Source organism: Atractosteus spatula, chromosome 2, assembly GCF_055471065.1.
Source record: "Atractosteus spatula isolate fAtrSpa1 chromosome 2, fAtrSpa1.hap1, whole genome shotgun sequence".
NCBI lineage: Eukaryota > Metazoa > Chordata > Actinopteri > Semionotiformes > Lepisosteidae > Atractosteus > Atractosteus spatula.
The window spans coordinates 46,534,182-46,678,360 of NC_142707.1; the positions used below are offsets into that span (position 1 = coordinate 46,534,182).

The 144,179-nt window shown below is 36.4% G+C and overlaps 3 protein-coding genes across 6 annotated transcripts; 2 read left to right on the plus strand and 1 right to left on the minus strand.

Moving 5' to 3' along the window:
- The first annotated feature begins 12,463 nt into the window (after positions 1–12,463).
- Positions 12,464–17,462, plus strand: LOC148839751 (proto-oncogene tyrosine-protein kinase ROS-like). The gene is made up of 4 exons (XM_088936156.1): positions 12,464–12,488; positions 14,690–14,838; positions 15,306–15,441; positions 17,251–17,462. Exons 1-4 carry the CDS (start codon positions 12,464–12,466, stop codon positions 17,460–17,462), a joined length of 522 nt encoding a protein of 173 aa, XP_088792282.1.
- A 2,770-nt stretch (positions 17,463–20,232) lies between these two features.
- On the plus strand, positions 20,233–76,097 carry ros1 (c-ros oncogene 1, receptor tyrosine kinase). Its single transcript, XM_088936168.1, has 35 exons — positions 20,233–20,296; positions 21,325–21,509; positions 22,592–22,689; positions 23,396–23,904; positions 24,188–24,397; positions 25,116–25,226; positions 26,398–26,582; positions 26,670–26,861; positions 28,189–28,289; positions 28,511–28,725; positions 30,354–30,535; positions 31,405–31,567; positions 32,798–33,060; positions 33,453–33,516; positions 34,059–34,261; positions 36,270–36,481; positions 36,932–37,227; positions 38,409–38,585; positions 39,351–39,565; positions 40,833–40,971; positions 41,368–41,600; positions 42,259–42,435; positions 42,787–42,955; positions 43,161–43,275; positions 44,299–44,498; positions 45,323–45,406; positions 47,580–47,706; positions 48,517–48,679; positions 50,194–50,258; positions 53,621–53,750; positions 54,180–54,277; positions 56,728–56,931; positions 57,303–57,437; positions 69,553–69,707; positions 74,669–76,097. The coding sequence occupies exons 1-35, from the start codon at positions 20,233–20,235 to the stop codon at positions 74,836–74,838; spliced, it is 6,009 nt and encodes a 2,002-aa protein (XP_088792294.1). The 3' UTR covers positions 74,839–76,097.
- A 7,468-nt stretch (positions 76,098–83,565) lies between these two features.
- Positions 83,566–91,362, minus strand: vgll2a (vestigial-like family member 2a). Of its 4 annotated transcripts, none has more exons than XM_088906053.1 (4): positions 91,054–91,362; positions 88,565–88,850; positions 85,717–86,202; positions 83,566–84,368 (listed from the first exon to the last, which is right to left on the minus strand). In XM_088906053.1, the coding sequence occupies exons 1-4, from the start codon at positions 91,135–91,137 to the stop codon at positions 84,328–84,330; spliced, it is 897 nt and encodes a 298-aa protein (XP_088762179.1). In that variant the 5' UTR covers positions 91,138–91,362; the 3' UTR covers positions 83,566–84,327. The 4 variants fall into 4 exon arrangements, with proteins under 4 accessions (XP_088762179.1, XP_088762169.1, XP_088762161.1 ...); XM_088906043.1 differs by having other exon boundaries at positions 83,566–84,513; XM_088906035.1 differs by having other exon boundaries at positions 88,565–88,853.
- Positions 91,363–144,179: the final 52,817 nt, after the last annotated feature.

The following is a 144,179-nucleotide window of genomic DNA, read 5'->3' on the forward strand; positions in this document are numbered from 1 at the left end:
CTACTCTAGGCCTTTTGATAGTGATTAGATACTCAGCAAGAAACTGTTAAATGTTAAATCGATTATGCTTTAAAAATGGTAAAAATAGTATAAATACCGTATCAGTGAAATGCGTTATTAAGTACTTAATTTTTTTACAAGAGGGCGGTCCAATGTTACTCGGTGCATTGGTTTTAAGTTCTTATTAACGGATATGACCACACTCATATGAAGTTAATTGAATCCTTTAGAGCGTTATGAAATGTGATGAAAGAAACTAAAAATGTCTTCTCGATTTAATATTCAAGAAGCCTTACAAAGATCTATTTTTTGTGCCTTTCTAAATCAAGTCCAAGGATCTCCTTTCTGCTTAATAGGTGCATCCTCATTAAATAACAGCTTCTGCACATACTGTATAAACCTAAATTGAATAGTTATGCTATTTTACACGTAGGGCAGTGATCTTACGTTAAAGGATCTTAAACTTTTAAGGAAACTTAAAAGAAAAACTTATCTGCAAACTGCCTCCAGTAATTTTGTATAGTCTGTAGAATATAGATTTCTTACCATTGAGATAGGTCGCCCTCTGCTGGTAGTTGGACGGAGACTGTCGAGCGATTCTAGAGAGAAACGGATGAGGAAATCCTGTTGCCAGGAACAACTTCGGTGGCAGTGATGAGGAGCTGAGTAATTGGTAAAGGAGTGACAGGCAGATTCACTAAATTTGGAACAGGAGTCATATGTGATGCATATTTTTCCCTGTGGAAATATAAATCTGATATCCTTAGAATCTCTAGACGTTTTTGTAAGAAATACTAGAAAATCGGATGGGTAGGGATCTAAAAATAAATTATGACACGCTTTGGTCCCGACAGATTCTTATATGGAGGTTACAGATGGATGAAGAAAGTTTTTTTAACAGTGTTTCTCAAAGTAAAAGATACAGTTTTTCTAGGAAACACATTTCCCTGTTTTTGAAACACAGAAACAGATAGCAAAGTTGTTCCTTGTGTTCTGAAATATACAAGACCTGTCTGCAACAATACAGTTTTCTCTGATAGATTGATCTGATCAAAGCATATGGTTGAGTTGTAAGCAATTAATCACTGAAGGTATTACGTGAAATGGAATACCCCAATGTGTACAAAGTTATGTACAAATATAAAACCTTAGAAAACCTTCAATAAAAAAATAAAGTTACAGTCCAAAAAAACTATTGAGGTCACCTATTCCACAACATACATCTTTTTGTACAGTGGTAAAAAGGTTACATTAAAACATAATAAATGTGAACTGCAATAAAAAATACCTTCATGTGTTGACAAAAGAGACTATTGTCTGAGTATGGGGCATTCCAAGTCCACAGTTCAATTATGCTGTAAACTCTGATTATATTTATTGTCTTGTACTCTTTACCTGGTTTCATGGGAGTGAGAGAGTGGACTTTAAACAACAGACATTTCCTTCTAAGATGACAAGTCTTCAACTGAAAGTTCAACAATTCTACAATAGATAATTGCAACAAAGCCAAGAAAAGATCGTAGATAGAGTTCTGATTTGTCTGTTTTGCAAAAATATTAGACAAAATATCTCCTTCATGTTTAAGAAAAAATATTTGGAGTATATATAAAACAAGTATTTGCTGAATGGATTCTAGAGTAAGGAAAAGAAGAGCTAAGCTGCATAAATCAAACATCTTGTCCCTGGTGGTCTTGATCTCTACGAGCTTTATTACTGGAGGGGTCACAGCCCAAGACAGCTTTAACGTCACCTTCAGCCAAAGCTCAGTAAGTTTTTCTTGCATTTTAAATTCATGTTTCTAGTTTCATGTGTTGTAAAGGATTAGAATTGGCTACACAATCTATCAGACTCTTCTCTGATGCTGAACTTTCTTTGTATGCTGTGTACATTGACGGTGGAGGGCTACTATATATTATTTTCTTAAATTAATATAAGAAAGCATTATACAGTGGGAGCAGTACATAAATAAAATTTATAATAATAACGAGTAATACAATTTTATTTTTAAATTATTATTGTTCTGGGAAAAACATGTTACTCTGATGATATTACCACAGATAGAGAAAGTTATATTCATGCTGTTAAACACCTTTTGATATTACTAGTTTTGAACTCTATTAAATCAAGTTAATGTGTGCTTTTTATTTATGGTTTATAACTTCTATAGCTGTCTTAATTAGAAGTTAGAGTGGGAAGTTGTGTCTGTGTGCTCAACAACTAAAAGGTTGTTTTTTGTTGTTTTTTATTTTCACTTTTTGGTCATGGAATTGATGTTTCTTAATAAGAAACTGGGATATTCCCAGATTGCATTATCCTAAGCCCATTGGTCAAATTTAGCAGCTTTCTGTTCTGGGAGCGCATAAACTGCTTTTGTGCGAGTATTGAAATGTTTCTCATATAGAAATTGTGTTGGACAAAGTCTCAAAGACCTTCATTGATAAACTTAATTGTTTTTGAAATTCCATGCATTCACAAGTTCTTTTCTAGTGCTGTAACACTTTACAGCATATCACATGCCAGGAGGAGATTATTAGTGAAAATTCAGGCCTCAGATACTGTACATCTGAGAAAGATATGCTTCTAAGAAGATTTCACAGTCTCCAAGGTATTATACAGTATAATTAAGGACTGTATAACTGCTTAGTTTGAGGAACAATTCTGAAACTTTAGTTTTAAGATAAACCAACTTCTGAAGAGGAAGGGTATGTACTTTTGAGACAATGTAACCACACAAAGCTGAGGCTACAACTTTGTAATTTTTAGAATTTGAAACTTGTTTGGTCCTTGATGAGGCGTTATCATGAAAGTGGGCTTTATCATGTTTGATATCACAGTCAATAGGAAAAGAACTCATTATTTATGATAGTTAACCTTAATGCTGACTGCGTTTGTTAAAATACTACAATCTTACTGAGCTTCATAGCATACCCTCACTTGGTCAAATTTATCTTTGTGTCCGGGACTGTTTGCCATTATGTTTGATAAGCATTTTTCCTAAGCCTTTATGTAATATAGGAGCTGTGCTAGCTCAGACAGGAGCCTCTAGCTCCTGACCGGAAGGTCCCGGGTTCAATCCCAGGTAGGGGCAAGTGATGTAGCTTGCTCTAGTTCCTTCCAGGCAGCTCCCAGGTCCACTTTACAAATGAGTACTGGAGGTTAATCCTTCTGGGGGTAATAGGTCAGCTGGAGTGTGATGCTGACCACATCACCTCCACTTCCAATGTCGGATGGTCATTCTTTCAGCACAGAAAACATTCTGTAGAAATCATTAGACCAATCCATGTCTATTTGTGGTGTTTTTGTACCCCCATATAACATAAGATTTTTAGAAATATACTCCATCCTTGAAGGAACATTGGTGCAGAAAAATAGAAAGGACAGTTTATTGTTGGTGAGCACTAGCAAAAGGTGTTCTTGACTTGTTACTGTTTAACATTTTATGGCTGATAAATATTGTAATTGTACATCATTATTGCTCATTTATCATAAACTTAATTTGGCTTCAGATGAAATAGATAATGTTGTCTTTACTGGTTCTCAAAATGCCAAATTAAGGAGGGGTACTGTACATGCAGGACGCATTTGTAATTAAACAGTAAAACTGATGATGTTCTCCTGCATACTCTGTGGCACATAGCAGAAAGTCTGAAGGTGTCTTTTGTTTTAGCAAAAAACAACAAAATACTGTAACTCATTTCACACTGTGGAAGCAAGCATGACATTAACATTTTATTTGCCTTTTCTCATATCTTAATTATTCTATCAGCATTTCAGTCCTTGATGTTAGAAATATTCTATATTGACTATTATGTTTTATTAAGTATTTGCACCCCTAGGATTTCAAAGTCACAAATTAGTATTTATGCTGATCATGAGGCTGACCCACAGACTCTTCAAATGCATGGGTGCATAGATCTTTAAAAGAAACAGTTAAGAAAAGTTTCATGAGTGATCCACACTCAGTCAGAACCAGTTCACATGTAGTTTCTATACAATTCTCTATTTAATACCTCCAAAATTATTGGACCCTGATTAAAGATGATTTAAAAAGGCTGTATAAAACAAAGTACATAAGTAATGAGCTATATGGTAATATTCCAAGACGTAGAATATACTTTACTCCATTTATGAATGAAATTAACCGAAATTATAAATGTATTACAAAAAATATTAAAAATCATTGGCACCCCTGTTTTCAGTACCTAGTGTACCCTCTCTTGCAAGGATAACAGCACTGAGCCTTTTTATAGAATGTATTATGAGATTGGAGAACACAATGGAGGGATCTTACAGTATACCAATCCTCCAAACAGAATCTTTCCAGATCCTTGATATCCTTCGATCTGCTCATGTGGACTGCCCTCTTTAATTCACAGAAAATCAATAAATCAAGTATAGGCAATCACTGAGATCTGTAAATAGAAAATTTGTTTCCCAAAGGTGGGAAAGATAAAATGGGGAACTCCTGTGCTGAAGAGATCCTTTATACTCATTGCTCTGATGGTCCCCGTAACACCTGATGAGTCCTGCTGAAGTTGCTGAAGAGAGTGGACACTGGCAGTAACACATCATCAATGTGTTGCTTGAAGAGTGAAGAAGCCAGTATAAGAGAAGAATGAGCTTCTTCTGCATCTTCTGCATAACCAACAAAGATTTTAGCATAACTTTGTCTCATTCTGGTGTCTATGGTGACTCTACTGACTTGTTGATATAAAAGATTATTTAAAAAAAAACACTTTCAGTGCATCAAGAGTATGGATGGAAGATCTGGCATTCACTTTATTAAAGGTGTGTATGAGAGTCTTGAAGTCACAATCATGGGGGAACAATGATCTTTATGAAATATGATGTCCATGGTAAAGATGAAACATTCTGATCCACAAAACTGAAAGGTATTACAGCTGGTCTAATTATATAATATAGTCTAACTAAACTGTCAAGGAAAGCAGAGATATGAGTAGTTGGGAAGTTATACACAAGCCCAGCTGGATGCTTTGTACTACAGACACAGGGATCTGGCCTCTGGTCTGAAGAGCCACCAGGCTTGAATATGGATTTATTTAAACTACACTGCATGTAGAACAGGATTAGGTATTTTAATAACCTGTGTGTCCCGTGGGATTAAAATGTAGGATGCACAAAGACTTCAAGCCAGAAGCTATATCACCTTAAAATCCGATCTCTGATGTTAAGTAAAGCTGGACCTTGTTAAACTATTATCCTGGATAGGTCGTTAAAATACCATAGTAACGTTAGAACATAAGAGGTGTTACACATGAAAGAAGGCCATTTGGTGCATCTTGTTTGGTTGCTTATAGATGGGTTATTCAAAATGTATTTATGGAACTCATCCTGTTGTTTCTTGAAAGAAGATATGTTCAAAGTGAATATCCTAGCGTGGTAGTTGTTCTTGATTCCTAGAGCCTTGTGTGTTAAGATCTGTTTTCAGTTTTAAATGCACTTCTTTGTTTCTACATGTCTCATGGTTCCTATTTTCAGTATTTATTCTGAAGGACTATGGGGTTATATTGTTAATGCATTTGAGGATCTTGAATACTTGAGTTAGGATACAGTATATACTCTCAGTTCAAAACTAAAATGATTGATCTTTTAGAGTAGGGCATGATTTGAGTCTGGGAGTGTATCTGGTAACTCCAAAACAGCAGTATCTTTTTTTTCTGTCACATGGTGATAAATTCTACAACATAGTATTGTGAATTAGGTCCAATAATTGTATTTTATCATCTTAACATTCTTTGATTTAAGTTATATACTTTTAACAACTGTATATATCTTGGCGTATGCTTAATTGTTACAGGAATATGGATTTTGCAATATGAAGCTTCTCCTGCAATTTCCAGCTATGTACAACATGAAAAACGGTTGCAAGCAGTGCCTTTGTGTGTAAAGTAACTTGAGCGTGATGTTTACTTCACAGCAGCTTACTTTTGGAAAACAAAATCTCTAGAAAAACATAAGTAAAGCTACAGACACTTCCTTTTTCCTGCAGTGTCACAGTTACACCACACAAATTGGATGTTCATTTAAGGAAAAATGGACATAGAAATGTTCAACAGGAAGCAGAAACTGATCTTAAAAAAGACCATTGTTTGACTATAGCCCACAGAGTAGTGAAAGGTGGTTTATTTTAAATTTGAGGAATTTTCAAATGTGGAAATTTTGGAATAGAGCAAATAAAAAACCCTAGATTTGTTTTGTTTAGTGTGAATTTTCAGTTAAAGTAAAACATTAAATGTACAGTAGTGACAAATAATGCTACAGTTTTGTTTTGTTTTTTCAGCTGTTTTTACACCCCAATATCTTAAGAAATATGCAAATGGCACATCACATTGCTGGTTATTTATGTTTAGGACATAGTTAATCTCAACTGCCAGATTAAATGATGCAAACACATCTACATTAAAGGCATAGGATGTGGTGTTTGCATTCCTGATCAAGCATCTTTTAGAATGACTTACTAGTTAACATTAATTTTAACTTTACTTTATGAACTCACTAACCTGTTTGTGATTGAGCTCCTTGCATATAGATCCTAGTGCGTCTGCTGTTTGTGACTGTTAATCACAAAAAAGAACATATTTGCAATGCTAAATGTACCACAATTCTTAAAGCTGTATTCTAATGATCTTTCTTTGCCACATCTGAGCTACTGTACAAGTTTAATATTTTTTATTGCAGCTTAAGTAGGACTCTGGGCAACATGGTGGCACAGTGGTAAGAGTCTCTGGGTTTGATTCTTGGGGAGTTTGTATGTTCTCCTTGTGTTCACATGGGTTTCCTCCAGGTGCTCCAGTTTCCTCCCACAGTCCATAGACATATCGGCAGGTTCGTTGCCATCTGGGGAAATCAGTTCTGGTGTGAGTGTGTCTGTGTCTGTGCCTGTCTGCCCAGCAATGGACTGTTTTTCTGCCTTGTGTCCATTGCTTGCCAGGACAGGCTCCAGATCCCCTGTGACCCTGTATTGGATAAAGTGGTAAGACAATGGACAGATGAATGGAATTAAGAGACATTCTGTATATTAGTACAACAGATACAGTACACAAAGGCAACAGTAAGGATGATTGATCCTATGGCATACACTATTCTCTTTCTCCAGCCTCAACAGGAAAAGGAAATGACACAAAGCAAACTAAACAATACAAGGATACAGTACTGCGCCAGTACTTTGCATGTGAAAATAAATTAATGTATAACTAAATTACATGGAACATACACCCAACAAAATACTAAATTCTTGCTCTACCATTTTAGATTTATAGCTTATTTCTACTACCTGAATGTAACACTATGCACTTGCCTATGTCAAATATCATCTGCCAGTTGTTTGCCAAGTTTTGCATTTTGTCCTTTTGAATCTTCTTCGCCTTTTCTAGAGTGTTTTCTAATTGCCTTATTTTGGCATTGTTTGTGTACTTGACTTGCTTATGAAGTATACCAAAGGTAATCCACAGATATAAATTAAGAGCTGTGGCTGCACACAGATACATGTGTGATTTTATTAAGGACACTAATCTAGTTTGAGCATTAACTTCTTATTGATACTGTTTTCAGTTAACCAGTTCACAATCCTATTATTGTATGTGCAGTTCCTTAAATGCATGGAGGTGTGCATTTAACATGTTATTTAATATGAGAAACCTTATTTAAAGTATTTAGAAAATCTAAATGTACTATATCTATTGTTCTGTCTGTATTAATTAGTGGCACTCTTTGTTAAAAAATAGCATATTAGTCAAACAATACCTAAATTTGAAATCCACTAGGGCTATTCTTTAGATTAGAATATTACCATGCAGATAACAGATCACTTCTAGTTACTGTTTAAATAGCCTTACATGTGATATAGTACTTATTGGTCTGCAATCTGCAATTTTATTTTATTTTAATTATTTTTTAAGCTTTTCTTCTGAATGGGACCTGACAAAATTGACAATTTTGTAGTCAGTGGTTATTACCCCTTTCTTAAGTGTCAGAATAGATTAGTTCTTGACCTGTGTATAAGATTTTGTAATATTTCTGCTTCTCCAGTGCTATATACTATAATATAAAACTTTCTCTTCTCAGCCTGAAGCATGTTGTCAGCTTCTTTCTTGTTAAACACGAGTGAAATATTAATTTAATACACCAGCCATTTTCTCTTTATCTAAAAGTGACACATTACCCTTAGATGCTTTACTTTTAATGTTTGAATGCTGAAAAACATTTTATTTTAGTCTCCACTGCAATTTGTTTTGTTTTTTTATTTTCTTGGCAAGATGTCCTTTTTGTTAGCCTGTGCTTGCAGGTAATCGTACCCCTTTTCTTTAATTTAACTGTTGTATTTTAATTATTTTATACAGTCCAATGTAAATATTATTAAAAATAGACATTCACAATTGTTTTAGTTTTATTGACAAAACACTACTGGTAACAGACTTTATCGGTAATCAATAATTACATTTTCAATTGCTAGATGACTTAACCTTTTTTCTAAACACCACTCTTATCTCAAAAAGAAGAGATTCTATAGCACTCCTGTTGCAGTAGTCATGCAACAGAAAATTTACCTTGAAAAAAATCTAAAGCCAAAAGGAAAAGCCATATGTTCATGGTCAGTAAGGTACAGACTGGCTTTTTGATAGAATGTTTTTTAATATGTTGAGGCAAACGTAAGAAAATATTGTATTGTTAATGTAGAAGGCAGTGGGAGAGAGCCACATTTTTTGCCCTCACATTGGTAATGTTTTTAACTATAGGTATTGTTATCACCACCCGTCTGTTCACTTTTTGACTATATTAAGCAGAGATGTGTGTCTTTCATGACCTGTTTTTTGACAGTCACCCAGCTACATGATGTTTATATAGCTTCCCATCAACCCACGTAATGTGTCATCAATAAACAATCATTCCATTGTGCTATAATCTTTTAAAAATCTACGAATAACATTTAAAACAGATTGTCTAGCTTAAATGCAATATTTTCTCTGAATTTAATCATGGCTCATTGACATGACTGGTTTATCTCCTTGTGCATATTTTTAACTTGGCATTAGCAAGTTACCAGGATTCAACTAGTAATCTTTTTGTAATTTAGTAGCATGTATCTGACTAAGATCAATACATCCTTCCCTTTGAATATTAACCTTAATATGTTTTGTTTGCAGTAACAAAAATGAACAATTTTATTTGTGGATAATGAATTTTTATTTTTAGAAAGTCTTTGAATTCTATGATTAATGCCATTTTTGACACTTTTTTGTACAATTCAGGTTACTTTTATTTCTATCTCTGTCTATAGGACTTTGAAGGAGATACTAATGGGAAGAAGTTATTAAGAATCTTGTCTGAAGTGCAATTTACCCTTTGTTGTGACTTGTTAAGATCAAATATTTGTTCTGCATTAAGAATGAGACTTGAGTGAATGTGACATTGCTGGCTCTGCTTAATCAGTGCCATTGTCAAAGTCCTGTGCTAGTTAGTTTGTATCAAATACAAAAAAAAACTCAAAACCTCAGAAAGCTAGCAGTGGTGCTGGTGGTTGTTTAGATACAGTACTGAGCTCTTGGTTAATGTTTGTCTTCATCAGGCATGATAATACAGTGCCATGTGTATTGTATAAGAAATACTTGACTCCACCCTGCATAAAAACATATTAATGTTATGTACTTTAGATGTAATTTTGACTTGCAGAGTAATTAACATGTACATACTGTTGAGGAGAAAATGAATCCTACAAAAATTGTGTCAGCTCAGATCAAGTTGGACCAAAATAGTGCTGGTTCAATTCCAGAGAAAAGGGAAGATGCTATAATGAATACCAACGATGCCCATCTGTCAAAATTTGACAATATAGTTGTCCTTGTGATGTGAAGACTGTTCTTGGTCAAAGTGAAACAAATAAGCATTTTATGCCTAATTAAACACAATGCTGCAAGTCTTTTTGAGTAAATATCAACTTTCAACATAAGGTTGGTGCAAGATTTGCCCATTGTGCTTATAAGACCTCTCTCAACTTGCTAGAGGAGATCAATTTTGCTTATGGACAGCAGCTTTCAAAACTTTCAACAGATTCTCAATAGGAATCAAGTCAGGACACTGACTGTAACACTCAAGGAAATTCCCTTTCTTATTCTTAAGCCGCTCTGGCCTTGTGCTTTGAGTCATTGTCCTTTTGAAAGGTGAATGAATTGTTGCCCCAGTTATAGGTCTGATGGAGGTTTTTCAATAATTGTTATTACTCTACATTTCTCTATTTCTGTTGTCATCAAAAATTTCTCAGTACCTGCTGTTGTGAAGCAGAACCATACCTCTAACAATGCTGCTACCATCACACTTGACAAGCTGGTGTTAACACAGTAGCAAGGAAGTTCTTCAGTAACATTCACCATCATGGTATAGGCCAGAGAACTCATAGAAGATTTCAGGAAAATAGTTATTGATCTTTACAAGGGCTATACAAAATTTCACATTAATCCTCCACTATAATGTTAATCAAAGGAACTACTTTGGCAGGAGAGGATGTAAGAGAATATTGCAAGAAATGTGAGAAAAATTATTTGGGAGGCCTAGACAAATTTCCATGACATTCTGGCATCATCATGATACAATATTTTGAATATTTTGAAACCTACCATTTGGCATCGACTGTATATGTATGGTGTTACATGTATGTTTCTACACCATGTGTTTGTGGTAAGGTCATTGTAAACAGCAACCTACTGTATCTTTAGGCTGCGCTGGAAGCCAACCTCAATGTCTATGGTGAGAGAGAGCACTTTCTCACAGCAGCTTCAGTGTAACCTTAAAATAGCCTATAATTGGCATGTGGGTGTATTGCTGATTGGGTTGATCTTTTGAAGGAATTTTTTAACAAAATATTTTTTGTCTGCATTTGCCCTTTGAGCGAATTCAAGAAACGTCTGCATCACTTTTGATAAAAGACGCAGAAGACAGTCCAGGGTGAAAGAAGTCCAGAGATACCATATTTCCCCACAGCCGTCCCTTTACTCATTGAAATCAGACCTGCCTTGAGTTTTTAAGTGGAGATGTCCTTCCGGTGTGTCTTTGTGGGGCTATATATTTCCGGGTCACTCTTTCCTCCTGGCTCAGCATTGAGGGTTCGGATGTCTTGAGACCCGCCTAGCCCCAAGTCGTCTCCTCCGCGGCCTGAGGGCATAGGTTTCTGCCCGACATCGTCAGACCTGCTGAGCCTGGGGTAACCCCCGTTTTGCCGCTACACATAAGGTCTTTATTGCTCTCCTGGCCATTCCACATCATGCCTTTCCGACATCCGTGACAGAATTCTGAGCCATACTTTGACACCGTGAGTGGCGTTTTTTGTTTTCCTGCATCGATTCGGGCCTTTTTATTTCAGTTCTCCTATTCTAATCGCGGGATGCCACTCCCGACATCCGTGCCCGTGCATCCGAGAATCTGTTCAGGCAGCAAGCTGTTGCCTCAAACAGCTGCTACTTAACATCCTGCTTGCGATGCTTGTCAGGTAGTCCCCTTTTGCCAACAGCTTGGTGTCAATCGCATCTGGTTTGACCTGTGGATTCTGCTGGTTTAACTGTTCTAAGTTTTTTTAAAAGGTTCCAAGATATCCCAGCAAGAATGTTGCCGGTCCTGGGTCCCCATAATGTTCCTCGTGTTTTCCCACACATTTGAAAGAGATCTTTCACCCTTAGAACTCCAACAAGGAAGCTGGAGTCTTTCAGTTCTTAGTGGTTGTTAGTATGGCTGCAGAGCAGTAATACTCCTTTGGTCTTGAAGGAATTCAGTTCTTATGAAGCTGGTCCATTCTGCCCCACAATTCTCAATGAAAGGTATCAGCTGAAAGATTTAGAGCTGGGCTATGTAAGGTGGATACTGCTACTCTGTCAACACAGACATGAAATAGAAAGTTTCAAGGTATTATGTGTGAATAACTTTTATTTGTATGTATCCTGAAACAAAAATAATTCAGCTGTTTTGTTTGTCAAATGCTCTTGTCTTGAGTCTATAGTACTCAAATTCCTGAGAGGCGTGCTTTTGATTACCGAATCTAACATAATTGTTTCAATTACACAACAGACCTCACATTCTTTTATTAAGCTAATGTGAGTACACATTCTAAACATATGACTGATTGGTATTTTGTTTTAAAAATATTTTTACAATATATTTAAGATCAGTTTTTATTTTATTGTAAAGGGAAGCACATACTTATTGAATAAAATATTATAATTACATTTTCATTTTTCCTAGAAAAGCAGCTATCAGACTGGATACAGGAATGGAAAAGAAATAGATACAGTTGAAACTGTAGGTAAGTCATAGATGTGGTATTTAAAGGTTACTAAATCAACAGTGAGCTCATTATCCTTAGTTATGAGACCCTTGTTCATGTAATTCTATAATAGCCTATTGATTGTTAGATGTAGATGGTCTTGGGAGAAGTAAACAGACATCCCTAAAAAGGCATATGGAAACTCCAGTAAGGAAAACAGGTACTATATGATCACTGGTAGAGGTAAACCGTATGTACAGTGGTGTGAAAAAGTGTTTGCCCCCTTCCTGATTTCTTATTTTTTTGCATGTTTGTCACACTGAAATGTTTCAGATCATCAAACAAATTGAAATATAAGACAAAGATAACACAAGTAAACACAAAATGCAGTTTTTAAATGAAGGTTTTTATTATTAAGGGAAAAATTAAATCCAAACCTACATGGCCCTGTGTGAAAAAGTGATTGCCCCCCCTGTTAAAACATAAATCAGCAGTGGTTTATCACATCTTTGGAAAGCTGAGTTCAATTTCTCTAGCCACACCTGTTCTCAATCAAGAAATCACTTAAATAGGACCTGCCTGACAAAGTGAAGTAGACCAAAGGATCCTCAAAAGCTAGACATCATGCTGCGATCCAAAGAAATTCAGGAACAAATGAGAAACAGAGTAATTGAGATTTATCAGTCTGGAAAAGGTTATAAAGCCATTTCTAAAGCTTTGGGACTCCAGCGAACCACAGTGAGAGCCATTATCCACAAATGGCGAAAACATGGAACAGTGGTGAACCTTCCCAGGAGTGGCCGGCCGACCAAAATTACCCCAAGAGCGCAGCGACGACTCATCCAAGAGGTCAGAAAAAACCCCACAACAACATCCAAAGAACTGCAGGCTTCACTTGCCTCAGTTAAGGTCAGTGTTCATGACTCCACCATAAGAAATAGACTGCGCAAAAATGGCCTGCATGGCAGAGTTCCAAGACGAAAACCACTGCTGAGCAAAAAGAACATAAAGGCTCGTCTCAGTTTTGCCAGAAAACATCTTGATGATCCCCAAGACTTTTGGGAAAATACTGTGTGGACTGACGAGACAAAAGTTGAACTTTTTGGAAGGTGTGTGTCCCATTACATCTGGCGTAAAAGTAACACAGCATTTCAGAAAAGGAACATTATACCAACAGTAAAATATGGTGGTGATAGTGTGATGGTCTAGGGCTGTTTTGCTGCTTCAGGACCTGGAAGACTTGCTGTGGTAAATGGAACCATGAATTCTGCTGTCTACCAAAAAATCCTGAAGGAGAATGTCTGGCCATCTGTTCGTGACCTCAAGCTGAAGTGCACTTGGGTTCTGCAGCAGGACAATGATCCAAAACACACCAGCAAGTCGACCTCTGAATGGCTTAAGAAAAACAAAATGAAGACTTTGGAGTGGTCTAGTCAAAGTCCTGACCTGAATCCGATTGAGATGTTGTGGCATGACCTTAAAAAAGCGGTTAAGGCTCGAAAACCCTCCAATGTGGCTGAATTACAACAATTCTGCAAAGATGAGTGGGCCAAAATTCCTCCACAGCGCTGTAAAAGACTCATTGCCAGTTATCGCAAACGCTTGATTGCAGTTGTTGCTGCTAAGGGTGGCCCAACCAGTCATTAGGTTTAGGGGGCAATCACTTTTTCACACAGGGCCATGTAGGTTTGGATTTTTTTTTTCCCTTAATAATAAAAACCTTCATTTAAAAACTGCATTTTGTGTTTACTTGTGTTATCTTTGTCTAATATTTCAATTTGTTTGATGATCTGAAACATTTCAGTGTGACAAACATGCAAAAAAATAAGAAATCAGGAAGGGGGCAAACACTTTTTCACACCACTGTATATGTATAAATACAGTGACAGATTGCAAAACACCTGCCATATACTGTAGGTAAACAGCCATGCCACAATGCTCAGATTCTAAGAAAGATTTTCCTTTTACAATTAGACAGATTGATAAACAAAGGAGAACAAGGGGGGCACTCAGCATCTAAAGTATAGTGAACTACAGTAAGTGGTGGTCCAATTTAATTGATTGTTTGAACATTAAGAGAAATCAAAATTCTGGCACTCAGGATTAATCTTAGTATTGATACTATTACCTGCAATTTCAAACATGCTTTTTTTAAAATAAATAAATGTCATTTATCACACTTTAAATTGTAACAGTTTGCAACAAGAATTGTTCCCCTTGCTGTGTGCACTACCTCAGAAATGTCATGTTTACTTCCCTCTGGACTAATCAATCTGTATTAAACAAATTAAGGACTCTTTGAGCTTTTCTCAGGAGTTTGTATCCTTTTCTTAACTTCTTTCACAATCAGGAGAGCTTCATTACCATGGGAAGTCTTTTTGCATTACTAATTGATGAATGAACAGTTTTGTCTTTCTTTAGATCCATTGAATCCACCCCCAGCTCCATATGCATTAAACATTAGCAGCCACAGTATAACACTGAAGTGGAGCCCTGCTAATCCTTCACCAGCACTATATACTCCCCAGTGGATAATTCCAAACCAGCCAGGAGGCTGGAGAAGCTCTGAGGTATAATCTAGTACAGAATACATTGCAAGAGTCTGTATTAGGAACCAGAAAAGAACAGATTGTGTTTGGTGTTGTTTCTTGTAACACTTTGTTCTTATGGTAAAATCACTTCCTTTTCAGAAATAAATCAAATTGGTTGTAGTAATAATTGTACAATTACAGTTAGCAATCCGCAAAAAAAACCTTATTTGTTAATACTGTAACGACCGCAGAGTTCGTAAGGAAGAGGCTGTCTCCCAGCCTCTGTCCCATTATATACAGTCCCGTAGTCCCGCCCCCAGGCACTGTTCTCAGCCCGCCTTGCGTGCACATGGCTAAAGCGCCCCACGTGGCGCTACAATACAAAACGTTGGGAGATGCAGTAAAAGGCAAGTTTGTTCTTATAAAGATAAATTACTAAGTATACACTTAAGTATACTAAGCATATCACATTAATGAGCTATTGTGTTTTTCCTCCTTCGTTACAGAATGTGTCTGAAACCCTCTATACAGTGAGGAATCTTTACCCTTACACAGAGTACAAGTTCAGAGTTTGCGTTGTAACACCACATCACCAGGCCTGCTCCCCAGCCAGCATCAGTTACAGGACAACAGCTTTTGGAGGTACAATAACATGGCTTTGTTTTGAAATCATTCTGTTCCTCTTTACACGTATTCATTGCTTGCCTTTCATGGTTTCTAGATTTCCTTTGGGCTGAATTTGTCACTGTCTTTGAGGATTTTTAATACTTGAAGCTTGTTTTATTCTCTATTTAAAATTAAAAACAATTGTTTTTTTGTTTGTTTGTTTGTTTGTTCGTTTAGGACAGATGATTAAGCACAGAAAGGTGCCTTATTGTATACAAATATAATTTTCTTGTATAAGGATGGAAACTCTACTTAATATTCTAAATGATGTCTCAGGTTAATATCACTGTTTGTTTCATTTCTATTAAATTTGATAACAGTAAAAAAATAATTAGAGAAATGCCCTTTTTATTCATTCATAAAGGAAATTATCATATCTAATATATACACTATGCAAGTACAGTTACTGAACTAAGTAGATAATACCATACATAACAACCAATGTATTAACAAACCTATAAGCAAACTACGTTTTAATAAGGGAAAGGAATATGGGAAATGAGGGAAAAATTTATTTTTAGAACTACAATTATAATAATATTGATCTATATTGCGTAGTAAATTATAACCAGTGTACAGTATGTTCTATAGTCAAATAAAGATACTTACAATAAACCAAACATGGAACACAGTTAAAAGCACTGGTAGAATCAACAGTATAATTTATCTTTCCTTCAAAGGATGTTTTTATAAAGACATTTTTGACTGTGTACTTTGGTTTACATAGTGTACAGTATATATACAGTATATACTGTAGTAGTTCAGGTGGGTAGCTGCGTCAGCATGCGTAGGCTGCAAAGGAACAAGTAATAGGTGTTCCTTTGAAGAAAAGAGAAGAGAAGAGAAGAGAAGAAAGAAAACACAATGTTTTGTCCGTGAAGCCTTTTTCAGGTGTGTATATATATATACACACACTGTATAAGTTAATATCAGAAAACACAAGAAAGGTTAAAAATGATGGGACATTATTTGGCTAATTGTTCCATCCAGTTGTTTTTTAAAGAAACCAGGGTATTGGCTTCAACAGCATGGATAGGTACTGTAGCTTGTTCCATATTCCCACCTCCCTATGGGCTATGCGGTACCTCCTGTTCTTGATTAGTTCTTGATAGTTTCCACTTGTGTCCTTTGTTCCACTATTAATGACCTTTTTAATATTTTTGAGGGGTTTGTATCAAACTCCCTTGTAATCTTCTCAAAATCATCAAAAAAAGTCATCAAGAGTAAAAAGGTTGTCTATTTTCACCAATAGTCATCTATTTTCTTTGATGGTAAAAATAATGGCTTCTGGTATTCTCAATTAAATGCTGAATCAAAGAATTCAGGCAGGATTCGTATTATCATGAATATTCTTTTATATCGATGATCAGTGTTGTTTTTAGAAAGACAGAAAACTGCAATTTCCACCATTAGTTCCTCATCACTTTGTTTTGTGAGCCATGTTAACAATATGTCAGCCATGAATCTTTAACAGGTGTTTCATGTAGATTTTCACTAAATATTTACATGCATAATATTGCACAATGCGTAGTATTCACATGAATGCATTGCATTCAGAAAAGGAGATTCAAGAGTTCAAGAGAGCAAGAACTGGCATAAAGAGATGGTACAGCACTTTATAGGCAGCAACCATAGAGATCTTACTAATATCCTCATCAATGCTTTTTAATGGTGTTCTAGGCATGCAGCCTGAAAGAATATTATTTTTAGCTAGATCTGAGCCACATGCTTGAAGCATGTAGTTTCCAGTTTCCCACTCAGCTCCTCTCTCCTTTTGTACTGTAGTTCCCTCCAGTGCGCCTGTGATACAGAGTGTTGCGAGCCTGGGTCCCGATACTGTGGAGATCAGCTGGTCCCCTCCTCTTCATCCTGGGGGACCAATTGTTGGCTATAATCTGAACCTCCTCAGTGAGAAACAGAGTCTCCATCAAGTTGCAGGGAGCAATGTCTTCCAAGCATCTTTTTTCCCAACACTCCCCAACACTACATACAGGTAATCTTTTTCAAAAAACTTTCTAAGAACTACAGTAACCTTGAATTGTGATTTGTCTCTTCTCATGTAAAACTAAAGACTATATGATAAAAAAATCTAAACATAAATTTTTCCTTTTATGTTTTAGAATTATATAAAGCATTAAAAATGTAAATGAAACTGTGTATTATGAAAACAGACATACAGTACTTGTGTAACAAACTGCAACACAATATTGTTTACACGCCAGCTGCATTATAGTAACAAGCAGCAGCGAACATGATAATCAGTAATTCTTGCATTAAAACTTAAAAATTTCGAATAGATTAAAAAACCTTAATTAAAGTAAATTGTGTTATTAATTTACTGTACCTTTTAATATTTAAATACTGTGTAAAGAGACCAGGTTATCTATTATTACTTCAAACACGTAACAAATATTTAAATCTGTATTAAATATTAATTAAACATTTTATTATATAAAGTGACAAGAGAATATGAATTTTACATTAACAATAGACTTAATAACTTTAATGTTAGTTTCACTAGTGTTAATATAAAAATAATTGTATTTATATAATTATTTACAGTTATTTAAAGGACTGAGATTACCTGGTTTCGGCCTTTTATAGAACCAGGAAACAGAACTCAAACCTGTACGAGAAGGAAAGGAGACACTTATTTGCCATAAAATAAAAGATCTTCTTGTACAAAAGATCTTGTACAAAGCTGATGCAAAAAACAGATGCTAAACAAATGGAAACCTTTCTCCCCAAAAGAGTGTATGGTGATACAAGCAAGACATTTATTTAATCTGGGAGGTACTGCTAAAATAAATAATTATTCCTACAACTATAAGATATCAGTCCCTTTCTAAGATACTAAAATCGATCTCTTCAGTGCTCAAATTGCCTGGAAGACTTCTGTAGTCTGGCATTCTGAAGGAGGAACCTACTCATGATGCAATTAATTTTCTTTTTTATACCTTCCTTGACTCCTCTCTTGAAAAAGTCTCTATACCTTTTGGGCCCACTTTTAACTGTACTGTTCCCAGGAAGGCTTAATTACCTCCCAAGTTTAATCATCGTTAAATATGAGTAAAATTGTCTGTTCACCTGGACTCTGGCCCCTGTGGCTTCCTCAGTCGATAAGATAAGGGACACCTATTCTATAGTAATGTGTTCCGGGCGATTTGGTGCACTGAGCTCTCCCATATCCAATTCTGTTCATTTGTAAAAGCCAGGATAGTATAGTTTTAAGTCAGTGCTGGCACATATTTAGGATACTGTGATTTGCTGGATTAATTGTTTTCTCTTAGGGGTGTGGGACAGCACCATATCACCAGACTTTTCACAGGACTCCAGTAAAATCAGAAAGTTTTACTGATAGGGTAATTCTATCAGTAGATTGTGCACACATGCAGAATTGGGAGGGTGTGGCAGATCAGGGGAAGAGTAGATGGCAGAGTTGGAGATGATTGTTAAGTCATACAGATGAGGGTCCCAATTATGAATAATTAAGTCTCATTAGTGCTGTGGCACAACCCCTCACCAAGTCTTACAGGAACTGCTGTAGTTTGCTAGGAAGGTTGCTGTTTTGCCAGCAGAAAAAGGATGGCGGAGACTAATTAATATTACAAGTAGGGTTGCTGCTTCCTGAATCTGGGCACTACAGAGTTTATAGTACTCTTCTAGTCCTCTAGTCGTTCTAGTAAAAGAGACATTACTTCTGTTTTCCTTCACAAAGAAGGGAGGCTGCAGTTCAACAGACAGCTGCCATTGATGAATAATAGCAGGTTTGATATCCTGTTTACCTGTGTTTTAGTAGATGGCTTAAGGCACGAGTTTGAGACTGTAAGGTTATACTGGCTTGTAAAGGAACCAATAATATTCTATTGTGCTCGATCCACAGATGTCTAGTTTTTCCATGTATTTAAGAAGGAGTTTTTCAAAGGTTACTTAATGGATGAAAACACTAGAAATTAGAATGCGGTCAGACTAGGGTGGGTAATGATCTTATAGTTTTAGTTTGGGGGAGTGGAGGGAGCACAGATCAGGGGGTGCTCAATCGGTTTTCCTCTGGGGATTCTATCCTAAAAGCAGAATCCCCCCTTTTTAATACACTTATTAATGAAAACTTAATAATGTGATCATTGAGGGAAACTGCAAAAATATGGGATTAATAGAGAACTTTGGTTTTATCCTGAGGAGAAAAGGGACTTGTATAAAAGTAAATCATTATAAGGATCTGGAGGATCTTCCTGATACACATTGGACATAATCTTGTATAAGCCACTACTGCAAAAAGAAATTGGAGATAGAAAGTGTGAGATACTGTACCATCAGAGCAACCAATCTCTGAAGAAAGACATGGTTTCACCCAGGACTCGATGAAAAGTGCCCCCTTCATTTACAGACAGCGATGACATTCAAAGTTTCATACACTGCTTAGATTGAAGCCAGAGATTGAATGATTTTTTGCAGGTCTGGGTATATTGTTCACAGGCATTATGTTTACTCTTTGGATAAAGAAATCTAAAAAGGTGAAATATAAGTGTGAGCTGGCTATTTTTTTACTGAGACTGGCTCAGCTGGCTATGATTAAGAGTATGATGAATAATGTGACTAATGCTCCAACAAGAGCTGTGATATTAGTGACATTCAAACTAAAGCTGGAGTTAGACTCATCCAACAGACTTAATTGTTTCTAGAGGCATAGGCAACCAATGTTGACATGGTAGACATTGAAAATTACTGATATTGTATTTTTTATTAATTAACAAGGTTTTAATAGTGATGTGGTACATGGTTATTGAATCTGCACTGTATTATGTCGAGGATAGTGAAGGGATGACTGTTAGTATTTTTCTGGTTGAGTTTTGGGGTTTGCCATTACAATTATATAGGTGGAGGGATGTTGATGAGCTTTGTTTATATGATTTTCAAAATTGAATGGAAATAAATGTTTAAGACCTAAAAAAATCATCCTCCTCTCTGGAACTGAACTGATGCTTAGAAATAATGAACATGCTTTCAAATTTGTTTTGGAAGGATAATCATAGCTGCTGTAAATACAGAAGGAGAAGGACCTGCAGCAGAGAGGAATGGGATAACAACGGCAAAAGAAAGCAAGTACATTTGACAATTGAGACACTTGTGAGTTTGATCAAACTGAAATTAAACTAGAGTTGCAGCTCACATCTTTATGTATTTTCACTTTTTTTTTAGCCACCAGAGAAAAACAATGGTTAATTCTGTCACGAATGAATTCATTGAGGAGGAAGACTGTGGCAGATTTATTTTCAGAAGCAGAGTGTCTTCCAACTGAATCAATACAATATAATATTAGTGGCAAGTATAATTCATGACAAAACTAACACATTTTCCAGTGGTTTCACAGAGCATAACTACTACTAATCCTGACATTGCTATTGTTTATTCAGGTGAAAAACTGCATGACTATTGCTAATTATCCATCCATTTTCTAACCACTTCTTCCAATTCAGGGTCTCAAAGCAGGCTTCAGCCTGGACAGGATGCTAGTGTATTTCAGGGCAGACACGCTTACAAAAACTCAGGCCAATTTTCCCAGAAGCTTATTAAACTACCAGTATGTCTTTGGACTGTAGAAGGAAACTGGAGAACCTTGAAGAAAACCTGCTTGAACACATGAAGAACATACAAAGTCCACACAGATAGCTCCCCGGTTCCAGATCTGAACCTAGGGCCACAGCGGTGCATTGCAGCAAAGCTAACCCTGCCACTCCTATTGCTAATTAGGCTCTGTAAAACTACTTTTTTTAATCTTCCATTACAAAAACAATAAAGAAAAAGATTATTCAGAAAAAGAATATCTGATTCATATTTAAACATTGATTTGTTTTTTAGGGATTTCTGCAAGCTGCAACTCCAAACATATTTACTTCTCTGAAGGAACCCACATCTGGAGGAAAGGAGCACTCAATTTATCCGACGTTTCAGATCTGAAAATAGTGTTCACTGGTCCTGTGGAGATCACGTCAATATCCGTCGATTGGCTGTACAAAAATATTTATTTTGTCATGGGTGGACAGGTACAAACCTAAAACTACACCATGTGATGCATTTCTAGTCTACGTTGGTTATGATTCATATATACAGTAGGGTCTTGACATCTGCAGATTTATCTTTTGTGAATCCAAGCTCATCACTCACAGGATAAGAGTCCCACACTCATGACATATCACCCTCGGTGTCATCACATACTGTACTGTAAGACCTTGTTAGACCACATGCCTTGGTCCCTCCCTTCATGACCTCCTTCTTCCACATTGCTGATTCACATTTCGTGGACTCCAACTTCTCACACTTCTGGTTCTTTTTTCTCCATGCTAATCGCTTTCAAGGAGCAGCAGTGGAAGATCCTTCACTTAGTCATTCCCATTTACACAGCTGGTAATTATAAGACCACCCACAGCTGTTGCTTGCTACATTACATAGTTCCTACAGCTGTGATCACTAATCAATACACACCTCCCTGATGAGAAGCTCTGCCCCACAACAGTTTAACCCCATATTTTGTTATAGTAACCATAGTTTTGGATGCTTGTAATACTCTGCACTTGTCTACAGTAAATGGCCTTTGAAAATTGTTTGCTCACTACTGAATTCCATCTAAATCATTTTGAAATATATTTGCAGCTCCTCCTCCAGTGTTAATCCTCCTTGTCTGTGATGCTCACTATTTTGCCAATCATAGCAGACTCTACATTACTGATATAAATTTGTTAGAGGTCCTTATTCAGATTCCTGTGTTTATCGCTAGTTGCATATGTTAGCTTACGCCTAATTTTTAATGGCTAAGAATTTCAAAGTTAAATAGGATTTAGAGTTTTATTACACCAATATAAAATGACTATGTCTAAGTCTATAATGTAAATGTGCTTTTCAAAATGCACTTTTATGCAAGTACTTAGTCTCCAGGTTTTTAGTCTTTAGGCTTAGTCCAGGTCTTTAGTCTTCACTTTTAGAAGTACTTCTAAAAGTACTTAGCCTTCAAAAAGGCTTTATGCATCTGGAAAAAAAAGTTTTAGTAATTATATTTCTTTGACTCTATAATTGTGATGAATTTAAATTTCTTGTTAACCTGTTCTATGATGTTTCCTCCTGAGTTTAGGTTTGCTTCTGCAGTATAGATGACTGCAACAACACAGTGGACTTTATTGCTGCTAACCACAGTTTTCCCTCAAAAATTATTGCGGATCCTTACAATGGGTAAGCATGCATATACAATCCAGCTTAACAATACAAATTCAGTTAGTGTCTTTGTGAAAAATATGCCAGATTTTGTTTATTTTTGTAAATTTTTGAAACAGAAAACAATATTATTAAATATTTTTTCTGTAATTGTACTTATTTTGATGGTGTCATTAATGCAGTTTTGTGTATTCATAGAAGAGTTCTGACTGTTCAATAATTAAAGAAAGGATAAATGATTTGGTCTGTGCTAAGTGTATAATGTGTAATAGCATTTGACTGCTGGATCTTGACAGGGATTTGATCAGAAGACTTTAATTTTTTAATTAATAGTATAAAATCAAACCTTCAGGTGTAGTCTTCTACTGACTGTTTCCTTACTATTCCAGAGTAAGTCAAAAAAGAAACTTACAGGACTGTTTTTAGAATCACGGATCCATTGATTGTGCCTACTTCCGGTATATGATGCAATATCAACAAATAATATTCCTCACTTAATGACTTTTCATTATCATTCATGTCGAAAAACTATTAAGTTTATGTTTTTATGATGTTTAAATACCATTATACAGTAGCATTATTCATATCCTGTTCTTAAGAAACCATGAACAAACAATAATATGGATCATGAATTGGGTTTTATCCATCTGTTACTGATTTTAAAAACCTTGGTATATAATTTTAACTTCACCGCTGTTATTTTTAATGTGCTTTTCTTTTTCAGATACATATTCTTGTTGATGGATGATGGGATTTATCGGATGTCTCTCCCACAGCTGCCTGGGCAGAAGAGTTACAAATGCTTGGTTGTGAGAAGTGACTTCATTCGAGACTTTGTTGTCAGCTTTCAGTCTAGGCGACTGCTGTATTTTAATGAGAGTGATAGAAGTATATCATCTGCCTTTTTAGATGGCTCATCTTTCAGCATCATTCGCCCCCCTGTAAGTCTGGTACACCCAGTTATGAGTCTTACTTATGAAGACAACTTCTTCATGCTCACAGATGGAAGGGCAGTCTTCCATGAGACACGCCTTGGTGATCTGTTTTTCTACAATGAATACGTGGTGGACTGTTCTGTTCCCTTTGAGTACTTTGGGTTTGACAACTTGTACTTTTTTAATGAATTCAGTCAGCCATATCCAGTACCCAGAAGTCCCCAAAATGTTCGAGTCTTGTTTGGATCAAACAATGCTTCCTTGAAGTGGGAGAGACCTGCAGCAATGATTGGAGCAAGTGAGTGTGCCACTACAATGTGTCTTATTATGACATATTCTAATCTGATCCAAAGAATAGTAATTGGTTGGGCTGCCATGATTCACATTTTCATGTTCTTTTTCTTCTATAGATTCCCTAACTTAGACAGCTCTAAATATTTGTGTTCAGTGAAACATCTATCACCATAATAACGATGTCTTCTTGGAACAAAACCCAGAAAGAATTGTATCACTTTATAGCTGAGTATACTGATAAGACATTTTCAAACAGGGCACTGAAATCTAGATTTTCTTCCCTTAAGGCCCTGCTGCCTGGCAGAACTGGACATACACTGTGAGGATTTCTGCATTTAATTCATCTGTGATGAAGGAGTACAGGGACATTGTTGACACACAGATGGCTGCTGAAGGACTGGTGAGTTCCAGCAGATATAAAATGACTATCTGGGCAGAATCACCAGGAGGGAGAAGCCCACCTTCCAAAGAATTTGAGGGAACAACACAAAAAGAAGGTGAGAACAAGTGAAATGTAAAGCACAACTATAGCAACTACTTACCATGGGCTGTGTAAATGCAACATTGTATAATAAAATATATTATTCTTCAAATGATTCCAAATAGGTAGCTGTAGAAGTCAAGAATGAGTAAAGAGAAAGCAGTTTGCAAATGGTAGACAGTTTACACAGAACTAGGTGATAAAACCGCCTTCACAGTTGGGTCTATCTCAGTGTTTACTGTTAGTAACTACAGTACCTTTGCTGATAAACTAAACTACTGACTGAGAAAAAAGAACTGGCCTACACAGGTACTTTTCAAACATTAGAGATTTAATTAAATTATAGAAAGCAATCATCAGAATTTTACAACAAGACATTTGTTTTTACAAATGAAGGACTCTACAGTATGTTTTTACATGAGTTTTAATTTGTGGAATAGTTACACTGAGAACCTGTTCCAGATTGTTTAATTCAAATCTAAAAAGCACTTTCATGAGACTGGAAGCTCCTGGAAAGTCTTGAAAAATGTAGATTTTGAAATATATGTTCAGTATTCTCTGAAGAAATTAATATTCAGATATTCTTGTGGTGATAGCTATTGAACTGTAGGAATAATTTCAAAGGAGCCCCATAGGGTTTCTTTAATTCTGGCAATTTGTCTGGGAAAAAACAGTACATTATTGAGTTGTTATAGTATGTGTACCTATAGGCTAAGCCTGTTTTCTTTTGACAGTAATGGAAAATCCCTACATAATTGCTGCGGGACAAAATGCTCTCTGGAACCAAAGACTGGAAAGTTTTGATTCCAGAACATTAATTGTCCCTGATATTAAAGATGTGAAAGGTAAAATCCATGAAATGTAATAATAAAAAATATTTTAAATTATGCATATGTTTTTGGCTTTCTAATTTTGAATGTACATGAGAAAGCAACAGCTTTGACAATGGTTATTCTTCATGTAAAAACAAACATGACAAAATGTTCTTATTTGTTATATGCATGTTCATGAAAAATAAAGCACATAAACAGAAAAAGAACTTTATTTGCTAACTAATTAACACATGACTTATAGGTGGTTTAGAACTGTTGATACATTTAAATGTTAATACTTAACTACAACAGATTAATGTGGAATATCACAATAACAAATCACTCTAAAGCTTGTAAACAAAACAAAAATACATGTCAGAAAGGAAGGAAATGATGGAAGTCCATCATTATTTTCTTAATTTGACAGGAGCAGTTTTCTATTCAAACATTTCACCAAAAAATTCAGTTCTACCTTTTCTATACAAGATTAATCAATACTAAATAATCTCTTTTGTTTTCTGCACAATAATCAAAATCTAAGTACCTTCTCCACACACATTTAGTACATGTATAAAACACTTCATTAGATCACATGAGAAGAAAACTCTTAAATGTGGTGATTAATTATTGAATATTGAGATAATTATTAATATTGGCTCTGGCTCTCGCAAGCACTATAGCTACTGTCCTGATTTACCTCTAACAAGATGTAAACTTACAGGTACAGAGTCTATTCCTAGAAATCTAGGTGGTACATTCTTTATTATCTAAAAAAGGAATATTAAACTCAACTGGCTCTTGCACATCTTCAGTATAACACAGTACGGCCTGTTCAGCTCTGTTGTTAGCTATTATGTTCACTGCAGATAACTTTTGCGAACTTCTTTTGTTGTCTTTCTTTATAATTCTGCTGCTTCCACTTCTTATCTCTCTGTCTGTCTTGCTGAGTTGTTCTCATTATCAAACAAAACCATTCTTTACTTTCACAAACAGTCGAACGATGTACTAACCCCTTCCTGGGGGCTGGAAATTTGATACATGAAGATACTTTTTAGCTTTAAACCTGATTGTTCAAAACAGATTATATTCAAAACAAAATTCATCTCACAAAATGTTTTTATCATTTCTAAATGATTATAAGACCATTCAGAAAGAATGAATGCCATGTTTCTCTTCCACTTTATTTTTGTCCCTCACTCTGCAGATATTGACTGGTACAATGGCACCATCTTCTGGAGTAATGGTTCAGGATATATCCATGTGACAGTGGCAGAGGATGTCAGTGGAAGTGCAAGCGTTTCTGTGCTGCCGACAATTCACAAAGGCAGTGCCTTAGCTTATGATTGGCTTGGACAACACCTGTATTGGGCTGACTCATCTTCAAGTGTGGTAATTTATAGCACTCAAACTACATATCCTTTTACCACAATGTGTGTAAGATCAATAATTTAATAGTTTTTTAATTTTCTATTTCAGATTTATAGGAAATCAACTACTTCCCTGGCACCACAAGTAGTTGCTCAAGGCAAATACCTGGTTAGGGATTTGGCAATAGATTCTGTTAATGCATTCATTTACTGGACTACTGCACATTCTGTAGAAAGTTCAAGATTAGATGGTAGGAACCATCTCATCTTCCAGGAGCTGCTTCCGTTTTCTGGAAAACAGGTAAAGCAATAGCATGGAAAGTTGAAAGTGTTTCTGTCATACTATCACTGTTAGGCTTTGGATATTAATTTCTACACATTTATAATGACAAATTTATAGATTTATAGGTTGGAAATTATTTAAATTGGCATTTTATTTTAAATTAAACTGTAGTGCATTACTCTTAATGAAGAGTGCTTTTTTCTAAAGTTTCTAGAGCTCCAATCATGCTTATTGACTGCAATAGAAAAATATTTTCACAGAAGGTTTTCAAAAAATATAGTTTTTACTTAAGGTTATGAATGCATAAAAACACAAAGAGGGACACGTTGCCATAAATTTAGTAGCTACCAATAAGGACTGTATGTCTAATGAAATGTTGAACTGAAAGAGTCATCTGAATGTTGAGCATCATCACATAGTCAGGTTTAGGACCAGAAGATTGATAGATATCACATGAATTGGTCATGGAAGAAACATAAAGAAATATGATAAACGTTTCTCTGCATCAACTTCTGCAGGCTAGCTGCAACAATGCTGTATGGGCATCTTGTGCTATCAAGGCTACCTACGAGCATTATTAAACCATCTCTAGCTAAGTGTTAGAACTTGCTTAGTTTGCATTCAGTCATTGTTGGTCAACAGGCTTGTTCACTGATGGAATCTGATTTCATCTGTTTTTCTCGGAGGAGAATACATGACTATGAAAGCTCCATAGTGAAGGATACCCTAATGCCTAGTGTCTTGGAGAGAGACAGATACTGTATGATGATAGCCATGTACGCTTGTATAGAGTGTCCAGCAGCCTTAAGACAGAAGTTACAGTTGTACTGTACATGGCAGAGCCAGAGACCAGTACTGCCTTAACAACATCATTAGCCTGGTCATTGGTCATTCCACTTCACAAACATTATCACTTTAATACTTTATTCATGGATGACCACATCAGACATTGGATGAAGATCCTCTGTTTAATCAGTGTGTCTTTATCTTTAACATCACTTTTACATACAGTAGTATATCAACTTTAGTCAATTTTCATTTTAATAATAAACTATGTTTTGTGTGTATGTACGCGCAACTGTCTTCCTGGATTCAAACATTTGCTAAATATAAAGTGATGATAAAAGTATCCGTATATTACTTTGAGCTGTACATTCTGCAGACAAATTGGAGCAGCATCTGAACCAATCCTGAAATAAAGATGTGATTTTTGATAAAACTGAAGGATTTTTAATTTCAGGGACTTGATTTTAATGATTTTAAGTCATCATGAATCTTAAGCATCAATATAAAATAATGTATAATTTCAAATAATTCTGTTCCCTATGAATTCATATTGTTACAGGCAACAGGTCTCACAACAGACCTTGCTGAGGGGCATATCTACTGGCTAGTTCAAGAGGATTCATTCTTGCACTTACACAGAGCTAGTCTTCTGAAAGATGGGTAATGAAGTCTGCAACAATTCTATGAATTCATTTAACCTAAAGAGATAAAACAGGAACTAGTGTACAAACTGTCATTGTATGAGCTGAAATACAGCTCATAAGTTTTTTTGGTTTGTCAGTGTCGTCAGGTTGCAAAGCAACATGAAAACCTTTCCTTAATTCCTAATATACTGTACATAAATTACATGAACATCTCTAAATTATCTATATTTTTACCAGGTTTATGGACATTGACATAATGGAGTTTGAAGACTGGAGTTCCTCTTGGGTGTCCCATCATTCATTAGCATATTACAGTGGGAGACTTTTCTGGCTAGATGTTGAAGGCTGGCTCAATGTACAAGAATTGAACCACCGTAGTAGTGTTGCCCTTTCCACAGATGCTAAAATAACTGCTTTTGCTCTTTTTCAAAGAACACTGAAACCTCTGCCAGGTACTTGCATTTTCAGCTTGTGGTTCATGTTTATTTCTATTTACAGACACTAATGATCAGGTAAAATGGTCAGAAAGGTGTTGGCTTTGATGTAAGTACAAGGTTCTGTTTCCACTGCTTCACTTTTTGAAAACCTTCTCACTTTTGATTTAAGAGTGGCCAATGAGTAAACATTTCAAGCAGCAGTTTTCTATCTACATCCCTCGAAATGGCAAAATTCTAACTTGAGCTGTACCACAGTTCTATTTTATTTGTATACGTGATAGGATAGTATGAAAAAATGAATGAAGTTTAGGTTTTATGTTGACACGTGTAGTACGCGAGGGGCGTGTTCAGTGTGGAGGCGGAGCCCTGGACGAAAGGCGACGCATTGCCTGATGAGTCACAGCTGGACCGCCTTAACCAATTGAAGAGTATCTGTTCAGGCAATATGTAACCACACTGGACAGGCCTCTGAAGGAATGAGTCTTCTGGGGGAGGGGAGTCGAGTCACACTATAATGGCAGTCCCGGAGGGGATTGTACCCGAGCATGAGGTTGACCTTTTTCTTTATTTTTCTCCTGGCATATCGTGCAGTTTAACCGGGGAAGGCTATTCCCTTTTCAGCAGTTTTAATTTTATTATTTTGGCCTTGCGCTCCCTGCCTGCTCCCAGACTTGACACCGCTAGATAGGAAGTAGTCCAGTCTGGTCCCCGCCGCCAAGCGGGGCCTTTTTCCTGGCTGGGCCCCGTTAGCTCTGCCCCGACGGCGCAGCGCCGCTTTCTGTGACGGCGCAATTTTGTATTTTCCCTTTTGTGTTTTCTTTCGGTTCTCGCCAACCTCACACCGGTCCCTCCACCACCCCCACACACGGGGCGGCGCCAACTTACCGGTGCTCGCCGCGGCTCCTCCCACTGCCGCACTGCTATACACGTCATTTACGTCCTTTAGGAAATGTGGAGAAGCAATTAAAAAAGCAAAATAAATGAAAAAAATTTAGTTAAAGCATATACATTTAAATCAAGGGATTTGATGTTAAAACTGTATAATTCACTAGTAAAGCCTCAAATGGAATAATGTAAACAATTTTAGTCACCACGTCATAGAAAGGATATTGGTACTCCAGAATCTGTCCAGAGAACACCAGATGCATTCCAGTGTTCAAGGACTACACTGACAATCACACGCTGAAGGAATCAAACTTTTTTAGTCTTGAACAGTAAAGACTATGAGGTGACATGATACAAGTTTTCAAAATCCTCAAATGCATTGACAAAAAGTCTGGGAGATTTCTTTAGAATCAGCAGTGAAACATGAACCAGAGGATACAAGTGGGAAACTATGGAACTACTTACTACCAAATAGGCCAGATGGGCTGAATTACTCCTGTTTTTTGTCATCTTTATGATGTGTGATTTACCATGGATGCTTGTGTGTTAAAAAAATTGTAACACTTTTTAAATGTTTGCCTTTGTATTGATATAGAAAACTGTTATACTGTGGTTAGCTTCATGTAGCAATGATCATATTTGACATGCTAGAGTTTTGTTACTCATATTTGTTACAGCAAATGTGTGTGTTGCCCTTTATAGAATTCCTGGATAAATTAAAAATATGAAGCAGTTTATTTTTCTGTCCTATTTTTCAGATGGGTTTATTTCTCCCCCTGTTGTAATTCCAAAGCCAGTGCCAAAAACATCCATTCGAATCATAGGAAATTATTCCATCTTCTGGATAGTCTGGGAGAACAGCAGTACTGAGTATGGCACTGTCGTCTATTGTGTCAATTCTAAAATGCTACAAAATCACAGAAGACAGCTTGATCTGAAGGTACCTGCATGCCAAATGAGCTTTTTAATGTTGCAGAAAACAACTTTGCAGCAGTTGTAAGGGATGTGCAGCTGCATTATGCATACTAAATTTACAATTTGTGTATTAAAATTGTTGGCTGGGATACTGCAGGAGTGAAAATATGGTATCAGATATTAAACCAATTATAGAGCACTGCAGTTGATGAGAAGGAAATGTGGGTGTATGTGTCACATATTTGTGCATTTATTACACAACATAATTGTAATCCTAAAACTGGTTAAATTTTATCATTTAAAAACTGCAACATATTTTTTTGTAGAGTTAGAGCCCTTTCTTCCTTGTTTAGAATTTGTCCTATTACTTCAAGGCACATTTACAGTATTGATGAACTAATCAAAAAGTTATGAAAAATGCCATTTGAAAAATAATAACTTTAGCTGTTATGTAGAATTTATGAACTCCTTTGAAAGATTGATCTGCAGTTTTATTCTACATTTAGTGCTTTTTGTGCATGATTTTTCATTTTTCCCCTCTGCTTCTGCTTACTCTACATCTTCCAACTTAGAAGAAGATTAATTTTCCAGCATGTAGACTATGGAAAAGAAATCTTTGAGATTGTTATATAGAGTCTGTTTCAGTGTCGGACAAATCACTTGCCTGCCTTCTAAGAAACATTTGTAGTCTATCCTGGTGCTTTTGTAAAAGCAGTCTTCTTTTTGTTGTTTTTTAATAATGGAAAATTGATTGGATTTCTTTTAAATTTAATAAATACAATATGATTAATATAATATACTTGTATTATGGAAATGATAGTATTTCCTTTCCAACGTTCTTTGTCTTTTTAGAGCATCTGGTTTTATTTTCACTGAGAGTTTTATTATCTTTAGAGTCATTTTGCCAGCTATTGTCAGTCATCGATTGAATCATCTGAACCAAGGATTGAAGTGAGAGGTTTGCAGCCTTACACTATATTTGACATAAGTATTACCCCATTTACTTATTGGGGAAGAGGAAACACAACAAAGACAACCTTACAAGCACCTGAAGGAGGTATGGCATTGTTTTTTTAAAGCAGGAGATACAGTATCTTATTAAATGTCTAGGCTGTTGCATAGAGATCAGGACCATTATATTACAATGTGTCTAAAATATGAACAACTTTGATGCATGAAATAAAGGTTACATTAATGCCTGTATGATTTGCTGTGTATGTTCCTCAGTGTAAGCCATTATGTTTATTTTTGCTTACGTTACGAGCTTTTGGTTTTTTGGTTTTTATTGCTTACTGTTGTATGGGGAATAGAAGTTTTTTTTATTTTTGATTCGGTCACCATATCTTACATTCAGCTCAAAACTTGTCAGTTGATGGTTATTAGTAAAGGAGAGTTTTTAAGTCATAGCATATCACTTCTTCAATATGCTGATCTTTTCTTAATCAGCTGGTTCTTTAGAATTCTTTCACTTGCTCTGACCCATTTGGATTTAGGACTTGCTTGTTGTGTGGGGGAAATGCCTGAGGTCTCTTTATTTTGTTTTCATTGCCATATTATGATTTAAGAGCTGGACAGAGTTGCATAGTAAAAAGCTTATCAATATACTGGAGAAGGGTTTCCTCAAGTACAGTAACTTCACACAATTGTCTGAGAGCCTCCAGAGTTCAGTGTGTTCAGTCAACAAGGGTTGCCATGGCTGGCTGTACAAAAGTGTCTCCTGGGCACTGCCAAGTGCCTCTGGGCATACAGTGACAGTAGAGAGAGACCACCCCTGTAACCAGCACCTAGCTGTACCTGTAAGGTACTGTGGAGCTCACAGCATGTTAAATGACACACCTGAGAGTACATGCATTATTCTGCTTGTGCAATCTAGGGACTGTAGATTGTTCAGAAACAATTGGTGAGTGTATGAAAATAATCTGAAATGTTTTTAGTGCAAAATCAGAAAGGTAAAAAATTCACATGCAGTGAAGCCTGTAACATTTACTAATTTAAATATTTTTGTATCGTATGGTGTGCCCATAGGACAATTACTCCAACATTTATTCTTATTTTTCCTTTAACAAGGAGAGGAAGATGAAAGGAACAATATTTTTCCTATTTTGTTACTATTACTTTTTTATAATGCATATAATATATATTATTTTTTACTTTTACATGTTATTTGGGAGTGTTTAGATCAAAGCTGATACTTTTAAAGTTTTTTTTTGGTAAAACCAATGTATTATATATTTAATGCAGTGATACTTTCAGTTTAATTTCAGCTTGTTTGTTTTATTCTGAACAGTGCCGTCAGCGCCACAGAAACTCAGAATGTATGTGTTAAGCACCAATGAGCCATGGGATTCAGAGGCAACGCAGGTGGAATTGCGATGGGATGCACCTCAAGACACAAACGGAATCATAGTGGGATACATGATACATTACAGTGTGCTGAATACAAGCAGCTCCAATAACACATCTATTAAATGGGAAATAAAACGTATTCTGGACAATAAAGCATTTTATAAGCTCATAGATGTGCAGTATGATTCTCTAATTCTTTTTAAGGTACAACTCTCCCATTTCCTGGTTTTCTTTTTCACTGTGAAATAAAAAGTTTAGTGCAGTTCTAACATTTTTCGATATGCAAGAGGCAGGTGGAACCTAGAAAGTGGGTAGAAGGATTTTAAAATCAGCTATCTTGGGGACACTGGACTTCTAAGTGGAAGGTAGTGATTTTAAATACCAGTTGGGGCATCACTCTGGCACACTTGAGCAAGGCTTTTCCCTTGGATTACTTCAGTGAAAGTGAAAGTACACAGCTAGACAAGACATACGAGCAGAGATTTAAGTTGCTTTGTACAAAAAAACCTTACGCCATATAAATTAACAAGCTTGAAGGGCCTCCTATTTTCATAACCTTTGTTATGTTCTTAAGATTTTTTCTTCTGCTTTTACAGGTTCAGGCCTTTACCTCAATAGGTGCAGGACAAATGTCCAGCATTTCACAAGCTAACACTTCAGGCAAGTGTCTTCAATTTTGGGCTGGTTTTTCAAAAAAAATTATCATTTAATAAGAAAGTCTTTTTTAAGCTAGTCCAGGAACTCCTAAGTGCCTAGATATTTCAGACAAGTACAGTATTCGTCTTCAGCATTTCTACTAAATGAAAGACACATGAGTGAATGCCATATTAAATAAGAGCATAAGTATAAGGTCTCCCACAGCACTGGAGTAAGTTATACAACACACCACTCATGTTCTACGTTTATTGTAAAGTAGAATTATTTTGAAATGCTTAAAAAACACTCAATTCTGATTCTATCTTTTTCAGAAAACGTTGAAAAGAAAATTTAAAATTTAAAAAACCTAAAATTTAAAAAGCCTCAACAGGTGTTCAGTCATCATTGCAAATTGTTTCTGCACTAAAGAGAAAAGTGTGGGCTACAGTAGAAATGAAACGTGTTACATTGCAGGTTTTATGTGAATAAGTGAGGATGTTTAGTATTCACTATAACAAGCTGAAAATGTAAAATGCTTTACATAACTGCTTCTGTTTTTGTTGTAGCTCTGATACCAGTTCCACGGATTCTAATTTCGGCAGAAAAACACATTTCCCTTCTGGATATCGACACTGGCCAGACTGTTCAGCTAGTTTCAATAGAGGGCAATGCATCTCTAATTAGCTCTGGGGCTGACGAAGGAATTCTGTATGACATTGAAAATGACACACTTTATGAAACTAATGTGCATAGTAGTTCAAGAGTAAAGGTGAGCTTTTTACTGATATATTTCAGACCCTAATACTGGGATAAAGGCATGCAATTCATACAACATGAACTATTTTTGATAATGAGTTCAACATTATCCTTCAATTGATTGTCAAATATTATAATTTAATGGAAAGATGTGATTGTTAGCCTAGATACACCTTAGCACTGTCACGGTAATGTTAAATTTATTATGATTATTATGATTAATGTTCATATTATAGATATAAACCAGTATCATGTCAATTGTTCCATTTATGTTTTTTGGTAATTAATTACAAACTGTTAAAATGCAACTAATAGTGCTACTAAAAATCTATAGAAATTAGCAGTGATACTGAATTTTATTGGCAATGATATAATCTGATCTAAGTTAATAGAATAATTGGAAGGTACCTATAGTTTACTTTTCTTGCAGACTTTTAGCTTAATCAATAATTAAAACTAAATTGATGTTTGTCTATATAATTCCATCTGAACATGGTGCATCATGCAAATCACAATGGAATTCTGAAATTAACAAGGTTTTATTATAATTTTTGAAAAACCAAGAAAACACAGTAAAGCACAATATCCCCCTTTCTCAACACACAGTGTTATTGATTGGACTTGAAAGACTCACCAATAGAAAAAAAATATGAACTTTGAATCTAGTCTTTAATGTAAATGAAGGTACGTTTTTCAGTGAACGATGACATTAGACAGCAGAATCAAGGTGGGCACTGGCTAGAGTTCATCTTCCAAACAGCCAGATGAATATGGGCCTATTATATACAGTTTGAACACTTTTTTCTTGTACTTGTTTGCATTTTTCTTGGACACGTCTCGTGTTCAATTTAATGCACAGCTATACATATACGATCATTTTCTGATCTGTAATGATTTTTTCACAACCTTTCATTCAACAGCATTTTTACTTTTTACACAAAAACAAAAATGTAGGCTGTAGAGGGTTCAACAGGTTTTCAGGAGAAAAACACCAGGACTTTCTACCATATATCCTGCTTTGTAGCACCATGTACCCAAGCAGGAGAAAACCTCATATAAAAGGGTCAAATGATAACAAAATGCTCTGAGTGTGAGAGGCCCATAGAGGTAATCATCTAGCTAGACTAACAAGTGAGAGTGAAGAATAGAACAGTAGACAAAGGAGAAGCCTACTTCCTGAGCTTAACCACATCAAGACATTTTTCAAAATGTGCAGAAATGTGTCCACAAGAACATCTGGATATAGCAGATAAGATAAGATCACTTTATTGGCCATATACAATTTCTTGTATTAGAAATTTGTCTTTTTGCATACCCCAACTTGCTCTCCATGAGACACACAGACAGGGAGAGAAGCTTGGAGTCAGAGCTCAGGGTCAGCCATTTATACGGCGTCCCTAGAGCAGTTGGGGTTAAGGGCCTTGCTCAGGGGCCCAACAGAGTAGGATTCCTCTGCCGGCTGTAGATACGAACTGGCACAGGTGCAGATCCTTAGCTGCAGGGCCACCGCTCCGCCATACAAGAGACTAGGAAATACGTCTTTGAGTTGTCAAGTAACCTATGTCAAGAAATGTATAATATAATAGTAAATTATTCAATGGTTCAGATTTTTGGAAGTTGATTTTATTTTGTCAAGATGTTGACCTACAAATATTTTTAATCTCTAACTTTCGTGACTGACAAAACCTTTATTGCCATCTTGTCTTTTAGTTGTTAAGATCAATTTCCTCCTGGTGGCTTGTACACAATTAGTCTTTCTGATAGATCTGGTCTCTATACAAAAAAATGACAAATATCTAAACTTTTACTGTACATCGTTTGGTGCTTTACGTACATCTTTCCAAGTTTCATGCTTTCAAAAACATTTTAGTTTTATTCTATGATTTAACTAACCAGAAAACAAAAGTATCCTGTGGTTTCTACCTTACTGTAGTAAAGAATCTTTTTTGTGAAAACTAGATTCCGCAGACATGATTAACATTTTTATCTCTAAAGTTTTTGCAATAAATTTCTGTCCTTAGGTCCTGATGGACAGTCGCTTGTGCAAGGCTGGGGACATGACAGTGGATTGGATTGGAAGGCATTTGTTGATTGCCTCATACTTCACCATGAGTGACATGCAGCTCTATGTGGTGGATTTAGACCTGAAACCCAGAGCATTGGAAGTTATTGTCATCCCTCAAAACAACATAAACTCTACAATAGGTGCTTTTGCTGTCTACCCATTACTGAGGTACAGTAGGTAGAATGAACCTGAGCTGACATAGTGATAAAAATTATGAAGTGATATTGATGCTCCTATTACTGTATTGTGATTTAATCCTGAACAAACAAAAATGTTGCGGTGCTGAGGCAGCAGGACTATGTGTTGGTTTTTCTGTATGGTGTATACTGTATATACAGTATATCTATCAATGAAATACCTTTGCTCCTTTGCTTTTTATTGCTGTAAACAAATATCAATATACACCTTACAGAGTGATAATGATGAGAAATTGACACAAATGTGCTCTCTATTTTTAAAAGAGCAGGTCATTCAGGATGCCAAGAAACATTGTGAATGCTTGAGAGTTTGGACATTTCTTCAAAATGATTGTACAACTTTTGAAACCTTTTTCTTTTACTAATGTCCTTTCTGAATCTAGTGTGTGTTTTTGTTCCCTCCATAATATTTACTCCACAGCCGTGTTTACTGGGTTGAAAGCTCTGATATGGAGACAAGAATTGTCTACTTAGATCTGGAAAACAACACCGTGCACTGTGTTATCCGAGATCAATTAGAAATGAAAAACTTGTCTCTTGAAGAGGAGCCCTGTAACTGCACTACAGTCCAGTTCAATCTGGGCAATTCAATGGCTTTGGATACATCAGGCAGAGAAAATGGCCGCATTTATTTCTCCACTCAAACAGGAGACATATGGGCTACAGACCTAGAAGGATGCTGTTGCAAAAACATAACTAGAGTTCCTTTGCTGTCTGGTAAGTTGAAAATAGCTAGATTTTCAGATTTGTTTTAAATGCACATATGAGATTTTCTGAAATATGAGAACATAGAATAAATTACTCAATTCAGTTATCATCATAGGCTGAAATCAGCATTGATCAGCAAACAACAGAAAAGACTATATTCACCCTTTACCATTAGAATGTTTGACTCTGTGGAAATGATAAAACTTGACATGAATTTGTAATACTATAATTTTTTTAACAGTTTACAGTGTTTTATTGCTCACATTTAACAACATTGAACTTTGTGCAAGATCAAGATGTTGCCAACTTATATAGCAAATATTTCCTTATATATTTATTTCTATATAAATTAGACTGTACTGTATGTACATAGATGATGTGGATCAATTGAATTCTTCAATTTGAAGAAAGTATGTCAATTTAAAGAAAAAACACTTTTAATATTTTTCAGAATATTGTAAACAATATTTACATATATTGTATATATTAATATTTCACATGGACACATTTATAGAAGTCTTCATTGCATAGCAGACCCAGTAATAACATCACTTTTCAGACGTTAAAACTTCAGCTGAGACCTAAGATCAAATACAAGTACAAATACAAGATAAAAAAACAAACAATTTAATCCACTTTTAAATGTCCTGACTGACCTGTGTTATCACATGCCTAATTAAACAATAACGAAATGACATTCCTCAAATTCCAAGATTCTTGATCAGCCTGTTTCCCCAACCAGAGTCATAGAATTGTAAGGAATGCCATATAATTTTCACAAATGTGACTTTGCAGGCAGCTAGCAACCTGTAGGGTGCCATTGGCCAATCAAGTAGTTAGGCTCTCACTTTGTTACATAACAAAGTCCAGAAAGTCCATACTGTACATACACATACTGTACATGTCGAAATTTGCATATAATAAATTGTAAAGTTTTCAGAACAAGAAATTTTAATTATTTTTAACATATTTAAGTATCAATCAAACATTTATCAAACAAATATCTATGGTAGACTTTTCGGTATATATTTTATTCTCAGGTCTTAAAATGATATCTACTTGGTTTTCTAGACATCCTTTTTCTTCTTGGCCTTAAAGGCACATACTGTATATTGCTGAATTGCAAACACTAGTGTTATGTACCGTAACTATATAAAATAATGTCATATTGTGTTTCCTCCTTGATACAGGTGAAAAAATCAGGAGTTTGATTGTTGATGAACAGTTCATTTACTGGACTGCCATAGCTGGCAATAATGAGACAGTGTTTCTGATGGAAAAATCCAGTGGCCAGCAGAGGGCCTTGTTCACTGAGAAACATCCTGTTCACCTCAAGGCTTACAGTTCAAATCTGCATCCTTACCCAGGTACAGTACATGTGAGATATGAGAACATTCTTTCATACTCTATTCAAAACTCTGACAGCTATTTTAATACACGCCTTTCAAACCCTTTTCTGCATATGAAGATTTAGAAATGCTATCATGAGAGTAAAGATGTGAATGTTTATATCTTGTGTTCGAAAGGTTATTTCACAGTAACGGCTGTGTGACTAAAGGTTCTGTCGCCAGCGGTTATTTTGGAAATTTTCCAAACTATTAGGTAACTGCTGTTTTCGGAGTGCAGTTCTCTGCTTGGTGTGAATATTTCAAGAGTAGCAGTTCATTAAGAAAGAAGTACTACTTTAAAATCCATATCATAACGAAGTGGGAGAAAATGAAAAAATGCTAATATTGGACTTATACAGTAAACACGTGGTTTCGTTTTTGTTGACAAAAGATAATTCATTGTTAAGGTTTTTTAGTTAAGAATCGAACAAGCTGAAGCGTTTTGTGAATACAGTAGCCCATTAGTGTAGCCTGGATGTAGCAAACGTCTGTATCGTTTTTTCTGTGTTCCGTGTTGCAAGTGCTTTATCTTGGATTTTTTTAAGATGGAGAAGAGCTTCTTTATGATGTTTTACTTGTGCGAAATGAGTTCTCAACCAGAATGAGAACTGTGAAACACATCTTCAACTCGACTAATACGCTTTTGTCCTGCGTTAGTACAACATTACCAGTCTAACTTGTTTTACATAACATAAAAAGTGAGATAATATATGTATTCAGTGTAGTCGATGTTTTGTTTTACAGAGAAAAACTGCTTGATACCAGCTCCAAACAAGGATAAAGCTAGCATAATTCGAGCTTCAAACAACAGTTTTGTGCTTGAATTCCCCCAATACAGTCCTCTTACTCAGTGCAATGGGATAACCTTGCCCAGACCTACCTACCTACTATATTATGGTGTTGTGAAGAACGTTAGCAATGGATACAACTGCTTACATGGACTGCAGTGTACTGTTGTGGTAATATTGCAATTCACTAATTTCTTTCAGATGTTTGCGTTTTCAGACTTTGAAGATTATATTGGGTATTTCAACCACAACAAGATTTTCACATCAGTGTCTGTTGCCAAAGGCTGATTAAAAACTGTTCTCATGATAAAAACGACACATTTGTTCTGCTGTACCAGCATGCTAGTGTGCATAATCATTATTTGAGTGTTTAATTAAATACTTGTAGTGGTACTGCAGAAATACTGTAGTCCCTTTAAGAAAATGGCCAAATAACTGGGTGAAAACCCTCAATGTTTTTGCATTTAATTGTGTTTATCGCAAGGACTGTTTTGCTCTTTGATAAACAGACATCTTTTTTTAATGGAACCTTGCATAATAAGACATTCCAGAATCATTCAGCTTTCTAAATAGGCATTTTGTATAGTTTTAAAACACCCAAGTAAAAGGACATGTGAATAATACAAAATTTTAATTTCAATCCAGAAAACCTATAAAGCTGAGCTCAATATATATAATGACACATGAAAAATACATTATGATGAATTTCATAAAAAAAGTTTTATGTGCTTTTATATGTAGATTAAAATGGAACGCTACTACTCCTGATGCTCTGTGAAGAAACATATTAATAAAAAATGTTAAAAAATCAAAGCACAAGGTCAAATGATTGGGTTTGTTTTTTGAAGCATCAAAACAACCGAAAACAATTATATCTTCTCAAAGGTGAAAAGATGAATGTGAGTGGGATTTTTTCAAGGTTTCATCTACAGTAAATCAATGTCCCATTTTGTGAAATTTATAAATGCCCTTTTTGTGAAAAGAAAGCTGTGCTTTCATGTCAGTTTTTGTCTTTCCTGTGGCTTGGTTCCAATCATTAAAAAAAGATACTTGTTAAGAAAGGTTAATCTATATAATCCATCAATTTGCCAAACATTATTAATGCTAAAACATTGAGCAGTTAGTCACAAAAGTTAAATTATCATTTTTAATGACCATATAGTATTATATATTAGCACTTAAATTCACTCAATGTGGAAAAGAAGGTGCTTGGTATCTTCTTGGCTTTTCCTGTAATTAGTTTTCTTCTGTCTTGATTTGCTACATGTGTTCTCCTTGTTATGTATTCTTCTTGAGATATTTACTGTAGCACACTGACTAATTGCTGATCCAGAGAAAAATAATTGCTTCCGAAACCATTTAGCAGATTTAGCTGCAGATAATAATATTGCAAAGAAAATACACTGTTGTAGGTCTAATGATTAATCTGTGGTTATAGGATGTCCAAGAACCCATTTTTCATCTCCAAGGATTACAGGCTTTCACAACCTATTTAATGCAAACTGCTGTGAAAAATTACTATGGGGGCTTTGAGGAACATCTTGGAGAAGAGGTCATTAACTCTACTTTGTTTGGAAGTAAGGTGTTAGTTACAAATTACTTGTAGTTGTGTATTGCCCATCACAAACAAGGCCTAGTACCAATCCTGCAGTAACTCATCTGAAATCCTAACCCTACTATTCACCCTAATTCAAGCTTTAGCTCTAAACCCAGTTCTGTTTCAGATAGCCCCTTCCCATAGCCTTTACTCAAACAAAAAGTCAAAAGTTCAACTCCAAACCCTCATGATTTAGTTTTCTGTAACTATATCTTCTTGGTTTGCTATATAAATATCTATCTTGCACATACCTGTACTGTAGAATTATTGTTTTGTTCCCACTTGAATTTGTCACTATTTTTACAATACAGACGTAGAATTTATTTGTTCACTTAAATCTTTTAGAATGGTGACAGTCTGAATTTTCATTTCTCAGCACCTGGGGCAGTTACAAACATTACTCTCACTGTGGCCTCTGACAGAGCTGTTAACTTATCATGGACTGAACCTTCGCAGCCAAATGGTCCCACTGCTAAAATCAGGTATCAGGCCCTAATAAATGCATTGGACTGTTATCCCTCAGAGCCTCAGACAAAAAATGAATTTCCTGAAAACTGCCTTTCAGTGATGTTTCATAATCTCAGAGGAGGTACATCGTATAAATTTGAGGTATGTTCAGTTATTTTTAAGATGTGCTCTTATATACAATATATTGTGTTTATATTTTTCTTGATACTGCGTTAAGAAAATGTGGTTTGATTTTGGCTTTAATCTTTCAAAGAATGAGTAACAAATGACTAAGCTGCTTCTTAATATAATATAATTCTTAATATATTAGTATCTGTACTAATTAGTTAATGGCAAGTTATAGCATTTAACATCCTTTTCTGATGCACTGCGATGAGCTGGCATCCTGACCTGTCCTACAGTATGTTGTGCCCTCTGCTTGCAGGACACGCTCTGATTTGCCATGACCCTTATCTTTCCACTGTGTGTCAGTTTACATAACAACTCGTTGAATAGTTAATGACCTCAGTTTCCACTGATACCCACCTAAACTTTTAGACTAAGTCTTTGATTCAGTCTCTCTTTTTACCAATAATGAATTGTGTCTGAAAGATTGCAAAGATATGTCTTTCCCCTCATTTCCCTATAAAGAAAAATGGCTTTAATAATGGATAGATGAGCTCCACAGCCACACCAAAAACCTCAAGTGAGGGATACTGTACGATTCAAAATCAAAAGAGTAATGTTTTGTTTTATTGACTTTTGATTTATATTAGACTTTTTATTTTCTTGATCTCTTTGAACTGTATTTCATATAAAGGTACTGTCATTTCACCCTGAAGAAAACTGGTTTTCCATCAGTGCTCCACTCCGTGTTACAACCTTCCAGTCCCCTTCTGCACCAACACTTGTAACTCTGGGCAACACCAGTGTAGAACTACAGTGGAAAGCACCCAGTGACAATAGTACAAGGCACTTCTGGTTTGAACTATCTGAGGTAAAGACAAGACAAGAAATTAAAAATCAGGTCATTTCCTCAATATGTCCTTTGTGTTTTGAACACAACAGTGAAATGATTTGAGATAAGAATGGAGAAATCAAGTTGAGAAGTTCAATTGAATATTGTTGAGAAAGCATTATTCTAACCACTCCTTTTGGATTTAGTTCTAAAAAAAAGAAAAGGCTGAAAAAACCAAAGTGACTCCAATAATGGTTGTTTTTTTATGATGCTTCGTAATGTTTAAGAAGAACATCAGTTTTCTAAAAGCTGTAGGTATGTGTGAGCTGAGGAAATGGGCTACGTCTTAACTCTAATAAAGTGTTCTGTGCTAATTCTTAACATTTGCAGCCACTCACAGGAAAATGGTATCAGCCACAGACTGAATGCAGGAATGGATCTATGAATACATGCGTCGTGTTATCCATTCATCCAAACAGGAAGTATTTGGTTCGAATTAAAGTGCTTTATAAGACTGAGGAGGCAGCTGTTTCACCAGAAGTGACATTCACAACAACAGGTAAGACGAGAAGGATTTGTCTGTGAGCTACAGTATGTAAGAAAAAAACAAAACTTTTTGAACGTGGAAATAAAAACTGAAATAAGCCTTCCAGGGAAAGTACAACTCATTTGACTAAATCATGCGTTTACTTATTGAAGAGACTTTGCTCTCTTTGATTCTGGTTATTGTTTGTAATGGATTGTAAAACATTGATCTTTAACAGCTGGAGTCCCAGGCAAGCCTGGAGTTCCGAGATTCTGGAAAGAAGGAAAGACAATTGAATGGCAGAAGGCTGAAGACAATGGTTGCAACATCACTTACTACATACTGGAGATCAGGTCCCTTTATTAGTGATGCATTTGTCAACAGTGTTCTCTTTTGTTTTGTTTGTGTCAGATGTACAGTACAAACCAGATTATTGAATAGCTCATGCATGAGCTGATAGATTGACCATCCTGATTGGCCAGTCAATCCATGGGATTGCTGTCTCAAATAAGACAGTTGTGGGAAGGAAGAAACTTTCAGTTAAAGTCTGACCTCAAAGGAGCTGGTGGAGGCCCCAGATATCTTTTGTTTATTCAGTCTTGGTTAATCAAGAAACTGATAAACTTGTTAAGCAAAGTTAAAGAGAATCTGGCAAAGTTCCACACCTGGTGGAACTAGCTTTATCAGTTTAGGTCACTCTTCTGATGTTAAATTTTAGTTAAAGAGCATGTTAAATTTAGCTAAATTTTTTTGATAAGGCATTAATTAATGCATTAATTAATTAACTACGTTCTTTGCTCCTCACCACAGTGCTATATCTCATCAATCTCATCAATCTCTTTATACAGGGATTTAGGATTAAATAGACTAATACTGTAGATCACACATACCATTCAAAATCTACAATTTACTTATAGAATAATCTATACGCATTTTATGTTTCCATAAATCAAATAATAAAGGAAAATAAGGTTAAAAAACCCATCCTGCATTTATAAAGTTACCTGACATCTCAGAGAAAAAATGAAGCGGAAATAGTGACTTAGAGGCAATCATTATTTTAATATTTCCAGAAAGTGATTTTAAAGCTACAGTAGGAAGTCCTATTTTCTTTTTACTGGGGGAAATGCGTAGTCACAGTGTGATGTATAATAGAACAGATGAGAGTAAATCAGAGAAGCAGAATGTAGGTTTAGAATGACGAACATGTCTTTGTGAGTGAGCAGTCCCTGGAGAAGATTTGTGGTGTTAGAGAAATGATCTCATCTTTAAAATTTACATCAAAATTAATCTTCATTGTATTTATATCTCATTAATATTCTTGCATCGCAGAATGCATGATAACATGTGTATTGATTTTTCCTGCTGGCCTCCAGGCAGGTGCAGAAGAAGAGTGTTGCAGCGAATGAGACTGACCCTGGACCCTGGCAGCTGGTTCACAATGACTCCTGCAGCTCAAGTGTTTGCACCTGGAAAGCTAAAAACCACAGGGGGTCCTTTCAGTTTCGTGCAGCAGCTGCCAGTTTGCTTGGTCTTGGAAAATACAGTGATATCAGTGGGGCTATAGAATTACACAGTACGTTTCACTATTTCAGCTTTCGAAGTCTTGGAAATGTGCCCATTTTATATGTTTTTTGTATGTACTGTACTTGCTCGCATGACCAGAGTGTGCCAGTAAGAGTAGGAGTATTAATCCAGGTGTCCGAGCTAAATTCTACTCTGAGCCACACAATCTGGCTCTCTGACCTTAAAGTTCCCCTTTAATGTTATTGGTGAAGTGATTTCTCATTTTTCTCTCTGGATTTCTGTGTTATTGGGCTGTACCACATCACACCCAGTGCTGCACTTCAGTGGTGGATGAGGACACTCTTTGGGTGTCTTTGATATGAAAAATGTTATGTAAATTTAATTTATAACAACAATTATTACTACATAAAATCTGGTGTATCAACACAAGTAGTACTGTCTTGCCCAACCTTGTCAATTATAGCAATTAAAAACCTTTGGGGAAACTTGTATGAAGTGTGATCTGCTGGCAGATAGTACTAATCAACTACTAGAAGCTCATTTAATCTGGGAAGGGAACAGGATACCAAGGTCAACAGGCTGTGTATTGTTATTAACTGTATTTATAGCAGGGACAACTGATTTCAGAGAACTACGCCTTGTACATTTAACAACATCCCCCATAAGGACAAAGAGTTATTGATCATCATATGTAGTGTCTACATCAAAAGTTAATCACAAGCAAAAATAATGATCTCCCAAGTGATAAAAAAAGATCTGAGGCCACTCAGATCTACAGTACGTCACTACTGAGGTATAGTGGTATGCCATCGTAAACAGAACAAATGACTACACCTAAACATACACACTGACCTTTCTTTCACTTCATTCCAGGCGATTCTCACAATGCAGATCCGTTCATTACTGTGACAGCAGTGACTGCAGTTCTTGTATTGCTGGTAATGATAATTGCTTTGGGTAAGTATTTTAACAGAGCAGTCACTGAGTATAATATTTTATTATGGCATAAATGAATGTTAATTGCCACTGATCAATGTTAGAAAGCAGAACAGAATAAAGAGATTCTTCTTATATAGTCAAACACAGCAGCCATCACAGCTGGTTCATCTTTATTAAAGCTCATTGCTGTGGTATGTTGTACTTTCCTTGATTTTGAACCTATTATCATTCATAAATATTCATATATTTCATAATCCACAGCAACATGTGCTCTTAAAAAACACTATAAATGTGAAAAGTGTTTCTTACAATATGAATATTCAACCCATGCTACAGGCCTTTGAGAGCATTGATAATATCTAAAACAATGCAAAAAGTTATTTAAATTTAGCAGGGAAGGCCAGTTTGTCTTAAAATGGGATAGAGAACCAGACAAGCTAGGAGGTATCACTGTTTGGGATGCAGATTTGGACTATACTTTCTGTTCTTGTTAGAAATCTAGCTCACCAACTGAACTATTTTAAACTCGTACTTAGAATGTGTACAAAAACACGTGGGCAGCTCCAGGTAGAAACTACTGTCAACTCACTCCTGAGTGTTCTGCGAGTTTGTGTTCGTGTAACTAACGCGCTTCCAGTATGTGATTCTGCATTTCCTACGCATCTTTGGGCACGACATCTTTCGCTTGTGAGATTATGAAAATCTTAAGGTCTACTTTGTGAGGTCAGATAAAGACCAAAACTGACACTCATTTGAGACACTCATTTACACAAAGAAAATATTATATTTTTGTTGTTGCACAAATTCTGTCTTCTGAGCTTGTTCTATTAATGCTGTTTTGTGAACATCCCCCATTTTTATACTTGTTTACATTTTTGATCATGGTGTGTTTTAATCGGAGTTCACAGAAACACTGTATTATGGAACAAGTACAGGCTAATTCAGCACTGAATAGTAGAAAGAATAAAACACATTACAGCTAAAGCCTTCAGGTGTGAATGACACCATAAAAAGATTCAAAAGCCAGAACCTGGTGTATTTTGTTCTACATTTTAGCATGAAATTAACCTCTACTTGCTCCTGTGCAGCTTACGCATTGACAAACTTCCCTGCTCAAACTCTCTGTCATGTCAATTTGACATCAGTATATAAAAATAACTATTAGGATCATGGTAGGATGACGGACATGAACTAGATCTGTTATTTCCAGTGTCATGTGATGGGCCATACTGTGCTTTTATACTCTGAGCTGTATAGGGGTCTGGGAGCAAATGCAGGGGGAATGCATGCTTGCCTTTTTTCAGATGAACTGGAAAATAAATTGTTGATTACAAGTGACTGTGAAATGTCACAATATTTTTCTTTGAATTGGGACTGGGTGGCTCCAGTCAGTATTCAAAGTAACATACTGTAATACTACCCAAGGTTCAGTACCTGTCTGTTCAGTACCGGTCCAAGGTTCAGTACCTGTCTGATCTCCATAAAGATGGGGGCTCGAGGACTCTGGTTGTACTCTCTTTGAACACCTTTGCAAAACTACTGGTGTGGGGTGTCTTAAAATCTGAATTTTAAACGTGAGTCAGGGTTAGCAAAAAAACACAGTAGCTCTGTGGTACAAATCAAATGTAGTCCGTTTACAGTGCTGCAAACATGAAACCAAACAGCAGAACAAACCCTTTGTCTTTTTCCAGCTATTGATTGACTTCTTGAATCTTTGACTAACAAAACTTGGCATCTAATCTGCTTACCAATTTTCCAAAACAGTCTCTCTTTTCTCTTGAGACTCTTCAAAACACTGTTCCAAAATTTAATATCTCTCAAGTTCCTCAGTTATGCACTCACTTGGTACTGTAAGTCTTTGTTTTTTCCTTCCTCCTCTGGTACAACTTACATACAGTAGAAGAGAATCTGCCTATGTCCTCAGACAACAAATAATGGCTGACCTACAATTCCTCACCTTCATATAGTGTCACCTGACCAATCGTCTGGTGCCAGACGGTCAGGTGACTAAGGGCATCTGCTCAATCCCGACAGCATTCTGGGGAATGTAGTCCAGACAAGAATCTCCATCTCATCTGGAGTCGCCACTCTCTTACAACCTTCAAATTTCCCCTTGAACATTTACATATTTTACTACTGAATAAAACGTTATTTTAATACAAATTCCACTTTCTTTTCTGTTTTTTTCTAGTTTTGTACAAAAGACGCAAACAAAAGAAGCCTTATCCTAACAACGTAACCATTCACTTGGAGCCAGATCAAGAACTTGATAACCTCCGGGGGCTGGTGGGACTGGCTAATGCCTGCTATGCTATAAGGTTGTAAATGAATCTAACCAATGTACTGTAGCTGTGATCTAACCAATAGGAAACATAAACAAAAGCAGGCTAGGAGTGCTAAATTATATTGTATGTATTAAAGAATACTGTGGTGTAGTCTAACATGCTTCACTGCACATCATAAAATAAAGAACATGCTGAAAAAACAATTTCTCCTCACAATATCGGTGATTAAATGGTTTGGGATGTAAGCTTTGTGAAATGCCACCAGACTTTTTCCATCTGTTGAACCAGAATTTGGGTGATGCAGCGTAGCTATGTGTTTTATAGGTAGGTGTTGCAATGCAGAAAGTGATGGCCATAAAGGGTTGTTTATCCTCTAATGGCAGCAGCTGATAGGTGGCTGAGTGCCAGGGCGGCACAAAGCCAATAAGGATGCTTGTACACTATGTGAAGCTCAGTGGGTTCTCTAGTTACTTTTGTCTTTTAAACCTTGACAGAAAACAAAATTGATTTTTGAAGGATTGAGGGAAAAGCTCATTCATTTGAAAATCATTTGATAGCCCTTTAAAATATAAGGGGCTCAATCTACTGCACCATTGCCTTTGTCTCCCCCGCAACTCTTAAGTAACAAAACGTAATCATTCAGGACAGGACTTGTATAAAAAGAAGGTGTCATGCTGCAAAGCGGATGAATTCAGTTTTAATAGTACCATGGCATAATGTCAAAGTGCTCTTTAAAGCTAGTATGGAAAGATCTAAGATACAAAAAGCCACGGATGGCAACAGATAGACAAGCATCTCTGCTTACAGTGCATTCAAGTTAAAATGTCTTCTTTCTGTTTCCAGTACCCTTCCAAATGCCTGTGAGACCAGCAGACTGCCAGTGTTTCCAAGGGAGAGGCTGAAACTGCTGAGTTTCCTGGGCAGCGGGGCTTTTGGTGAGGTCTATTCAGGCACTGCTGTGAACATCCTGGGGGATGGAACTGGGGAAACCCAAGTGGCTATAAAGGTGAACTCATCCAAAGCACAAAGAAACCGTACATTCTCCTTCCCATTCCATTTCTTCTCCTATTTTTAAGACAAACCTCAGGGTCTAATGTAACAGAAATGTCAGCTACAGGCAGTTTGCTCTTCAAGGTGCTCCTTTGTTATGAAGAAGTCTTTTGCGGTTCCTCGTTGCTTTTCCAGGAGATGGCGCTGTTGATTGCTCACTTTAGCGTGCAAGGAGGGATTTGTTTTGTTTCTGTCAAGTTGCACATTGTAATTTGCTAGGTAGTTTTAGGTTTGGTAAATGCTTTGCAAAATACAAAGCAGAGGCAGTTAGGAAAACATATTCTTTAATCCGTCAAAAAATTACTCAATGGAAGAAAATGCATGTGGTACAAAGGTACTGTACAGTACTATCTTTTATATAAAAAATGCATTCACCCAATTTGCAGTCTTGATATCTGGAAAATAAGTCTCTTTTTTTATTCTTTCAGTCAGTCATTTCTGTTTCATTTAAGAATGAAACTTTAGTAGCAATATGCAGTTTTAAATGAATTCAGAGGACAGCATGATCCAGAAAAGCTAGATACCTGTGACACTTGCCTGTTTAAATCTGCAGTCCTGTCCAATTTAAGGTTGCTAAAACTGACCTAAAGACATGGAAGCTAATAATATTGCCCTATTAACTAAATAATCCATTTAATCAAATAATTAAAGAAGGATAGTACAAAATTTGCTTGGATATTATAGTTGATTAATGTGTGATTTTATATAAATTAATATATGTGATACACTATACTATTTTTACCATCAAAATATAAGGACAGTAAACAAATACTGTTGGGTCCATTTTGAAAGCCTCTCACTTTACATGAAGGTTTCAAGAAGAGCAATTGGAATGAGATTCTGCCAAGGATTTTCATAGAAATGTGATGATAATAAAAATAAAAGCCAACTCAGTAAATTCCGTGTCTGAAGTACAAGATTCGAGCATTCAAAGTGCTTCACCAGCAACATTTCTAAAAGCACAGCTGTGTGTGCACATCTACTGAATAAGAAAAAAAAAGATGTCACTAACCAAGAAAACCATTTAATGATGTGGCGAAGCAATTTGTTAATGTGCGTGTTGAATACGGTGTTTAAGTGTTTGTATTCATTTTCCCCCCCACATTATTTCTAAAGGTTTAAAAAATAACACCACTCCTTAACAAGCAGGGAGTGCTCTTGATACCTTTGGAAACTAATGTAACCCTACACTCAAATATTCATTTATACCAAAGATGATAGGCAGAACAGAAAGCACACAATGAAGCCCATGTCACAACAATGCTCTTCGAAAGCTGGTTTGCACTCTCATGCCAAGTCCGTTACGCTGTTAAGGGCCCCTGGCTAGCCTCCTGCTAACTGAACCAAGAGTCGGTGGATTCAGGTGTGTGGAGACTCCACTGAGCTGCTGCGCCCGTATCATGCCTTCAATTGAGGTGCTGACAGTGACTGAGGATCACTAAATGGATATTGTATCCTTGTTTTGAACAGACCTTGAAGAGAGGAGCTACAGACCATGAAAAAGCTGAATTCCTGAAGGAGGCACATTTGATGAGGTAAAGAGCAAGTCCATTACCACAATCCCTTGGTTTTACAGTGGAGATGGGGGATGTGGTCAGCGAGGGGAACACTCTATCCTCCGACCGCTCTCTTTTCTGCGGGCTGCATGTTTTTACTTCACTTTCTCCTGAACTTCCCATATGAAAAATGGTAGAAGAGTAATACGGGGTTTCTTGAAAAGTGGGGAAAACCTTTTTGGAAGAAAAAAAAAGTTGAAAACAGTGCATATCATCAATTTTTCCAATTTGCTTTTGCAGAAGTGTATTATTCTTGTCTAAAAAAATGTAGTGGCAGATGGCCATTGCATTTTCAAGAAAGAAAATGTGCATTGGGCTCTCGGTAAGAAAAAAAAGAATCATGTAAATGTAGTTGTTGCACAACACACAAGTATAAACCCTGAAGTATACTGGGATGTACACCACACTTCTAGTATGTTTCATAATGGGGAAACCAACAGATACAGAAAAAAAACGGGTGATAGTGTTAAACAAAATTGGTTGAGGCATAAAAATGGACAGATTTCATGTTTGGTCCTTTTAAGGCATCAATTTCCTAAAATGCACCTATCATGCAGCTCATCTAAATTCCACATTAAGTCATCCCATATGTGTTGAATAAACAATGAGTAGATGTGGAACTGATAAACATAAATCTTCTACAAGTTGCAATTCTGTTAGGCAAGAGAGGCTGAACTATTTTTTATTCAATGCTTTGAGTTGTCTCAGCTATTTCCCTATTTGATACGTGTTCCATTATAGGATTTAATTAATTATTAGCTTATTTGTGTCTTCATGTGCTGCATTGAGCTGAAATGCTTGTCTATTACTCACTGGAAACATTGGCAGTTTTTGTCATGTGTGTTTGAATCATTCTTCCATCAGACTTGCTAGTAAAGAAAGGGGCCATAGTAAACTTGAAAAGCATGTATAGTGTGTAATGGCACCATAGATTTCAAGTTTTCAATATCATATATACTATCAGAAAGGATTTTTTTTCTAAAATTTTCTAAATTTCTTCTAAAATTCGAAATTCTAAAAATAAAATTAAATTGGTCCAGTGTTTTCCCAGGATACCTTATAGCCTTTTAAATGTTATTTTTAGACTGGAAGGGAATTTTAACATATTTAACAGTGCGTGCACTAAAATTACAAGCTCTGATATGTTTTCTATTGAAATGCATAGCGAACATAAAAAATCCTAGTTTTCACTTCCAGCATCTCGTGTCTCCGAAACTTTTCCTCATTTTGTAACTGTTTGTGAAGATGTATTTTATTACATTCTTATCTATGCAAAAGCATCATCATAGATAATCAAATGTCTTCAATATTACACAAATAAAGGGGTTCTTTATTGGAATAATAGATTTAATTTGTTTTTATACATGGGTGATATGTTCCTTGAGAGTATAATACCAGAGAGAAATGAAAACAACAGCAAAACGTCTTATTTACAGGATTCAAAGTGAAAAGCTTTACTGATTGAATGCAGCTTTAGAGATTGTATGGTTTTATCATAAAGGGCCTTTATGAAACAAGCACTTAACAAAGTAGAAATATTTTCATTTTGACTCAAGTGGGTTTAGCAGCAATTTTCTGGTGTTTAGAAAGCAGTGACATGTAGTAGAAATAGAGGTCTGGCGAAATGAAGGGTTGGGTAATGTGTGATCCCGAATTCCTACTTTCTGTCCAATCATTTACATTTGTTTTGTATTAATTGTAATTGAAACACAATACAGAGCTATTTTAAATTAAATTAATGAACAGAACAATGATGGGTTTTTTTTTGCATTGTAGGTTTTCATCATAAATCAATTTTTATTTGCTTTAATAAAACCCTTTTCAAATCTTGCCTGCTTTATTAATATGGGAGGCATAATATTAAGAATAACAGCCAACACTCTTTGCCCCTGCAGACTTTTTGAATCCTTGTTTCCTTTTATTGTAAACCTTTTAGTGTGGATCAAAAGTAATGATTAAAGGCATGTTATACAATGAAGAACCCTTTCATACATCTTCACTCAAATCACTTCACTTTCTCTGTACACTATATACATTTTTTTATTATTTCCAATTATTTTCACATACTTTAGTTTATATCATTTAAAAGGTGCTTTTATCAAATGCTTTTTACTGCTTTTGACCTGGCCTCGGAAGGTCATAAAGGTTAAAAAGGATATTGGAAAGGCCAAAAGAAAAATTGAAATGAGTATTGGAGGAGATGCTAAAATAAATAATAAAAGGGTTTTCCAGTATTTCAATAGCATAAGAACAGTAAAGGATGGAGTAAAGTGTCTCAGTGATGGGAACCCTTTAGATGGTGACAGGAAAATAAATGTCTGATGTACAGTATTCCATTAAAGTTTTACTCAGGCGTTAACCAAGAAAAAACACAGAAAACATACCTCAGGTTGATTAAAAACAAGGTTCTATATTCAACAGTACTAACACAGAATTACACAGAATTGTTACAAGTACTAGAAGCACTGAAACAGATATCCAAACCCTAATAATGTTCTACTAATTGTGCATAAGGACAAAAAAAGATGTTATTCCTCGTCATTGAAGACTCTCGGGAAAGGTGTAGTATCCATTGATTGGGTTCTAATGTAGTGTCCGTGTATAAAAAGCATGATTAAAATTGTACCAAATAATTATAGACCAGTAACTCATACCTCAGTTACATGCAAAGTTATGGAAACAATAATTAAAATTAAACTAAAATATCATCAATATGTCAATGAGATTCTAAGGGATAGTCAGTGTGGATTTAGAAAATATACAAGGAAAGAAAGAAGGAAAGAACGTAATCCATTATATTGTACTAGAGCATTATATGAAGTTCATAAAAGATAAATCCTCAAAATGCAAGCAATACAGTACATGTAGTTTCAAGCTAATCAAGGTAATAATGGATTATGAATTGTTTAATGTATATTGAATTATGTTTAATTAATTTTAATGAGGATTACTGTGTTATTCAAATACTGCTCTTGGCAGTACATGTCTTTTACAGGTACACAGTATACAGCAGTAGACACCTGTAGAACTGTTGACATTTCAGGGAAACAATCATACGAGAAGGTTCAGTTACCTAATATGGTAAAGACAGAATATGTTGAATGTAGAAAAGTGAGAAATTATTAAAAAGGAGGCAATTGATTGTAGTAAGATAAAGAAAGTGTAAATCTCTAAATATTTTACATTTTAAAATACAAATCATTTAGTCCATCATATCTTTTGCTATGTTTTCTTTTATTAGTAGCATGTTTGTGTATTTGATGCACAAATTACTCTACTCTATGTAATTTATAAGATATTTTGAAGTCTCTTGTTCCTTTTCTTGGTAATGGTCTGTGAAGCCAGTTTGACCACCCCAACATCCTGAAGCTGCTGGGAGTGTGTTTGCTGAATGAGCCGCAGTACATCTTACTGGAACTCATGGAGGGAGGAGACTTGCGTTCCTTTCTGAGAGAGGCTAGGGCAAAACCAGTAGGTATCCAGATTTTTTTCCCAGGACATCACACAAGCAGAGCTTCTCTGAAGCAGTATCCAGCTATGATAAAACCCTAAAGCCATTTTTTTTCTTATCATGAAGTGGTTAAATGTCTTGTTTATGGTACAAACGGTGGCTTCCTTCAGGAGCAGGTTATATGAAGGAAAAGAACTCTCTTTATATTTTCTTAAGTAAAATTCTAAAAATATATCGCAGAAAGAAATCATTGAAAGAATTGATCCTCTGCAAACACATGACTGTTGGCACATGCTGAGTGTAGAGACTGAAAATGCTTTGAATCACACAGACTGAAATTCATGGACAAAACACTTTAGATTCACTTTTTTTTATTAAACAATTTATTTTATTTAATTTATAAATGACTTGCAAGAGCACGAAAAAGCCACTGTATGTGTAATTTTCAGGGTCAGTGTCCATTACTGAGTGCATCAGATCTGCTTCATATCTCTCTGGATGTTTCCAAAGGCTGCATGTACCTAGAGAAACTGCACTTTGTTCACAGGTATTTGGCAGAATTACATTTCTTTTTTGGAATTGAAATACTGTACAATTTTAATATGCATACTGTATGTGCGTATTTGGGTTTGCATGAAAATGTAATTTAAAAGAGCTTTTTATGTTTTATGTTAAAATGCTCTGTCAATGTTGGAAATCTGACTATTGTTTTGTGATTTGCAGTATTTTATTAGACATATGAATACCTGCCATGCTATCCCAATGACAAATGTGGTTCTGTTTAATTATCTTTAAAAATCTAAAGTGGGGTTTTCTCGTGCTGTTCTTAGTGACTCAGTCTGTGCTGGTATTTTTCCAGCTGGATTCCCCATTGTTTCATTGAACTAATAATCTGATTAATTAGATTTTTTAAACTGTTGTACTGCATGTTCCTAAAAATGCAAGGTTTTCAGGTTACGTAATTTTCTGTGGAATTTCTGAAAGGTGTAAAGTTTTCCCTTCCTAACTGGGAGTAAACCCTAGCTGATATTCGGTTCTGCCACAAGAATTTGTGAAAAAGCATGTGAGTTCTTCACTAGCTTTTGACTCTGCACAGTAAGCCCTCGGTTTACTGGACTAATGGGGAGAAGGGGTGTCTGTTATTGCCGAATGTCCTTTAAATCTTGAATGTTTTTCTTAGCCCCAAAACACACTATTACTGTATGTGAGAAAAAATCTACTATATGTATTGCAATAATTACTCCTTTATGGGCGGCAGTTGCATTTGGAAAGACAGGCTCAATACGTCTTACCGGCTGACTGACAGTTTTATTGACCTTTTTATTCCAGTGAGGCAAGTTGATCACAGAGCAGGTAAAGATACTGTAGGAAGACAGAAAACAGACATCCTCTTAGCTCAGATCGGGAGTAAGGAGAAAGAGAGGGGATGGTAGGAAGGGGTAAACCTGGGGCAAAAGGGGAGAGGTCTTGGGGGGTGCAGATCGCCACAAAGCCCCCCCACGCCCCCAGCGTCCTCGGATCCGCTGTCCGCTCTCAGAGAGAAGGGCAAGACATCCATCCCAGGACACTAGGCAGCCCGCACCCGCTCTCGGACTGTTTGGAGCCTGGTTTTGACGACCGTGCTGTCCTCTCTGGAAGGCACGTCCTTCAGCAGTAGGGTCCAGCAGTTCACAGTAGGTGGGGGGCACTCGCAGGTCCATGTGGTGCATTTTCGGCGCCCTCTGTGGAGCTCAGGCAGCAGGTCCCATGGCTCATGGGAGCAGTGCTAGAACCCACGTTCTGTGGGTCCAGGTGCTCTGCATTGTCTCTGGCTTCTGTGGGAGGAGAATGGTGAGAGCCTTGACCTCCAGTACACTGGGCACAAGAGAGCCATTGACCCTAACCCCTTATTTGCCATTCACTCAATTATTTACCAATACTTGAGGTTTTCGGGAACATTATAAGTTATATATATTATATATTATATATTTATTGTAAGTATAAGTCATAAGTTAAAATTTGTGGTTCAATAATAATCAAGATTCGTAGTTAGACCATAAATCAATAATAATCAAGATTCGTAGTTAGAACATAAATCAGCCCTGAATTCATGAAGACCTGGATATGGAAGCCATGATCTAAATAATTTAATACAATTTCATACATATAATGATATTTTTTTCCTTTTTAGTCCTAAAGGTTATGCAGAGTCTCTGATTAAACTGCACAGGAACATAACACCAATCCTTAAAATACAGAATCCAGCAGGTTTTATAAAACCCTTTAATTGATCAATAGCTGAAAGATCAACAGACCTTAGAAAAGTGTAAAATATAGTCCTAATTAGCTCAATTAGGTCGTGAAGACATGTGTAAGGTAGTTTTACTGTATATTGTTAACAGAGCTCAGTATTTCCTATTGAAATATGTGTTTGTCATTTGTCTGTGGGATAAATCCATCTTGGTGGTAATAGCATCACTGTGGATCCATAGATCCATTGTGTGGGATATGTTGGTATCTCCCATCTGGGGGATTAGGGGATTTAATCCCTTATCTTTGTTACTTTTGGAGAACTCATTGTTGAGAGGAGATATTTTGCTGTAAACAACGAATCTGTAATCCCCTTGCCAGGAAAAGGCTTAAACTTTACTTCAGGAAGAATTTTCTGGCACCTTTCATTCATTTCTTGTCTTGAGGGATTAAGCCTAGTATTTGTTTAACATTTTTTCCAAAAAAATATTCTTCTATTTTGCCTCTCTGCACATCTGTGCACAATGAGGGGTGTAATTTTGTTTTTAGACACCATAGTACTCTTCTGTTGTTGTGAGAATATCTGCCTCCCTGAGGGGTACATGGGCATCTTACTGGGTGACAGTCCCTCAGCACTATTTGGACATCTTCTCGGGGAAGGAGAATGAATGCCTTCAGGCACTTGGGCCCTTCTAGGACTGGAGTTGTGCACCACTGATGTACGGTGATTCCCTTCAAAAGATAAGTTTATCTCAATTACACACACAGAGATCTGGCTGCCAGGAACTGCTTGGTAACCGTGAAGGAGTACGATAGCCGTGACAGGACGGTGAAGATTGGAGATTTTGGTCTAGCTCGAGACATTTATAAAAATGACTACTACAGGAAGAAAGGGGAAGGGCTCCTCCCCGTGCGCTGGATGCCACCGGAGAGCCTTAATGATGGAGTCTTCACCACAGCCTCCGATGTGTGGTAAGAACATGAATTATGATTTTCTTTTGATCTGTCAAGCAAAGTCACAGGTCAATACCTCAGTCACGGAACAATACCTACAGTACTGTACACCGATTTGTTGAGCTGAACTGTATTTTGCTATCACTAATGGAATTTAATGGAATACCAAAAATAATATTCTTAATATCCTTTTAAAAAATGTTCTGAAAACAAAGTTGTGACTTTCGCCTCTAGTATTATGTACTGTAGCTCTAAACAACATAAGCTATTGAACTGTGTTTTAAGTAGGTGCACTTTGATACATTATGAACACTGTAACTTGAACAAGGATTAAGTGTGTAAAAATCAATATTAATCTTAATATATGCAATTATTCTTGCTTTTTGTAGGTCATTTGGGGTTCTACTGTGGGAAATTATGTCTTTCGGAAAACAGCCATACCCAGCCTATTCCAATGTTGAAGTCCTGCATTTTGTTAATTCAGGAGGACGACTACAATCTCCTAAGAACTGTCCTTATGATTTGTAAGTACATTTGCAAACAGTCAGTTTCAAGCTTATGATATAGTGACAATGTATGACTCTTTCACAATTACCTGTTCTTCACATTTATAATTAAATATCTTTGTGCAATTCTGGAGCAAAATGTTTTGAGGTTTTCAGTCATTAATTGTTTTCACATTTTATGTGACAGCGCTTGAAAAGCAAGTACCAATGGAATACATTGATAAACAGTACCATGAAATGAGGAATAGCCCCTCTGATCATGGACAATGCAAGTTATCCCAATCACAAAGAAGGATTCCTAGCACTGTGGAAATCAAAAAAAGAAATTACTCTTTTTCATATTCATTCTGAAAATCTGTTTTTATTACAATCTGTAAATTAATATAATTTATCAGTTAAACTTGCAGGTTGCTTTTCCCTTTTCTTACTCAGACAAACCCTAACACAAACCATAAATCTTTATATGGGAAAGTAGTAAAGTAAGAATTTTTTCATAAAAACAAATTCCACAAAAATGATACTAAAGGGACACTCTGGCCCTCTGCAGAGATGTATCTAAATCCAAAGCAATAGTAAGTGATTGTGCCTGGTGGATTTAAAATGAAGAATACATTTTTCACAAAGGTGCAAAAATACAGTTCCTTTCCATTAATTTAAGATGCGGGTATTTTTGGGTTGACAGTAAGGAATAATACTGTATCTCCTGTCATCTCGGCAACTCAGTAAATGCTATGCGATTTTATGTAGTGATTGAAATAACGGACTATTGACAATGAGGAAGTTGAGCAAGTTTATGGAGAAGCTATGGAATCAAACGCGATCTTCATAGGAGATTTTATTGCCTCATATGGAAACAAACAAAGGAGATTAAAACAGAGACTGGGAGAATATGGGTAAGGAAGATCAAATGAACACGTTGAATAATTACTTGTATTCTGCAAGTTCAACAAGTTGTTTGTGATGTACTGTATCCTTCTTTAAGAAGTAAGCTTCATGGTGCAAGACATCTCAGCAATAGAAGATTTCAACACCACTGGTAGTGACTATCATCTAGGAAGAAATACAATGCAGCTTATTTTGGCAAAGGAAAGAACTTGAACTTGAACTTGAACTTTATTGCCATATGTAACCGGTACTGGTACAATGGAATTCTTACTTACAGAAAGTCTCTCGATTGTAAGACAGAAATTGGTGAAGAAAAGGACTTCTAAAAGTTTGATGTATTGTCAGATAATATGATCACATTAGTGAAAAGGAGACAAGAAACTAGTGTTCTTGAAAACGTCTCTGGAAGAATAATCTGATCTAACTGAAGAAAACTAAGAATGTAACAGAAAGAACTGAGTGGATATTATAATATCAAAGTGGAAAGAAAGAAGTAAGAACTGACTCTACAAAAAGGAACAACATAAAACTCTTTAAGTGAATTCACAGGTTTCTGTGTTAAAAGTGCAAAGATCCTGAAACATGCTGAGCAGTTATACTGTACCACCAACTAACTAGTATTAGAATTGTTCATCAGGACACTCCAGCAGCTGCAGGTGACAATGAACCACCTTAATTAGTCTGTTACCGATCTTGTATAAGACCTTTACTAAAGTACCAGTCACAAGATTTGCCAAGCAACTAAAGGGTGAACAACCAGATCTAGATTTCCACCATTAATCATATTGATCAATTCTCCATCAGATAGCTTTATTTTTGCTCACTACAACAAGGCATTCAGTAGTGTAGTAGAAATGTAAGCTGTCATCAAAGCACTGTTTATCAAAAACATCTTTGTACTATCAAAAGTTGAAAAATACCTATGAAAATGTTATATTAAGGATCCATTTCCTTGAGAAAAGTGAGACAATAAGTATTCAAAGAGGTGTGAGACAAGGCCAAGCCATTTTTCAGAAAGTTTCCATTACAGTCTGCTACTGCAAAAAGGAATGCTGGAGCACCACTGGTTCAGGAGAGAGCAGATACAGTATGTGCTCTCAAACCCAACATATGCTTCAAGCACCTTGTATAAGAACTGATTTTTATCTCTGATTTTACTGCAAGTAGCTCTGGGGCTGGGGGAACAGCTGTCTTTTCAATCAGTATGAATCCCAATCTGCTAGCATAAGAACTGGGTCACAGGTTCCACGCTGTGAGCGTAAGAGCCAGTTTCACTTTTTTCCTCAATTACAAAGTGCTGGAGAACCACAGGGATGGAGGCTGGAAGATAGCCACTGTTTTCTCAAGTCCAACCTAAGTTGTAAGCAGCTTGTTGAAATTCTGCTTTCGCTCTATGTACAATGCTCCTCTACTGTGTGCAGAGGGCTGGTGCTTTAAAGGTTCAGAGACCTAGGGAAGTGCACAGTTTTGCTGTGTTCTTCTACTGCAAGATGTGTGCTGTAGCACCAGATGGGTCTGAGTCTATAGGTCTCCAGCACACTGCTTGTTGTCCAGAACCTATACAGTTTGTGTTCTTCAACTTGGTTTCACAAGCAACTCGTATGAACACTAGTGATGGAATGCTGGATCTTCACAGCCTGAGGCCAGAGGGAGAGCAAGGATATACTCAAACCCAGCATGAATTCCAAGCTCCAGTGTCAAGTTTCCTAGTTCTGAAGCAGGACCTCTGAAGCAGGTTTGCTGGGTTGCCAGGTTAGTGATAAGGTATTGAAAAGGTGGGGAGGGACTGGACCTGGATAGTGATCTGTAGTAATTGTGATACTGGTGAGAGGGTTTTAGAGGATCAGTAACCAAATGGATTGTGAGGCTCTGAGCGACTATAGCCATTTGATGCTCATTACAATGGGATTCTCCTTTGCAGTGGGGGACAGCTTCTATAGTTGCCTCTCAGTAATGTAGTTGAACGTGTTCCCTGAGTTATAGTATGGCTAGCTGCTGCCAATTCTGATAAGATGTTCTGCAGTGGCTTCTGGATGAAGGTGAACTTTGTATGATCTGTCCCTGTTGGGTTGAGGTGAGTGTTGCTGCTACACCCACCTGTACTGTTTTGCTAAGTTTTCTCTAGACTTGTCGCACCTCTTTGGAGTGACTACTGTAATTCTATGAGGGATGACTTTTGGCAACACACCTCACCATACTGGTACCTGATAGGTCCAGAAATCTCAAACCATTTGTCTGCTTGTTCTGCAAACTCTGGAGATTTCAGGGACACTGTTAGCAATCCAGTAGGGAGCACTGATTATTTTCGTTCTGCTTCTGAATATACACCCATAGGGCTAGAAGAGAGGGCTATTAAACTGCCAGGTTGTGTTTTCAGGGCCCAGGTGGTGCTGGATGTGGATAACTTACTGGATTGCATATGCTGAAATTCAGGTTGATGTCCTAAAGGGTAGTTTGTAGATTTTGCGGTTGAAGGTGTTGAGGGAGTTGAGTTGAGACTACAGTAGTTATTATTTTTTGTTGCTTGAAAAGAAGGATCTGCGCATGTGGCTGGAAGGTTGCCGGTTCATATCCCACGGCCGGCAGAGGAATCCTACTCCATTGGGCCCCTGAGCAAGACCCTTAACCCCAACTGCCGTATAAATGGGTGGCCCTGTGCTCTGACCCCAAGCTTCTCTCCCTGTTTGTGTGTCTCATGGAGAGCAAGTTGGGGTATGCCAAAAGACAAATTCCTAATACAAGAAATTGTATATGGCCAATAAAGTGATCTGATAATAACCACTATCAAAGTAGTATTTAAGATCTGTTCATCTACAGTATTGAGAAGTGAATAAGAAATATTTCATTCAAAGTAATAAGTACATGCAATTAATTACATTTTTTCAAATTACTTCTACTGTACATGTAACTAATACTTTGTAAAACCAATCTAAGAACATGTAATAGGTAATTACATATGATTAAGCATAGTAGGGGAAGATATACAGTAGATCAACGACTATTCTATCACTTTCTTTAGTGCAAAATTATACAGTTTCTGAGATTTTGCTTTCCCTGTTTAATATCAGTTGAATTATAATATAGCAAAAGATCAGTCATGTAAGTATGACATATTTTATACAGTTTTTGAATAATCACTATCATACAAAAGTTGTTTATGTTTTCTTTGTAACTGTAGCTGCACATATTTATTTCTATCGCAATTGTGTTTCTCCTACTCTTGTTGGAGAAGTTGAAGAAGTGAACTCCTGAATTTCACCCGCAAAATTAAATTTGTGATCCTCCTGTTTTTGTGAACAGCAGAACCCTTCACATCCTACACAGAGTAAGAATATAATCAGGCTATTATTTTCCCTGTGTAATTTCTCTGAACCTTGAGTGTATCCAAAGTATTTAATATCACCATTGTATGACAAACAGATCTTTTTTTTTAAAAAGGCTTTCTGGGATGTATTCCTTTAGAGTCTCACCCTGAGCTGAAAATTGCTAATTTTCAGAAGAACAATTCTGTATCTCTGTAAACCTTGAGGGCATTTGAAGTATTTCATGTCACAGTTGCATGACAAACTGGCATTTTTTAAAAGGCTTTGTATCCTTTTAATGTCCCCCTAAGTGAAAAGTGCTACATTTCACATCAACTATTATATAAAACTGTTATTAAAAAATTCTAATATTGTTTTCATTTAACATGTTTTAATTTTATGAAGACATAATGGAAGAAGGTTTCAAAAGAAGCTACAAAAGCATTCTCGCTGTAGAGGATACTGCATAGGTAATTACTTCTGTCTAAGAATTGCACTGTCTGCATTTATAATCCTTTCATTTATTGATGAAACTAAGTAAGTGTGTGCTTTGAACTATAGTCAACAACTAATATAAGAATGAACAACATTCCCGTTTTGCAACAATATATGGATGTTTCTTCATAGATCCTTTCACTTCTGCATTTTCCTTTGTCTTCTTGTTCAATTACGCCAAACCTCAGCACCTGCATGCATGGCCTGTCAGTAAAGCACACATCTCTTTATTCCCTCACTTTGTTGAAAAAGGAATGCTTAGATGTTTTTCATTCCAAATTCTCCTAACATGCTTCTGAGCCTGCACAGTACAGACCATTATTAATTGTCCTCTATCAGCTTCAGTTTTATTATTGTCGTTCAACTAAATTACAGAGCTTTGACGTGAAAGGAGAATTCAAAGGACAAAATAGCTTAAATGATTAGTGCTGCAGTTGTATAGTATGTAGGAGAGTATGAGAAAGTGTGTGGGAGTGCAGATGAGCGCCCAAAATTATTATTTGCATTACTCTTCCTCTGCTTGTCCTTACAAGTGCTGGGAGTTGTTACTCTACATTATAGATTTGCATGCATATAGATACTTCCACACAATTTAAGCCTGAAAAATACACATTTTCTTTTAGTATGTGGGTTATTTGAAATCCACAGCATACTGTAATAATATTATACATTTATTATTTGCAGTGGGAAATTAATTTATTGCACATAGATGCAAAATCATTATTTTAAAACAAAAGGATGTGATTTGTAATTACATTGAAGTGAAAAAATAACTTTTAAATCCTAGTTTTTTATTTATGTTTTTTCTGTTTACCTGAAAAAACTATAGATTCCCAATCTATCTCAACACTAACTTAAATGAATCAAGAAAATCCTATTTTTTATAATTTTTTCTTTGTAAGACAGTTAATGGCTGTAGTGTACCCCCTCATTTACTAGTTAGGATATTTAGTATGAGTAGTTTTCAGTAACTCCCTTGCTCATTGGCAAACAGGTAAAACACTTAATGATAACTGTCAAGATAATAAATGAAAGTGAAAAGACCTTTTTTAATTTTTCTAGCATGATTAGCACTAGTGGTAGCTACAGTGTCTTCGGGAAGGACCAAAAACCCTTATGGTCATGAAACTGCCACTAGTGAATGTCATTCCCAGATTGACCAAAAATTGAGTCTCATGCATTGTGTAAATAGCATTTGCAAAATATTCAAAATTCCCTTTTCATGAGAAATAGTCTCCTAGTACCTTTCTAAACATACAGTATTATGAGAATAATTTTCTTCCAGCTTTGGACCAATAGTATCGTTGGTCGTTACAGATAAGTACATAAAGAGAATAAAATAATCAGTCGATTAAGGGTTTTGAGATGATGGGTGCATGATATCACATCCCCATTTTTACTGTATTTATCTTACAACTAAAATCCACAAGGTTTAATGATCACCATTGTGCATAAGTGAAATATGAGCTAGATAAATATTTTCCCATAAACAAACTAAGAAGGTGTCTTTTGAAGCAAATACCTTCACTTGCGTGTTTTGATACTGAAGTGGAATTTACATCCAGTTACACTTGGATATAAAACTGAACTGTGGCAGCATGGTGATGCAGTGGTTAGCATTGCTGCCTTGCAGCACTGGGGCCCAGGGTTCAATTCTGAATGTCGGGTTCTGTCTGCATGGAGTTTGTACTGTATGTTTTCCCCCGTGTTCGCTGGGTTTTCCTCTTGATGCTTCCTCTGACAGTCCAAAGTCATAGTGTTAGGTTTATGGGTTTCTGGTAAAAATTGGCCCTGGTGTGAGTGTGTGCATATTTGTGTCTGTGTGTGCCTTGCAATAGGCTTGCATCCCATATAAGGTGTACCCTGCCTTGCCAGGGTAGTCTCTGGCTCTTCCATGACCCTGTACTGGATAAAGCAGGTTAGAAAATGGATTGATGGTAAAACTGAATTGCATTCCTTTTTTTCAAAAGGCATTATAAAGGTGACAAAGAAATTAAAAATTCATTATCCCTAGTTCTGTCATAATCATTTCTATTAATTGTTTGCTTATGGCTATTGGATATCATGTATAATATAATACAATAATAATTTGAACTCCATGTCTCTAAATACAAAAATATAAAAGTGCACTCTCTAAGAATGTGTGCATTGGGCACAAAGAGCATACTGAGGATACAGTATCGTAAGATAAAGATACAGTATTTCTTTCACAAAGCATGTGAAAAGAAGATCTGCAACATACATTTTTGTGATGTAATGTTCAGCATGAGTGTGTCAAACATAGAGGCATTTGTCATTATTTTTGTAGAAGTGTGCTTTTATTCCAGATATCTGAATGCCAATTATAGTTATTCTAACCTCTTAAACAAATTATTTTTTCATTCCTGTCAGGAAATACTATCAGATCTAAATAGAATGGTACAGGGTAAGACACTATATGGACAAACTGGAAGGCTAGAACTGCTGTCCCAGAATCAACTGAATTGTAATGTCACCAAACATTCAGCTGTGAAAATGTGCCTGCAAAGTGCTAGTCATGTCAGTATTCTTTGATTGTGTTTTCCTACTTTTTATTTATAACCAAAGCATACTGTACCTAATTTAACTTTTATAAGAATCATTTTCATTAAATATGAATGAAAAATGCTTAAAACTTTGAATTGTGATGTGATGTTTAACTGAGTAATTGAGCTGTGTTGCTAGATATTTTCAGACATTTAGAAGCAGGGAGCATTGCAAGACAAATAATGACTTCATGTAACATATAAATCCCACGATCACTAAAGAAATGATTAAGTAACTCAGAATCTTATCAATTACTAAAGCACTTTACAATAAGAAGAGAAAAACAGATTTACAAGTTAGCACAATTAAAAACAAGGGTTAAGGGTTAATGCTGTAAAAAATACTGGAAACCGAAGTAGACCTGGTAAAATTCCTCACCCAAAAATGTGTCTTGAAGACCTGCTCAAGGACAGATATGAAATAATAAATTGACAACTCGGAAGCAGGTCAAAATAAACTTCTGCAGGGGGAGGGGAGATTGTCATAAGCCAAGAAGAGCAATTTTCATTTTCAGCTGTGAAAAGCAGATTTGTGATGTATGTACTGTACTGTATATTCATTACGATTATTGTGTGATTATAATACTAATAATGAAAATGATGTGGTTACTAGGGGGCACTGTTTGCCAATTCACAGAAACTTCTGAAAATAATGCATTGGTTATATCCAATTTAAAATGCACAAAAAACTATTTTAATCACTTGATAAAACATTTTCATGCCACAACAACACAAAATTAAAAAAAAAAAGTTTCAGGTCTCTTTGATTTGGCAGATATACAGTAACATTTCACTTTACACTTTAATACAGTTAATTCAGCATTCTTATTAATTAATGATCATTGTTTTTTTAATGAAAATCCATGCTTCTTCCTTTCTCGCACAACAGGATACAGTTGTTGCTGTCCAGTATATAGCAACAGTTAAGTAGTAGCTACAATTATAGTGGCTACAATTTTGATTATATAAAAAAAAACATATATTTAACACAGTCCATTAAAGTAATTAAACACGTTACTGAAAGGTGGTTTTAAAAACTGGTGATTGTAAAACTCTTTGAAGAATGGATTGTTCACATCATTATTTTACAAAATACAAAAAGGTCTTCTATGCTGTACTCGTCAGTAATATGTTTCATGTGTTTTCTTCAAAATATAGTTTTGTGAATAAAACGCTAAATTGGTAAAGTTATGGATAATGCAGAAACAAATAGTGCATGCTTCTATTTTAATATTTTAATGGACATCATTTAAAATGTAAAATTGTTGAGCAAACTGCAATGTTTGGTGTTTATTGCTAAGTTGATGCCAGGAAGAAAGCTACATGTAGTGTTGGGGAAATACAGTGCATGGTAGTTAAATGTTAACCTGAGAGTGAGAGAAGGCAGCAATAATTTATTACAATCTGAGTGATACAGTATGTACTGTAATACCTTCATACCTGATTTACAGTAGGTCAGTGTATATAGCCATTTAATAGCTGTTTCATGATATTCTGTACAACCTCTAAAAAGCATTAGTAATTTTGACTACAACTTTCAAAGGACAGACCTTAAAGAGAATTTAGGCTCTTGGAGATCATTTCAACTTCTACTTCCATTTTACTTTAGTGGTTGTTAAATTACATGGCGTAAAGCAAATCAGTCTTGTAATCATTAATCTTTTGATGTCTCTTTTAATGACTATCATTATGTTATTGATCTTGATGAGTATTTATTTTTAATGTAATTAGTTTTTCTAATGTTTTTCTAATGGTTCAAGATCTCTATCTGTAGAGCTTGTTTTGAAGGTGAAAAGCTGTGTGTTAACTTGTTTTAAGCTACAACTGAAACATGCCGGTTCTCAGCATGTCATCCAGAAGAATAAAGAAGGAGGCATTAAATTAGATGGCATATTTTTTTTACTCTTCATATTGTAAGTCAGGATATAGTGACCCGTCCAGAAAGTGTGGGTATATCAGGTACCTGTAAAGAGTATATACAGGATTGGAACTGCAAAACTCCTATAGAGTTCAATTGCAACCTTCTAGGTTCTTAGAAGCATTTTTGATTTGCAATTTGCATTGTATGTTTTGACTGAGTCTAATGTTTATGATAACACTTTCCAAAATGTACAGTTAAACAGCAGTTTCCGATAGAGCAAATAAAATTGAGAGTTTATACATCTTATTTAGCATACTAGTCTCTAATCCACTGGAGATGTGTTTTACAAACCTGCTGTAACTTTCAAACAATGGATTGACAGGGACACCCCATATTCGCTGCTTGTCTGCTGAGGTTGTCTGTTGAAGCGTACAAACCATGCTTATTTATGAATAACTACAGATTACCACTTTGAAACCTGATATCAAAGACCTCACATCTTTTCAAACAATCTCACACCAGATAATCAAAAAGGCTCAGAGAGAGAGCAAACCCTGGTTTTCACCTTAACCATTTCTTGAAACTGAACTCAGTATTTTCGCTTATTTGCTTCACACTTAATTGCTTTGAAAAAGTGAATTAACAACTGTACACCCACATTACATACATTGGAGTACATTGCAAATGTCAGTAAAGATTTGGTTCGGATATCTCAAACCATAGATGTCTTCTGCAAGTGGTGGGTGGATCAGTAAGTGTAATTCTTTCTGCTGGACCATAATTTGCAAACCCAGTGTGGTGACTGGGGACACTGCGGTGTAGGAGGTGCCATCTTTAGAAAGACACATTAAACCGAGATACTGACTGCTTGATCATGAAAGATTCCATGGCCCTGCTCAAAAGAGCAATACGAGTAAAAGACAGAATAATGTGGCCTGCCTGAAGTCCCTCCCTGGTAGATGAAGATTGCTCGAGTGCAGTTGTTGGATTCTGTTACAGGTTTTACTTATAAGCCAGTGTGCAAATGGTAGTGTCTGTCTTTTGGGCATTATTTTTCTTCTGCCTGTCCAAACTCAGTTGATCTCAGATCAGCCTGTGGAGTGATACCACAGGCGGTGTTTTGTTTTTAGTTATTTCAACAGGTGTGGTTGAGCCCCTGAGATGTTGCCCAACAATAAGATATTGCCCTTTTTTCTTGTTAGTGAATATCACCTGTCACTTTCAACTCTTCGCTTAAGAGATGGAGAACTCATCCCCGCTAAGGGCACTCAGCACACCTTAGCTTCACACCTCACAAATCAGACCCCTCTCATCCCTTCTCTTTCTTCCTTTCCACTGTTTCCTTTTTTTTCTTTGACTGTGCTTTTCAGGCAGTAAATGCTTTTCTGCTTCATTAGGTCTCCACTGAGAGCCCTCCACAGGGCTGTGCACTCCACAAGCCCTGGGGCCAGGCCTTAATGGCCAGAGCAGCCGAATCTCAGCTCTTAGGTATCCCACAGGCAGGAAGTGTTAGAATATCAGTTTACTTGCCAGGTAAGATTCTGTTTATTTACTAGTTTTAGTGCTGATCCAGGGTCTTACAACAAAAAGAAGAAGTAATCTGACTTTGAATGTGTGGCAAGTTTGACATTTAAAATAGCGGACACTTAATCCTGCTATTGTGACTGTCCTGGTGCTTCACTGCTGCCATTCTCACATTCCTTTTCTACAGAAGAATCAAAACTCGAAAGTTATTTTTACCTAATGTGTTAAACAGTAGTCAGTAAACATTTGTACTTTATAATTGCTTCTCCTAAATGGTGTATTTAAATAATTTTGTAGGCATACTGTATTGTAGGAAATCTATTTTGTTTTTTACTTGTGTTTTGTATGTTTTCTGATCTTTTTTTCAGAACTTCCACAGTATTTTCTGGTGTGCTAATGTAACCCGCATTTGTTCCTTTGAAGTTTTGCTTCAGATACATGAAATTTGAATGTCGCTATTATATAGAACATTTGCCATTTTCTTTGAAGATGTTTTGAGAATGATACATTTTTTTAATTTAGAAAATGCATCGTTATTAACACAGATCCATCAAGAAAGTAACACAGTCCAGAGTGAAAAATGAGAAGGAGGGGGCTGAGTCATCTCAGACTGGGGTGACCAGCAACCTCACACCAGGTCATTGCACGGCTCAAGAGAGAGCTTAGCCTTCACCACTTTTTGAAATTGAACTGGATGTTTCACGCTTCGTTTCAGACCTAATTGCTTTGCAAAAATCAAATTAAGAACTGTACAAACACATAACACACAAGCAGTAAGAGCTGTCAATCACACACTGTTGTTGAAGTACATTACAAAGCGTCATTGCAATATATCTTGGCTAATATATTTTTTATTTGTTGAACATTTATGCATGCATTGTGTTTGGGAATGTACAATTGAAATGAATGTTCCACAATTAATGTATAATAAACCTAGTGTTAGACACAAGTAAGACTTTTTGAGAATCTTAACTCCTGGTGACTTGCAGCAAAATGTTCAAAAAGCATGGGAGTCTACAGTATGTCTGCATGTCAGTTAGCTGTCCTAGTCTTATAGTTGCTTTGCTACAGATCTTGCCTGGATTGAAATGATTTTTGTGCATTTTGGTTTAGCAAACATCAAAAACATGCAGCACAATGCTTTGCTTGAAGGCTGTCATAGAGAAGATCAGAGATAGAACAGCTCAGTGAGCTTTTACCTGATGAAGACATAGCAGCATTTCTTTTAAGAGTGTAAACATACAAGTACGCTCCATTTACAGACAGAGCTCCATGTTCAGATGGAAACATTAGAAACCCTGTACCATTGTCTGTATTTCCTTAGACTGAAAGAAGATTTTTATAATCAGGAAATGCTGGTTTTACATTAACATCCTTATACAGTCTGAAGAACTTGGCTATAGTTTAGACTCAGTTTATGCCACGTTACATTTTGCTGACTAAAAAATAAAAATAAATTGACAAACAAGGCTGCAATTTATGGAAACGATTTATTTTGGCAGATATGACTTGATGTTGAAATGCTGGCACAAAGAACCCAGTAAGAGGCCAAGCTTTCATTATGTCCAGGACTGTCTGGAACAGCTGAGGGAATCTCCACTGAACTGCCATTACAGTCCTGACAGCACTGCTGGAGCCATAAATCACGCCTTCCAAGGTGAGTGCCAGTCATGTACCGGGAAGCAATCTGTATTCTGTTCTTCTGAAGGGCATTCCGGAATTTTCTTTCTTATTAATGCTTTCTCTGCTTTGAGCCTTTGATCTTTTAGTACCTCTCTTAACTTTTTAAGTAAGCAGTGGTTGGTTGACAGAATGAAAACATTAAATTTGTTTTGTATGTAGCAGTTTGTCTTCACAATAGTTTAATTCAAAACTATTTCCAGTAAAATATTGAAAATACAAATTCAGATATTACCTTCAAAACAGGACATTTTTCTCTGTTGTATATAATTAAAGCATTCCAATTTTAAAACTTTTTAAAAAGTGGTTGGCACAGTGGTGCAGTCATATTGATTGTTTTCCCTCAAAAATGTTAATGTAGGAAAGTGGGGTGGCATAGTGGTACACATGGTGGTAGGTGCTCTGGTTTCCTCCCACAGTTCAAAAACATACTTGTACTGTAGGTCAATTGGCTTCTGGGAAAACTGGTGTCCCATTCAGGGTACATCCTCCCGCTTCACCCATTGCTTGCAAGAATTGGCTCAAGCCAATTGGCCCTGTCACATGATCTTGTATTGAATTAAGCTGTAAGAAACAGAGTGATGGTTGGCAAACCAGACAATCAAAGCCCTTTCACTATGAAACGTTTTACAAAAAATTCTACTGTGGGCCAGCATTGTCAGTGATAGTCTGTTGCACAATGGATGTGATTTAACCACATTTTGCATGGAAATTAATGTCTTCTCCTAATTTCTTAATCTTCTTTCAAAAAATCAATTTGGAACTAAATCAGACTTCACTCCACTGCAACTTAGTTTAGGAACAGGTTAAGGTTTATTCCATGCTGGAAAGAGAAGAAAAGAAACACAACGTTTTGGCTGTGACGTTGTCTTCTGTAACACACCCGAACAGCCAAAATGTTGACTCCACAGAAGAAGAAGACTCCATAGCTGAAACATTGTATTTCTTTTAATCTCTTTTCAGCATGGAATAAACCTTAACCTGTTCCTTTGTAGCCTATGCATGCTGATGCAGCTACCTACTTGAACTATCTACTCTGTAAACTCTGTAGTAAACTATTGACTGTCAAGAACGTCAATAAATACTAAGCCTGTAATTTGTGATTGGGCCTTGGTTTACCTTACGTTTGGGAGTGGGGCTGGACTAGAGAGGTAAATAATTTTCACATTTTCTTCAAAGTGTTTGTTCAGTCAGAACTTCATATTAAATAAATTAACCTTAAAAATCTTAAATCTCCTTTATTCCAAGGCCTTTAGTGTAGCTGATTTTAAGACACTTATAAAAACCACAGAACTGTTGCAAGCTATTTTAAATGTTGGGTCTGATAACTTAACTTGCAACAATGTACGCCATAAGTATACTTCATACTGAATTATAGTTACCATACTGAGGTTACCAAGGACTGAACTACACATAAATCACTACGTAATCATGGATCCTGCAGCTTTCAGTATGAAATTATACTCTTATAATTTTTCAAAAAGACAAAAAAGCAACACATGCTATCACGTTTTCTCTGTCTTTTTTGTCTTGGCTGTTACATTTCTAGTCCAGTATTGAAGACAAACGTAATTTGTTCATTTAGGTTTTAAAGCACTTTTGACATATGCCCCTTCACCAGCCTGCCTTAGCTGTAGCAATGTCTGATGTTTGTTTCACAGAACTAATTTCTTTTTTTTGGAAATGGTGCACATCTCAGTGAAGGATAATGACGTTAAGTCCTCAGTTGACAAGCCACGCAGAAAGTGAAAAAGTGAATTGCAAATGAAGACAATCACAAGATGACATGCCTTCAGTTTTTGATTTACTTTTGTAAATAGAAATCCAGTTTTGGCCTAGCCTTTAAAGCTTTTAGGAGCATGAGAAAAGTAATGTATCGAAGCTGTTTTTTATTGTCTTTGTGCTCAAAGTTATCAGGTCAGCCTCTATACCCATCAATCGTTCTTCCCACCACCAATATGCTTAACACACTGTTTTCTGTCAACAGCCTGTCTTTGTTGGTTTTCATGGTACATTACTTTAAGAATCTTCTTTTTCCTCTCTGGCTTTTTGTCAGTCATCCATAACCGGGGCTCTTGTTTGTTCTACAATAAGAACTGTTGCAAAGCACCTTAGTTATTCAAAGCATTCTGAAAACAAAGACTAACAGCTCCCTTCAGTATCAGTGTATTTTTGTACATAAACAGTACACACTGCTATGCAAAGAGAAACTCTCACTCAAGCCTAGCCCACATTAAGTACATGATAGGTACAGTAAAATAAGGGGCATCTAGTAGTTTGCCAGATGCCTTGTTATTTAAACTTTAGACAAATTACTCATTCTTTATAATGAAATATAAAGTCATGTTGAATTTTTTTCCCCAAAGATGTTAATATAGACAGGCGGGATGGGACAGTGGTGAAGTGGTTGACATTGTTGCCTCACAGCACTGAGTCCCTGCGTTCAGTTCCCTGGCTTCTGTCTGCGTGGAGTTTTGTGTTCTCCCCATGTTTATGTAACTTCCCACAGTCCAAAGACATATTGGTAGGTTAATTAGCTTCTGTGAAATTGGCCCTTGTGTGAGTGTGTGCATGCTTGTGTTGTGTCTGTGTCTGTGTCTCTGAGTGCTCTGTGATTGACTGCCATCCCCTCAAATGTGTAACCTGCCTTGCACCCAGTGCTTGCTGACATGGGCTCCAGCTTCCCCATGACCCTGGATTGGAAGAAGCGATTAGAAAATGGATGGATGTTAATATACAGTAGAAAGGCACCTAATACTGTCTAATTAGCCATCCATCCTTTATCAGAAGGCTGCTCAGTCCGGTTTTCCTGAGCAACAATTCAGAAACAGCAATTAACCCAGCCAGCTTGTCTTTGGAAGGTGAGAAGAAACAGGAGCATCCGGATAAACCCACATGACCGAGAGGTGAACATGAAACCCTTATTCATAAAGTGCCCCAGTCTGAAATCGAACCCAGAGCCCAAGAACTGTGAGGAAGTAGGAAGTGGCTCAACCAGTAGAGGTGCTTGGTCAGAACGCAGACTGGGGCTGATCCAGATGTTGCTGGTTCAAGCCTGAGTCATGTCACTGGTAGGCTTTGGCAGGGATATGACTAGGGGCTTTAGGGTTTGCTCAAAAGGCTTTGCTCAGAGCAGCATTGGTGCATGTCATTGTTGTCCCTAAGTAGTACAGTATATGAAAAAAGCAATTGGTGATTCGTCTGTTTTATGTTGATGCAAAATGTATACATACATTTATTCACATATAATACAAGACCGTCAAGCATTTAACTAAATTAAAACTAAATTTAAAACTTTTAACTCAAAAAAGCAACTGAAGTGGTTCGTAACTAACTAAAGATTAAATGAACATGCAATAATTTCAAAATGGCAGCAATTTAACTCAATGAAGGACTTAGTGTGCCAAAAGCAGTGTGTGGGCTATGACTAACCAACAGAGGAAACCAAGATTTAAACTAGCCCCATGTACAGCCAACCAAACTTAATTTATGCAAAACAAAGAGTAAGAACTGTTCGAGTGCGCCAGCAATATCCTTGGATTTGATAAGAAATGAGAAAAAACAATTGAGAGATTGATGGGTGTAAAATTTAGTTAAATGTGACATGAGGAAATTCCATAGAGATAAACAGGATGCAAAGCTTATTTAAAAATATTTACACCTAAAAGAAGAATATTTTAATAAACCCTTAGAATACAAATGTATTTCTTTAAACAATATGCCTGATGGAAGAGAAAAGGAAAATTTAAAAGAAAATCAGACGTCCAGTGGTAAACATGGATGAGGTTGTGGAAGATAAGGGCAGGTTTCTGTTCTTCAGAAATGGGTTAGATTTGTGTGGAAGAAAGTGCAATAGATGCTGTATTCTGCCTGGTTTTCTGCTTGGACTCCATCAAGACATTTTGTGTGATTTACTGTAACAAAGAAGAAAACAAAGCTGATTGCAGAATGCACTGAAAAATGAGCAAAATATCTGGAAACATGCCAAGAACTGGCTACAAGAAACCAAATGGTCTAAGTTGTAAAAGGGCAGTGAAGTTTACAATTAAGGGTGCCAAAATACTTTAATTACTGTAAGTAAAAAGATAGGATTTATTTTTTCCATATTATTTGCCATGTTATGACAATACCTTTTGCTTTACTGTACAGTTTAATCTTTATATTCTTTATTAAGTTATATTGTTGTTTTATCCGCCTAGTATACTTATATATAATGCTGTTTATATATAATGTCTTGTTGTTTTTTATGGTATTCTCTGTTGCTAAAATTACAGTACATACTTTTTACATTAGTACTGAAAGTCTTTTATAAAAACCCCAAGAAAAATACAACATCTGATCTTTAGCTGAAATTCTAAAAAGTGTCTCATAATTGAATAGTTTATATCCATGTAACCTTCAGGTATACAGTGTGGATTGGGCATTAGATTACTTGGTACAAATACTTGTACATACTGTAGTGTATTCATGTATGAAAAATGTCTAACTGATAAATACCTGAAAATGATGGAGATTATAAGTTTGATAAAACATCCAGCTTTCAAAACTATAAACAAAGTACACAGTAAAGTTCAAAACATACTGTGAGCAGTCACTGAGCATGACGTAATTTATTTTTCATTCATCCGGCCAAAGAGAACTAAGTATAATATAACAAATTCAGCTCTCTGGTATGCCACTGTGACAAATTATGGTCCGATTAACAACTCCCCTTCTTAAAAACAAGCAAACAAAAATACATTTGTTTTTTGTCTTCTTACATCACTCCTGATTTCTTGTGCAATCAACAAGTAGAAATACTTCTGTTAGAGGACAGAAAAAGACTTTTAATTGTTGTAAGGATTCTGTTTTTTACGGATTATGCAGCTCCCAGGTTACAGAACCTGCTTGTTTTCATGTGAAAATTCACCTAAATCTTCTCTTCCTGCTCTCATACAGACTCTGATGAAGCTTATTGTAAAGAGGATGAAGATGGTAGTATCTTAGAGGGATTAACCCAGGTTTACAACAGTGAAGGACTTAACTACCTGATGGTTCAGATGGACAGGAGTGTGCTCGAAGAGGAGGAACATTATTTGTCGGGTTCTTCCGCCACTGAGAGCTCCTAAAATACGGACTTGCTGACATGAAATGCATTGAATGAACTGAAGCTAAACTACTCCAATGGGAATACAGATTTCTTAGCTCATATTTCCATTGTTACATCATAAAGGAGATGCAGATCATTAGCAGAAACAGCACTTTAAATAACCTTTGACTGTCCTTTAGGAATTACAGGGCATAGACCATTTATCTTAATGTCAACATTAAAGTGAAGTCTAGGCAACCCTCTGAAAAGGAAATGCAAAAAAAGGATATATTTTGCTAGCAGTTTAATTAAAATATTTCTTATTAGCATATCCACCCCTTTTGAGCAATTATGGATGTAGAGTACATGGCAAGCATTCTGATTATTAAGCTTTAGCAGAGTAATACCATTATGTTCTGTGCATTCAGTCTTAAATCTGTCCAAGAGCAATTTGCGCTGGTTTCTTATCCTTTTTCTAAGCTTACTCCAGCAACATCCAAAACCCTTTATTCATCTACCACTGGCTTGAGTTGTCTGGCTATGTGTTTAGGTCCATAACAATGCTGAAATGAAAATTCCTTTACCCACATGCCACCTTCCTGAGGTGCATTCCGCAGAAATCTTCCTTTCTTAGTTGTGTTTCCCTGTAAATTAGGTGAGTAGAAAAATTCTTAGTTTTTGTGTTTTGGACTGCTTGCTCATATAGGACATGACAGGTCTGTTCCCAATTTTAGCATGACTACATGTGCCGCATATGTTTGTAGTTTAAAATACTGATTCTTTCATATAAAGGAAATGATAATATACAAATGCAAAGTGTGCTGTACACATCTGTGAGTCAAATGCAGAAACTTCAATTAATTGCCTTTTAGGTAATGTTTTCATAGATGTCTGAATGAATATGTCATCCTGAGCAAAACGGGTTTAATGGGTACATGCTGAAAGTTATTTTTAGTTTGTACCTTTTTGTTCTGTTTTGCTAGGTTATGAAGGCATTACAGAGAAATGACTCCATATAAACAATAAATAACGAACAAATAAGTTCCTTGAGTGATCTTGCGCAACACAAGTCATGGAATACGTTTTTTCATTGATGTGATTGTGGACAAATTGTAAAAAACACTTCTGTTCTTCCTGACTTTACGGATTACATTACAGATGAAGAATTAAATTGTGAAGTATCAGATAGTTAGGGATGAGATGTAAAAATTGTGATAAATGTACTCTCTTTGGTGCCCTCCTCTTTTTATAGATTTATAATTTTAGTTTGTACAGTTTTCAGAACATTTTACACAAAGATGGGTGGAAAAAATAAACCTATTGTTCACAAATTAAGATTGGTCTCATATTTTTTCTATCACTAGTTTGCCTTCATTGCTTTCTGTCAATGGGAAAGACATTTTTAGTCCCCAGTGTGCCAAATTATGTTAAGATACTGTAGTACAAAGGACTTCAACACCTAGAAAATACCAAATAAATACTATTTGTCATACTGTTTATTACAGGTGGGTGGTTCTATCGGCATGCCATTGTCACCCAGTATGGCAACAGGGTACTTGTTGCTGTAGGAGGTGCCAGTCCTCAGATGAGTTGTTAAATCAATGTCCTGACTACTTAGCCATTAAAGATGGCTTAGAATTGTTTGTAGGATCAGGGTTGTTAATCATGGTATCCTGGCTAAATTCCACTCTGGCACAATCTTGCCTATCTGAACTTTCACCTTATTTCAGGATTGGTGAAGCACTTTCTCACTTTTCTGCCTGTTAGGAACATGGGCTGTTGGCGCATTATGTCTGATGAACGTCACCCAGGTGGGTTCTGCATTTCAGTGGTGAATGCAGTGAGTGTCCTGCTGTGGTCAAAGCTCTTTGGGATCCTTTGCGATTAAGGGAAAGTTATTCATGTACATTTTTCAGTGTGTGTCTGAAATACAAAGAAATACAAAGAACTGATACAATATAGTTACAAACTACTAGAAGAGCACAAGCCTTTTTTGCTTACAGACATGATCACAATGGAGTAGCGATCTGGACAATTCATTAAAGAGGAACAGCATATTAGACTAGTGCCAACATACTGCACCCAAGTCCAGTGCCCTTGACTGTATGCTCAAATATCCAGCATGTTTGAGGTGGAAGTACGACTGTTGCTGACACCTCCTCAGTGGGAGTGATACAGCTGCTACATCCTGCCATGCCTTACACACCAGTTACAGGGAAAGCAAATGCTAATTACATGATATAGAAATTTGGAATTTAAAAACGTCTGGCGCAGCAACATGTTTTAAAGTGTGTTAATTGGACTGAAAAGGGTCATGATAAAAAAATGCTTTTCGCAATAAAAATATACTCATTGCAATTAAATTTAAAAAAACGTTTTCTGTACTAAACTAACTAAAGTCAAGCCTTATGAAGGCCGTTCTACACTGTTTCTGTAGTTAGTTCCAAGGTAGCATTTGTAGTGCTTATGTTGACTAATGTGAAAAATGCCAGTGCTAGTGGTGTGAAAATTGCCAGCCATGTGGGACATGTGCACTGTCTGAATGTCATATAGAGCTGCTTTACAACTACTGCATTAGCATTATTAACATTCCTCTTCAAATCATCCTGCGGGGTTATGATACTACCAGCCCTTCTTATAATCAACATAAAAAAGAATTTCTTCAGTAAGACTAGTGTTCTCAATAAAATTGGGATGGTTAAGTCCTACACCCGTTTTAAATTGCATAGTTCATCTAGAGAAACTGGAAATAAAAAAAAATCTTATTAAAAAAAAAGTGTCTGCAAAGGGTTTTTTTTCCACAGAAGGGAGTAAAATCTTTCACAGGACTTGATGCACAAAAAAAATACAAAAAACACCTTTCTATGCAAACATTTCTATAAATGTGTATGATCCTAAAAGGAAGAAAGGATGTGTAAATATCAGTTGTCGGTTTGTTATTTATTTTGTGGAACTCCTTGCTGTGGCGTGTTGCCCAGAGCTTCATGGTAAAAGGTCAGTGGCACGTCATGTTAGAGTACTTGAAAGTGTAAGGTTACCGGGTGATTTATTCATCCTCTCAGTAAGAACCTAATACCATGTGTTATTTAGTTGTGGTATGTTTACAATAATACTTTCAGATCCATTTTTCTTTGCATTTATTAGAATATTTTTTATAGGATTTTGCAAAATGTACATTCTGAAGCCCTTAAATACAGCCATATATTTGCAACAAAACAAAGGAAAATATAATGTTTCTTGTATAAATTGTGATTGTGATATCACTTTCAACATATTTCTGACAAAGAAAAAGATAAGGTCACCACGGTGTATTTAAAACAGGTACCCCTGTATAAGTAATCTATGCCCACGTGATACTGACAAACATTTATTGCACCACAAGTGGCTAGTTTTCTCATGATCTGGTGATACAGCAGGTTAAAGAATTATTTTGGAACCAACATGAAGCAAAATATCTTGGGTGACTAACATTCTTGTATTGTTAAGGTATTATGTTAAAATTGGTTTTGCTGTAACAATAGGTAGAATCCAGGTTTCAAAGTCTGATTATTATATTGCAGTGCAGTAGTATATTGCATCATCAACAACACCTATGCCATGATGCCCAACTAACTGTATCTGAAGCCATACATTTTTCCTTTGTGAAAATGACGCCTGATGTGACTCTTTTCAAATACAAGAATCGTGTCATTCTGTCATTATTGCATGTAACTGATCATAATTCAAAGATGTTTCCTGCCTGTTGGTAGATCTGCTGCTCAAACTAATAATTCATTGCATTTATATAATTTTTCATCCCAAGGATTCATAAAGTACTTCACACATAGAAGAGGACTCACTTTGTTCACCACTGCAATGTTGCAACCACCTGGGTAAAACACACCAACTATTATGTGCCAGCAGTCCCACTACACAGCAGATCAGATGCTGAAGACAGAAAGTGCTTTAACAGTTGAAATACAAAGGAAATTTAGAGAGACCAGATTGTGCAGTACAATTTAACCAAGGACGCTGCTGTTGATACAACTACTGTTACTAACAAGACCATAGGATCTTCAATAACCAATAGCCAAGAGCTCAGATTAACATCTCAGCTGAAGGATAGCATCTCCTCCAGTAAAGTGTTGCCTGTCATCATAATATGGGCACTGCTTCAGAAGTGATTGCCACTGACAGGTCCACCAGTAACACCAACGGCAACCTAGTTTTACTGTCAGCACTGTCCATCTGTCCAGCCTCAGCACAGCATTGCTTAGCTTCTGAGCTCCGATGAGGCTGCAAGGTGGTAATGATGCATTTTTTAAATCATGATCAATAGTGTCTGTTTCTCAAGTATCTGATCAGTTTTGATGACAACATTTTTTTGCTTAAAGTTAATGTCTGCAATGTTCTTTCCCATCTTGTATTTCAAGGCTGGGTCAATGGTATTATAAGATGTATAGTAGTGTGACCAAGAAACAGCAAAAACAAAACAGAAGCAGAAGGATTTCCTATATATGATTCCTGTTTTGTGAAATGGTTTGAGATTCCCCCGTCTGTATCCATACCCCTATAAAGTGATGTTACTATACTGCTTGTTAAATTTGAAAAGGTACAGTAATGTACCATTTCAAAGAACAAGACAACAAGTTTTGAATTTCAGGCCTTTGAAAAATGAAATCGATTCCCCAGTGGCTCAATTAGCGAAGGCCCTGGATCTGAGTGTAGGCTGAGCTCTGTGGCCCAAAAATCACTAGTTTTCCTTGCGGAGGGTAACAATATCATACTGTGTTCACTTAGACTCTTTGACCCAGGAGGGGATTTAAAAAAATCGAAAACTGGAAGACTGCAAAGATTAAATGTGTATTGTATTGCTGAGATAAAATATGTTAATTAATATCCATGCAGAGTACTGTTTCTGGCAACAATTAGACTGTGTAAACAGCTGAGCAATGTTACTGGTTTGTCCAAAAGCGTCAAGTCTGATTTTGTTGTGAACAGATGCTTGTGTTGCACACAGGCATTGAGTACTCATTTCTGTGGCAGAAAAGGCATTTTGCAAATTACATTTTTTCAATTTATAGTATGTCCTCATTTTAAAATCCAGTGGTGTTGAAAAATGTCCTGGTCACCGGCCAAGGCTCTATCAGAGCCATTCCACTTGCTGGGGTTAGAGTGACATCAGTAAAATATGCAATGCTCTTCTCTTTAGTGCTAACTGTCCTGTCAGGTAGGTTGAAGCTGGTTTCATGTGAAATGATGATTAGCCCTGAATGTGTGTGTCTACTGTATGTTATACAGTATATCATAGCCAAGACCCGAGAAAGTAGAGGAGTCATTGAGGAGTCGAACCTTAAATCAATTTGTGATTCTAAATCAGGTGAGTTTATAATAAAATGTGATTTTAAAGGTCACCTTATTTCTGGGCAAAGAAATTGTGGAAAAGCAAAAACACATCATGATAAATTCAGAAACTGAATGGAAAACATACAGTAGTTAACATACATACTACAAATGATATTCTCAGGTGTGCACATTCAAGTTTTCGGCTGTTTACTACCAGCAATTCTTCAATGCATTAACATCTTCTGTGCTCTAAGTTCGATGGGGAAAATGCAAGTGCAGCCTCAAATTTAAATGAATCTCCCTAGCTGAGTTTTAATCATGACTGGCACTCCAGAGAAAAAAAAAAATGTTTGAGAAACGATCTGTAAAGCAACAAGATCCGCAAAGCAAAAGATACAACTTTTCAACAGTGAGGCCTTCTTCTGATGAGTGAACTGTGCAGCTTCCCACTCTAGCCTAATCTGTATTCTATTTAGAAAATAGGTTGAAAAGTCCTGTTCTTAAGTGCTTTCTTAAATAAACGTGTAGTTTTTGTTATTTATGTGTGTAACACATAGTGATCCCATGACTAATGAATTACCCATACCACACCAATTCTATATAGCATGTCATTATGTATGGAAAGATGTATACATTATTTTAAAATATGTAGCACAAATTAAGAAAAACATTCCAAATATAATTTTGTTTCATCTTATTCTGATATAGAAGACAATGTTAGTAAGACAACAGCGTAGTAAAATCCTGCATACAAAGACAGACTAAAAAACATTTGAACAAATTACTCTGATTCTAGGTGAATACGTAAGTAGTGCTCCATAAAGGGAACTTTATGTCAGCAAACACCTAATGAAAATAGCCTTTTGAATTATGACACCACAGCCTAGTTACCGAATAAAAATAAGCATAGAATCGTCTGTTCAAGTCAATCCCTTTGACTGAGTGTATGCATCTGTGCTTGCGTGAAAGATTATGACACTTTAAAAACAAATCTAACCAAATGATTTAATCCTTGCCAGAATTAAAACCCAAATTTAATTTGCGCACATGCTCATTAAATGTCTGCTCTAAAGTTTTGTTGTTTTTTTTTGCTTTAATCATTCTGCTCAGTCTGCACCGGTTGAATGCTTAATTGTAACAGCAGTGAAGGGCACACGTGGTGACAACTGGTTGCTCCTCTTCGAGTCCCTTTCCTTTTTAGGTTAAAAGGGTCCCTGTGTGTTTAGGATAATGTGATTGACAGCTCCACTCCAGCTCCAATTAGCACCCTGTAATTTATTAGCTTCTGCTTTCAGATTATGCGTTAACTTTACAAATATTCCAGCCATGGAAACAGCAGCTATCAAGTGTCCTTTCCATGATCCAGCTCAGGGGCTGTAGTTCAGCTTCTACCAAGCACAGAGAGAGAGCTCTGTCAGAGTCTTACTGCACCGCCAAATTACTTACTGGCTAAAATCCTGTAAAAGTGGACCACTTTCTATTTCAACCAAACCAAAAGATCAGCATTGCCAGCATTTCCTCTTTAGATCCAAAAAGCACAGATTATGAGTATTCCTAGTTTTTAATTAACTGGACTTTTGTTTTTTCATCATTATGAAAGAGAAGATTGATTTTTTAGGCAAATTTGACTTTTCAGACAATGCGCTGCCAATTTTGCAATGGCAGAAATGTCTCTTTGGATTTGTCCTAGCAGCTTCATGAATTCATTTGACACACTAATTAAACAAAGAAGGCTACCTAACCAGAAATGAAAGAAAACAATTACCCCATTAGAAAAGTAAGAACATAACTACAGTTTTCATAAAATGCTCAATCATTTGATAAGTTCTATCATAAAACGTTGTATAAAATGTGGAATGAACATTTGTGCCTGCAGTAAATACCAGAAATGATAAAACACAGTGACATTAACAAAATACAATTTCTAGGTCCATAGAAAGCATGACATTTTTATATTCAAGACTTGATTATAAGAAAATGAGCTGTGTCAATGTACATGTATAACGCATGCACTGATCCCTGGGAAACAGACTCGAACATCACAAGTTTTTTCTCTTTGAATCAGAAATTCGGCCATACAGGAACAGTTCTTTTCACCCACTACTACTCTTGTCATTCATCAAGTTAAGCATGACTTTAATTGACATTAATTAACAGCTGCCCCGTATTAGCAAATTAAATCAAAACCATAGAGACAAAAGACATATGGCACTTTAAATGTTCTTCACTTCTTTGTAGCTTTCTTTACACAGTCATAACAATTCAGCTATGGAAAAACACAGTGAACCCACAATTTATAACTATCATAAATGTCAATTTGTTTTTTAAACATTATCCTGAATCTGTGACATATTTAGACTTGCTTTTGGTATCGGTTAAACATTCCTGTAAATAAAACAGATCTTCTTTTAACTTTAGTGGAAAATCATTATACCAAATCTGCATTATAATTGTATGAAGTTTGGCTTGGTCAGGAATCGTACATCTGGAAGGTAGACAGGTTGCTCAGGGATGGGCTATTTGGTGTAGTTCAATAATGTTTGCATGGAAGAAATAAACCCAATGTAATAAACAATTGAGTTAAAAAGTATTTAAAAAACTGCACGGAAATATGCCTCTACTAGCCTGGCCTACAGTTTTTACCAATTTGGGTTTTCAGTTATACAATTTGTGCTTGGAAAACAACATTTTTTCTCATTAAAAAAAATTAGAAAAAAAGAAAATGCACATATCAGGTTTTATTTGTTTTCATACCTGTTGGTTAAAGCCCTGTAAACTGTGTGTGATTGCCATATAACTTTCTCATTTTAAATCTGTACATTTTAGTCACCATATCTTTATCACGGTAAGATTAAAATGTATTTGGACATGGACAGCATATTGAAAACAGTCTTTAGTAAATAGTTGAAATGTAAACACTCCTGCACTGCTGAAATTTCTTTCAAAGACTGAAGGAAGAATGACATTTTTCTACAGCTGTACTTTTCCACAGAATGGTGAAAGACCCTACAGAACTGTTGATTAAAGTGCCTTGTGCCATGTGTATCGCTTTAACCTGTATTATTAAATTGAAAAGGACTGTAAAGTAATTTTCTGGTGTCAAAAATGTTTATATTTTTTGCATAACTTTGTATTTTCTGCCATAAAGTCTAAAATCATTCCATGTGCTGTTTAAAACTTTGAACTTTAAAATTACTTTTTATGCTGACGTACATTTTTCAGAACAAAAAGGAAAAAGGAGCACGCTGCTTTAGAAGAGCTGCACTATGATATTTAATTCCATTGCAATGCATTTGGCACGGGTTTCTTCAAAAGAGCAAGAATCTATCTCCATTGTATTTGCATTAAGAAAATAAATACTTTAACTGAAATATATTAATATGCTCAGATTTAAGACCTTGACTTCCACGACACCAGCAACGACTCAAAGACTTCTCAAAGAGTCTTTTCAATAAAGATCTTTAATGCAACTCTTTTTTACAGTTACAAATGTCTCAGTGGCAGAAAGACAGCTAAACACACAGAAAGAGCTTGTAGTGAGAGGGATCATGTGTCCTCGATCGCTCTTTCCTGATCTTTGCTCCTGTTGCTTTTTGCAGTTGTTCCCTGTGAGGGCTGTCTTATTTTCAATTGGGGGAGGGTCTGGATTTCACAAAATGCCCCTTGTGAGAAGTCTGAAGCACTTGTTTGGTCAAACTCAGTGAAGTGCCACCTTAATTGTAAGTCTGTTGAGTTAGAACAGTTGTTCCTGACAGCTGCAGTGGAGCAACATTGAGTCAGGTGGCTTCAAATAGCCGCTGCCCAGTTCATATCACAATAATGTCTTATATTTTATGATTTTATCTTCTTTCCATTCCATCCAAAACAAAATGTGTTGAGCACACGTGTTGCGTTTTTTTTTTAAGTTACTCAGTAGTGGCAAAACTCCTCACAGGACTCCGTGCCAGTCAATAAATTTAGTTCACAACAAAATGTGCCACGGTTTTGCTATACCTAAAAACTGTTTCTTCATGTTTCCCCAAGAAGAGCAGAAATTCTCAGTTTAAATGGATGAAAGAGAAGTTAGCCATCCATAGCTCTGCTTTTTAAGATGTATTGGGGGGGGGGGGGGTATCAGTGTTGAAGGCTCCCTTTTCTCCTTTGCTCTGGTGAAGAATATCAGTTCTTCTGATCAGTTTGTTTTCTTGTTTCTCCTGCTGGCAAATCAGCTCAGGAGGGCTCCGCCACAAAAGGAGTAACGCCGAGCTGAAACCAAGATTAGAATCTGTTACAGAAAAAAATGCCTTTTTAATTTCTACAAGGTAGAGATACAGAGGACAGCCAAGGGAGGTAGGTGCAGGAGTGCTTTAAAACCAGTATAGGTCCTTGCTTTTCTCCTGGGGCTGCAGACCTGAGAGAGGAAATGAGAGAAAAAGCGCAAGAAAAAGAAGATTAGGGAAAGGAAGACAAACAGTTGAACTCTAAACGAAGAACCCCTGAAGCAAAAGAGTAGAGTCGCCCAGAGAGGAGCAAAGCAAACGCACAAACCTAACAGAGAAACTGTACACGGTACAGAGCTGCTGAACTTTTCTCCAGATCATGATCAGAGATGACAAATGTGCTGCACAGATAAATTTGTTTCTGATCAGTTTCACATTTTACTACAGTATGTTTACCTAAGAAATTGTTCAGTAATACTCCAATTGTATATTCCAATAACCCAGAAGATATGAATAGAGCATCGATAACCCTAGTATAAACCGATCACCTAGAGTGATCATTTGTCTTTTTATACACAAAATTCAGATTATTCACACATGCTTGATTGTTTGCTTCTATTACACAAAAGGTGCCATTTACAATCCTCCAAACTGAAATGTTAGCAAAAGTTTAAAAAAATATTCAGTGTATTTTTAAGAAGCTTTAGATCCCGTCCTCAAATTGTTTTGAGAGCAAAAGGTTGAAAACATTAGAAGACTCTTCCTTAAATTTAATGTTAAATTTGAAAAAATTGAATGATGGGATGATTTAATTATTAAAAGACATTGCATGGTCAAAGCCAATATGTTTTGATGTAAAACAAGCAGCAGTCTTTGATAGGGCATGTTACTTAATCATTGTATTGTTTTTGCTTAATATATTTCAATTGTTACTTAATGCCCCACATTTCATAATGTTTTTATAAAGTCCTTTATTGTTTAGGAGGTCTATGCATTCTTTGTGAGTATGTTAATGACTATAAAGAAGGATCTCTGTTTAAAAATTTTTGTTCACGCTGCACAAAAGATGGATAATCCCATGGATTTCAGAATAATATAAAATATAATCTGATATTTCGTTAAATACTATATGAAGGATTCCATGAATCCACCAAAGGTTTTTCATTTATGTGTTGCCTAATACAACAATATGCTAAAAAAATGTCTGATAATCACCTAAAGCTCTCTGATTAGCACCGACGTCAAGTATGGAGCTGTTTGAGCAGGGGTGTTATGTTTCTTACTGTGTGTGCTCTCACGATAACTGGCCAGGTTTGACTGAATAAATGAATGAGGGATCTGTCAGCCTCCCGGCTCCGCAGGGCTGGCTGAGCCACACGTGTGCTCCAATGTACCTGCGTCCATGTTGAGGCTGAGGCTCTGGCCCATGTCTGTCCCGGCCCCTGTGAACGCCCCCGTCCAGGCCGAGGCGGCAGGCTCGCCCTTCCCGAGGTCGCACTGCGGGGCTCCGGGGGCGGGGACGGTGGCAGGCGTGAGGCGGTGTGGCCGCACGGAGGGCACGAGGAGGGAGCTGTAGCGCGGGTCGAAGGGCGTCCCGTAGACGTCGTGCATGGCGGGCCGCGGGTAGGCGGAGCTCTGCGTGCTGATGGCCCCGCTGAGGGAGTAAGGGTGATGGTGGTGATGAGCGTGGTGCCAGGGTTCAGCGGGGCCCTGGTGCAAGTGGCTGTGTAGAGAGGCAGCGGAGTATGGGTCTGCTGGGAAGGGGATCTCGGCGTGAGGGGCGCCCAGTGCACTGCTGAGAGAGGCGGTGACGGCAGGCTGGTAGGTGCTGTTCCAAAAGGACGGAGGGAAACTCCTCTGGCTCATGGGGAATGATCCATCTACAGCCACGCAAACACAACAAAAGACAGAGCTGCTTTAGTATGTGTGTTCCCTTGTTGCTCGTTTACCAAATGACTGCTATCCAGATTTAGTTTTCACTTGTCTCAGCATGTACAGAAGTCAAACTTAGAATGGGTCAGAAACAGAATAAACAAGGTCCACTGATGGATGCACGTACTCTACTTTTTATTATTTACCTGCATTTCCATTTAGAATCTGACAGGCCATTGAACTGAAGAGTGCTTTGATCACGTGGAAAGATTGTGCAACGCACCTGTTCTGTACCCATTGCTCAGGACTATTCTTCTGCCCTAGGACCTGGCAATGCCAGAGCCAGTGAGGTACTGTACCTACAGTACAGGCTCCCAGGTAGGAAGCAGGGGCAAGAGACACCGTAAGAGACCTCATGCCATTGGGTGACCTGTCTTATTATTTAGAAGATCTGTGCATTATGTGAGAAGTGTCCCTCTAAGAAAATTTTAAGTAATTTAGATACAGTACAATTGATCTGTGATATTTTTGCCTCTCTTGAGGAGTTTTCTCACTATCCTTTGTGGCATTTGATTCAAGATTGTGCCTGCTGTCGCCATGAAGGAAAGGCCATAACTCATAGCTGTGGCAAGAGCGGACCAAGAAGAAGCGCTCGAGCCTGGTTAGGAAATATCTTACGCTCTGCTCATGGAGGAGACAGAACAAGTACTAACGGAAATCAAGCCTTGTGTTTAAATTCTATTGTAAACGTCTCCCTTTGTGCCTATGCCTGGTCATTTTGGAGTTTCCTGGTACAGTATATATCCTGCTTGCAGTTATTTTGCTTTTTTTAAAAGTAAAGTTGAATGGTCTTATTTAATGTCTTTATTCATCAGCTACATCATAACAATAACACCATCATTCTTTAATTTGAAATGATTTACAAATCATGTTCTTGCTACACTATGTGTCTGAAGAACATGGGTGTCCCTTTCAAACAAAATATGTCTCTGTTCATACAGTATATTCCTTATCGGTGAACAAAAAGCCCCTGGAAACCTTGTTAACAACGAACAGTCAGGAACATTTTGTAAGCGCACACTCTTGCAAAATGAAAATACGGAGTCTGAAGAATTGATACACAACGGCCAGAACAACCTCAGCTGAAAGAAACGTCGAACAGAGGTTCATTTTCCTAAGTTTCCCGTGGCCTGTAAAAGCAAGAACGTTTTGAAAGATACCCGGAATATTCCCGGGGCGCCCAGCTTCTAAGTTGTACTTAGAATTCTGGACTTGCCGGTATTTTGTAAAATGAACAAGATTCGGCAAATGGCAGCTCCTTTAGCCTTTAACTAGAAATACTGGGGACTTGATGAAATAGTGATACATTGCTTTTAAAAGTAATAGGTTTGATAATCAATATAACAACAGGAAAAATGCCGTTTAGCGTTCTTTAGAAGTAGTACCTCGCGGATTTTAACAGAATTAAGTGAAAAAAATACAAATGGAATACAAAATCCATTTTTAACCTGCGGATTTCAGTGTAATCTACTGTATGCGCCGTTATCGTTTTTAAAAGGTAGGAAATCGGTCAACACTTTCAAATAATTAAAAAAACATGGGACGCAGTAAAAGTCTTAATTCTTACACCAAAGTAATCAAACGCTTGACATACATCATTTAAATGAGCAAATAGTGTGCACAGACTTTCAGCTATTTATATTGTGTTTACAACAAGTCGTCAAAACGTGAAGTTTATAAAACATGTTTGACATTTTCGGTTCCCAGAAGATGGAATTACATATATAAACGAGAAACAAATTTGCAAGGGCGAAAGCCATAGTTTAACAGCCACATCAGAGAATGTAACGTAAAGCCTTCAAATATATGGGTCGTATCTTTTAACTCGTTCTGTAATTTTAATATACTTCATTACCTCAGAATAACTTTAAAATGTTTTTGAAATATTAATCGTAAAACCTATTACTAAATCCAGAAGTATTACTGAATCGCAAGCCTCATTTCATGTTTATAAAATCTATGGAACTTGCAAAGAGTAACGAAATCGTTAACAGCAATTAATAATTAAATAATCATCAAATACACAGTAATGTATTCTCCGTCCCTGTAGGACCACGGATTGAGCTTTATCTATATTTTTAAATATAAGCTATTGAGACATATTTTATTCACATAAATTTTTTTATGAAAAGAAACGTACATTTTCCTTTAAGCACAGACTGTGCATCTAGGGATCCCTTCTCAATGCCTGTAAATCAAGTTCTTCACCTCATTAGAAATGGTCTTGGAATTCATAAGCAACATCAAATACAATCAAACCTGACACAACTGCTGCAGACTGGTGCTGTGGTATAAAGTAATTCTGCCCACCTCTCCAGGAAGATGTGCTTCTTGACGTCTTGTTACTGGCACTACTGGGGACATAACTGCTGGGCTGGCTAAGAGCCCGACTAAAATGTTCATCGACAACGGCGCTGATGTCCCCCTGAACGTAGGTGAAGAGAACGCATCTTGAGTTGATGTACTCGGCCTCCGGAGCGCGCTCCTTGTCGCGCGCGCAGTCCTCTTCTTTAATAGTTGGACCAGAATGACCGGAGAAAGAGCTGCTGCCGCTGCCGCTTTCTTGCGCTTCTTGCATTTTAGAGAAAAATGCTAGCTTCTGAAACAAAATGATAATAGCAACAACAACAGTGATGATTACGACTTTGCAGAATTGGTCTTTTATCAAACATTCTGACTGAAAAATATTTCCATTATTATTTCATTCATGTTTTCCATATGTTTTGCCAAAAAAAAGTGTTACTGTAAATGATCTCCAAGGTATTTCAAATATTACTGTTAATAGCTGCATAATGAGGATATTAGAGCAATGATATTAAACTAAGCTTCACTTTCTAAATCACGCATTAGTTGTCATACCAGTGACCTAAGTAATCGTTTAATGAAATTCCTTTCGTGGAAACCTTTCGTGCAGTCATCATGTTACCATTAACGGGTTCTTAACACTCATCCTTGTCAGATACCTGTATCAGCAAGAAAGTCATTCAAGCTGTACAGACGTTTAAAGAAATATCTTGCACATAATTCTTCAAACGTGCAACAGACCGTAAACTAAAATGTTTTTAAAATTATGCAATCCTGTTATAAACTATACTATGCTACAATTCAGAGGTGACGCCAATTGAATATGAATAGCTACGAATCATTAGTAAAATAAAAATAAATGCAATATAAAATGTAAGTAATTTCTGTTACCATCTGTAGATCATTAGTCCCTTTGAAGACTTCATTAACGACATAAGAACAATCGTGAAAAATAACACCTTGTCGAACTGAAACAACTCCTCATGCCTCTAAATAAACAGTGCCCATCTCCACACCCACTCTCAAGCTTTTCTTGGCTTTAATCTGTTCGCTCTCGTATATAAAAACCGAGAACGTCTCATAGTAAATTGTACCGAGGATAACGGATTCATGATTCATTCATTGCCTCGTTAAAAAAGACTTTCACACTATTTAAAATATGAAAACCTTCTCGTTGTACAAACTAAGAGTCACATTTGGATATTGACTGTGAGAGGTTTAAGGAAAGTGGCAAAACGTTCCAGTGGGCAATCACATCTAACATAACTCAGTAAGGTGAAAACCTAAGTATATGTATTATTTTGGGTGCAGTATTGGAAAAGACAAATCGGTCCATTATTGGCTTTACTCTTATCTTTTTGGGGCCTTAAACATTTTAGTAGATATTTATAACTGAATTTTACAGCATATTAATCTGAAACCTACTCTTGAACAGCTGCGTTTCTTACTTCTAAATGAATAGTAAAACATATTGGATAAAGAGGACAGAACTATTTAAAATCGGAGACTAAAGTGTAAATTGGTCTTAAATTGGTTTAGTTTATTTTGGAGGGGGCACAAGCCCGTTTAAGATTCATGAGTAACGCCTGAAAACAGGAAATCAATTTATGAAACTGCGGTCGGCTGGAGGGGCACAGACCTGTAAAGTTGCTGTTGTTTGTTCAATGGAATCCCTACACACATTAAAGAGACATTACAATCACTGAATCGACGTTATACGCTGTTACTGTACGTCGCAAACCAGAACATATACAACGTTTAAAAAACACGCTACAGTATTTAACAATGTAAAATAGAAAAGGTAAACTGCCTTACAACTTTTAAAAATCTACGCATAAAGGTCTAAACATCTTTCTTAAGGTAACGAGTCATGTTCCAAACTTTATTAATCTACCTTGCTAAAATATGACAAAACAAGGGTCGAGCCAATACCATTTCGTAAAAAGGTGGGCAACTACAAGCAATATCAAGCTTATGTGTTATATAAAATTTCAGTTTCATCCAGCATCTTCGAACACATCATTGCGGTACAGAAGCTCAGTCCTCATGCCGAATTAACGTAAACATAAACCTTTGGTCATTAGGCTTTTAAATTAAAACTGTACAATTATTAGTTATTAATAAATGTCGTAAATGTAGTCAAATTACATTTACACCTTAAAAACGCCATTTTGGCTTTTTATGTGACAAACGTATAGAGGTCATACAGTTTCCAGACTTCCAAACTATAGCTTTACTATGAATTCTACATATACTGTACAATAGACTTGAGTACATCCTGCTCTTCTGCTGTGATCACGTTGGTTTAATGGTCCGGGGCCAGTAGGAGGCTACAATGTACAATCAATTAATTAATATTTAATCTGAATCATAAATCATGAAGGATAATTAATGAAAAATAAAAACAATATATTGGCAAATGTTTGGTTGTAGCTTACAGAATCAATAAAAACACCCAATTTATTGCATGACATTAAAGTACGGCAGCAACGTACCTGATGATGATAGGGACTATAGGCTGCAGCGAAATACGGCTGTGGATGACCATACACTTGATACATAACATCCAAACAGCTCATGGCTGACGACTGCTGAATTTACGGACTACTATTTAACAGATTGAAGTGATGATTCATTGGAGTCGATAGACCTGTAATTCCCTGAAAACGGAGTGAAAAAAATGTTCAGGCTCTTTAAAAATCGATTCCCTTCCCCAAAGCGCTTTCTGTTCTTGCTTCCAGTCTTGGAACCCTCTCTGTGTAACAAACAGGAGGCGTGTAGCAAGCTGGGCAGAAGACATTAAACTACCACGTCAAGCGTATTGACGTTCGACTAGAGGAGCTTAAAGTCAACCAATCTCAGGGTAAGATTTCCTTCTAGCTTTGCGAAAACACTCGGTCAGAACACGCTACTTGTTATAAAGGCAGCTGTTTGAATCCTGAAACTAAAGGTGTGCTTCTCAAAGCACTGTAGAAGAAGACTATTAGTTTATACATCTTCGATCTTACTGTAGACGATTTTTACGGTGTAATCTCATTGCCTCGACTTGTTTATGCTTAACGAGAATAAATGCTTAGAAAGATAAGGAATGTTACTTTAAATACAATTCCGTTTTATGGTGGGTATTTTCTGATTATCCTCAATGACAATGAAATTATATCAGAGATGCCCAAAAATACAATTTTCATTATCATTTTCAGAAAAAAAGTCATTGTCCTGTACTCCAGTAGACAAACGTACTAAAAAAACCCATACATTTATGCAACGACATTTGGATTTGCTAAAGAAAATGTTTTACATAAGATTTTGCTTTATTTAGTAAAGGCAAGTTTTTCTAATAACATGAAGTGATAGTTAAAGTTACGCATGCGATACTACGGAGAAATTAAGAACCAAACACCTCAGAAGGAATTCCAGTGCAGTATGTTTTCCCTGCTTTTATTTTCTTCGAGTTGTCATTCCAGGTTTGCTATTAAAAGCTGCGTGTACTCTGCATTCTGTCGTAGAGCTGTGAGTTACATACGGAAACGTGTAAACCGTGTAAACTGTAAATTAATATTGTATTTCGTACTTACTGCATTTTAAAAAGATTGCGTCGCGAAAATGACTTGATAGTGTACTATCTGTCTACAGTATATACTGTATCTAGTTGATTTGAATGAATGTTTTTCTGAAGTGCGTGTTCACGCTGTGACTGATGCATGTATTGAGTGGAATTTGTGGTTAGCTGTTCGTTTTTCTAAGAATCACTTTTTGAAAAATGTAAACCATAAATTAACTGCACTGCACAGGTGTTTTACATCATTGAATAATACGCGCTACTTCAAAACCACAAACCGCCCCTCTAATCGCGAAGTGAGGATGCAAAATGATTAATTCGCATGGACATTTTAAGCAGTTTAACTGAAGAAACGTAAATATTTAGTTTAAAACAGAATAATCAGGTAAACTAACTAATTTATACAAGAGGGGAAACCTGGTAACACTATTTGAAAAGAAATAATGGCCTACATAATTAATTTCTTAATCAATGTATTTTAATTTATTATAAAATGTAGCTCATAAGGCAAAGTAAAAGAAAATACTGTACAAGTGTTGAGGTGTATTTTCCTTTTTATTAGACTTATGCGCATGTTTGCATTTCTCAACTGGCATAAATATCCACATACATGACGACGATGTGACTATTGTCATATACTTTAGTACTGTACGTCCTTACCTAGGGCATTGAACGTATTTGCATTGAAAACGATTGTTTACTTTTCGGAGAAAAATGCAATTACGAACAAACATCATTAGTTATTGCCATTTTGTAATGGACGTTTATAAACACGCCTTGATTATAATCTTTGGGGGTCTATTTGAAGCAAATGGGTGCTGACATGAAGGCATCTAAATTGTCGGACTTAGACTATAGGAGTGTACGAACCTTACAAGCGTGGCAGACAAATGCATTCTAGCAGTGCATAGTTTTTACTGGCGATTGAATTGAACGTGGATAGTAAGCTTCAATGCTTCCCTTAAAACTCATTTTTTTAAATGTATTTATTTATTGGCATTTTTGTTACATCTGTCGTAATTAATTAGTATGCGATAATGTAATTCATGACATGAATCTGGTAATTCTCAGTTTTTTTAAAACATGCCAGTATACCTGTATTCTATCAGGTAGAGGTGTGATAGATCGGTTACATATTCACAACATTCTGAAGATTTACCCCGTTATTTATAAAAGGCAGGTTGTTAAAATCCCATATTGTGATCGTGAAAAAATGACATTTTATGAAGATATAAGTAAATAAGTAAATAACGTGTTTTAAATAATTCTAATTTAAGGCTACGTTTTACAATAAAAAATACTAAAAAAATAAAATATGTATTCAGACAAGATGAGTTTTAAATGTGTGGTAAATCAATAAATGATACAATGTGTTTTTTAGAAGTAAACCCGCTTTAAAATAGAAACAGGTCGTTATTTCTCTTGCAGCAGACTAATATTGACCATAAGACTCCGGGTTTTATTGTGCTAATTATTTTTAGTATGAACGTATAAGTTGACTTTACGAACTAACTCGATTTATAATCTTTAGAATTCAAATAAAAATAGATATCTGAATACCTGAACCACAGATTCAACATCTTGTATTTGAGATAACGTTTTGAACATATTTTCATCAAAACAATTTAATAGGATGTACTGTAACTATAAAATTATGTTAACATCTTAATATATTTAATGATTAAAGTGAGACGTACAGAATTGATTTCATATGCCAGGATCAGCAATAGTCCAAGATTTGTTTAAATAAAATTACACATTGCAGTCCATGATTAAGACCAGAGTCTGTGAATCTCCTGAACGGTTTGCATTAATTATGATAAGTATTTTGTCACCTAACTCTGTGGATGTAACAAATTAAATTAATACATTACGGCAAAAGCTTGTTGTTCAGATCACCTCCGCGAACAATACTAATACAGAAAAGGCTGTCCCTAGAGTACCAATAATGATAGAAATCCAGTTTTGACCAGGATTAAATACTAATTAACATATATGGCCCAAAACTAATACAGAGAAAAGGTCATACGAGTATTATAATAGGTAGTAGCAGCTGGAGTAGCATATAGGAATCGACAAGAAAATTTAAGCATCGAAAGAGCACAAGTTTACGATTGTGCAATATACTGTATTTAAAAATCGACATCTCTCTTCAAGGAGACCTAGCTGTTTGCATAATGCTTTGAAATGAAACAATCAAAAGAGAAAATAGTTAAAAAAACGCAGTTAATGTAGATGTTTTGCAATAATATTTATTGCTAGATTGTTATTGCTTGTTATTTAATCTTTCTGTCCCATACAAAAATACAGCAAATCTCCCCAAAATGTTACTTTGCTGTAGAAAAACGTTGCCGTTTCTACAGAATTTTCACAAATACCGGGTTGTTCTTAAATAAATGTCTGAGTTTCTTTTATTGTTCTCCATGCGATTTAAAACTATCGCAGTGGCAATAGTGCTTTAATAAACACCAATTACTCTACTTACCGGTATTCACTTGATCAAAAGTGTAACACATAAAGTCATTATGCTAATTGCACATCATCTGCTCATAATTAACCTCACAGATAAACAGAACGCAAGATAAATGAATACAATGTACGCAACTGGTGATGTCTTTTGACTTTTGTGAAACACTTGTGTCCTCCAAGTTCTCCGAATTCCAGGACAAAAGGTCAAATTGCTTTAGTTGTGCTGGTGTCTAGAGGGTCAAACTATTTTTTTACTTGTTTAATTTAGTTACCAAAGGCTAAATTAAAAATAAAGTAGTACCCATCATATTTCAATAATACAATTTTTATTTTAGCTGATGTACTGTATAATGCTATAACAGCCATCTGAATTCACTACTCAGTAATTCTTGTGATACAGTATGTTTCCAGTCTGTGATGTTTGAAGAATTCCAGGTTTTAATACACACATTTATTGCAGTACACACTCATACAGTATATAGTGGTAAGGTATGTGTAGAAACAGAGATTCTTTACAACTTAAATAAAAAAACCCTTTGTACCCAGCAATAGAACTGTTCATATCAATAAACCAAGGTAAAGAGCAACATCTTAAGCCTCTTATGTGTGAAATTAATGCCAATAAATGAGCAAGTAAGGAATCAAGCAGACAGAGCCAAACCTATAGTACTTTTAGTTAATAAAAGATCTGTTCCTGTCAACATGGTAGCTATGCCTCTGATCCTCCCAAACCCATAGAATCATGAAAAGTTTTGAGATGAGGTTCATCATTCAGTTCATATAGCCTGTTACATTTTCCATCATTGAAATGAAGAATTGTTGGATGAGAAGTGAGGAGATGAAAACCTGTTATGGTTTCAAGTGGTTCATCAACACCAACACCTTAGTCAGGTGCTCTTTATATCACCACAGAGGGTCTCTACATTGCCTTAGTTTGTCACCACCTAGTCCATAACAGACCACATATGAAATAGGACATATACAAGACCTGTATCACTGGCATTAGTGCCCAGAATAAACAGACAGTAGATATCAGTTATGGAGATTGAAGAATATCTTCCAGGCTACCAGGAGGTCTTCAGAGACTCCCTGGAACTTGCTATTTTGACAACTGCTCGACAGGAGACACTCAAAATTGGGTCTAGTAGGACGCAAGGCCTAAGGACCAAGCAACTGATATTGGCTACAGATAGGCCACCACCAGACAGCATCCTCTTGCCTGGATGTTTACAGACGAAGTGACCAAGATAGGGTGGGCTCAGTTTTTCCAAAAGCTGCCAGATTCCTGTCAAACTCTGTGTTACAGACCTATAAGCTAGTCAGATTGACTAAGTTGTTTTGTAAAAGCATATACAACTTTTTCTAAGCAATGCTCAAACATGGCAGAGGTATAACAGTATCCAAAACTAAACAAACCTTGATGTGCGTCGAACAACATCTGAGGTGATCTTCACCTGGCCTGTCATACATGCTCATAACCTTGAAGGGTTATCTGCTGTCTTTGGGCATGACAACTTACAATGGGGGTGGACCACGGAATACAGACATAATTTAATAGTACAATGACAAAATAATTCTTCTTCCAACAAGACCCTGAAAAAGAGTACACCTACACATAAAAAATAGTTTTCCACATCTCTCCTGTCAGTGTAGGACAAATGGAATAATATAATAATTACCTGGTCCAGTGGGGAAATTAAAACCCTGTGGGAACAGAAAAACAGGGCTTTCAAATAAGGTGATGATGCTGACTTTAAAACCAGAAAAAATGAATTCCTACATGCAGTAAAGAAATCCAAAGCTGAATATAAGAACAAATGAGAAAATAAACGAATTGCCGATGACAGCCGAGGAGTCTGAAGAGGCCTTAAACTAATCACAGACTACAGGGTGAAACAAACTGATGATCCCTTTCTCCCAGACAAGCTGAATGATTTTTACTGCAGGTCTGCACAAAACTACAGTACATGCAGCAGACTGCACCTGGACAGGCAGTGGGGTCCCTCCAACCACCCTTTATCATCAAGATGGATGTAAGATGACTCTTCCACATACAGAACAACAGGAAAGCATCTGGGCCCGACCTTGTAAAGACAGCTACAATTAAATCTTGTGCCAGTCAGCTTGCTCCTGTCTTTACAGATATTTTCAATAACTAAACTGCTTGCTTTCAGAAGGTTACTATAATAGCAGTACCTAAGAAATCCACTGTTAGCTGCCTTAACGATTTCAGACCAGTAGCCTTGACATCTGTATGATGCTTTTCAAGAGACTCACAACGAATTTCCTAATGTGAACTTGGATCCATGCTAGTTTACCTACAGAGGAAATAAGTCAGTGGATAATGCCATCTCCCTGGGGCTCCGTGATATATTTCAACATCTATAAGCACCCAGCATACACTGTATGCCCAGATCCTCCCTTTTGCCTTTCAAGCTTCTTGATAAGCTGGAAGAGATGGTCTTAATTAGACTCTGTGATACTGGCTTCTGGATTTCCTTTCTGACATGGTGAAAGTGAAGGATACCATCTCTAAGCCTCTCACCCTGAGAGAGCTCCTCAGGATTGTTTCTTATCACCTTTTGTTTACTGAGTGTATCAAAATGTTCAAATTCACAGTAGATATTACTCTCATAGAGGTCATCACAAACAACGATGGATCTGTATACAGGAATAAAGTAGTGGAATTAGTTGGATGGTGTAGCCTAAATAACCTAGAACTAAATGTCTGTAAAATAAAAGAACTTGTGATGGACTTAAGGTGAAGCAAGACAACTGCCTCCTATCCTGCCCCTCCTTATTTAAGCCAGACGCTCATACTATTCTGGGCTCAGCAGTGGAAGATGGATGCCCGGAAGCCCGCCTACCAGGTAGTCCTGGAGTGGCCAGATGGCATAGGCTTCACCACGGCGTCCTGACCATCTGGGTCAGGGGCTCGGAGTGCCTGGCCCTGTTAATCCACTTTTATTCCCTGTCCCTGCACAGGGTCCTGTTTTGGTTTTTAAACCTTGTCTTGTGTTTGTCTTGGATGGATCACCCGGCTCTGGACTTTTGGACTTCTCCCTGGATTACCCCCTGGACTCCTCTAGACTTGACCATGGCCACGCCCCCCCCGAGCACCAGTGCACAGTTGTCATGCCCCCCTGTTTGTCAACCTGTTCCTCATCGTCTCCTCCCCGTGTCCATTTCCACTTACTTCCTGATTATACCGTCTGCATAGGGTCCTGACCTACGCAACGTTGAAATTTCTTTCCAAAATGTTATATGTTCTGTTATGCTTCTAAACACTTTTCAGCACAGAACATGGCATGGATAGATTATACAAGCCAAGCCATGCACTCTCACCACTATACATCAATGATCATATTGTAGAGGTGCTGCAGCATATACATTCCTGGGTATCAATCTCCAACACTTTAAAATGGGAAGTTAACACATCAGTTGTGGTCTAGAAACAGCCATATCACCTTGCAGCTCACTGCAGGCAGCCCACTGAACCCAAGCAGGTGTGAGTCTGGTCATTACCTGGATAGGAGAAACCTAAGGTTTGCTGCTGGAAGAAGTGTTAGTGGGGCCAGCAGGGTGCACTAACCCTGCTGTCTGTGTGGGTCCTAATGCCCCAGTATAGTGACAGGGTCACTATACTGTAAAAAGGTGTCTGTGCAGATGAGATGTAAAAACCAAGGTTCTGACTCTCTGTGGTATTTAAAAATCCCAAGATGTTTCTTGAAAAGAGTAAATTGTGTTACCCCGGCATCCTGGCCAAATTTCTCATTGGCCTTTACCACTGATGGCCTCCAAGTAATACCCATGAATTGGCTTCATTACTCTGTTCTCTTCCCCACTGATAGCTGGTGTGTGGTGAGTGTACTGGCGCACTATGGCTGCTGATGCATCATCCAGGTGGTGCTGCACATTGGTGGTGGTGGAGAGAGGTGAGTCCCCATTACCTGCTGTATAAAGCACTTTGAGTGAAGTGTCCAGAAAAGCGCTATATAAGTATAAGTAATTATTATTAACTTTTCTAGACTGAAAAGCTAAGCTCTAAAGATCGTCGCCAAGCCTTTTCATCCTGCCCAACCTCTCTTTACTTTCCTTCGCTCTGGTAGGTGGCTTAGGTCCATCAAGACAAGGACTTCTAGGTTCTGTAACAGCACCTACCCAGAGCCTGTGAGATGTATGAACTCTGCACTATGATTTTTCAATTTTTGCACAGCTCATTGTGGATGCTGTTTTTTTTCGCTTTATGTTGTTTATGTATATTATATGTTTTTTAATTGTATGAGCTCAAATTTCATGCTGCTAGTTGTTATGGCAATAAAGTACTGAAGTTAAACTTAACAAAACTGAAATAAAGTCACTTTACTCAGCTTAATAGTGGAAACATGTAAGAGAATAAATGCAGGTAGTGAGGCTCTTTCCCTTTGTCTTAAATAACATGGAAATAATAATTAAGTTAGTTATCAAAATATTCCATTGATTTTCATTTACAATGCAAATGTGATAATCTGTAAATATGTCACCACAATAATAATATCTTAACTGTGTGTTTAACATAGAAAAAATATTATAATTACATTATCATAACAATATTCCACTGAATTTAATTTGCAATGCAAATGTATGCTCTGTAAAAATACAGAATAATTGCAGTAATAATATCTGAAGTGCGTGCTTTTTAAATATGATATGTTTACATTGCTGTGTTGGATGTTTGAAAGACTAGAGACAAAATAAGGTAAAACCGGCATTTTCATTGACAAAACATTCATTTCTATAAAGCATAGAGAATTGAGAAAACCCAATTACATTCTATAGCACACTGAACAAGACAACTCCAGCAGTTAAATTGTACCAACACTGTAGCAAACAGAGTAACCAAAAATACTCACTTAAGTATTTTACAGATTTAACTGTTACATTTAGCTAATCATTCTGAATTGGAGCAACAATTATATTTTTTTCCAGAACTTATACAGTACAGTATATTCCGTAGTGCTTCAAAACAGTTTACAGCACAATACACTGCATTGATAGATTTTACAAAGCTCCTGTTTCCTCTCTTTTGTAAGGACATACACCTTCCAAATGAACTGCAAACTGGCAATTGTCTTTGGATTGGAAAAAAAATAGACCTGTGGCACAACATGTCACTTGTATAAAGTAGTGTCATGCTTGTTATCTCAGATGAGTGTGGGGTGGACAAGCTTGTATCTACACAGCAGCCAGACACACCTTCACCTCCTGTCATTTGGCACTGGTTACTGTGGTTATTATTTCATCAGGTTTCTTGTCCCACTTTGAGGCAATCATCCATGTCACCCGCCACAGGTGGTTCAGGACTACAGAAGCTGTGATCTGACAGTCATAGAGTTCGCTGTTATGGTCCTTGCTTCACTCCACAGTCCTCAGTTCTCAAGCTTTCTTAGAGCTTGTTTTGTAGTTCCTGGACCCTTGCTACACCCTGATCTTGTTCGTTGGATTCTGTGTCTCTTTGTTTACGGATTCAGCTTGTTTCCCTTGGGTCTGAGTTTTGACTTTCCTTTGTGCTGTGTTTCAGTGTTTATCCGGCTTGGACCTCTCCTCTTTTTGGACTTCTATCACACATGTACTTGGGCTGAAGATGACTCTCTGCAAATCTGTAAATCTCTTAATAGATTTAAGGTATGATGCTTATGAATTGAATGAATTCTTGTTTGTCTTCAGTGAAACTACAGACCAGAAGGTATTGTAGAAATTTCTTAACATTTTTTTTACTTACTTACTGAGTGTTGTAGCCACTCAGGTAACATCTTCTGGTTTGTAGTACTGGAACATCTTCATTGTATACAGCAATATATGCCACACAACCCTATCCAAAATAATAGTAGCAGAGTCATACACAACACCCAAGCATCTGACAGAGTAGATTGTTTCTCCTACTCCTAGTGCTGGCTTTGGCAACTGATAACAGGATGACAACTGAGACAGTAGTACCAGAAATAAAAGAAACTGAGTCAGGCATTTTCATTTGGTGTGTAATTCCCACCGAATCGCTCAGACATCTATAGTATCAGCCCCTTGGCCACACTGCATAAAGGCAGGTGAGTGGGTTTGCAGCACCATTAAGGTTCCAATGGCTTGTCACCTTAACATAATTCCACCAAATGAGTCCTGATAAATGGGTTTAAATTTGCAGTACCTCTCCATGCCTGCCAAATTGGGTGACAGTAAATGGTGTTGATAAGAATTAATCACAATTTAAATGTATGAGTGAGCATAGAATTTTTAAATATTTGTAAGAGATCCCCAAGTGAGGTCCTGTCTACAACTTGTGTAAGCTCTGGTTTCAAATAATGCCTTCAGCCTTCTGGGTAGAATGGCCCACATCTCTCCAGACATGCCTACTCGTACCTGTAAAAACTACCAGCATCACCATCTGCTTAGGATAGGCACCAACGGCTTTCATTTACTGATTATTGTTCCCTCAGGAAGGTGATGAAGGGTGTACCACTGTCTGGTATTGAACTTGTAACTGGCCTTTCTAACTCAGCAAAAGTGGGGGCTGGGGAAGACAGTCAGAAACAAGTTATAGTCAATCCCTTGCAGAATTCCTTAAACATTTCAATCAGGTTGACCCTGGGGATACTTGATCTCTGATCTTTACAACACTGTCAAGTTCTTGCTGCCTGGGTGGCCTTAGATTTGCTGACAGTGATTCAGCACTGACTCACTTCTGTGATTTATAACAATTCTAGAGATATTGGTGGAGAGAGACGTGTTTGATTATGAAATGCTGGATTGTGCAAGCGGAAACTGTGACATTTTTGCCGTTAATGGCAAAAGCCACATTTATTTTTTGTGCTGGACAAATCAGTTTAAAGTAAAACAGCTATGATTGAAAAATGCATTCTTGCAAGTGCAAGACTGTCATTGTTCTGTAAGGCAGCTCAAGGGGGGTATTATAATAAATAGTACCATATTTGACATTCTAACTTTATTATTTTATTTCTAAAGCAGTTTGTTGGGTCTGTCTTATTTTCTGTGGATAGTGCTGTGCAGAACCAGACTAACTGGATTCCTGAGAACCATGGAGAACACTGCACTCTAAATAAAAACACCTTTTTATACAAAAGGTGGACTTAGAACTTTATTGCAGGTGACAACCAAACCCAAACCCAAAGAACCCATCAAACTGATTTAAAGAGGTACAGTACCTTGTAAGGGGCCTGTTTACCTTCCATGAGTCACATTATGTGTGTTGTTACGACCCCAAGTGTCTAGGGGTAAAGGGGTGTAACATTTAGGATCATTCTTTTGGAAGCAGGTGGGTTCTGGTGAGGGACTAGGAAGCGTGATAACAAAGGTGGGTGCAAAAGTGATGATTTTAAGTCGAATAAGTGACTGGTAAGACATGATAACACACAGGGGTAAGGAACTAGAGTGCTGAAAAGAAAAGAAAATAACAAACAAAATGGAGCTGGCTAGGAAAGTGAGGGAAAGCTAACCTGACTACAAAAGAAAATCCAAAACACACAGTCTTTGGTGTCTTCAACACCCTAGCTAACCTCCACTGACTACCCAAAACTATACAAGACAAACGGCACTCATCCGTACTAAACTAGTGTTACTAATACAAAATCAACTATGTGTGCAGAATGTACCCAAAAACCTAAACTAACCTTATACACAAAAGTTCACACAAAAACACAAGTGAACTAGGAATACAAATAAGGGAAAACGAGAGTAATCAACAGGAACAGGGTACAAAAGAACACAAAGGTTGAACATATAACACGTTAGGGCAAGGTAATGGCAAAACAAGGATAAACACAAACAAAAGTACAAAGAAACAAACAGAAACCAACAAAACAACAAAGCCAAAGCTATACGAAAATACACACACAACCAACATACAAAGCTGAAGCAAAAGTGAAACGAAGCGATAACCAAAGCAAAATGAAGCAAAGCAAAACCAAGTGGGACCGAAGGCAAACGAAAAGCTTTTTCCTTCTGAAAGTCTCCATGTTATATAGTGAATAAGATGAGTTCTGATTGGCTGAGAGCTGATTGATGATGATGTCATATGGAACAGTGCTGTAATGGTGGGCCAATGGGGAAGGGAGAACAGTCAAAGGTCAGCAGTGTGGAACATAACAACAAAAACACACACAGACCACACACTGGGTCGTAACATGCGTGGACAGTCTGTTGTTTGCCTGCTGTGTCAGAGAAGCATTGTTGCTACTGAATCCCCAGTCACCCACCAGACAAGTGTCTGATCAGTGCTCCAATGTAGCTGTCAGCTAAATTTAGAACTGAATACAGTTTTCTAAGCTGTCCTGTTCATCAGCTGGCAGATTCAACATGGAGATTCAACATTCTCCAACATGAAGGGCTGTAGATCATTTCCCATTTGTAGATGACACCAAAATGTAGCATGCAGCTAGTCAGAGCAGTAGAAAGGAATTGACAAAATTATTTAAGGGAAAATGTACTGTAAGTGGATGATTGCAGGCACGATCGCTGAAGAAGCAGAGGAAACAGTCTCAATGACAACCACACCTGTGTTACTCACTTATATAACTTCTAATCCACTAAATCAATGCAAAAGATAGAAAAAAACATACTGTACAGTTTGACCTTAACTGTAAAATTGTATAAAGCCAAAGCCAAAGAATTTCAATGGACCGTTCAGTCCAGTAATCTAATAATCCAGTCAGACATTAATTGTAAAATTCTTAGACCATTGTGGCTGGAGTCTCAGGTAGTCACTGTCCAAGTCAGTTTAGCCTAAAAGACAGCAACCAAACTAAGGTGAGCACAAAGATGTCAGCTGAGAGGGATCCTGGTTTATAAGATGTTACAGAATTCATTGATCTGTCCATCACAAATTAAGACTAATAGGTCTAGTTTATATTTAAAGGACATTGGACTTTTGTAGCTTTGCCACCTTATAGACTGTTCTTGTTAGACCTCTGAACGTAAATAAGGACGGGCCTGGTTATTACTGGGATAGGAGACCTATAAAGGAGACTAGGTTGCTGCAGTAAGTGGTGTTGGTGCACTAGCAAGTGGCCTGTGGATCAGAAATATTAAACCCCAGTATGGTGAAACAATCCTTTGGATGATATGTTAAATGGAGGTCCAGACATCATGGTAAGTTAAGATCCTAAAGCACTTTTTGGAAGAGTAGGTGTGTTAATGTGAACTAACACATTGTAGTCTCCCACATTCCTCCCGTAAACCAGCTGGTGAAGTAATTTCTCACTTCTCTATCTGATTTACTGTGTGGTGGAGGTGCATAATGAGTGCTGTACCAACATGCAGTTGGGTGCTGCACTCCATTCGTGGATGTAGTGAATCCTCACCTATATCAAAAATGTTGATAATTGTTACTGTTCCGATGTCTATCTCAAATGTACAGTATCGCTGACCACAATTGGTTTATTTGGTACTATTTTCTATATTTCCAAAGCTAAAAATGGTTGTACAGGAAATAAACATCCTGAGTAAGAAAACTCTGAATTCTCACTGGGTAGTCAATAAATGCCTGGTCTACCCTGTACTGTATGTACTTCAGAGGTGAACATAAACCAGGATACCTGACGACAACCCAAACAAACCCCCAAGCTTATATATATGCAAAGTCCACACAAACAGGGGTCCCAATCTGGCAGTGAACACATTGATCCTGAAGCTATGAGGCTTAAGTTATAAAGAAGTCATGCAAAAATTGTGCTGTATTTTGTGTAATACGATCCTAATTCAGTTTCTACTTGGTTTCAGAATAAACACTATATAATTTATGATTGTACAAGACAGTTTATGCATTGAGTATCATGTCCAGTATGTCCAAAGTAAGAAATCTTGTATGATTTAATCCTCAGAATAGCAGGTGTCTGTTAATTAGACTATTATAATTGAAGTTTGGAATACTACTGCATAATGCTTTTATTCAATAACAGATGGTGCCAATATACAAAAGAAGCTTAAATCATTGTTAACTTTTAATAATATTTTTCTGTCTTTTTTGTCATTTTTGCTCCACAAACTACTTAATACTAATCTAACATGATCATAAAATGCTTCATGTTTCATAAGCTCTTAAATGAGATACCTGTAGTCAGAAAATATGTACATGTATTCTAAATGTTAGCTGTGTACATGTTGTACACCATAAAGCTAAGTCAAAAGAAAATAGATAACAAACCAGTAATTTATCCATTGATTTTTCAACCACCTCATCCAGTTCAGGGTCATGGGAGGGTGGGAGCCAGAGCCTGTCACAGCAAGCAACAGACGCAAAGAGGAATACTCCCTGGCCAGTCTGTCACAGGACACACACAGACCCAGAAATGTACACTCACACCAGAGCCGCTTTTCCCAGCAGCCAATTAACCTGCCAGTACATTTTTTAACTGTAGGAGGAAACTGGAGCACCTGCAGGAAACCCATTACAAACATGAGGAGAACTTCCAATCTCCACACAGACAGCACCACAAGTCCGGAATTGAAACCAGGGCCCCTGCACTGTAAGACAGCAATGCTAACCACTGGAGCACTGTGCCGCTCATAACACAATAATAATTTTGAATTAATCTGTGCTTTCTTAATTTGTGTGTCATCTCAGCACTTGACCAAAAGTTCTGACAGTCATTCACTGTAAAGGTGACATTCCTTCTAGCTATTCAATCTGCTTTAACTAGCAAATATGAACAAAAATGAAAACACGTTACTTTGTTTGAATCCACTCATGTTACCGCAGTGACTGGATGTTCTGGGTAACTGTGAAGACACAATCCACCCTAACACTAATACATCACCTTAAAGTAGCACGCTTCATGTGATGCTGTAAGGTCTTACAAAGTTTTGCATTGTATAGTCATTGTATGTTTAAAGACTCTTCCAGAATGCCAGAGTTTGCAGATTGATGGAAATGTGGAATGTGCATGACCACAGTAAATATATTAGAATTTCTTGGCAACAACTGGAAAAATACGTGTCACTGCAATTAAGCTAAACTCTTCAGCAAACATCAATATCATAACTAAGGTGACAAAAGACATTAATTTTCTTGACAGCTATGCACAGATGCCAATTAAAATGTGACCATGAAAATATCTTGCTAATAATGATATTTAATATAATTAGTAAGATGGAAACAAAAGTTTGAATAGAAGATCTATTTTTATTTCTCTCGTTGTATAACTAAGAGTTCAGCCTTCCACACCTGCTGGAAGATAACGTTACCGTTTTCAATAACTCTCCATTTCTGCTCTGACAGCTTAGAAACAATGGGGGTTTTTAGACAGTGTAACCTGACATGGTTTCTATTTCTATATAAACAGCTTTAAGACAAGAAATCACAGAGTGTTAACACCCAGCTAATAGGAACTAACCCACTGAAACAACAGCACATTCAACAGATCTAATGGAGAAGAAAATGGTCTTGAAAGAAGGGGCAACACTTGGATCATTTTAGTTCTCAGCATTTTCAACACACCCTGCTAACTCAAGACTCCCTTTTAAAAGCAAAGGGTCTCACAGCTTTGTGTCATCAACTGACCAAAAGGACCCTTGCTCTCAGCTTTCCATTTACAGTTAATCTACCCCTGCCTTTCCAGGGCTATCCTGAGAGAAGTGAAGAGAAGATGAAAGGTGCATTGAACAAAGACATTGTCAGAACAAGTTTAAAGCAAGTCAGGAATGCAAACATGTACTTTGGCAAAGGGGTGCTAAATATTTCACAAAAAGTAGCAGTGTGTTTTTCAATCACATGCATAGGGTCTGTTTGTCCATCGCACAGCTTACATTTATCTGAATTGTATAGAAATACAAATACATTCAACAAGCAATTGTGATCTTGTTCTGTCTAGATTTAGGTCTTCTGTCTAGATTTATATTTTTAGATTTAAAGCTGAAAATCACTGTTCATAGACTGATGGTTAACAAAATTATTTTATTAAGTGTCAATTTAATAAATATTTAGTCTTGATAAGTATTTAGACATTTAATCAAAAAGTTACCCCACTTCCATTCTGCATTGTTGTTTACACATATTTTACACGTATTCTGTATTTTATTTGCTTCAAAAACATTTACAAGGCCTCTCCACTCATGTATGCATGAGTCCACTCATTGTACAGTACAATACAATACAATATGTGTGCACACGAAAGAGCCATCATAAAACTAATTAAGTTATGAACATCATTTCTGCTCTGAACTTGCTCATCTCCTATACAATCTGCAAAATTTTCTGAATGTTAAGTGTAGATAAAAAAGAGTAAAAGGACATGTATAGTAGGTCATGTTTATATTGGGCAGTTGTGCAGCTCTTTTTCATACATTTAGAAATGCCAATTATTTTGTGTGAGCCAACCAATATGAAATAGCTAATGGCTTTGTAGCCATAACTGCACACAGGAGAGAATGAAGAAGCTGCCCACCTTTGAGACACTTGACTTTTAAAATGTCACAGACAGCACAGCCCCATACTGGAGGTTCATCTAAGGCTGATTAGATGAGAGGTGCATCTCTCATTGACAGCCCTACAAGCATCCAGTGCAGGCGTCACAGTATTCCTGAACGAACACTGGCAAACTAATTGTGCTTTGGGAATTCAGGGAATTCAGCTCATACTCAGCTAGTGGCATGATCTAGGCACCAACCTGTTGGTAAACAGAGCTCAATGTGCGCCTAACCTTTATGTATTTGCTCAAATGTAGTGTTAAAATTAATACCTGTCCTACCTTGCATGGCTCCACTGTGACTGAATTGGAATAAGCGATAAGAAAATAGATTGATAGATGGATTATCATATACAGAATGGTTGCATTGCTAAGCAAATTATTTGCATCATATAAAATTACATACAGTGTACTACTTAATTTCTCTAAGTACACATTTCTATTTCTTAGTTATGTCAGCAAGAAACTGCACTTTTTGAGAGAATTGTACAACCATATACATAATATACATAATACAACCATTATGTATTTGTATTTGAAATTAATTTTTAAACTAGTGAGGTGGTCTTGTTTTATAATGGCAGCGGCTTTAGTGCAAGAGGAAAATATGTTTAGCACATGTGTAATTATTCATCTAATAAATAGTTTTTCTTTCTGTCAAATATGCTGAATTATATAACATTTTATGGAAAATAAAACACAAATAAAAAAATTAATATAAATTGAATTAAAATTTAAATTAAACGTGAATTACTAAACACTCTCATAAAATAAGGACTCTGACAGGGTTCCACATACAGTACTGTATCTCTATAGCTAAAACCTAAAGTATGACCATTCTTACAGCATGTTAGGAAAGCAAATAAATAAATCGTATCTTGCAATTTCAAATAGTATCTCGTCTGAATTTTTAAGATGTTATGCTCAAAGGGAGTACATTTCATTTAACTTTGTAATGTGCATATAACATATAAAAAGTAACAAGGAGATACCTAACCATTTGTGTATTTGGTTGCTAGCATCTTAATGATCTAAAATTTCCGTCATAAACCTTACATGGCCCTTAATTATTAATATTAAAAAACCTAAATTTATACATTGATGTATAAATACAACTCAAATGTACAGAAAGTTATTTGCTCTAATTGATCCTGCAGGTCACACTCATGGTTATCAGATGATCTTTGGGAAGAATAAAATGTTTATCAACCTCTTTCCCCCTACAAAGTGCAATGTAATCACTTTGCTTCTAGTTCACTCTGATATATGAGTTAATTCTGTCAAATATCAGTTATGCTACAATTGATTTTGTTATTATAGCCTGAGAGAGAATAGTCATTTTGTTGTTTTCATAGCTGTTTGTATTTGATATTACAGTGGTTTCATTAATAATGTGTTTTGTGATGATCATTAACACTTTTCCAAATCTTATTTGAGAAAACATGCTTTACAGATCATAAATACCAGCAGATAATTGGATAAGATGGTGTGACATGACTGTGAAATACTGCACTTCAAGTGACCAGAGCAACTGTTCAGAATCAGCAGGTTCCCTGTGTGAAATCTGAAACAGAGAATGTCTGTTTTAGGAGGGTTATTGTGTCACCTGTCTCAGCCATGCAGAGCACAGCACATGAAGAAACCATTATAAAAAACAGAAACACTTAGTGATTTACCAAGGGATATGACAGACTAAGGGAAGATAGAAACAGCTTAGTTCTGGTAGCACAAACTTAACTTTGGCATTTTATCAGTAACAACATAGCTGGTGTGTTGAAAGACATAACGTGAGGCTCCTGGGGAATCCATCCATCCATTTTGTAACCAGTTTATCCAAATCAAGGTTGAGGGGGAACCGGAACCGGAGCAAGCAGAATACACTCTTGATGGAACACCAGTCCATTGCCGTGCACACCCAGATACAGTCAATTTTCCCAGAAGACAGTTAACCAACCAGCATATCTTTGAACTGTGAGAGGAAACAAGAGCACCTGGAAGAAACCCACAGAAATACACGAAGAATATACAGTACAAACTCCACACAGATACTGTAGCACACCAGGAAATTAACCCAAGGCCCTAGAGCTGCGAGGCAGCCATGCTAACCACTGTGCCACATACTGTACTGTTCTCACTATTTTTCAAAAAGTCAGGGGGCTTCATTGTGGAAATGTTAATTCAAGTGGTGTGTGATGCCACAAGGGGTGGGTCACCACAGGGTAGTCTCTAACCACAGTTCGAATTTACATGGAGTTATAGAGCCTGTTGGGTATGTATTGCTTGTTACCGATGAATTGTCTCTTCTTGATGTTATCTATCCTGAACACAGATATATCATGGTCTGTGTTATTTCACTTCTGTACTTCTGGTTTTATACTTTTTATCTACACGAACTAAAAAACGTACTTACGATAAAAATAAAAGAGAAAGCAAGTGGCTTCATCAATATGGCAGAATTAAAAGTGCTAGTGTACCTTGGTTTTAAAGGTACAGTGTTTGTCTGTCAGATATCAGTTTTTGAAATGGGAAGAAGTTATTTGCTTTGTTTTTTCCTGAACCAAATTATGCAAAGTAAATGCACTAGGGGTGTTTATATTTTTATGGTCAAAATCAAAATAAAAATTGTTGTCTTTATCTTTTTCAAAAACAAAAAAAGATACATTAAAGTCTCACTGTACAGTTGTGCAGTTGTACTTGTAAGCACACAACATGGATGCATTGTTACAATTCTGGGCTGAAGCTAAAGCATTACGACAGTGTTGACTAGTAAATTCATTGTGAATGCTTTATTTGTTCAGACATTTTCTTCATCAATATTTCTGAGAGACTTTAGACTTAAAAGACTAACTGGTTGTTAATATCTTCTTGAAGGGTAACTGCAGGCAGCATGCAGCTTAGAAAGTCATGAATAAAGACCCCACAGCACTCTTGGAGGCCCGGAAGTTGGTCAGGGCACATTAATATAACCAAATTACCAAAAGGCACCCTGCTGGGACACTAATGCTACAGGGAAGGTGACACATTTCCTGGGAAGATGAGTACTGTATGTGAACATGACTCCTCCAACACCCTGAGGCACAAAGACACAGACGCATGTGACCCCAGACCAGATTCAGACCCTTCTCAGAAAAGTGGAAGGAATGCAACTGATGTTAGAGAGTGTTATCATTGCAAGTGGGCCCCCATTCATCACCATCCTCTGTTCCTTCAGATCTTCACTGGGAGCAAACAGAGGGAAGAACATTGCATATTAACTGTCCAACCCAACCTGAACAAACTATGCTAACCAAACCCTACTGCCATCATGAAAGAAAAAGTAAAATGACTTAAGAAGCAAGAGTGCTATAGATTTGATAACCAAGTCCCTGTCAGCAATACTAGCAGCAGTATCAAAGACTATGAAAGAAGTGTAAAATGCTCACCAGCTTGCCAGTTGTCATTGTGAGGACGGCCGCCATCCATTGCTCTAACAAACACAACCACAATCAACATCAATGATTAACTAGTCAACTCTGTTGAAGATAACACTGCAAAGATCATCATATCCGTCTTGGAATTTGGCCAACAGCAGTTGAAGCTTGATGAAATGTCAGGTGCCACTCAGGTACAGCTATACAATGCTATGATTTAGGAAAAGTAATACTTGCTTTAGGAGGAGTGACTACAACACGAATAACTGGCAGCAATTCACTTACGTGGGAAGCCTATGGGAAGCTATCCAAGACCTAGTTCTTCTCGGAGTTCATGCCAGCTGCTCATAGGGTCTCGCAGAGGGCAGAATCTTCATCGGTGCAGAATGTGTGTCTACCAGCATAGCAGGAGGACCTCTTATCCAGAGGTGTATGTATGTATTCAGAGTGTAGAAGGATCATACCTTCACACAATACAGCAAACTGTTGGTGTGCCATGGAAAACAACGTAAGTTTGCAGCTAGTTTCACGTTCATCAGCACTCTCATGATTATTATTGCCTGGAACGACAAAAGACCATATGCGTTCATTTTTGCAGCTACATTGACGGTAACGAGGTTCTGAATCATTAAGAAAACATAGTTGTAAAACCAACAGAAAGCACAAACTTCTATAACTACTGTCCTAATTATATAGTGATTGTAAGTATAAGGATAAACTACTGCAAGGGATCGGTCCACCTGAGCAAACAAGATCGTAATAATGTTGACACTATGTAATATGAGCTGTTCCTGGATGGATAGCCCTCCTGCACATCTAACAGTCCGATGTAGTAACTGTGAATTCGGGGTTAGGGTAGTTAGGTTTCAAAGTGTTCAAAAATCCTTTTGTCCAAAACTGAGGGGGTGGGACAGTTCAGTTGGGGGGGCGACGCCCCCTTTTGCCCCATGTGGCACCGGGTCGGCTACCACCTAACGTTTGGTCAAGAGGACCACCAACCCTACAAAAGTTTTCTGGGCATCATACCTGTGAAGTCATCATAGCTGCTGGATCCTTGGAGGGCAGTGCTTTTTCGCTAAAGTACTGAACCTTTAACTCACTTATGACCTTATTTGGGAGGCTTACAGGAGCTGCAAGTTGTGGCTTAATTACAGTCGGTGTTCAAATGAGGTACAGGCATTTTTATTTCTCTCTAACAGTTAAATCTGAGAGAAATGCCTAAAAAGGAGACCGTGAGAAAAGAGAGTAATACACATGGCACTAAGGAGAGTGCCAAAAAAGTAAAAGACAGCATAAGGAAAAACAACAGAAAGAGTGATACGGACAACATTAGGGAAGTGCTAGAGAGAAAGACATGGACAACCAGAAAGAGCAATATAGGTGGCGCCAGAGAGAGAAACCAAAATAGAGGAAGAGATTTAGGCCAGAGTAAAAGAGAGAGGAATCTTACAGGGCAGAGGAAAGAGAAAGCTGGGAGTAAGACAGACCAGTTATGTATTAAAGAGGAGCTTTGTATTGAGTGGCTGTAGTTAAGATGAAAAGTGCTGCTTACGAGAGCTTTTAAAATGCTGAAGTGTTAGCAAGGAGTCCAATGAAGGGCTAGGTGTCCTTTTCAGTTTGGTGTTTTCTTTGATGGTGGTTGTTTACTCTCAATGTTCTAAATAAAGAGCAATTATTATCTTTATGGTTGTCTTAGTGGTGTGTTTGTTGGATAGGTTCCCATCTATAAAGACTGACCTGTGGTGATCCACCCCTGGTGGCATCACACTCCACTTGAGTAAATATTTCCACAATGGAGCCCCTGACTTTTTGAAAAATCTTTTTTTGAAAAAAAAGTATAAAACAGACCCGAGAATGTCCGGAGAACAGTATGACTTGACCCGAGAATATCTGAGGGTGTACCAGATCAGCTAAAAAATAATGCGTGACTGGTGTATGACTAGATAGGCAGAAAAGCTTTATAAAACCTTATCAATGTACAGTTAAGAGGTGCTGTCATGAAAACAGGCCTTAGTGAATACCCTACTGAATATCAGCATTAGATGCTAGCTGTTTTGGATTGTGTCAGCTCTGGGATCAGTGTACCACTAATGTAGTCTATCATGGCCTTCTGCTCTTCTATATAACCACTGTAATGAAGGCTGGAAAACTACCCCACTGCTGAAATCCACCTCCTACAGTATATCAGCTTCTGCAAGGACACTTGTATTCCAATAAAATCTTTTGTCAGGTACAATAATGATTACCCATTTACTAAAAGTTTACCAAAAAGCTAAGAGACCCATGTACAAGAAAGGAAGAATGGAGTATAGGAATGGAGTCAATAAGAACTACAGAAGACCGAAATCAACAAAGCAATTAGACATGCAAAAGTCCAATATGGGAATAAATAAGAACTGCAGTTGGCAAATAATAACTCCACTATTCTTTGGAGGGGCCTTTAGATTATCACAAATTATAAGAAGAAATCTCCCAAAGTTATAGCGTTAACTGACTCTGTCAGATTAACCAGTTTTATTGCAGGTTTGAAAAACAAAGGCACCTTAATGATGATCATAGTTCATGCATTCTGATGATTTCTTCAAATTTCACTACCTCATTGGCCTCTTTGCTTCCCTCTTCTCTTCAGCTGCAACTACTGTAGCTCCCTTTGACCTCTCAATTTGCTCCTCTCTTCTTCAGCCTCCTCTAATTATCAAAGAATGGGAAGTTCAAAAGCTTGCAGGTTGCAAGGCAGAACTCCAGGAAAGCAGTTGTGCCCAACCAGGTCTCCCCTGCTACATTAAGGCATTGTGCAGAGCAGTTAGGTCTGGGTATTGGTGATATATTTAATCAGTCTCTGGATCAATGTAAGATACCTGCCTTATTTTAAATCCTCTATTATTGTAATCCTCTGTTATTGTACCAAAGAAGAACAAAATAGCTTGTCTTAATGACCATAGACTAGTTGCCTTAAAAATAAACATTATATAAATGAAATGGACATGTAAGAATGTTATTGTTATGAATGAAATCTACATCTAATAGTTAGCACAAAAGTATATATATATACACACAAAAGTATATACTGTATATATAAATACTGTATGGTGCAAGGCCAACAATAAGTAAAACACAACATATGTTCATGTGACCTTTGCTTTTGGCTGAGCTCTTCCCCAGGGATTTTGTAGTGTTAGACCAGGGGCAGATGTTGCCTTAAGTAAGTGCCAGGAAAAGAAGAGCTGAATAAGGATGTCCTGAATCTATGTCAAATTCATTTCCTCAGCATGAGAGTATGACACAGTGGCGTAGTGTAGTTTCAGCTCCTCTAACTGTGACACCTGTTACTGGTATTAAGCTTGTGATGATGTTACAGGCAAAGCTCTAGACCTAACCAGGAAATCTAGAAATATGAACACACTGAGAATTTTCTGTACACAATAGGCAAAGACTAAAGTGTCAGCTGTGTACCAGTCTACAGGCTCTTTAGTGTCATCTGTCATAGAGAAGACAGAGCCACTACACTGGGGATACAACAATTGCTCCTAATATTTTCATTTTTTAGCCGCAATAAGATTGTTTTTACCAATTAATTTTTTTAATTAATTAATATTTGCAAAATATTTTGGAATTTGGAAATGCTACAAGATAGTTTTGCAGTAGTGTATTAAAATACACCATACCCTGCAGAATGTATGCACCGTATCAAGTCAAGTGGACGAAGACATACAGTACAGTGGGCAGGATTGTTGCTGTATGTTTGACACAATATGATTAGGCTGTAAGGAGAAAAAAGAAACATGCTATTCATTTGTTTGAATTGAATAAAAAAATATGCCAATTTGTGATGCTTAAAAATTTCAAGCTTTTGTTCAAGATTGACAAAAGCTCCAAAAATAAGATTCATGCACTAGAAATAAGGAAAAGTGGAAGTACTAACGATAGATGAAGAAGTGGCAGGTGCATCTCAATGTGATAAATGCTTTTTATATTATTTTATCTATTCTTAACCATGCCCCATTGCCATCACTTTATTTGTTTAGGATTCTACTTGAAGTCAAAATCAGCTCTTATTCAGATAGCTGATCTGTTCTTCACAAAATCAACTAAAGGTTCTTACTCTGATGTAATATAAAATGATTTTCTTAGCACAAATACCGTAACATCCTGAGGGGCCGAGGTACATCAATGACACAAAGTTAGAGGAATTGGATCTATGATGAGTCAATTTGAAGGCCATGTGTTTACAAGTCCTAGGGAACCATGATTTGGCTTTGGACAAGAGACAGCAGTCAAGGAAATCTGATGAACCTGGAAAGCACCTGTCTCAGGTATTTAAGGGAAGGAGACCCACCGGACTTTGACATTAGACCAGCCAGCAAGAGAAAGTGTAGAAGGTTGCTGAGGACACAGAGTGAGATGGAGAGAGCAAGTTAGTTTTAGATAAAAAGATAATTAGGAGGAAGAACTCTAACCAATTTTTTAAACTTGGATTGGAACACATTTTTTGTGAAGCAATAACCTGCAATAGATAAAGTACACAAGGAAGCAGAGAAGTATTTTCCCTGTATTTACCCTTATGTTGCTGTGTTTTAAAGGGCTGATGTGCTTCTAGTGTTGGACTTGCAGCCACCGAGCACTCAAATGCTCGTTCCTAAGTTACTGTCAGTCTTCAGATATTGTGTCTTTCCTTGACAGGTCTTTATGCATCTAAAAATGTTCTATTAGATAAGAGTGATGAATACCACATACTTACAATTATTGCTCATAGCAAAAAGTGTTATTTTCATATAATGTACAGTTACTGTATGTGTGAAGCAATATATCTTCTATTGATACAAAGGAAAAATACAGCTTTCATTTTAAAATATGTCATCTGGCAGTCAGTGACAGCTTAGTCAGCATATTCAAACTAAAATATATTCAATTAGCTGCTTGGAATCCCACTTACTATTTATCCAGTACAACCTTGATCATTAAATTGAAATTATTATAATTAATTTGCATTAAGTAAAGCAGTAAAATTAGTAATTTTGGGAAATGACAGAGTTAGTACTAACTTCTCCCATTGATAGAAGATGTACAGGTAGGTACTCACAAGCTAGAGTGTAAGAAATGAGTAAGTCATTCTGACAATGGCAAAATGACATTCTCCTCTCACTGGAAACCATTATTAGTTTCTTATTTTCTTATACGTTTTACGAGAAGGCAAACGATCTCGGTGTGAATTGTTTTTTCATCAAGAGCGTATATAGCTTGTAAAGGGAGTATATAACAGATGCTAACAGAAAAGGAGGATATCTTATCAAGAAGGCTGGCTCTGTGTTGGGGCTGAGCCTTGACCCCCTGGAGGTGGTGGCTGAGAGGAGAATGTTGACCAAGCTCACAGCCATCATGAACAACGCCTCTCATCCACTTCATGGGTTTGTTATTGGGCACCGGAGCACTTTTAGCAACAGACTGCTCCAGCTACGGTGTTCAAGGGGACGTTTCCGCAGGTCTTTCCTCCCGGCAGCTGTCAGGGTGTATAACGCTGCCCTAGGCTCGGACTGTTAGCCCTTCATTTGCTCGTCTATGTACAGCATGTTGCTCTATTGTACTTTTTGGACACTCAATCTGTATATACCTATGCACATTTTGCACATATTTTATTGTTTTTACAGTAACTATGATCATATTTTGCACACACCTACTGTATGTATTTATTTTTATTTTTTACTGTATTTTATATTTATTTTGTATTACTGTACATATTCTAATGTTTTGTCTATTCTGATGTCTGTTTTTTTGCTTGTCTTGGGCAGTCCTCTAATTAAAGATGTCCAAAAAATAAAATTCCAGTCTATCCAGTCCTGGGCTGCTGCCTGTGTGGAGTTTATACTGTATGCTCTCCTAAGAGCATGTGTGGGTTTCCACTAGGTGCTCAAGTTTACTCCCACATCTAACATACCCTAGCATACAGGTAGTTTAACTTCTTGGAAAATTGGTGTGTCTGTACCTCGTGATGGGCTGGTATCCCATCCAGGGTGTATCTTGCCTTGCCCATTGCTTTTATGGACAATATTTTACATTATTACAAAATTGTTATCAAAAGTATTACCGTAAAAAAAGTATTATCAGAGTATTACATTTTCAGTTGTGGAATTATAATATATATATATAGTATATATTCATTGACACATTTATTATTTGTTTTCTTGTCTGAAAATAATAGAATTGCATACACTGTACAGCTTGTTTAACAGGTGCACTAAGTGTAAATAAAATAATACCTGGTCAATTTAGATATTACACATACAGCATCTTTTAATGAAAAATGAATATGATCATTTCTTTATTTAAACCTGTTTAACTCTCCTGGACATATGAGTACATACTGTATAGTTTAAAATATGTTCTTTAGTTTTAACTATTGCCACAGCCGTTATTATTAGGAATTGCTAATTAAAGCTTTTTTCATAAAATACGGGCATTCAAAAAGTCTACCTTTTCCTATACTAAAAAGACGCCTCTGTGTCACTGTGACTGAATTTAGTGATTTGAGGTTTGATTTTATTTATTTTATTTTATCCATGTAGAAATTGAACAGCTACAGTTATTAATGGACAGTTATTAAATGGAGAAGCCCCCAGACCCCTGGTCACATAGAGAATACAGGTGTAAGAGTTACTGTAGCTCAATCAAAATTAAAGGATTAATGTTTGGCTACAGTGCTTTGCCTACAGCAAAACCAAAACCAAAAATGTTTAAATGAACATAGCCAGTTTATGCTTTTCTATATGGTGGGAACCCACACTCAAAACCAGATATTGTCTCTTGTTTTTCATTTTTTCATCCTATTGACTATGAATACAATTAACAAGTGTAGTCCCAGTAGAATTGCAAGCATAGCAGCACTGAAATGAGGATAGAATCTCAAGGACACAGTATGGCCTGGTACTACAATCAGTGAGAGATCCAGTGAGAAGTTCTTTGTGGAGAGAGGACTGAAAGCTATGCTAAGCTGTCCATTAAATTCTTCTGCTGTATTAAACTTGTGCTGAACGTGTCAGTTAGCAGTGCTCTGGGTTGTTTCCTCTGCATGTGTAACAGTTATCGATAGAATAATGAACGGCTTGCTTGCTGTCCATGTTGTGCAATGCCAAGTTGGCAGAGGTAGGGCAATCTGTAAATGTGTGAGGCTTGTTCTCTGGAGATAAGTGCATCCTCCTCATTAGTTTCAAATATCACCAAGGCTGAAGAGAAGTGATCTCTACTTGAGAGCGAATTCAGTAGGTGAGGTGCAGTAGGAACTTGGAGCAGTGAGGAGTGTGTGCAGGGAGGGGAGTGGGCAAGTGGGGAGGAAGATATTAACACTACATTTTCACAGAAGCAAGAAATTCCATCTGCTCCAATGTGTTTTGGCCGGTTGCCCAGCTCCTTGTCAAACACATGGCTGTCAGTCTGCCTCCTATTTCTGGCGAGGACCTGGAACCCACGAGCATGAGCAAGCCCATTAGCAGTTAAAATTAGGGTGGCCAAGTTGTGACAACATATGCTTATTTCCAACAAAGGTTGATGGATAGATGTAGGAGAGGTAGGGTTCAATGTCACGGTCATGTGCGATTCATCATTTTGGGGTCCTGTGATTCAGATGGCAGCTGAGGAAAGGTTGGCTTTATCATCAGGAAGGTTGGCTAAGTTTTTAAAAAACAGTGTCAATTGCTAACAGACAGCTGATTCCCTGAGTTCCTTCGATACTTTAGTTTTTTTTTCTTGGGGTGAAACTGTATACTGTAGTCATGGGTGCAATCAATGAAATCTTTCCTGGACCAATGCCTTTCACCCAGAGTTTCTAACCTTTAGCAAGCATTTTTCAAAGGGAAAGTTCTTCCTCTTTCACCAAGTTCTTGCTCTTTAATATACAGTATTTCTTTTTAGGCTAAAAGGTGGCTACTTCATAAAAATAGTGAAAATAGAAAGCTTTTTCTGTTTAGGGAACCAAAAGTAAAATAAAGTAATTGTGGAGACAAATTATTTTAGATCTGAATATTAAACATATATGTATATCATTTTAAAATACTGTGGTCAAACCAGTAGCAAGCTATAAAAATACTACAGTACCATTTTCTCACAATATGTTTAGTGTGGTTTTTCATGGCTTGAGCTACTTCAAACCCGTCTGATATACATCAGGAATGTAGTTTTGCATTTTAGAAAAATGAACAAAATAGAATTAAAAAATACTCTTAAAAGATCTCATCCAACGCAATTAACAGTCTCAAACAGAACTAGTAAAAATGATTTAATTAAGTATAGAATCAATGAACACTCTTAACCCTGTTGCACACTGTACTTTCTATTTCTATTGTGTCAAATCACTATGGTATCACAACAGTATTAACTAGAATGATGAGCTCATCCATTTGATAATAAATTACAGGTTCATGAGGTTGAAGTTACTTATCACTAAAAAAAAAGAAAAAGTTAAAAGTTAAAGAGCTCTTTTCCCATCTTTTTGTGCTTAGGCATTGATCAGATTTTTTACATTGATTAAATAAACTGCAAATCAGTGCAAAGTATTTCAGTTTTTCTTTTCCTTTTCTATAGAAGATTTACAGCTCCCACCACTGACATCAGGTATGCCAACAGAAGTGAAGGTCGGTCTACCGACATGAATTTTTTTTCTTAATTTGATATTTTAGAATGATAGTTTCAGTCTAGTTGTTTTCCACCTAGTCAACACATTTTGGACAACTGTACTGGTGATTCACTCACAATGGTTACTTTTTCTTTGTGAGGAAAATCGACCTCAGCTGATTCTTCGTTTTGGATTCAGTACTAGCTCTCTAATGGGACAAGTGGTAGTGCTTCTGGTATGTGACTCACCTTACATGTTGTGCAATAACTTAGATCATCAGGAATATTCTCTTTCATAAAACCTCTCACAGACTTACAAACTGAATGAACACCCAGCAGTACTTATTTATAAATAAGGCCCTGTCAAACCTTTTTATTTTGAACCAGAATGTGAACAGCACAGAAAATGTGAAAATATGAAAGACAGCTGCTGACAGCAAAATCAGCTTAACAGCAAAACAAGTGTACAGGACATTGTGGTTGAACTCACAGTGGACGCCTTTCATAGCACTCTGTTGCTGGTGGTGACAGAGCCAGCTGCCCTGTCTTTTTTGCCCTTCTCTGTCTGCCATTAATTTTCCACAGAGGTCCACAGTGACAGCTCCTTCATAGTGACCATACTTGGAAACAAGGTGCATGACAGACATCGAGAGAATGGAATACACAGCCTGGATACCAGCAAAGTGGACAAGAAGCCCAGATGATGTGAAACATTAAGAAAGCTTGGGGGCTTTAAACACATTAATTTTCATGTGTAACAAGCAAATGGGGTCCAAATAGTCCATTCTTTGTGGTAACCTTTCTTATGCTCTTATGTTCTATTTCGAGGTTTATTTTTTTAATATAAATCGAAGTAAAACCCATTTAAGGAAGGAAGGCCCATTTAAGGTTAATGTTACTTTAAAAGTATTCTATATTTATATATTGATAGTATTCTACATTTAAATTTCCTTGTGTTTCTTTTCTTACTATTTACTGTAGTAAATTACTATTAGTAAATTACTTACTATTTTTACCTGTAAAAAAACAACTGATCAAAATATTAGTTTTATGTTCTAATATAACACTGGTTTAGTTGCTTTAACTAAAATGGGCAGTTTGTTTTTGTTAGAATTTATGGAATAAAACAGTTAATGAAAATGCAGAAAAACAAACTAAAAACATCTTTAAATACCTGTGCTTCCTTTAAGTGCTAATTGAACCCTTATCAACAAATAGACAACAAGAGAACTGTAGCAAGTTCTGGCAATTTGAAGCAAATAACAAGAGAAATAACATCATATCCTTTCAGGAGGCTAGTTTACTTGGCACAGATTGTCAGACTACCTCTACTAACAACTTGTACTTGACTGGTACTTTCTCTTCATGTTTCGCATTAGAGCTTGGTTGTAGTTAAAAGAGATAGGAAACCTATGTCTTTTGGCCAAACAGGAAATCAGTTGAGTCCTCAACTCCAAATGTTGCTTGTTGAAGCCTAAACTTTCATTAGCCAACAGTGACTAAGATTAAACTGAATGATACTGAGCTTGTTTGGGCTACTGTAGACAAGGTGTTTCTTAGTTTGCCTTGCAGCAGTGACTTTTTGGACTTTGTAGAAACATAGGAAAGAAAAATAGGAAAGGAAAGGTAGAAAAAGCTCACTCTAGATTCCTGCTACACATTGTATAATCACTTGATTGCAGTTGGCTTCATAGATTATATGCCTTAAACTCTTATTTTTCTCTGCTACTTATACAGTGGGTTGATGTCTGAGAAAATAAGCTAAGTAAGGGTATACTATAGGTAGATTTTGAAATAGCCACTCCATGCATGGAAGAGGAGGGAAATAATTGCTCTTCTTGTTCCGCAAGTTGAAATAGTCTGAGCGTAAAGCTAGTACTGTAGTTCTCCATAGGGCTGCCTAAGTGTCATCAGTAAATATCCAGGAAAATGGTTCCACTAGAAACCTATAAAATTTTAATGATTTGGTTTATGGAAAATAATTAGAAAGAACCTCCTGCAATTAGTTTGTTACTTACATAATTAATTGAAAACCTGTATTGATTCTTAAGACATATTTAATATACAAATTATATTAATACAAAAAGTGGTTTCCAATCCCAGCAAGTTTTGCCTGTAAGTGTTTATTGATTGTTTTAATTGATCTGCTTGCATGTTTAAAGTATTGGTTATCTTATTTCTACACTCTGTCCTGAGTTTCAAAAATACCCTTTTTGAAGATTACCGGTTCCAATAACTTCAGTATGCAGAATTTTATGAAGTCTCTTTATAGGCGATGAACAGACACAGGTGGGAACAGACACGGGTGGGAATGACAGTGTACTAAACACTCTCACAGTTCATTTTTCTTCCTGCTGCAGAGGTCCAGTTGTTTACATTTCAGATTTCAGGCAGGACACCTGATGAAGACTAAACTCAAAAATGGATATAGATCAGGCTGAAGCAAACAAAAGTCAAAAGAAGACACACTGGTTCCACAGGGTTACATATGGGCACTAGGTCTTACAGAACTGCAATTTTGTCCCACATTTAAAAACAGCCTGGAAATGTTTCAAGTGAATCAGAGTAAATAGATCTCTTTGATCTGTTGTTTTCACACTTCATATTTTTCTGCCTTTGGTGAATAGAAAAACCCTTAACAAAGGTGTGACCATGACTACAGAGGCCAATGACCTGTTTTCATATTGGGATCATCTTCAGGACTTCATTGTTTAGCCCTCTGGAAAATGAGATTCTCTCCAAGGGAATAATATCATTTAGGTCCACAGAATAGAAGACGAATTTATAAACAACTGAGGAACTGGCTTTTATTTGTTTTTAAAAGCATTTTAAAATGTTAAAAATGGTTGAATTTTGAGCTTTATAATTAGATTTTATGCTATAGTCATTTCTATATCAAGATATACTGTATGAGTTGGGCGCTTTTAGTGTAGTTTCAGTTTTTGGAGTTCTTTTTTAGATTTTTTTAATTGACAGATAGAACCTAATACATTTAATAATCATATATTTTAGGGAGCTTGAAATAATTTTGTATTGATCATTTTGACATAGTATGTGATGATAAGAAGTATGGACTATGTCTGATAATGCTGAGTGTCGTCCTGCAATACTGTATATATTTTGAGCTTACATATTGTCTTATTTCCAATGGTATAAAGCATTGTTTAGACATTAATGTTAAATCAATATGAAGAAAAATAAATGTTACATCCAAAAATGTGCTCCAAAATCAATTACAAGTCCATGCCCACGCTATATTAATTGAGAATTCAATAGTAACCATGTGCTAAGATTTTTAACTAGACAATTTCAACAAAGACCATGGAAAGTCTACAGAATGAAACAGGTGTTCAGTCAGCTACAGTATGCCTGGAATCCAACTTGCACAACACTGTTAGAAAAGATATTTTAATGGACATGTGCAAAGAATATACCAACTTACCCACAGTCTACAAAAGGCAACATTTCATTAAATTAAAAAATTAAATGAAAAATACTTCACAATTCTTATATACTAGTGATTTTAGATCAAATCATACTCATATCTACTGTATCTCAACTTGTAGATAAACACCTGACATGTCAAGTAGAGCATTTTTTTTGTATAGTAGTTTGACACTAAACTTGGCTATGATTTTTCCTTTAAGAAGCAGTCATCATTCCCAGTTCTCTTGGCTCTCCGGGCTGTGTAATTACCACTCGCTATTTAAATTAGAATGTTAATTAATGGTTTCTTTCATCACTCATAGTGCAAACCAGTAATTCCATCTATGTCTACCTAGGCCTGTGTTTACAATCTGAGTGTGCCAAGCATTCAGACTAAATGAAAATATACACTACACTAACCATGCATGGCATCCCTCATAACAAGCTGCAGAAACTCTCTAAAGCATTGCTGCTATGTTGTGGGGAATCTTGAGAATCTTAAGCTTAAACCACCATGCCTTCAAGCCTTTAGCAGGACTGGGGTGTTATAGCGATCATCTGTGTTGAATATTATTGTAACACTTATATCTCTCCACTTTCCTGCATGTATATGACTTGCAAATAGGTTATTAGTTTAGGAAGTGATTTGTCTTCATTATGTCGTTAATTGAAAAGACACTGTTGCATTCCTTTAATTCTATCTATCTACTGTGCCATGTGTGTGGTCTCATTCCCTGCAGGATTAATCTTGCTCTTTTCTTGTGTTCCAGCTAACTTTTCCCATATGACAGAGAAACAGCTCAGCCAATGGTTCAACACCTTTTTAATGCCACCGTGAAAAAGGTCCACTGAAATCTGTAACAAAACCAAAGAATTTACTCTTCGCCATATTTTGTATAAGACAAATATGATATCTTATTACTGTACCAAGAAGAATATCTGTATGCTCTTTTAAAAAATATATGTGCAATGCTCATTCTCTGCATTGCATAAATTCCCAATTTCTGTTGTGTCTGTATAAAACAGGACACAGCTTTTTTTTTAGCATGAATGACCCCTGTAGAATCCCAAGCAATGGAATTGGAAACTAAAACTGTTATTAACAATTTAATTAATAATCAGAGAGCCAATTAGGAACAATTATTATGTCACAGTGAATTTACTGGAGTACTTTGCATGAAGGACTGTGCTGAAGAGTGCTTCAGCAGCAGTATCCCACTTACAGTAGTACTTGAATCCACAAGATTCTGCAGAGTAGACTACTCCACAAGCCTGACTGAATGTTACTGTTCCAAACTGGTGACCTGTATCACCAAGCAATGCTGTATATCAGCTGGAAATGAAGCTTAAACATCACACAATACATTAAGTTTAGTCTTGTGTAGCATTGATTCTGGAATAAACTACGAAACTGCCTGAAACATGTTCCTAGTTTTTTATTAGAATATGTCATCTATATAAGATGATTGATTAAATACCATCACATGACCATGCATATACCATGCTACTGTGTAAATGAGGCTACTCACACCTAGAAATCTCTACACATCACAACATCAAAAATGTCACTACCATCTTCTATGATACTGTAGGTTAAAAAAATCACTGCCAGACAAAATGACATTCTACCATGTCATTCATTTGAGAAACGCCTGAGAATTCTTAAAATACTAGCTTTTCCAGTGAAGACTACCTCAGAGAAGGAAGGAAGGGGTACTGTAACACTGTAATACTGTTACACTAGACAATGAACACTACTCAAGTGAGAAAAGGAAAAAAATACAGAAGTCCAGAAAGCCTAAACCAAATATTAAGGGAATACTATGCTAGTGCAAAAAGCTCAAATGGTGAGAGGCATTTTGTTTCCAGTTCTATATTAAAATCAGGAGTAAATAAATATTTTAGGCATGATGGTACCCAGTCAAACAATACTTTGGTTGACACAAAAGGAAAAAATCTGAAAGTACAAGTTTTGTCATCTTTTGAAAATTACTCCTCAAACAAAGTTAGCATCACATTAATAGTTCATCTTTATACTAAATTTGTCTTGTTTCCATATACAGTATGTGTATACTGTATAAACCATTCATAAAAGGACAGCAAAAGGAAGACAGTTCTTTTGGGGCACAAACGCATTAGTTAGATATTGAATGAAGTTAATCTTGAAATTTTGAAAGGGAAACTCCAGTTATTATTTAAAATAAGTATACAAGAAGAGCTTGAGGAAAAATGGAAATGTGCTAAAAAATATTGCAATCATTATAGAAAACATTCTTCTTGCCTGGTCAATTACTAATGGAGACCAAACAACATTCTACCAAACAACATTTTAAGAAAAGCTTAAAATTCAATACAAGAAGTACATGTTTGACTAAATCTGAAAATTGCTTGTAATTAAGTACTCTATTTCCTATTTGATTACAACAGGTGGAATCTGTTCACGTATGATAAAAAATTATGAAACACATAAGAGAGTAGCATAGCCGAGGGGAGCCTGTTGATAATCCCAAATTGTGTCAATATGACTGAAACTTAATATCACCCAACCATGAACTCATAATTAGTTTACAAAAGGCATTCACATTGTTCAATTCACTAGACAGCATTTCACTGTGAATAAGTAGCAGAGACTTTGCCTACACTGGCTTTCTCTCTTTAAATGTAAATATTGACAATCATTCAATAAAACAAACAACAGGAGGTTGATTTAAATAAAATGATTCATTTAACAATAAACATGCATAAGGCTTTGAATAGTGCACCAAAAGCAAACAGGCCTTTTCTTTTACATCTTAAAAATTGCTCTTTGAATTGTCAGGTTTGTTGTTTTATATAATCTACTGTACTGCATCAAACGCATCACACAGTGAAACACAGTCTATGTAAAATTTTACATGGCAAAAACCACTTTTGCTTCTATAACTGATTTTAGGAGGAATACACAACATGCCAGAGTGTTTTGGTTGATTTTTACCTGTTTTTTTTTAAATAATGGACAGATTTCTAATTTGAGCACAGGCTTTTTCACTACCCCACTCTATTCCATGCTAGCACAGATAGGTCTGTAAGACAGGTCTCTTAGCCCCACTGGACAGTATTTGAAGCAACGTTTCCTTCCATTATCGAAAAACCACTTAATCTATTACAACAACGTTGAGTTCTCTTGGAGAGACCTAGCCTTCTGAAGAAGAGGAATTCTCAGCTGTTGTCACTGTAGTAGTGTCACTACAGTGTGTACAGTAGCTCTAAAGGCAGAAGTTACTGTTAGTGGTTATGATTCTAAACTGTATTTGTCATACAATGTTAAAGCAAAGGGGGTGCACAATACTTTTAATTCAACATTGGGGACTGTTTTAAGACAAACAAATAGAAAGCTGAAACATACATCCTTCTCCCCTTTTCAGGTGTTTGTTTGTGCTACTGGTTAGTAGAGTTTAGAGTTTAATAAACCATAGTGGCTGTAGCACATCAATGTTTTCATCCAATTTTCTTCTTCCCATGTGCCTTGGCTCCCACAAATCCATTTAAACAAGTAAAATAACTTGTTTTATTTTAGTTTGAAAAATATTGATGAAGGATGTATTGACACACATACTGAATACATGACAATATATTAATGTTTCATGTTGATTTATAAACATTTTTAACAGTTGACACTTAATATCCTTTAGAAGTCTTGGCATCCTGTCTAAATATAGTCCTGTATTGCACCACCTAGGTTCAAATTCAGATTCTGTGGAGGACAGAGAATGAATGTGAGATTAGTATTATAATATCCTCTAAGAGGGGATAGTGTACACGTACAGTAGCATCTAGTGTAAATTGTTGTTTACTGTGTAATGTACGGTGTGTACACATATATTGTGTAATGTGAGTGTTGCTTCTGTTATTTCTGTTTGTTACATTTAAAAAAAATGGAAAAATAAATTTTTGGGGTACTGCTATTCATGGACTTTGAGAGAAACCTATTCTATATCCCTGTGCTCTCCAGATGCCTTTTTAAATAAAGATCAGTAAAATAATTTAATAAAAGGTGTCAGAGTTTGCAGGGGTTACATATACACTCTAAAAACAGTAAAGCAAATTAGCTGATAGATAGCGCTTTTGGAAGACAAATTTATATTGCCAGAAAAGATCTTTGTCTATAATAACTGTAAAAATCTCTCTTGTAAATATTAGTTTTCTATGAAGCCTTTTGCAGTACAACATAGAGGTCAAATTTAAGTTATTCCTTTTGTTTTGACCCACAAAGGTATCATGCACAGACAGACAACCTTACCCTGTAGGGGCCACTGTAGTACATGTTGCAGAGTGGATACTGTATGTAAAGAAAATATAATAAACCAGGTACTGTAGCTTGTTTTGAGATTACAAGTCTAGGAACAAGCAAAGCTCATCCTCATCAAAAATATCTGATAGAATATGAATCCTTTTGCTCCTCCAAAGTGGTAAACTGAAAAAGAAATAACTTGTAGGGAATTTGTGATTGTTAGAAATAAGAGAAGAGGACTGTTATCCTAGATTTCAATATATTTTAATTAAATTTCTAAGTTGTAAGTATTTACATTATCAGCATTTTCTTTAAAAAATGGGTAAAATTCATTTTGTACTTAAACACAACAGGACATCTTTGGAAAACAGGTGAATATTTTTGCAAGAATCTCGATATAGGAAACAATCATAAGGCAAATAAGCACTTTTCTTTTCATTGAGAGAGACATTAAATTAAATTAAATTACATTTATTTTGTTTTTTAATCTTTAGTCTTCAATTTATAATCCCGCCATTTACTATAATTATTCGTATTTTTTGTTTTTTTTTTTGTCAGGCAGTCCCTTTATCAGTGATTTGACATTTATATATCTTAAACAATTTTAAAGGAATTCAATTTCAACAAAATTCAAATGCAAGTTCTGAACAGTGCTCACAATTGATTCATTCATTCCACTTGGAATCAGGCTGGAAGAGTACTGCTAGAGATCTTGCCTCCTCCTGGTTGTTGAATTTCCAAACTCATAAATTCATTTGAGATTAACCCATTTCGATGTTGCACAATTTGTTTTTTTCATTTATATTTGTTTTACATACTGTATAAGCTGCCAACTCAGGGTGATCTGTATTTGTAACTGCCAAAGCCCTTGCTGGTCCAGGAAACAGAATCTGTCACGACACATATTTGTGCACCCTTTTAAATCTCTGCTTTCCCATTCTAGCTCCTGTGAAACAAGCATATACAGTACTGTACAGGGAAAGGGCAAAAATAGGTAGGAGACAGAATGTGAATTTGCTTTTTTCATTTTGTTGTACTTGTCAGCTGTCTTAAAACCTATCCCTTATCTGGATAGAAAATGAAACAGACTTTTATTCTGCTGTGATGCCTTTTGTGTTTTTTTTCCCTCTAGGGACGATGACTCAAGTTTAATCCTTTCTCTATAACTAAAACCTTTCTATGTAACTAAAACTGAGCTAACAAGGCCTTGTAGAGTCACATATTCACATATTTGCTCACTGTCAAACGTAGTGACATTGTGCCGTGTGCTTTTTTAAATCATTCAAAGATGTATCCCTAATTACCAAATTTCCCATTGGCCCTTACCAATCGTGGCCTCCTAGTAATCCCCATCTATGAATTGGCTTCATTACTCTGCTCTCCTCCCCACTGATAGCTGATGTGTGGTGAGCGTACTGGCGCACTATGGCTGCCAGGTGGATGCTGCACATTGGTGGTGGTGGAGGGGAGTCCCCATTACCTGTAAAGCGCTTTGAGTGGAGTGTCCAGAAAAGCACTATATAAGTGTAAGCAATTATTATTATTATTATAAATGCTTATTTTCATATACTGTATGCTCCGACACAAAGGAATTAAGGAATCACCAAAAACAAACAGAATAGCAGCAGCAACAACAACAATTTAAATAGCATACAGCTCAAAAAAGTCAGACAAGCAGTGTGAGAAGAGAAAAAAAAACATCAGTGTGAATCTGTGGTAGGGACAGAGTTTAGTAATCTGACAGCTTGTGGGAAGAACCTGTCTCTGAATCTGTAGGTTCGTGCTTTTATGCTCCTATAACTTAGCAGTGGGAAGGGGGGAGAAAAGTCCAAATCCAGGATGATTTGCATCCTTAGCAGTACTTCCAGCCTTCCTGAGACAACAAGTTGTAAAAATTTATTTTGCAAAGAAATTAATTTTAAAGATTGGCATTTCCACTCCTGTACTGGGTATAGTGTAAATCATTTCTTTGCCCATTGTCATCATCATCTTCAATAGTTCAGGTGGGTAGCTGCATCAGCATGCGTAGGCTGCAAAGGAACAAGTAATAGGTTTATTCCATGCTGAAAAGAGAAGAAAGAAAACACAATGTTTCGGCCGTGGAGCCTTCTTCAGGTGTGAGCACCTGAAGAAGGCTCCACGGCTGAAACGTTGTTTTCTTTCTTCTTTCTTTCAGCATAGAATAAACCTATCATCTTCAATAGCCTCTTTGATGGCTGATATCTTAGTTAAATTGATTGTGATTGATAAACATTGTCACGTTGCATCCTAAAAACATGATCAGGATTCTCCATTTCGGCATATTAATAAATAATAAAAAACAATAAATGCCTTCTATTTCCATGTTGCATCTCCTTTTTAAAATTTCTGTTTAAATTGACCACTTCAATATTTAGAAAAGCCCTATATAATGTCAATACCTTGAGTCTTGTGACCATGACTGCCATCATCTTGCAGTGTTTCAGGGTGAGGTCATGATCCTTTTTTTTTTGCTCAGGCAGCCTGCCAGTTTCTCGACACCTGCCTTGAAAGTGACAGCTCTATGGGTGTCCTCATAAATTACTAATCATGTGGCTCTGTCCCGGCGGTCAGGCAGACACACAAAGTTAGAAACGGCCCTGTAACTCTAGAAGAGAGGCATCAGGGAGGACAGCTCAAAAAAAAAATGAAGAACCACATCAGGCTGAGAGAGGAGGCCCAGTCTGATGTAATTGGTAAGGCTGAAAAAAAATGTGGACCTCTGGCTTTGAATATACTGTATCATCATGCAATACTTGCTTTGAATATTTTATCATGCAATACAGGGAAAAGCTGTGACTAATAAGGCAGTGTATCATCAGGCCATACAGGAGACATAAAGGTCTATACTGAGTAAAGCACTATTGAAAATAAAGGAGAAGGGACGTATCCAAGGAAGCAGATAATACCTTTTTTTAACATTTAACATTCTTTTTTCGACCCACTGTTCACATATTGCAGATCTCCCGCTACGGAAATTGTATTCTCTGTTTCAACTGACCTGCAGTTTCATTGCTCCAGGACACAGTCGATTTGTTGTTTCCATCACCTCCTCTGGGACTAATTATAGCCATGATACCGCAAACCTGTGGCAAAAGGATTTGTGGTCAGACAAGAGAAATTTGGAACTTTTTGGTCTGAAAATACAGTTCTCCTGCTGACGTATAAGGCATTGAACGGTCCAGCTAAACGGTGATCTTAAAGACTTACTGCATGATTACAGTCTAGTTCTTAATGTGATATCTGATTTGCCCCTTTTTATTCTTTTAAAGACCAGTCTCTACACAATGGCTGATCTCATCAATAGAACTTGTAGTATTTGTGTTACTCGATCAATTGCTTTGCTTTGTGTGTTTTCTTTATACTTCTGTATTGTGTATTATGTGTGCGCTATTGTGAAAGACTTTATTGGAAAGAGATGATGATGATGCTTATTATTATGTTCTTTTTAAAGGTGTTTAAAGGCTGGTCAGAAGACCGTCCAAGGGGTTGGGCAATATCACAGTGCAGCAGCGACCCTTATTCTTCCAAAAGAAAAGGAGTTCCAAAAATCAAAACTGAAACAGACAAATCTTCAGCCGCTTCCAGCTCCCTGGCTGCCCTTGTAGCGACCTTCCTGTGGCTCTTTGTTGGGACTCTTTAACTCTTCCATCTCGCTGGTCTCGGCCTCACTGTTAGCGGTTCGGACCTCAGGCTTCTCTTGTCAGCTCACTCTTTGAGCAGGAAAAATAATGAAGACTTGCAAATCAACAAGGGACAACACTGACGTTTTCATTAAGACACTGTGGAATATTATATATCAACTGATTGTCATGGAAAAAATATCAGTTTTATGTTTCTGAACAATTAAAAGGAATTTATTGCAAATATGGAAAGTACATACAGTACAGTATATATAGTCATATTTATATTATTATACATATATAACCATCCTATTCTTTTATATTCAAGTAACAGATGATGTACAGTACTTAACACTGTTCTTCTAGAAATGTGTACAGATAAAAAAATAAATAAAGCTACTCGTAGATTAGAATAATTTCCTTGTAGTACGGAGCTTCAGTTTTAAAACAGACACAGTATACTGTATTTACACAATATACTGTGGGAAAATGAATAGCCCAAACTGCACACGTGGGAACTCAAGATAATATTCTATGCTATTCAAAGTGCTATAGCACACCAAACAATTGAAATTATTGTTCATTTTTCACTTAAATAAAAGAAATGGTTAAATCATTACCTAAATTCAATCATTTTACTTCAAACCAAATTCTGATAAAATCCTGGATAGTTTATAAATTATCTACAGCCTTGTATATAATATATCCAGTATAATAAATCTTTCTTGATTATACTAAAGGACCTCGGCAAAGAATTTTGGTTGCTTAGACAAGGTAGTCACCCCTAGTAATGGAATATATTACAGTTGCTTAGGACACCACAGGTATTCATTGGTTATACGTCACATGGGTCATTCATTTTGTGACTATAAAATATGTAATTATGCAAGACTAAATAGAGCATTTGAAAAACATTTCTCACATTTTATTTTAGACCTTTTCAGTATACAGGAACATTCGTTATAAGGCATGTCAATATTGTTCCACCAGCCTCTCCTTAATTAAACATTTTGTCAGTTCCTCTAATTAACAATCATTTCCAGCCCTTTCAAATGTCCACTGAATTTTTATTAGGAAGAAAAAGAATACTTTCTTCTTTTTTCCTCCCTACATATCTTTTGGTTTCCTATGAGGTAAATTGAATCCCTACATAATGCTATCGTCTTTCAGTGACACAAGAGCTACAAGAGGTTAGGTGTGTTTGGGGATGAAAAGAACTTTACTGGCACTTAGTGACACTAAGTAAATTAGTTAATTAAAAGACATGAAGAAAGATAATCAGATTATGTATTCTTCAGATTTCCTCTACAACAGCTGTGTAAAAAGCAGCTTCTCTGTAGCTCTTCTATCTTTTTTGTTTCTTTTTAGAGAAAACAACACAAAGAAGATGATTTTTGCAGTTAATGTCTTGATTTTTAAAATGTAAAATGTTCTTTATTGTATTCTTGCTAATGGCATATAGAAAGCACATGGAACAGTGGAAGGTGTTTCCAAGAAGCTGTCCTACAATATTATTTTATTAGTACTTTCTCAAATCATGAGAGCTTGCATTATGTAATTCATGATGTTGTGTGTTATTTTACCTTTCTCCTTTCTTTATATTAAGGTAGCATAAGAAAAAGGAATCATGGTTTCAGAGGTAAAAAATTATATAATAATGACTAATTCTAGAATTTTTGAAGTGTTGAGATAACACCTTTTGTACAATTTAATAAACTCAGCTCTTTCTCTGAGCACTTAGTGCATGAATTCCACAGACATGATGTAGTAAAAGGACCAACCAAGTGGTCTGGTTGTTGCTTTTTCAACTGTAAATTTAAAATAAATACATCCATCGTTCATTGCTGTTTCACCATAAGGAAGCAGAATTTTAGCCAGCAAACACAGGGCACAAGGCCTGAAGTCACCCAGGACAGGATACAAATCTCACTTAGCTTGCTTGGGAGACAATATACAGTACATACGAAAAGTATTTCTTTTGTCATTATGATATTATTTGTTTTACATAAAATACAGAAAGCAAAGAAAGGTCTTCCTTTTAGTCCAGTCACATTTTAGTGCTGTCACATTTTATGTCACATCTGACCACGTACATTTAATGTGCGAAAAAATATATAGGCATTGATCTATTTTGCTGAGGAAAGATGAAAAGGAGAGGGGCGCAGTGAGTGCAATAGAAAAGCAGGAGAGAGACAAAAGAAGGATGTCAAAAAGAAGCACCTCTATCCTTTCTCCAAGCAGTCTCTAAGCAACTTTTAATAGGAGTTCAAGCCCAAGCAAGGTAAAGGGAGGGGACATCAAGACAAGAGCTTTTGATGCAATAAAAAGAAACGATGAATGCTAGCAGTTGCACAGAAAATGGAGAGCTAGCTCTGCAGCTTATTTACTCTTTTAAGCACGAGCCACAATGCCACATAAAGGATGCTATCAGTTCTGAGCGGGTGTTATTTCTGTCAACAGTTATTCATTTGAACTGAGAGAGCCTTTTTTAAAACTAAAATGAAGTACAAGCTCTTGGTTTTGTGGGTTTCTTTAGAAGATAAGCATTGTTTGCTCAAGGACAGGAAAGCACAGAATTGTCTGAAATGCACTTATGTTTCATTTTTGTTCAATATTGGTGAAAACATAAACAGTAATAATAACAATTGTCATTATAAAGCATTATTATTTTTGTAGCTTAGTTGAAAAGGTTATTCTTATAACATTCATCTGCTTTTTCTATTTCATATTTTGCAATAGATTTCTTACTAATTTTCCCTCTCTAAAAATCCCCTGCATACTGCAAGTGTGTTTAAACTATATAACAGGGAGAACATGTAAAGTAACAGATAAAGCAACTTACTCAGTGGTACCCTAAAACAGGGATTTGAACTGGAACCTGTAATCTTCTATTTATTAATCCTGAGCCCTAACTACCACTTTAAACTGCCACCTACTGTACATTAGAGTTTAAAAGATAAAATCTATCTTTGGAAGTGGTTTACATTTAAGAGCAATTAATCTTATTGTACTGTACATTACACTTTACAGAATTGAAAATCTAGGTTTATAAATATTTTGCACAACGTTTTAGATGTGTTCTTTTAAATGTTAATATTAAACAGCATTTTAAAAATTCTTAATTTTAATTTATTCAATTGAATAATTAAAAAAAATGTTTTTTATGGAATTAGAATCACACAAATGTTTTGTGCACTGTTGGTAAATGCAATTGCACAAGTGGTGAATTAAAGGTTATTTCATTTTCAATTAAATCTGAAATATTTATCTATATAGACTCCTGAAAACTAAACTATTTAATTAGCTGTTATAAGTGAAATGCACTCACAAACATTCACAGGCTTTGAATACTATGAGTATGATCACCCTCAATCACTGGCAATAACATTGAATGTTTAATACTGTATATATTCAGCATTGAATGTTGACAGTAAATGTTCTTTTATGAGAGAAAAGTAAGACATTGAAAAACCTAGAGCTCCATGAGAAATAATAATTGCATAAATACTCCTGCTAAAGTATACTTATAAAACTCAACTAAAGGAATTGGGAAAGACAGGAAATCATATATATATATTATATTATAATATGATATCTGCACTTTTCTTTTAATAATATGTACTGTATTTATAAGATCAATATATAACCAGCATAATTCTGCAGATTGGTTACACTTCCTTTTAAACCACTTGCAAACCCAAACTGAAATTTAATACAAGCTGTACTGTTTACAGCACAAGACTTACACTCTCAAAACATTGGAATTGATCAAAACTATTAAGGAAGCCAGTTCCTGGAATTATTTGGTTTGGTTTTCATGTTTATATGTATGAATTGCCCTTTTCCATTTTTTCTATTGCCTTTTTAGCAGCAATAGACAAATATTTTGTAATCTTGTGAACTTTATTTCCTCTGATTCAATTTGTTTTAATTCAAAATATTTCCCTAGCTAAAAATGAGATGGTCCAAGATTTTCGACAACAAAAAAATTCTTCATCACTTTTATTGCCCAAGTCTCACGCACTGTTGTAACTTGTTCTCTCTTATTCCTCCAATAAGGTAGACTTTGTCCCAAGATGTTTTTTCTTGGGGTCCTTAAAAACCTTGCAAACTTTCAAAGTCATTTGATCGAAAGTTAATTACCACCATGAGCAGACTTTTTATAAGAAGAAGATAAAATCAGCAAAGGTTTTATTCGAAACCAAGTACAATATTACTGTAGGAATGTCAAATTTGTACATTTCTTCCAGCTGTCTAACCAAGGATTTTTGCTCTTCCAATCTGATGCTGATCAATTGATACATGTCTTTTTTTTAAACAGGATTAAACTGCTCTACCACATTACCTACTGTGGTATCTTATAAGGTATTTAATAAGCTGCTTCAGTATGTCAAGAATTACACAGATTCCACATGTGGAACAAATATGCTTGTACAGAAGCTAAATGAAAACACAAGTGAAGGACATTTTTTTTTCAACTTTTCTTGTTTATAAACTAAAGAAGCTAATATAAACTGAGTATTTTTTTAAACATCTGCCTTCAAATTTCAGGTTTCTGAGACTCATTTAAAAAATAAGAACATATACAGTACTGTACGTATATGTCTACCATTACATAAATGTATATTTGGAATTAAATAAAACAATGCTGCTATCACAATGATCAGGTTTTCTGACATTATAAAATAGTTGCTAAATGCAGTTTTTTATACATCATAATTATTTAATTTAATTAGTAAAAAAGAAAGCAGCATTCATTGCATTGTAACATGCTAGCCGAGTACAGAATTGAAGTTTTCAATCAAACCTATTTTGCTCGTCTCAAATGAAGAGCAGTCATTTCACTGGAGGCAAGCTTATTAATACAATAGACGAAACACCAATAATTTAATCTAAAAGAGAATTAAGAATGTGATAGATATCCCCCTAGCAAGAGTGTATACAAATTCAACTGTAACAAAAGGGGTTTCCTTGAGTAAGCTCCACAGATGGTACTAATGAGCTGTTTTTCTACTAAATCATACAAAAAGAGGAGATAAGGTGGTCAGCTTTTCAATTTGGAAACAGAAATAAAACAGCACACTTTAATTAATTTGAACACTGACATTTTCTCTAAACCAAGGTGTCATTTTCATAATAGTTCAATTTAACAACCTTAATGGGAAAGTATTCAATACTACAGTAACTATGTGAATTTTGTATCAGATGAATTTATTGGCTGATGCTTTAAGACATGAGTAAAGTGACTCACACGTGTGGCCATTTATACAGTGTTTGATCGAAACACACTGAATCCACATCCTTCCAGATACGAGGCCAAAGCTCTAAGTCCACACTCACTCAGCCAGTCATTACTGTAATTTCAGCATCTCAGATATGAATAAAATGCTTTGTTTATTTTATTTTCTGAACTCTTTTCAAATACAAAATTGAATAGAATAACAGGTGTGTGAGAACTACGACAATGCCAAGAATCTTTACTGCTAAGCTAAAGAAGCCATTCAACAGTATGTCTGAAAAAAAAAAACAGTTGCTTTATTATCTTGTACATTATACATTAATAGCACTGTTAAATTAAATATAAAGTAATGATTTTGGAAGGTGTTCCTTTTTGAATTGCTTCTTGCCTTCTGAGGCATGGTGTGGCTTGAATAGTTCTTGGAGCTGGAAGTAGCCAGAGAACTCAAGCTAGCCTATAGTAATGATTGACATTTTTTCTTTCCATGACAAACATCACTAGTCAAAAATAGTTTAGGTGGACTCTCCAGATGTCACCAATGAATACATCAAAATCCAAGCTCAGGGACATTTTCCTCCCTGTCTAAACTAAGATGCCTGTCTGGCTTGTGTTCTTAGACAACTCAACTTATTTCAGGTTAAAAAGCAATGTTTTCAAATGGCTGCTGTGCTAAACTAGGAAAACCCACAAATCACAATTGATTAAAACCTCTTATTAATAAATTCAAACACAAAAAACTGAATCTAGAGAGTCAAGAGGACTTTCAATTGATAATGGGTGATATTTTTCTCAATAGCTGTATAAAAAGCAGTGCTTATTTATCACATTCTATAATGACCTTGTGTTAACTGTCCTATGGTCTGTTTTTATCAGCACCTTTCAAAAATCTTTCCTATAGGTTACGCACAATAGACAAGAGGACCATTACAGAATGCCCTTGTTGGTGAGAAAAAAAATGCTTGTAGGAACCCTGTAGGAGCCCTGTGGCTGTTCTTTCTAGAATTCCGTGGTCTCTGGAGTACAGTAACCAGTAAGGAATGTGCTATGTAATATAACTGCAGGACTGGAATTCCAAGTGTGTCTAAGTAAACAGAATTCAACAACTGACACAACATCAAATAAATACTAGGGAAATATGCAGTTACACAAACAAGATAATAAATAGTATCCAAATGAACAGCGACAGTGAATTCATTTCAACCAAACCTAAGCGTGATAGATTGAAAATAAAGAATCCTTTTGGTTTTTTTTAATTACCTCTCATAAGGAGTAGTGTACTGTATATAGGAAATAAATGTAGAGTGACTGAAAGAAGAAGTGATTTTATTGGAGTGGGGCTGCCTGAGCATAAGCAACAAGACACATTGACGCTGGGATCGTAAATAAAAGGTCTTAGCTTGTCAAAAGACAAGGCAGGACAGAGGAGGTGGCTTTAAAAAGCACATGTCCATAGAGAATCTCTTGGCACTGTTAGCAGCTATTCTGGTGGCATTGTAACACTGGCAGGAGAGGCTTTAATTAGAACAATTCCACCCCAGACACTTGCTGGATTAAGAGGGCATGATACCATACATGTGCCAGCTCCTTTGCAGTTTTCTCCAATCTACTGTGCTTCTCACTCAAAAATGCACCTTTTTTAGTCATAAAACAAATGCCGACAACAGACATCCTTCATAAAAGCTTTTTAGCAATTGTTATGATCCAGATGACTGTAAAGGGTAAAAATAATAAAGATTTCACCTTAGCAAAGGACAAACCTAAAAGCAGTTTCTGTAACATTGCTTTATGTTTTAAGTTGCAGCTCTGGCTGTATATTTGTTTTAAAGCAATGCTTTATTTAGAAATAAGTACTTGCTTTATTTAAAAACAAATCAATTGGTTGCACATTTTTGCCTCACTGTTCTCTCATATAATAGACTTACAACAAGTATGCTTTTTCCACAACTTGTGCTGGTATTTCTCTGATGTGGAGTCTATTGGCTGTTCATATTATACATGTTATTTGTGACATATTATCACATATGATTTTTTATTGCCATGAAAGAAAAATAGTGTCAAAGCTGGTAAGTAAATCTCAAGGTCAAAACTCAAAATGAAAATAGGTATAGTCAATAACTGCTTCGGGTTAAGAATTTCCAAGGTTAAGCATCACTATTTTCCTTTGGGTTTTCTTTGTTAAAATTAAAAGAAAATGTATTTAACAATAGCTTAAACGGTGCCTTCTCTGTTGGCTTTTCAAACTATTGTTACTCCACATATAATAGAAATGCTGAAATTGTAAATATAGGTGCACTTGTAAATTGAAAACTTAAGATAGTGTGAGTTGGCTAAGGTGAGATCAATTGGTTTGACTTTGGTGTGCAAAAATGCTCATGAAATTCCACAAATATCAGACTTGCTATTAAGATTAATAGATTTTCTGTGACTGTCAGCTGCGGACTTGTCTTTTATCATACAATTCATCTACTACACATTTACAGACTATGCATTAGCTGTACCCAGTTAAAATAACTGCTCTACGGTCAATGGCACCACATCTGCATATGCCTGTCCTGAAGACCGGCACTGAACCATCAATCAAAAATGTAATTGTTAGACTTCAAAGTGGAATTCTAACAAACAAGCTTGAAAGGGAAACATAAATGCAAAGTTTGTACCGATGAAGCAGAGATATACAGTATGTCTTTAAAAATACATTTATGTCAGTCTTCATTTATGGCATTGTAGAGTAAAATGGTGTCTTATATACTGTATAGTTTTCTACCTTAATTAAAACAAATATGATTAAAATGTATTGTGTAACAATAGAATTGTTTATAGCTGGTATATTAATAATAACACTATTATTAATATGGGGCTAAGAAAAAAAGGCAGGTCACCATTTGCTTTTCTTTTAAATTATTGTTTTTTCTGCAAATTGCATATGTAAATTGAAGCAAAATTAATTTCATTTACAGAATCTTCCCACACGCTTTCCTTAAGTGGTGAACACCAATAAACAAAGCTAATGTCTTCGACGTGTGTTTTTCTGAGGGAGGCCTTTCCTATAAAATAGTCTTTGGGTTTACAATATGTCATTTCTCTTCAAAATGTTTCTTTTGTGAAATATCTTTACAAATAAAAGAGAAACTTGGCAGGCTAGATAAAAGTTTTATCCTCTTTAAAGTTTGTTCAAATAAGGTTGCTACATCAATAAAGCATGACTCTTGCTGACCTATCCGATTTTAGTGTGGGTTGACGTCCATATGTTGTTGTATTTATCTATGGCATACTGTACTGTATTGTAGTGCCGTCTGCACGCCCAGGGAATGGGGACTGTTTGATTGATAAAGACACTGGGTCTCCACCTTTGTGGCAAGATGGTTTTTACGAATGTGAAGTTTTATCTTGCTGTAAATAGATGTATTATTATGGACCTGTTCATAGAGCTCTTCCTTTGTTTTCTCAGTCACCCTATTTACCTTTCTTTATTTGTGCTGGTCTGTTGTACATTCTGTCTTTCTCTTCATTCTGTTTGTAAGCATAGGCTGTACCCTGCACTGAAGACTGCTATTTCTGGCTTGGAGCAGAGGGGTTGCCTAATAAAGAGCATTACATTTCACTTATCATGTGTCAGGTCATTACTGAGCTGGGACGGATTTAAGTAGCACCAATCAGACCTTTTATTCAAGGCCTGAATCTCTGATATACTCTGGTCACTCCGGTAAACGTGGTAACATTTTTGTTAACCTTCATAACAGTAGCAGTGTTCGTTGACCTGACATTTCAAAGATTGAAATTGAGGTTTAAAATCTCGGAGTACATTTTGATTTAAAACAAATGGTAACAAAAAAAAAAAACAACCTTGTGCTTCTGCTATATTGAATGTATGGAACTGAGATAATGGTGGATCCTTCAAGAAGTTAAGACCTTCCGTGATTTTATAAACAATGGGCATCTTTGATGGTCAGACTGTTACGATATCAATAATCAACACACCTCCTCGCAGTACCATCCTTTTAGCCCCCCTTCACTCATATCAAGTATAACTTGATATTGGTTTTCTTCCTCTCTTTCGAACCCCAGCAACCTGCGTTGAACCTGTCTGGCAGCCATTTTGCCATCACTCTTCCAATATGGTTTGTTACTGTAGAGAACTTGCCAAAATCAGCATTTATAGATGAGAAATCTTACTGGTGCCCTGCTGGAAATGTTTGTATTAGCAAAACATTTATCCATTACCTCTACAGTGGAAATGTTCCAGGAGAGCCAACAACTTTATCCAAGCTTGAGCAAGATCGCAAAGATGATTCTGCAAAAATAATACCATCCCAGTCTGCAAAGTTGGTAGAGATTTCCCACAAGTTTTAATTGCTGTCAAATGTACTCCCACCAAGTACTGGCTCAGCAAGGTAAAGACTAAGGCAATCAATAAACTTTTTCTGACATTTAACTTCATTTACTGTACACTAAAAGTGTAATGGTTTGAGAATCTGAATTTTGACTGAATATTATTTTTAAAAAGTGTGTTTCACTTATAACTGGAAAACAATTGACAAAAATGGGCATTTGAAAGTGGTGAATATTTTTTTCAAGGCACTGTAGGGACTTTAGCAGGTATTTTAGGAAAAGTTAAAACTTGAAATGTACCCTTGCGAAATAGCCTATGGAATGATTCCTTCAATGCATTCTCAGGTTACAGTATGTTCCTTTAAAGATGTAATTATTGCACAATTTCCTAACATGGTGTATGATCACGTTTTATAAAAAAAGCAAAGAAATTACCTGAATTAGCTAACTGTTGAAGAGATAGATTTCACTGACTTTGTGTAATTAATTCATTAATAGCAAACAAAAATAGCAATGTGTTTATGCTGAATATGAAGATAAAAACTGTCACATGATATTTTTGTAAGCTTCCAACAGGGCTGTCAGAAATGAGTTAGAAATAACCAAAAATTGTTCTCATGTTAGACACTTCAGTTCAAACTGAATTCACATCTTCATTTGTTTTTCACAGTGACTATGACAGTCTTTAGGTAACTGCTTTCTGTAATTTTTCGTGTTTTATTTTAATACAGTTGTTTGCAATTCTTCAAGTCAGGTACTAAGAGCATCAGGGTTCCTCAGATTTTGGATTTCCTTCTCTGTTGCATTTTACTTTAGTTGCTGTCTTTGAATTTTATATTTTATCTTAATAAACTTTATTTAAAGTGGACTCCTAATTTTACTTGTTTGCCATTACAGGTTTTTGGTGATGCTTTCAAAGCTTTTGCACACTGACTGGTAAAGCCTCAGTTCTACATTTCCTTTCTTATTTGCCTGCTCTTGACGGAAGCTGTGTGATACACTGGAGCTGTGCATTCCTCTCCCAGCTTGTCACTGTTATTCTCCAGTTTGGACGTAGTCCTTTTCATTTGTTTGTGGTTAATACCTGTCCTTCTGGAGTTGATCAGAGAACCTGTACAATCATCTTTATTCACTTTTCTGCTTTGTCATGAACCATTTTAGCGCTGTTATGTATGATGATTGGGGTTGCTCCAGCACAGAAGCTGGTGCATTTTTTTTAAAACTTTAAAATCCATCTCGGTTTTTTCTCCTGATTCGAGTTACAACAGTGTTGCCAAGGATATTCCACTACAATGGCTATTTACATATAAAATATATGGCAGTCCCCTTTGTAAAAACTGAAGTAATTTAAACACTGTAAATGTCTGAGTCTGATTCTGACTTCTCTTCGGCTGTCTGGCATTGTCCAGGCTGCCACTCTAGTGATAAGATCAAATTATTTTAAATGTTCTGCACTTCTTATATAAGAAATGTTTGACTATAGAAATTTCAGCTACTGTACTTAATTAACATTTGTTCCCATCAAGGAAAGCACAGATATTACAATTGAAGTGCATAAGAATGAGTAAAGTGTGCTGATTTATATTCCTGACTTCTAAAGTGAATTGTGAATAATTATTATAGCGTCACTTCTAAAAATACATTTTCTGTACTATCATCTTTCTTAGCTTTAGTAGAGTCAAAATACTAAAACAGTAACATATATCAAGTTTACCTGTGTGTAATTCAGATAAGGTTGCACAATGCACTTAGAATATTGTGTGCAGTTTTGTTTTCTTTGTTACAAGTACAGTACATATACAATAACTACTATGGAATCCATCCAGAGAAAAGCAACCAGATTCATTCTGGGGAATTAAAAGAATGTCCTACACTGACAGGCTGGAGGAACTAACCCATTTTTTGTCTTGAGCTCAAGGGATCTGATACAAGTATTCAAATCCTCACAAATATTGCCATCCAAATGGACCTCTCCGGAGCTGAAACACAAATACAGGACACAAGCGGAAACTATGGGGAAGTACAGTACACTAAAATTAGAATAACTTCAATAACTCTTTTAACTAAAAAGGCACTTTACACAAATTGTTGTAGGGTTCTGGAATAATAATATAATAATAATAAACATTATTTAATATAGAGCCAATTTAGACTGAAGCTCAAGTACAGAATCATCTACAGATAGGGTTACAGTATTGGCTTTATGAAGTTGATGGGGGGTGCCAATAAGCATGACTTCAGTCTTGTCACAGTTGTCATAGATGCAATTAGATAGAATAGAGACAGCCACATCAGTGTCAGGTTTGGCATGGATGCATATTTGAGTATCATCAGTGTAGAAATGATAGCTGAGGCCATGTGATCTTAAAAGCTGACCAAGTGGAAACATAACGTGGGTGGGAAATGTTAGAAACAGGTAATTCCAGATTGAAAAGAATAGCTAAGTGGTCAGAGAGGCCTAGATCAAGGGAAGAGCAGTGGGGGACAAAAGAGTCATTGGCAATGATTAAATCTAGGGTGTGTCCTTTGTTATGTGTAGGGGTACAAACAAACTGAGTAAGATCAAAACATCTCAATAGAGAAAGGAAGTCTTTAGCCAGACTAGAAGACCTTGAGTCAATGTGTATATTAAAGTCGCCTAGAACAAGGATCCTTTTAAACTTAAGGCATAAAAATGAGAGAAGATCAGCAAACTCACCTAAGAAGGCTTTGCTAGGTTTGGGTGGTCTAAAAACTGTGGCAATGATAGTAGATTAAGTCATGATATTATGGAATAAGCCATCTAGCCATGTAATGTTACTTTGACTTCTTTAAAAGAGAAGCAGCTGAATCTGAAGATCAGTTAGCTACTAGCAACCTAACAGACTAAATTGTCAAAGTATTTGACTTTCAAAGCACCATCAGGAGCCAAGATCTAGCATGTTGGTCCCCTCTCAGGGATTACTGCATGATTATATTCCTTCTCAGTTGCTTTTTTTGCTTCCTTCTCTGTTGCAATGACACACAACCAACACTAGTGCTTTCATATTTACACAGCAACCCCAATTTTTTTCTATGCTTCAGAGTAACTCTTAAAATAAGGTTTCTTAAATTCAAAGTTTTTGGAGAATTCAAAACTGTCAATTCCATAAGTCAAACCCATTTGCAATATTCACTTAAATCCCATTAACTCCAAGAAATTGATGCATTAAAAGTGCTTAATGCTTAAGCCCCAGTTCTCAATCTTCACTTCATTCACAAAACAGAACAAAAAATGGAAATCTCCAATAAGCCTCAGATCTGCATTGACAAACACTAGTTTTCCTTTCATTAATGTCTGGCTTATCCTGTTTGGCCAGGGACACCACACTAATAAAAACCTATGCCCCTCACACAGCAGCTGCCAATTTGTTTTTGCTCTTATCTCACATTCTGAGATGATCTACCTTTCTGCTGATTTTAAGACACAGTGAGTGTCCAGGACTCCTCTAGACTCCTTTCTTTTGCTTACAAAAGGAAAGTATGCCACTACACTGATAAATAATTCCCACTTCCTTCAGACCCCAATGCCTCCCACCCTCACTGGCTCAGCTGGCCCAACCTGTTCCATCCCAATTCCTTATTGAGACTGATAAAAAATTAACCAAACATGTCCAAGAAGTTATATTTTCTTGAGTCTTCTTAACTCAATGAGGCTCATAGACCTACTAGGCAGTTAGTTCCATTACTAATGTGATGTCCCTATTGTACAATTCACCCATTCCATTCACCCTCTCCTAACAACCTGAAGTCTAGACACAGTCTGAAACTCTTTTTTTCCTGGTTCACATAAACCTCCCAATTAGGTCAGGAGGACAGACTAATTTCACACAGAGCCTATCCTGTCAGCTCCTTTCCCTCATGTGCAATTTCACTCACTCTGAGAGCTACAGTATTTAGTCATTCAGACAAGATTTGCCTCGTTCCACAGCGTTTTTCCATTAACAAGTGGCTCTATCACAAAGCCACCTTACACTACCCTGACCATGAGCACAATCTTGGTACTGTTCATTCCCAATCTTCAGTCTGAATACATTACTTTGGAATTGTTTCACTACTTTTCCTGTGCAGGTACAGTCCACTGTCAGAGGTTGCTTGTTCAACCAATATTGACAATTCTAATGCACATACCATGCACTGACCATTTGGAGTTTGTACTAGCACTACACTACCCTGAATGAATGCATGGTCTTGAGATAGTAGGCTG

Excerpts from the sequence above, each read along its gene's own strand:
- vgll2a (XM_088906060.1), bottom strand. The coding sequence starts at position 91,137 with ATGAGCTGTTTGGATGTTATGTATCAAGTGTATGGTCATCCACAGCCG. Across the intron at positions 88,854-91,053 it reads ATAGTCCCTATCATCATCAG|AAGCTAGCATTTTTCTCTAA; the intron begins GTACGTTGCTGC and ends ATTTTGTTTCAG. Across the intron at positions 84,514-85,716 it reads CAGCCTCAACATGGACGCAG|GTCTGCAGCCCCAGGAGAAA; the intron begins GTACATTGGAGC and ends TTCCTCTCTCAG.
- ros1 (XM_088936168.1), top strand. The coding sequence starts at position 20,233 with ATGTGGTACATGGTTATTGAATCTGCACTGTATTATGTCGAGGATAGT. Across the intron at positions 21,510-22,591 it reads ATTTTGTCATGGGTGGACAG|GTTTGCTTCTGCAGTATAGA; the intron begins GTACAAACCTAA and ends TCCTGAGTTTAG. Across the intron at positions 42,956-43,160 it reads AGTGACATTCACAACAACAG|CTGGAGTCCCAGGCAAGCCT; the intron begins GTAAGACGAGAA and ends GATCTTTAACAG.
- LOC148839751 (XM_088936156.1), top strand. The coding sequence starts at position 12,464 with ATGGAAACTCCAGTAAGGAAAACAG. Across the intron at positions 14,839-15,305 it reads GAGGCTGGAGAAGCTCTGAG|AATGTGTCTGAAACCCTCTA; the intron begins GTATAATCTAGT and ends CCTTCGTTACAG. Across the intron at positions 15,442-17,250 it reads CAGGACAACAGCTTTTGGAG|TTCCCTCCAGTGCGCCTGTG; the intron begins GTACAATAACAT and ends TTTGTACTGTAG.